This window comes from Xiphophorus couchianus, chromosome 9 (assembly GCF_001444195.1).
Source record: "Xiphophorus couchianus chromosome 9, X_couchianus-1.0, whole genome shotgun sequence".
In the NCBI taxonomy this organism is placed as follows: domain Eukaryota; kingdom Metazoa; phylum Chordata; class Actinopteri; order Cyprinodontiformes; family Poeciliidae; genus Xiphophorus; species Xiphophorus couchianus.
The window spans coordinates 1,438,631-1,582,809 of NC_040236.1; the positions used below are offsets into that span (position 1 = coordinate 1,438,631).

Below are 144,179 nucleotides of genomic sequence, written 5' to 3' on the forward strand. Positions count from 1 at the left end.
CCCTGTGGTTCTACGGCCATTTTAGCAAAGAAAAAACTGAGATAAGATTTCACAGATACCTGTGAAATCTGAAGTCTCTCTCATTATCTCTCCTTACACAGATTCTCAAAGAGACTTACATCCAGACATTTTAGTTCACGGAAAGGTTATCTTTATAAACCCCAGTTTTGCTTCTCTACAGTCAGCACCCCAAAAGATTGAGTCCTGCCAAAAATAACACATAAAATCAACAGAACAAAATAAGGTATAATTCCTGAGCAATTTTCTAATAGTAAACAAAACATTTTCATTCAAACAATTTCCATTTGCTTCTGATATAGTCACAGATAATACAGTTTTCAAATTTTTTAAATGAGATAATACAATCTTCAGTAAAAACATAGTATTAATACTTAGAAAAATGTCTTAGAAATTAAATGTTAGCGGTTTCAATCTTCTATGTTGTATTAAGTTTCACACCCTCCCAGATGTTGGTGTCTTGCAGGCTTTTGATCTGCTGTGAACAGACCAGATGTCTCTCCCCCAAGCTCCATTTATTGCCCTGCAGGCTATGCTAATTTTATGGCCTCCTGTGCTGTGGCCGCACAGCGGGAGGCCCCATTGAGAGGTCTGCATTTGGCCCCTGTTTGTCTGAATGCTTAACACAAACCTGTTCAAAATAAAGAAATTTGTTCAAAATAAGAGTGTTGAATATATCTTTTACACATGCCGTAAGATTAACTGTATTAAACACTTAAAATAATCATTTTTCCTCAACTCCATATAATTTTACCTCCAGGAAAAGAGGATAATAATAAATTGATCTCACTTTCTATTGTTGAAAGTAAGGTGGCATTTTCTTTTTGATTGTTGAATCCATAGATATTTATTAATATAAATTGTGTCTGATCAATATCAATTAGCTACTACTACTATATTAACAGACACCATCTACCGTAAATTGCTGTATAATGCTTCCTCTGAATTTCCCTTGTAGAACAGCAACCCCTACTGTCCTGTTGTTACCGAAGGACAACCACATCTGTTTGCTCCATTGACTCCTCCAGAATGTTGCATCCGTTTCTGTAGCATGAGTTTCTTGGATAAAATAAAAATCTGCCCCCTTATTTTGGCAAAAAAAGCAATAGAGGTTTACTCTTTAATTTGTTTCTAATACCCCATTAATAGAATAACATTAATAGAAAGGACAGAAATGGACATTAGTTCGCAGAGAGCTCACAGTAAAACATTGTAAACCTAACCTGTGATGAACTGAACTGTATGAAAGTGCTGCATAGAGCAAGTTTTCACCACCATAAGGAAACTTTAAGCATGTAACTGACTAGCTTATAAAAGAACTGAATTATTAACACTCTGTATAGCTTTATACTCTTATTTCTTTCTCATTAATGTAGCTCTATTACCAACAAAAAAGGCCTTTTGTCCTCTTCTCCGAGCCTCCTCTACAGCTGGCGGGTTTCTCTTTGCGCTGCCTCAGAAGAAGCTTCCTTGAAGCGAGTTGGTTGTTCTTCAGGTAGTCGCACTTCTTGGTTCCCTCCCATAAGGCGTCTCGCGCAGTTCTGGACATAAACCAGATTATCACTGGCCTCTGTGTGTTGGTGCCTCCATCCTAGCGCTTTCCCACTCTGTGGACCACATCGATCGCAGAGACGACTTCCACAGCCTCCGGTCCTGCCAGCGCCTCACGGCAGATTTCTTCAACATGGCTCTAATGTTGTCATCACCTTTTTCAGGAACAACGCGAAGTTTGAAATTGAGCCTCCAGCCGTGGAAGTCTGCTTCATCCATTTTAAATCCGAGAACCTCGACCTCTCTGTCCAGGAGTGAGCACTGAAATTTCAGGGAGGTATTCTGACACTTTAAATCCGCCACCTCATTATGACAGAACTTTAGAGCTTTCTGTAGCCCTTCAATCTGAAGCGTATTATATTTGACAGCTTCATCAGTTTGATCAGCTCTCGTTTATCTTTCTAGTTACTCCCCTGTGTCCTCATCTTCATTGTATTTGGTTTTGTTTTATTCATTTCTTGCCTTTTTAGCTTGGCGTTTCAGCGGCATGTTCAGGGAAGAGGCGCATTCTTCTCTGTCTTTAGATGGGCATGCACATGAGCGAATGTCTTCAACACTCATTTTGTCTTTAATTACAAAATTTCCATGTTTCCTTCAATCTGTGAAGTCTTCTTTGCTGTGTTTGTTGACGGTATTCTAAGCAAAGAATGTAGCTGGAGGCTAAGTCATGAACTAGTCTCGCCACGTTTATAACATGTCACTCTAAAAATTAATTAAAAGTGCAGGCTTATCTGAAACAGTCTTCTGCTTGTTTCAGTTGGTGAATCAGTTGTCCTCAAATCTTTGGTGGAGATAAAATGTCTTTTTTAAATGTAGATTTGCAGCAAAATTGGCTCAGGCATTTAAAGTTCAATGGCACCAGCCGCCATCTTGCATGGTCACGCTGGGTCTGACATTGTTCTGGTGACACAGGCCAGTTGCCTACATTTCCAATCAGCACACCGATTAGGAGCTCTGAAACAGAGATGTTAGACCCAGACGAAAGGCCATGACACAAATATTTTTTATATAAATGTTCTACGCCTTGTCTAAACTGTAAAATTTCTACCTATTTTCTAGTTTAAAACATTATCAGAATTGCTTTATTATCATTTCAAAATGGGCATTTGTGGAGCCTATTTGCTGTTTTGTTTTCTTCTGTAAAATCAGACAAATGTACCAGGAGGCTGACAAATGGATCAACATTTACCTTCTTGTTTTCCATCACAAAACAAAAGCAACAATGGAACGCACATAGATTTTCATTTTATCCTTGAGGAATGAGGAAAAGGATGTCCTGTGGTGTTTCCCAAGAGCTGCATAGCTGGAACCTCCCATTCCACAACAATAGGAAGGGCTAGCCAGTCACTGTTCTTCACCTCATAAATCACTTCAGTATTTCTGTTTGAAAAAGAATTCAGTCCTTACTTGCACATGCTGAGGGAAGTAAGTAAATACCATCCAGTCTCAAAATCTTATTCAATATGGCGCTGTTTAAGAAAACTTTCTGATGCAAATGGAACAATAGTCACAACAGAGAAAGATAAATGGCGACATCTGGTGATCCATGAAGGAAAAGCTCTGCGTTTCTCTGGAAAGACACATCTAGTGGCACAACTCAAGTGCAGTTAAACCAGAACAGTATTGTTATTCTAGATTTAGATATTTTTTCAATCATGTAGTTTGCTTCTGTCAAGAAATAAAATGGGTATCTCCCAAACAACATAAATGGAGCTGGAAATTCAAATTCAAAAATACCTTATTAATTCCAAAAGGAAATTAAGTGAATACATGCAATATCATTAAAAAATATGTATCTTGTCTCATTACTCTTATCTACTAATTATTTTTAAATTGTATCACACAAATTTTCTATCCTCTTCTCAATGTTATTTTTTTGTTTTCTTTATTGGAATTGTCCTTCTTAACATTGCTAAGCAGCTTTCTTGCTCATTTCCTCATTTTGATGATGTTCCTCTTAGTGATGAACTCCAAAACTGATTCAGGTTCTGACATAATCGCGCCTACAGATTGCCTAAAATTCTCTTCTGACAAATTCCTTTTTGTTTCCCACACTCCTAATAAATACTATCAAGTTTTATGAGCTAGTTGAGCACCCCACTCTGTTTCTTCTCCATCCAGGAAGTTTATGGGGGAAATTCCCCCATACAACACACCGACACTGCAGGACAGAGGATGGCAGTCTTATATCGGTTCATCCCGCACAATCGGAGAGTCGCTGCTGAGTCAGCAGAGCATCCTGCGCATCGGGGCGGAGAATAGCACGAGGCTGCGTTGAATTTAACTGTAATCAAACAGGATCCATTCATAATAAGCTTAGTAGTGCTCCAAAAGCACAATTGTGGTCAATGTAATAATTGTAGTCCTATATGTGCAGCTATCCAAAATGAGCATATACCCGATCATCAGTGTCTGCCTTTGTTCAGGAAAAAATAAAAATAAGTCAAACTCAACTTATTACCAGACCCAGCTCCGCTGCTGATAAAGAAGTTTGGAGTAATGTTGTCTTTTTAGTTCTTTTAATTATGCATAACAGACTTTGTCCATATTTACGTGAATACAGCATAGGTAATGAAGCCTGTAAGTTGCTGTGAAGCATTCTCACTTACGTTTCACTTACATTTTCGCTATGACCTCACTGTGACTAGTCGATGTCGACTTTTATCATGTTGATGTTGACTTTAAAAAAATATGAAGTCGTGTACAGGAGACTGGTGAGGGACTTCGTTATCTGGTGCCATAGAAATGGCCTGCAGCTAAATGCATCCAAGACAAAGGAAGTGGTTATTGACTTCAGGACCAGCTGGTCCACGACCAGTTCAGATAGGAGGGGAGGAGCTGGAGGTGGAGGTCATGGTCGTGCAGACCTATAAATATTTTGGCCTGTGGTTGGACAACAAGTTGAACTGGATGAGTCATACAAACAGCTCTATAAGAAGGTCCAGACCAGGATGTACTGAGATCCTTTAACATCTGTGGAAAGCTTGCTGGGGTTGTTTTATCAATCAATCAATCAAATTTTATTTGTATAGCACATTTCAGCAGCAAGGCATTTCAAAGTGCTTTACATCATATCAAACACAGAAACACAATGCAACATAGAATCAACAATCAAAACACAGTATTAAATCAAGTTTCATCAATAAATTTGTAATTGATTAAATTTCAAATACAATTCTAAACAGGTGGGTTTTTAGTTGAGACTTAAAAGAAGTCAGTGTTTCAGCTGTTTTACAGTTTTCTGGAAGTTTGTTCCAAATTTGTGGTGCATAGATGCTGAAAGCTGCTTCTCCTCGTTTGGTTCTGGTTCTGGGGATGCAGAGCAGACCAGAACCAGAAGACCTGAGAGGTCTGGAAGGTTGATACAACAACAGCAGATCTTTAACGTATTGTGGTGCTAAGCCGTTCAGTGATTTATGAACTAACAACAGTATTTTAAAGTCTATTCTTTGAGCTACAGGGAGCCAGTGGAGGGACTTTAAAACTGGTGTTATGTACTCTATCTTCCTGGTTTTAGTGAGAACGCGAGCAACAGCGTTCTGGATCAGCTGCATCTGTTTGATTGATTTGTTGGATAGACCTGTGAAGACGCTGTTGCAATAATCAATACGACTGAAGATGAACGCATGGATGAGTTTCTCTAGATCTGGCTGAGACATTAGTCCTTTAATCCTGGAAATGTTCTTCAGGTGATAGAAGGCCAACTTTGTAACTGACATTATGTGGCTCTGGAGGTTCAGGTCAGAGTCCATCACTACTCCCAGGTTTCGGGCCTGATCGCTGGTTTTCAGTTGTAACAACTGAAGCTGTGCATTGACGCTAGATCGTTCCTCTTTAGATCCAAAAATAATAACTTCAGTTTTGTTTCTGTTCAACTGGAGAAAGTTTTGGCACATCCACACATTTATCTGTTCTAAGCATCTGTTCAGTGATTGGATGGGCTCTGAGTCACCTGGTGACATCGTAATGTAGAGCTGTGTATCATCTGCATAGTTATGGTCGCTAATATTATTTCCTGTTATAACCTGAGCTAGTGGGAGCATATAAATATTGAATAAAAGGGGTCCTAGGATTGAACCTTGGGGTACCCCACATGTGACCTTTGACCTCTTTGATGAGAAGTTTCCAATTGAAACAAAGAAATCCCTGTTCTTTATGTAGGATTCAAACAAGTTAAGCACTGGACCGGAGAGTCCGACCCACCTCTCCAGTCGATTCAGTAATATGTCATGGTCAACAGTGTCAAAAGTGTTATGAAATGCTGTGGTGAGAGGTGGTGAGGCAGACGCAGCAGACCCAGGATGCAGTGAGAAATGATGGTTTTAATAAGGAATCAAGTCAAAACAGTCCAAAAAACACAGGCAGCACGACTGAGCGGAAGCCAGGGCTCAACGCCGGTAGCAACTGGTTTTACGTAAGGACAATACGAAGGACTGAGAGCACATTAGACGAACGCCACAACGAGACGAGGACCCGACAAAGACACAGACACACAGGTGACACTAAATACACAGTAGGTAATTACGGCGACGAGAAACCCCTGGGGACAATCAAGGGGAAGACAGGACAACATTAAAACTCAGAAACACAGAAACTCGAAATAAATACACGGGAAAAACACGGAACATGACAAAAAGTTAATTGTTTACACACAGCTTTTTCACACAACTTTGCTGATGAATGGGAGGTTGGAGATCGGCCTGTAATTCTGCAACAGTGATTTGTCCAGACTGTTCTTTTTTATAAGTGGTTTGACTACTGCTGTTTTCAAAGCCTGGGGGACTTTTACCAGTGTGTTGTTGCCAGCATGTTGTTATACGCTGTGGTGTGCTGAGATGGAAGCATCTCTGAACACTGCTGGGAAGAGTGGACTTTCTGGCAACAGTGGCAGAGAGAAGAACATTGCAGAAATTCAAGGCTGTTATGGACAATACTAAAACCCTCTGCACACTGCCACCAGCAGAAAAGAAATCAGGTTTAGTAGGGGACTACTTCTGCCAAAGTGCAGGACCAAAAGACTTCCTTTGTCCCTCGTGCAATTAAACTCTTCAACTCCTCACTGAAGGTTGGAAGGAGGGCTTACAGGAGTGTAACAGAAACAGAGGGACTATAGTATCGGGCTGTTAATATACTTAAAAAACAGACAAACATTAATTTAAGTACTAGATGTATTGGTGCAGAGGCCGCGCTAGACTTTTTTTGTTATCTGTAATCTTGACAGCATTAAAAAAATCGGTCATGTTCTATTTTTACCCGTCAGATTATAATTATATTAACAGGCTTTTTGGCGGCATTTTTGTGCGGTTTAGTTAATATTCACCTAGTTGAACCGTGAATCCAGATCCCATCACACATAAAGCAGATGAAAGCATCTAACCTTTTCTCTGTAGTGACAAAAACCCCTCACTGTGGCCCCAATAACTTATAATAAATGAACACTTAAATTACCAGCACTTCCGCCGCTGGGGTCTGAACACACAGTTTCACAAATTCCTACTGGTCGCATCTACAGAGAAATCTGCGCTGGTTCAGTTGGATCTGTCTGATCAAAACGATCAATTAAACTCTGCAAGTTTTTTATCCTGTGCGCGGTCTGGGCGTGCGCTTTACGAGGATTTTTTTGTGTGATTTGGCTTTTCCAAATGGACAGATGTTTCATCTGCCAGGCTCCTCCTGAGCGCAGAGGGTAATGTCTTCCAGCTCCATTTGTTAAAACTGCAGAATGAGTTAAGTTTATTTCTTCGAAGTGGTGGAGCCGCTCCGCATTGGTTGTGCAGCACACTGCGCATGTTACAGTCTAATTAACTTCTGCATCTTTATTTATTTCTTCAAGATAAACTGCCGGCTCCTCCGTTTAAACTCTAAATGGATTAGCTCAACGTTGCATTCTCTTTAGTTTTCTCTGCTCTGTATCCACTAGAGACTTGAATTAAACGCACCATTTTTCAACCAAAGCTTTTTAATGTTCTTCCTAACCAGACGCTTCAAAGCGTCCGGTCCAGAACTCTTCAACACGCTGCCAGATCTGGTCAGAAAGACGCATTTAGTTCAGCGTCCATGAGATGATGTTCAGAAAAGATTTTGTACTGATTGATTTTAGTTGCCTCTGCGATGAACTCTTTGCGTAAAGACTATGTCTGCCCATGGGCACCAGTCAAGGGTGTTAATTATAATCCGTCAAATGACAGACGGGCTTCAAATTTCCCAGTCGTTAAAAACCCCCAAAACGGTCAAATTCGGAAAATATTCCGTTAACGTGACCTCTGTATGGGTGCTATGTGGGAGACAGGACCTGTTCCTGAGAGAAAATCCTAACTTTAGGGATTAATAAAGTTTCTGTCTGTCTGTCTATCTACTTGCCTCAGTCCATCCAATTCACTTAAATAAAGAATAAATCTTGCATCTTGCAGGCATGTTGTGTTTGGGTTCTCCCTCAGTCAAGGACTGTTTAAAATAGTTATTTAAAATAAATGATAAATGTTGCATTTTAAATAAATGTTCAGTTTGTTTACACTTGTTTCGATTACTTGATCTGTAGGCCGTTTAGAAAAATTGGTTTCGGAATAGAAGATCGATTTTAAATTGAATCGTGACTAAAAAAAATTGCAATTGAAAGGCACTGAAAGATTTACATCTGGTGGTTTCATATCTAATTTAAATAAACAAGTTGTTTAATTTATCAGGAAGTGAGAAAACACTTGTTGTGATTTAAACTCGACGGACCCAAAACGTGTGAGCACACGAACAAGAAATCAGCCAACACAGAACAATCAGAGTTTACTTATTTTATTCTTTTTAGCGCTAAAAAGAAAGAGACGCTTACCCTTACAGGCTTATGTGGATGTCAAGTGTAAAGGCCCGAATCTATACAGCAACTGCTCAAACACGGAAGACACCTTGCTTATATCCTAAAGTCCGCCTCCTGGTCTGCTGGTGTGTTACGTCACTACCTAGTGGTCAGACGATGAGCTACAGTTAAGTTTCGTTTCTACAGAAAGTGTCCATATGAAACAAAAGGCTTTTGTGCAGAATCTTTGTGTCCGTAGAGGTGTGTGCGTGCATGTATGGTGCGTGTCTGGAGTAAACGTCTCAACACACTTTATATCTGTACTCTATTTCTCAGTCGAGTGCTATTATCTCAGAAGTTTGGGGAAGAACCTGACAACACATATAAATGATGTAATGTAGAACTGTTTTGACTGTTGAAGACTGATCTCCAGTATTACCCTGGTGAAAAATAAATATACTAAGTATGTTAAATTTTAGCATATTCAGCATACTTGAAGCCAGACTAATGATCAGTAAACCTCAAGTTTGTTGAGGATTATTAACTTGAAGTATGTTATTTTGGAGCAACTAATTTTGTACTGGGTGTATTTTAATAGTAATTAAATTGTAGAAAATCACAATTTAAAATGTACTAAGTGTACTATTGTAACAGGATCCTTTCTGCGTTGCATTGGTTTTATTAAGTGATCAGGCTGTGACATGGTTTGTCTTTAAAAAAGGATGGTTTCTCAATTTATTCTGACGAGAACAAACAGAAAACTACCATGTTATAGACTGCCTGCTCCAAGTCCTACACAAAACAAAAGTACATAGAAATTTACTTAATAAATCTATAAATAAACTGGATGTATTTAGATGAAAAATAAGCAGCACACATCTCTTCCGCAGGACAACATGACAAAAAGTGAGGATCTAAGAGGCACAAACAATTTAAAGACACTACCACAGAAGAAGAAATAAAAAGGAGGGGCTTCTAATTTTAAAGTAACACGGTTAAAACAATGACAGAGTTTTTTAGAGGTGTTTCAGTCAGGTAAGGAACAATACAAATAACAAAAAAAGGGCATTTTGTGTAATTATAAGATAAGATAAATACAACCAGGTTACAATATCACATACGTTTTTTGGAACAACTAAAAGTATACTTTGCATACTTTAAGTATACAGCTTTTTATTTAACATAAACATGCTTGATTAGTGTATCTTAAGTGTACTATTTTGTGATCAAATTACATTTAAAATATATTTGGAATGTATTGTAAGTATATCAGCATTACATATTTTATATATTAGTAGTGTGATCACAGTATGCTCCAATTACACTTTTGGTGTACTGTAATTGCTAATGAAGTACACTTTAGTTACTTATCAATGTCTTCTATTATTCTGCTTTGCCACTTTGTACATTACATGCTTTAAACACACTACAGTACTGCAAACATATCAGGCTACCAGAACACAGAAGGATCAATTACAACACACTGAAAAAAATTACATTGTGTACTGAATATATCCATATTTTTTCATATATTATCAGAAAATTTTACAAACCGTGAATATATTACAGTTTTACAGGCAACATGCTTATGAAAATTAGCACAATAAAACAATACGTACACTTGAGAGAAAATGTGAAAAATATTTTGCCAATGAACGAGAGAAGACATGGAGTATTGCAAAGACTATTGCTTTAATACAATGTCACAGTATTCCAGTATTACTGCAGACAAACTGACATTTCTCCTTCCTAAGAACAGTGAGGATCAACGACAAAACCATTCACTGAACTTTACAGAAACCTACAAAAAAGAATAAAACATTAGAGCAAGTAAACAGAGAAAGCACTTGTATTTGAAAGAGTACAGAAAAACAGCAAAGAAAAAAGTAAGACTTACAATTTTAAGACACTGTGGACTCACTATGTATGTGACATCATCAGAACTGATGATGATTGGTACCGGATGCCTGGAGTGAAAAAACATTTCTGGGTGTTTTCTTTGCCTGTTTATGTAGAAGTAGAAAAAATAGTCAGCAATATCATAGAATCAGTTGATGCTGGCATTAACTATGAAGTTGTTTTAAGTGTGGACTTAAGAGAGACAAACTACCTTAAACGCTTTCCATCCATGATCTAAACACACTGATCCTTGCAGGGTGATGAGGGGGGCTGGTGGTGGCCATCTCCAGTTGTCATTAGATAAGAGGCGGGGTTGCCCTGGACAGGTCACCAGTCCATCACAGGGCCCTGAAAGCCAACAACAGATAAAATGTATGAAAGAATTAACAAGGGTATTACGACTGGCGTCGTCAACTTAATTATGCAAATATGCATGTGCAGGTGCCTGTCTCTGATTGGTTCCCAGAAGACGACGGAGACATCCAATTGGTGGCCTCCGGGAGGTGACGGATATAAAAGCTGCTGACGGACTTCCTGCCATCTCAACGGCCACATTGTTTGTCTAACATCTTGTAAAAGTTCTGGAGTTTGTAGGAGTGAGCTGCTGTTTATGTTTGCTTAGTTTTCTCAGGTTTTCTTAATTAGGGAGGTAAGTTTTTGTCATTTAGTTTATTTACTTTCAATTAGGTAAGTTTCTGTTAATATTCAGATAGTTTCCTTTTGTTTGTTGTTTTCAGCATTATAGCTCACTCTGAAGCCATATGCTCCACTTGTAACATCTTAATCAAAAATACATCTTTTTAAAATAAATAACATAACATGTTCAATTTCGTGTGTGTTGGCTGCTTGGGATCTGAAGAGGATGGATCCTTCATGTTATGATCTGCCCCTCCCAGACGGGTCGTAACAAGTGGATAAATTCTGTCCAATTATTTTTAAATCAAATCATGCTTGTAACATAGTCCATGTTGGAAACACACCTGTTTTTGCTGTTGTTAAAAATGTAGCCACGTTAAGTTTGTGAAGAAAACTATATTAAGTTGCAACAAATGGCCTCCATGCAGTTATAACATGAAGTTGAATGTATAATGTTGAATAATAATAATAAAAATCACAATAAAATTTATAAAATTACTATTTCTGAAACCAACATAAGTTTGTTTATATATGTACTGCACTGTTTATAATTAAATGAAGATAATTAGCATTTTGAAGCAAACTTACTACCAGCTAGCAACACGCCCCTTTGGGCTTTTTTGCAATCCACATTTCATTTCCATCCAGTTCTTGTCCAGTTGTGCTACCGTCTAACTCAGACTAGGAGTTAGCTTGAATTTACCAAAACTACTAACTATTATCAAGGCACTCTCTACTTTTAAGGCAATATTATGCAAGTAAAAATAGCAAATTGGAAGAACATCTCTTATCCTCCCTGATTTCAGGGTGATGTTGTTCTTTATATGGCGCTTTTCAAAAAACTGAAAGCGTGCATTACCGCCACCATCTGGTCTGGAGTGTGAACTGGAGCTAATAGACATAGACCTAGTCATTCAATTGTACTTTTAAAAACATACAAATTGAAAGAAATGTCGTTGCAAGGATCCAATAATAATAAATAAGTAATAACAAAAGTATTGATGTAAATATATATAATAGAACAGTAAACTAATGGCAATTTAGTAGTCTTATGGCATGAGGGATGAAGATGTTATAGAATCTGGTTGTTCTGCATTTGAAGCTGCTAAACCTTTTCCCAGAAGGCAGCAGGGAGAACTAACCATGCTGAGGGTGGAAGGGGTCCACCCTCAGCATGAGGGTGAGGGTAAACACTGCCTGTAAACAGTCGCTGCCGTTTACAGGCACGGTCAAGAACAGTGGGCTCAGTACACAGCCCTGGGCGGAGCCAGTGCTGAGGGAGATGGCCCTTGAAGCTTTTTTACCAACCCTCACACACTAGGGTCTGTCTGTGAGGAAATCCAGCAGCTGCCTTTCACTAATAGAAAGATCTTACGTCATACATCTGAAAATGGACAAGGTAAAGACAGTGTAACCCAGTGTTAAAAACACAAGTAAAAATTAAGAGTTAAAAAGTAGCAAAGTTAAAAAAATAAGTTAATAAATATGTCCATAAATATAGGTTAAAAGTGCTAAAAATCTTTAAAAACTGTGAAATATGCCTTTAGTGATTACTGTTAGTGACGCACTAAACAACCAATAGCTGGCACTGTCTGATTTCACATCAGCCAATAAGGTTGATTGTCCCGCCCCTTTCAACTGCTGGCTGACATTTTGCTCAGAACGCGTCAGATATGCTTGAGAGCTCACAGCTGACGGTTGCTTCCGTGAAGAGCTTGTCGAAATTTGATGAGTCTGGAAATCGGTAAGAAAAACAATATTAAGATAAATTCGCAAAATATATAATTCAAAATAGCAAATTTGTTTTTATTGAATCTCGGAAAGTTTCACTTGTGAGCGGCTGAAGCCGGAAAAAATCCCTCAGAGCATCGGTGAGGGACCGCACGCGCTGGGCAGTTGGCTCAGTAAATTTGTTGAAAATTGGCTAAAATATGTAATATCTGATCAAATTTAATAAAAATAATTTTTTACTGTAAGATTTTGTATTATTATTATTGTGGGTGTTGTATTTTTTTTCCTTTCTCTGTGTAGTTGTACTGTATTTTCTGCACTATAAGGAGCACCACATTATAAGGCGCACCTTCAATGAATGGCCAATTTTAACACTTTTTTCATATATAAGGCGCATAGAATAGACGCTACAGTAGAGGCTTGGGTTACATTATGCATCCATTAGATGGAACTGCGCTAAAGGGAATGTCAACAAAATAGTCAGATAGGTCAGTCAAACTTTATTAATAGATTACAAACCAGGGTTCTGACAACTCCATTCATTCCCAAAATGAATAAACAGCTGTTTTATTATTTTCCCGAGGTAAAGTAAGTGACGTGGTATTTTCGTGACACAGTTTATGTTTTAACAACAGCAAGGTATAACATATAGTGGAGGGGAACTTTTCCTCGATTCAATAACACAAAAAAAAACAGTCTGATACTGTTGCGGTAAATCAATCATGCAATCACAATATATATCCACTTCCGCACCATTGATTTGTTCATGTTAAATTCTCTCGCTGCTGCTCTATTCCCGTGTTCTACTGCGTGACTGATCGCCTTGAGCTTAAACTCTGCGTCATAAGTGTCTCTCTTTATAGGAGCCATTTTAGGTTCTTTACACAAAACCCAGCGTGCACCGCGTGCTTCTTCTTCTACGGGGTCTTCTTCTTCTATGAAGTCGGCGGCTAGTTACCGTAGTTGCGAGACCTGTTGTGGCTCAATATTGGTCCATATATAAGGCGCACCGGATTATAAGACGCAGTCTCGGCTTTTGAGAAAATTGGAGATTTTTAGGTGCGCCTTATAGTGCGAAAAATACGGTACTTGTCTTTTTTTATTAGTACATGTTCTGGTATTTCAACTGTACTATTTCAGTTAAGTGCTTTTCCGTTGGTATTGCAGGGAACTTCTAATGTTGTAGATGTTCTTCTTTGGCACCTTTGATTTGTTATTATTATTATTTTCCTTTACCACATATAAACTAATTTCTTTAGTTTGCTAATGTGTTGGTAACATTGTATTCTGAAGACTTGGATATTGTTGTACAACATGATGGGGAAAAAAACCTTGAGAAAGTATGCACGATCTCTTTAACTATAGCTTAAGCTTTATTGATATTGGCATTTCATTTTATATTCTAAGATGTTTTACTTTCGCCTTGTTCCAGGTCAGGTTTTTATTTTTGCCATGTTATGGTGCAATCTTTGGCCTGTGGTGACCAGAGACCTGATGATCATCCTCATCTGAACTTGGATGGCGAGCTCCAGCCCAGAGAATCAAGAGAACCGGTAGACAGTGACCCGACTGGTCACTAGCTGTGAAACATTGAATTGACAGACACATTGGAAAAGACTGTTATTTATTTTATTTTTTTTTTCTCTTTAAAAAGCGCGCAATTTTGATTTGTTTATAAATTTGGATCCACAATTGTTATTATATAAAATTCTATTCTTTCTTATAAACACTGTGTACTCTCTGTTGTTACTCACACCCAGGCTCCCTAGAATTTAGATTCTTCTGATCCGGCCCAACTTTCTTTGTAATTGTATAGAATTACAATTACAATTAGTCCATCCATCCATCCATCCATTTTCTGTTCACCCTTGTCCCTAATGGGGTCGGGAGGGTTGCTGGTGCCCATCTCCAGCTACGTTCCGGGCGAGAGGTGGGGTACACCCTGGACAGGTCGCCAGTCTGTCGCAGGGCAACACAGAGACATACAGGACAAACAACCATGCACACACACACTCACACCTAGGGAGAATTTAGAGAAACCAATTGACCTGACAGTCATGTTTTTGGACTATGGGAGGAAGCCGGAGTACCCGGAGAGAACCCACGCATGCACAGGGAGAACATGCAAACTCCATGCAGAAAGACCCCGGCCGGGAATCGAACCCAGGACCTTCTTGCTGCAAGGCAACAGTGCTACCAACTGCGCCACTGTGCAGCCCAATTACAATTAGTCATTGAAGTAAATTAATTTATCTGCCATTTATTATTATCAGGTGAATTTAAATGAACCTTTCTTGTGGGTCACATATTACAACAACTTCTGTGTTTTAGTTAAAAAACTAAAAACAGATCATATTCGGAGAGAAGTAAGACTGAAGACACCAGCTACATTTAGTGATAATGTAAGAGTGAAAATTGGAGTAATGAAAATGTAAAAGGTTTTATTTTGAAAGGTGATATTTTACTGTGAAAGGTACCCTCGAACCCGTTGGTGGACACCTTCGGTGAGGGATGCCGTCAGGCTGAAGAAGGAGTCCTATCGGGCCTTTTTGGCCTGTGGGACTCCGGAAGCAGCTGATGGGTACCGGTGGGCGAAGCGGCATGCGGCTCGGGCGGTTGCTGAGGCAAAAACTCGGGCGTGGGAGGAGTTTGGAGAGGCCATGGAGAAAGACTTCCGTACGGCTTCGAGGCGATTCTGGTCCACCATCCGGCGTCTCAGGGGGGGGAAGCGGTGCAGCACCAACACTGTTTATAGTGGGGATGGTGTGCTGCTGACCTCTACTCGGGACGTTGTGGGCCGGTGGGCAGAGTACTTCGAAGACCTCCTCAATCCCACCAACATGCCTTCCATTGAGGAAGCGGAGCCTGGGGACTCTGGGTTGGGCTCTCCAATCTCTGGGGACGAGGTCGCCGAGGTGATTAAAAAGCTCCTCGGTGGCAAGGCCCCGGGGATGGATGAGATCCGCCCGGAGTTCCTTAAGGCTCTGGATGTTGTAGGGTTGTGTTGGTTGACGCGACTCTGCAATATCGCATGGACATCGGGGGCAGTTCCCCTGGATTGGCAGACTGGGGTGGTGGTCCCCCTGTTGTTGTTTGATAGGGGGACCGGAGGGTGTGCTCCAATTATAGAGGGGTCACACTCTTAAGCCTCCTTGGCAAGGTCTATTCCGGGGTACTGGAGAGGAGGGTCCGTCGGATAGTCGAACCTCGGATACAGGAAGAGCAGTGTGGTTTTCGTCCTGGTTGTGGAACACTGGACCAGCTCTACACCCTCGGCAGGGTCCTGGAGGGTGCATGGGAGTTCGCCCAACCAGTCTACATGTGTTTTGTGGACTTGGAGAAGGCGTTCGACCGTGTCCCTCGGGGAGCCCTGTGGGGGGTTCTCCGGGAGTATGGGGTACCGGGCCCTTTGATACGGGCTGTCAGGTCCCTGTATGACCGGTGTCAGAGTCTGGTCCGCATTGCCGGCAGTAAGTCGGGCTCGTTTCCGGTGAGAGTTGGACTCCGCCAGGGCTGCCCTTTGTCACCGATTCTGTTCATCATTTTCATGGACAGAATTTCTAGGCGCAGCCAAGGTGTTGAGGGGATCCGATTTGGTGGCCTTAGGATCTCGTCTCTGCTTTTTGCAGACGATGTGGTCCTTTTGGCTTCATCAGATCGTGATCTGCAGCTCTCGCTGGAGCGGTTCGCAGCCGAGTGTGAAGCGGCCGGGATGAGGATCAGTGCCTCCAAATCCGAGGCCATGGTCTTGAGCCGGAAAAGGGTAGAGTGCCTTCTCCAGGTCAGGGGGGGTGTCCTGCCCCAAGTGGAGGAGTTTAAGTATCTCGGGATCTTGTTCACGAATGGGGGAAGAAGGGAGCGGGAGGTCGACAGGCGGATTGGTGCAGCGTCTGCCCTTAAGCGGGCGTTGTACCGGTCCGTCGTGGTGAAGAAAGAGCTGAGCCAAAAAGCGAAGCTCTCGATTTACCGGTCGATCTACGTTCCCACCCTCATCTATGGTCATGAGCTTTGGGTCATGACCGAAAGAACGAGATCGCGGATACAAGCGGCCGAAATGGGTTTCCTCCGTAGGGTGGCTGGGCTCTCCCTTAGAGATAGGGTGAGAAGCTCAGTCATCCGGGAGGGACTCAGAGTAGAGCCGCTGCTCCTTCACATCGAGAGGAGCCAGTTGAGGTGGCTCGGGCATCTGGTCAGGATGCCTCCTGGACGCCTCCCTGGTGAGGTGTTCCGGGCACGTCCCACCGGGAGGAGGCCCCGGGGAAGACCCAGGACACGCTGGAGGGACTATGTCTCTCGGCTGGCCTGGGAACGCCTCGGGATTCCCCCGGAAGAGCTAGAAGAAGTGGCCGGGGAGAGGGAAGTCTGGGCCTCCCTTCTGAAGCTGCTACCCCCGCGACCCGACCTCGGATAAGCGGAAGAAGATGGATGGATGGATGATTGGATGTTTGAATAGAATAGAATAGAATAGAATTACTTTATTCATCCCAGCAGGGAAACTACTTCGCAGTTACAGCATAGAGACAAGACACACACCAACCACCACTGAGTAGCAATTGTAGACAAGATAAAATAAAAATAAAATATAACATGCTGTCAATATAAAAAGCAGCTTAGAGCAGTCCTTGCAAAGATTCAAAAATGCAGAAACAGAATGTATATGTAAATATATGTACAGCAAGTGTGCCACAGTGCAGTTGTGCGAAATTGGACTGATTTGTGCAGAACAATGATTTAGCTTTTATTGTACAGTGAGATGGCATGTGGCAGGAAGGATTTCCTGTATCTGTCCCTACGACAGTGGAGCTGGAGCAGCCTATGTGAGAAGGTGCTCCGCTGCCTGTCCACTATGTGGTGGAGAGGGTGCTGTTTATTGTCCATAATAGACAGAACCTTCTTCAGTGTCCTCCTCTCCACCACAGTTTCCAGGGACTCCAGCCTTAGTCCCAGTACAGAGCCAGCTTTCCTGATGATTTTGTCTAGTCTATTAGAGTCGCCGGCTCTGATGCTGCTTCCCCAACACACAGCAGCAAAGAAGATGGCGCCTGCAACAACACTGTGATAGAAGGTCTCCAACATCTTGCTGCACACATTGAAGGATCTCAGCTTCTTTAAAAAATAGAGTCTGCTCATCCCCTTCCTGCACACAGCGTCAGTGTTAGATGCCCAGGTGGTGTTGGTGTTTTGAGGCATGAACACATTATTTACTTTACATTATTTGTTACATTATTTAACATTATTTGTTAAACATTACATCACGTTCCACTATAAGGATTGTTTTTTTTTAAAATTCTTTGCCATTTTAACAAAATAGTAGAAGGCACCTAAAATGGCATACCTCATTAGCCTAAAGTATACACTGAGATGCAATTTAAAAATACTGAAATTTCAGTATATTTAATAGTTTACTTTTACTAAGCTTTAAGTGAATTTTAAATAATTTTATTTTGAGCACATGTTTTAAAATATACACAAAATATCTTTAAAAACATATTGTTTCATTTTTACACTTGAGCAACATATTTTGTTCACTTAAGGTATTCTTTTATTTAATATTTCTTAAAAGTGTATTTTAGTACAATTATATTTAAGTGTGTTTAAAGTTATGTCAAAATTAGTACAATCATGCTGTTAGTGTACTTTGTATATATTTATATGTAGTACACTTAATACTTAGTATAATTAAAATGTACTTACACAAATATACGTATGTTTGAAATATACCAAAGTATTTTTTTCACTCAGGTACACATGAAGCTTTGGAAATGATACTGTTTTATTATATTTTACTGTAAATCTGACCATATTTAGCCAGTTTTGTGCTTTAAAAACCCAAAGTCATACAAGGTATTTATTTATGTTATATGAAATTTTAAATTTATTTACTTAAAGTAGAAGTAGGTGGAAATACTTTCCTCCAGTGAGGTATGAGCATCTTGACAGCCGAATCTCTGAATGGTCCTCTGAAACAGAATGTGTTGACATGTCAATAGAAGGGGACAGACAGTAGATACAGACACCAGAAGCAGTCTCACCTCCATCCCTGTCAGACGCTCCTCTGTGGATTTCATGAAGAGAAGTTCATATAGTTTGTATTTCAGAATAAGACTGGAGAAAAATGTTTACAGAATCAGTTTGAGTAGTATAACACAATGCACTGGCTGTAAAACAGCAATTGTATCCCCTATTTATTCTACATATGGGGGGGAAACTAGATGGAGCACTTTTACCGACTATGTCAACATGAGTGGAGCTCCAGGGAGCGGCAAAGTGAAAAGGATGGAAAAAATAGAGCTAGGAAAAGTCAAAAACTGGATGCATATTTTGTTTGTCGTTTTGGAGATGAACCGAACTTTTTTGTTGGCAGCAATTCAGGCCCACCAAAACTGCCAGCCCAGCCAGGGATCCGGTGTTCTGTCAGATTGTCATAAGCTGAGCACAAACTGATGGCACTGATGGCTACATCTGTCAGACAAGTGTACTCTTGTCATTACCATATGATTTTATTTAATCAACAACATAGAATCATGACGTAGATTGTCATACACTTTGTTATTAACAGCTGTATGACATCCTGACTTGGCGTTTAACTAGTCAGATCATCATAAAGCAACACTGTGGCAGGTTTTTCACAGGCGTGTGTTGTAGTTGACTGCAGCTTTAGCTAGACCCTGCTTTAAATACACTTTGAAACCACCACAATGCATGTATGTCTTTCTAGTTATTGAAAACAATTTATTGACTTATTTTTGTCGTAACTTGTCGCATATGCTGAACTGACAGCTCCTCTGACAGTCGGAGTTCTTAATGCGCATAGGCAGGCATGGGTACTCACAGCATGTATGCTATTCTGACAGCATACGATGATCTGATAGAACACCTAGATAGTTACAGGTAGCAACTCTAACATTATTCATTCACAATGTGTGAGTTAACTGCAGACTGACTGTTATATGCTTCTCCATTAGCCAGTGTTCGCACAAATAATGACTACTCAGAATATTTTCACCTAGGTCGTGGAACCCGCCAGGGTTGCCCACTCTCCCCTCTTTTGTTTGCTATTGCTATAGAACCTTTAGCTGCAGCCCTTAGATCCAGTCCCATGCATGGCATCACAAGATGTGGTCTAGAGTCTAGACCAAAAAGTCTCCTTATATGCTGATGACCTGTTACTCTTTCTTTCAGACCCAGAGACCTCCATGCCCCCTGTATTAGATCTGCTTGAAAAGTTTGGACAAATATCTGGATATAAACTGAACTTTAACAATAGTTAATTATTTCCAATTAATGATGCAGCTACAGTCTACCCACTCCCTAGTTTACCATTCAAGATCTCTCTGCAAGGATTTAAGTGACTGGGAATCCATGTAACTAAGAATCACTCACAACTTTTTAAAATCAATTCTACTCCCTTACTCGACCAGCTGACTCAGGACTTACAGCGCTGGTCCATGCTGCCACTTTCTTTAGCAGGCAGGATCAGCTGTATCAAGATGAATGTTTTGCCAAAATTGTTGTACCTTTTTCAGTGTTTACCAGTATTTATCCCAAAAAAATTTTTTTAGGACATTCGATGCCTCAGTTTTTCAGTTCATATGGAACAAGAAACCTCCTAGAATATGAAAGAGTGTTATACAGAAAAGTAAGGAAATGGGAGGGCTTGCGACACCATATTTCTTATGCTATTATTGGTCTGGGGTTGTGCAGTGGCGCAGTTGGTAGAGCTGTTGCCATGCAGCAAGAAGGTCCTGGGTTTGATTCCTGACCTGGGGTCTTTCTGCATGGAGTTTGCATGTTCTCCCTGTGCATGTGTGGGTTCTCTCTGGGTTCTCCGGCTTCCTCCCACAGTCCAAAAACATGACAGTTAGGTTAATTGGTCTCTCTAAATTCTCCCTAGGTATGAGTGTGTGTGTGCATGGTTGTGTGTCTGTCTCTGTGTTGCCCTGCGACAGACTGGCGACCTGTCCAGGGTGACCCAGCCTCTCGCCCGGAATGTTAGCTGGAGATAGGCACCAGCACCCCTCCTGACCCCACTAGGGACAAAGGTGTTAGAAAATGGATGGATGGATTATTGGTCTGTTAAAATTCGCACAATGTTATTCTGGTGCAATGCAAACTGTGAGGCTCTCAAATGGTTACCATTAGTGGAGGCCTCAAGTAGCTCTGCTTCCTCGTACTCTCTTGCAACATCTCCTATAACTTGCACTGACAAAATAATAATTAAGAACTGTCTTAGAATATGGGCTCAGATTATGCAACATTTTGAGATCCAAAGAATATCGCCACTAAATTCTAATCCTCTATTTCCAGCTTCACTCATTAATAAGATTTTTTTCAGTGTGGAAAAGAAATTGGCTTTTTTTCTGTGAAAGATCTATACTTAGATGGTACTTTTGCCTCATTTGATCAATTATCTTAACATTTTAACTTACCGGCTGTGAACTTTTTTTTAGATTTCTACAAGTTAGAGACGTTATTTGACATCACTTTCCAGGTTTTCCAATAATTCCTGCCTCCAATATAACCATATTTCTTGCTAATTTCTAGAAGTTGATTGGTTGATCAACTGCTAGAAATTAGTCCCACTCCAAAGGGTACAATATAAAAGATATACAACTTCTTAATGTACAAATTTACTCATGGGCTTGGCCATCTTCAAGCTACTTGGTTTGATGATCTTAACATAGAGATTGATAATGAAATGTGGCAAACTAATCTGAACGCATTCACACCTCATCAATTTGTGCCCGACATAGAATTGTTCAGTGTAAAGTCGTCCATAGAGTACATTGGTCCAAAAGGCTGAAATCTTTCCAGACGTGGATTCAAGCTGTGTGAAGTGTGGTTTTATTCCCAGCCACTCTCAGACATATGTTTTGGAACTGTCCCCTCTCTACTGCAATTTTGGAAATCTGTTTTTGACTCTCTGTAATCACCTCGACCACCACTACAGCCTTCTCCACTCACTGCTTTATTTGGGGTCCTCCCCAAAAAGCAGTTGCTGTCACCACATCATGCTGACCTTCCTCACACTAGCTAGGCTAGACGTATTATACTGATGCATTGGAAGAATCCTCTCCCACCCACACATTCTTATTGGATAAAAGATGCCCGTTTGTTCATGAAACTGGAAAATATTAGGCATACGCTCAAAGGCTCTGAAATCACATTTTCAAGAATCTGGTCACCGTTTTTGGACCATGTTATGTCTTTGACACTTAATGCTCCCCAGTTGTAATGGCATACACTCTTTATCTAAGTCTTATAACAATTTTAGTAGCACAGAATACATTAAGCCCTCTAGGTGCCCCGTTTTAGTTGTTTTCTGTCTCATTTATACGTTATTTACTTTCTGTTACCTCTGTTTGTTTATTTATTATATATACAGTATATACAGGGGTTGGACAATGAAACTGAAACACCTCTCATTTTAGTGTGGGAGGTTTCATGACTAAAATGAGAGGTGTTTCAATTTCATTGTCCAACCACTGTATATATATATATATATATATATATATATATATATATATATATATATATATATATATATAAAATTATTGTGATTTATACTTACTTAATATATAAGTAGGTAGAAATAATGCATATCCGGGAAATATATCTTAAATTGAATGCTCAAAGCACCAGGGTTTTTATAGAAAAATATTCAGATTTTGTGTGTGTGGTTTTGGAGGCTCTATGTTGAAGATGATAAGAAATCAAGACACCTTTTTCTGTTTTTCTATCTCCTCTGTCTCTCTCTGCTCTCGGCTCCCACACACTGAGCTGTCAGCTAGTTGTAGCGCTTAGCCTCTCCTGTTTCAAATTCTTCTCATTAATGTAAGAGTTAAAGAGCAAAATATAATTGAGATATTTGCTACCTTCAACAAAAGTCTATCAAACCAATGCAGCCAGTTTAGATAATTTTGATTTCCAAGGCATAAGAAGGCACTTCATCCTGATTCAGCCAAAGTAATGAAATAACAAACTGTGGTCTGATTTTAATTGTTAATGTGTTTCTTCCTTTTGAGCAGTGAAAGTAAATAAAAGGTGTTACATGTATTTTGCTTTAAGTATTTTCTTACTGGGGGCATTTTAGAGTTAATGCTGCAGAGCCACAGCTAGTTCCTCTCTTCAGCAGCTCTGTGAGCCTCTGCTGTTCTGCTGTTGATTCTCCTACAATTTTGGATTGATTCTAACAATGGCAGGGGTGGACGTAAAAGTATTTTTTTCTTTGATGAATGGCAGATTTATATTGTTATTTGTTTCTTTCGCCTTTTTATATTGATATTGTTTAAATACAATTATTATTTGTAGGATTTTTTGGGGGGGGGACAATTCTACACTTCTCCAAGATTGGGGTGGGGCCGAACCCTCTCTAACCTCCCTGGGCATCACTGCTCTACAGAAATAGTTTATGTTAAAGTTCTGAAACTGTTGTGACTATTACTAGAAATCATAAATATGGTGGTGATGTGGTTAGAGTCCCAAGTTTTTTTTAAAGTTTGGTGATCAGTTGAATTATTTAATTTCTCCAATAAAGTATTCTTTTATTTGAATTTGGCTGGCTTGGTCAGGCTTACCTTTTTGTAACATAGCATATCAGTGCTTTGGCTTCATTATTGTTCAAAAGTGAAGAGTCATCTTCTTCAGAAGGAGCACAGTGGCAGGCAGCAGTCATGGCTTTCATGAACACCACCATATTATCCACTGAACTCATCTGTTTTTCTGGGGGAGGAAGGCAAAGCACAAACTGTTAGTCTACTAGACCTTTTTTTTCTTACCAAAAAAAGTCAATGTTAGAAGTGTGGATACAACACAATGTTGGTACTTGAAGAACCAACATTCTGCATTTCCCACCTCTTAGATTTTCCAGCAGTACATGGAGTACAGCCATTGTGAAAGAGATCTGTGTGGGGCTAAACTTGGTATCTTTAGCCCACCAGAATCCAGACAAATAGTACTGAAGGAGGACAGCCTCTCTGATACAGGTCCGGTGGTTTGTGAAACCTAGAATGTTCTCCATTTTACTACAAACAGAGAATGGATTTAGATTACACTGTAGTCATGGTAAACAGTCAGTGATAACACTGCTAAAGCAGAATGTTGGTGTGCTAACATAAAAGAATCTTACAAAAACAGAACCCATCTTACAGGGACATTTGTACCACACTCAGCACAGATGTTTCTGTTCACTGTTCCAGGTTATTGCTCATGGTAGACTGTGCATTTTTTGCCTGAGAGTTTCCTGCTTCCAGCTTGAATCTAGTTTGGTGTGGTAGACCCTGGTCTCTATCAAAAGGTAAAAATCAGTTTGAAGCGTTTCAGTCAGGCTTCAGGGCTCATCATAGCACTGAAACAGAACTGTTGAATGTTACAAATGATATTCTCTTGGCTTCAGATAATGGACTTATGTCTGTTCTGGTTTTGCTAGATTTCAGCGCTGCTTTTGAAACAGTCAACCACAATATTCTCTTAAAACCAGGGGCGGACCTTCAGGGGGGCTGGGAGGGCGGTGGGCCCCTGGCCCGGGCATAAAAGGGCCCTGAATGAATAGGATTTCAAGGATCCAAGTTGACTCATGGTTGCTAAAAACTTTACAAGACCGACTGATTGTACTGTAAAATATTGAATAAAATGTTGTGCTACATGACTGGCTTTATTTTCACTCTTACATTTAACTTTATGACACGCAAAATTACAAGTGGATCGTCCATATTGTCTCCAAGTGTATTTTTTGTAAAATTCGACACTGGCTGTCCACCAACGTCATCATCAGTCACTTGGCTACAGATGGCAAACTAGGTAAAGCATTTTTACAGACTAAGTTAACATGAGTGGAGCTTTATGGAAGCAGCAAAGTGGGGAAAAAATATTCATATATTTAACTTGCCCCTGTACCTTTTATCACACTTAAGAACAGATGAGTCAGGGAGCAGCACCACCATACCAGTAAAAGTATATTAAAGTTGCATTATGTAACTTTTATATAGAATATTTTGTGGCGGGGTCGGCTTCAACGCTCGCTGCTGTGTACCTGGTTCAACATGTCAATAATAAACCTAGCTTCAGCAGTTGCTAGCTGCTCCAGGCTTTAAATTGATAAAATGTCAAAATGATGCTTCTGAACTGCTTTGAATTGTGTTGTTTCATCATTAGTGACCACGTAGCCTGATGTTTCTGTTCTCTTGATTTGTTGTACTTCATGTCTGTTTGATGGATTTCAGAATGACATAGTCGCTCTCTGTGGTGCCGAAGTTTGTAAGCTCCTCTGTTGCAGGCATGTCTATGATGTAAAGTTATATTATCATGAGCTTTAACATGTCGATATCAAGGGAAACACAATAGGCTGGTTTAAAAATTAATATAGCTAAAATTAGAAATATTCTTCAGGAGTGATGCTGAAAACTAGTCCCTGCATCTGTTACTTCAAGGCTGGACTACTGTAATTCTTTACTATCGGGAAGTCCACAAAATACAGTTAAAAGCTTTCAGCTGATCCAAAATGCTGCAGCAACAGTTATGATGAAAATTAAGAACAGAGATCATATTTCTCCTATTTTAGCTTCGCTTCACTGGCTCCTTGTTAAACCTAGGATAGAATTTAAGATTCCCCTTTTCACATATAAAGCCCTTAATAATCACCTCTATCATACAGAGGTGATTATTAATCCATATGGACATATGTGCCTAACAGACTAGGTTTACTGCTGGTTCCTCAAGGTTTTAACAGTAGAATGGGAGGCAGATCCTTACTGATCAGGCATCTCTCCTGAGGAACCGGCCTCCAGTTTTATCGGTGTATAAGACAGACTTTTAAAATGAGGCTTAAAACTTTGCTTTTTGATAAAGTTTGTAGTTTAAATAGCAATGTTTGCCCAGTTGAATGGAGGTAGAGTGTACAGCCCAGTCAGACAACAGTCTGGTTATGCTTCTCTCATGCCTCATTCTAGGCTTCGGTTATCCTGAGCTATTTCTATAGTTATGCTGCCACATGCTTTTGGGCTGCTGGAGGACAAACTGACCATTTTCCTCATTTTCTTCTTTTGCTACTCTCCAACTTACATTATTTGCTATTATTTTATGTAACTTTTTTTCTCCACAGAAGCTACACCTGATGTTTCATTCTGTTTGGTTGTGGTTCCTTCCTGGAGGAGGACATCGGCTGAGACAATGCTCCCATCACCTAATCGTTTCCTGCTATTAACATGTCACTTTTCATAACATAGAAAGGACTCATATATTAGATTTTCTGTATCTTTTTTGTGCATACTGTTCAGTCTCAAATTCCCAGTCAGTCGTGGCAGATGGCCACTTGTAGTGAGATAGGTCCTGGTTTTGTTGAAGGTTTCTTCCTGTTAAAAGGGAGCTTTCTACTGTCGCTGCACACTGGTCCAAGACGAGTGAATGCTGCAAGTCAATGACTCCATCCAATCGGCTGAGTTTCCTTTGACATAAAACTTTTTTTGTCCCCTCCAGGGGGTCTTTTGTGGGTTCTAGTGTCCCTTATATGAAAGTAGGCTGACAGGAAAGGGAGAAGGAGAGGGGGGTGAGGGGGAATCGAACCCGCGACGGCCGTGTCGAGGACTCAAGGCCTCCAAATGTGGGTCGTGCTATCCCCTGGTTTAGCGCACCTGGATCAAATGATGGCTCGTTAGAAGGCCTAAGAAGAACGCTGACATGCTGAAAAGGTTGTTGGTGACACCAGGGAGAGAACTAAAACATGCAGGATGCCGGACTGCATTACATAAAGTCCCTCTAATTAATTAAGCCATTTACTGGCACATTTTCTTGTTTACTTTCTGTTTCCAGGTTAACCGGGTTACTTACTGCAGAAGCTCTTCGGCGCTGTGTTCTTGCAGCTCCTGTATTAATTGCACTGGCAAGGCGTCCCACTGCAGGGACTCTGCTGCTTGTTCCTGTCAAATAGACGCACTTTTTGTATCATAAATAAAATACATCAGCGATTCAGCACTGCTACAAACATTAATCTTCATGACTATTCATACCTCTTCTCCGGACATGTTAGCATTGCGGTGGTCATGGCAACGGGCCGTTAAACTGTTCTTCCTTATTTAAAGGGGAAGTCCGTTTAATTAACAATCTGTGATTGTTGGTTATTTAGCAATAAATTATTTAAAAAAATAAATACATTATATTTATTTAATATTATTATTAAAAAGCAGATGTGTTATCTTGTAAAAGTGCGTTATAACAAACAATTAGTCACAGAAGATAAAAAAAGGAAACAGTACCATATATGTAAATGAGAATAACAAAGCAAAAATGTTTAAATGAGTAAATAAATCTTAAGTAATTTCTTCTTTTTTTTAAATCATCAGAAACCAAACGGCACAAATACCGGATGATTTCAGACGTAGGAAGATGTTTGGAGATGTGGAGCCCTTACCTCTCTGTCTAAAAGGTTCCGTCTTCCTACATAAATGCAACATTTTGTATGTTTATGAAATGCAAAATAGTTTACAAGTGGTTTGACCGCGCAGGTCGCCAGGAAGGCTTGCTTTGAAATAAATCGCCACACACCTCCCAAGCCGCCCCTCTCTGTTCTGCGTCACATGCGGCGCATCCTCACAGAAACCGAGCGGAACCACTTCCATTCTGACCTGGATTACGGAACGCTCAGCTGAGCGGAGAAGACACGACCGCAGGTAAATTCCGCCTCTGCTTACCGTTATAAGGCAGCATCTTTAAAAGTAGCATCTGAGCCTGTGGCAACAGACCTGCTCCTTTTGCAGATAATTGGCATATTAAGTCAACTAGCAATATTTTAGGTATCTTAACCTAAATGGAAATAAGAAAAGCAAAACGCAGCAAACATCATTCATGCATGCGTGCTTATTTTCCTGCTTTCAGTAGTTTATCAGACAGATTTCACTTTGTTTTTAAAGCATCCCTGTATTCTTAGCGTGAACGTCTGCCCAACTATCCGCCCACGCTCATGTGTCACGCAGAGCTCGATAGAAGATAAAGCAGGCATGGATGTTCTGCCTTGACCACGTCCGGATGGAGTCAGGAGAACAAGGCTGAAGCGGAGCCGCTGCGCTGGACGATCAGCGGTAGACTTCTGTGATCCGAGAACCCTGGGTTTCATCTTCATCATCTTCCTCACTGCCGGAGACAGGGGACCAACTCCCTGCTGAGACTCTCCTATTCCATGGATCTGGTACACGCAGGTTAGGGAAGGGCGTGGCGCAGTGGTTCTCAGTTTACAGCTCAAGTGCAACTTTGATAAAGCTGATGGTAAGTATCTAGTCTTTCCTAACAAGTTCAAATTAATCTAATATTTTGATCCATTTCCTTCACACATCATAAGAAGTAGAAGATCCATTCCGAACATAGGCAGAGCATCAGACCAGTGTCTTAATGAGTCATTTAATGTATAATGGTATCGTTTATATAACCTAACTAGCTCTATATCCCGAAAAAAATGGAAAAATATGGTGTTTTAGAAGATAATTTATCTTTTACGTTGCCAGTAATGCCAGAATTAATAATAAATAATAAAGACTTTCTGGTATTCTGTTTTAGTAATGTAATTATATTAGTTGTGTTACCACCCCCACGCCACTAGAGGCAGTAGCAGACCCGAAAAGATGCGACTAAGAAGCAGATTTAGAAGTACACAGAAAGCTACGGAATTTGTTAAAAACTGTGAGCTGCGCTGAAGTAAATAAAATAAATCCTTCCTAAAGATGAAGGTTTAAAAGGTTTAAAAATAAACAATAAACACGGGAGACCGTGGATAATATAAGAAATATTTCCAAATAAGGTATGAGAATGACAGTGGTCCGTCCCTGCCCCTTTCTGTTTGCTGCAGCGAGGTCCTTCTCGGTCCTTTGGCAAAAAGGCACCTTCAAGGAACACAGGTAAAGAGATACATTCAATTACGTCTCGGAAATATCAGTACTATGAATTAAGACAGGCGATAGACATATAAAACTAGGTTCTGAAACAACTAACAAATTACAATGAAAAATTAACTTATTATAATAAACAAAACAAATTGTGACCAGTAATACACATAAACAGTCACAACATTTTCTCAAGTGATCTGACTGTAATAAATTCGGTGTCTCTCACAATAACTTTATGTGACAGTTTTTCATAATCAATCAAAAGAGTTACTGTGTTCATTCTGGGACTGAAAACAGAGTGCTGAACATTAACATTTAGCTATATTCCTGGATATCCCAAGTCACACAAACAAAATGTCTGAGTTGAAAGGGTAAAGAATGTAGAGCAGGAATCTAAAAAGAACAAGAAAAGGAAACACATGGCAACCTAATAAATATGGAGACATAAAACTGAATATCTTTATTGTTGAATATCACATACACTTGACATGGCAAATTGTTGCACTACAACTTCCTTATTTGTAGCATTTCTTGTACCTAAATATCAAATTCTCACATTAAATTGGTCACAATGCAGTTTACAAATGCATATTACAACGCTGTTAAAATTCAAATGGAAATATTTTCAATGCCCAATTTTGTCATGATCCTGGGTTGTTTAGGTTTTTGTCACTTTCATGTTTTTCTGTCACCTGCTTTCATTTCAGCCTTAACTTTTGATCAGTCTTTTCTTAGTAGCTTGGGTTAGCTCTGTTGTTGTTCATTCTTTGTGTTTAGCGATTCTTTGTAACAATTCTTTATAATGTAGCCGGGTGGTAAATTTTGGGTGAATAATTGTACTGTTTCAAATTGTTGGTTTTCTTTTATCTTATGGTAGCAATGCTATTGAGTTATTTTGGTTCCGTTATGTAATTTTATTTGTTTTTCACATTTAAATATGTACAGGTATAGTTGGTCTCGGGTGCTGCACATTTTGACCACCAGAGAGCAGTGTTTCAAGGTGATTACTGTTTCCCAAGGGGCAGAAAATGCATCTTGTTTTCTTCCTGTGTTGCTATGCTACGTGCTGAACTTGGATGTGAACTGTACATGTTTTATCTGCGGGAGATAGTTTTGGCAGAAAATTGGTAAATATATGCATCACTCGTTGAAATATGTCGGTACATTCTCATTTATGTGATAAGCAGTCAGTATTTTAATAACATGGTGTATTTCTGAAACGGATGGCTCAGGGAACCTGTATGTGCGGAGCAGGGCGGCCATTTCCTGCACGTGACAATAAGATGTCTTATCATCGGTGTGCTCCAGCATTAAGAGTGAACTGAGACGTTACTCAGTGATTCTTGAGAAGTGGGACAGAATGGGTTTAAATTTTCCCAATTTTTTTTAAAATTATTCCTCAAGCTTATGTATACAAATTTGACAAATAATGTTTTGGAAATGTAAAGATGCTAAGGTGCAGGCTTCCAGTTGCAACATTTTTTTTGAAAATTACATTTTTAATGGACCTCACCTAGAACTTTGTCATCACCATCTGACAAAAATAAATGTCAAATTATTTTTAATGACCCTATTAGTGATATTTTTACTCAGTTTTACAGACAAATGCTTCCCAAGAAACAAAAGAAATATTATTTAAAACAAAAAACAACATAAAGTCCATCTGACAGAGTTAACAGTGCATGAGGGAGTAGACACAGAACTGAAGATGGTGACAAACTAGTGAGTAAAAGAAAATACTTGATACATGTGAAGTAATGCCATTTATGTAAAATACATTAAAATGAATTAACTATGCACTTAAGTGAGATTTGTCAACACTATCACTGGAAGAGTCACACTGTCAGTTAAAAACTCCGATGGAGTTGACAAAATGCCAAACTACCTCAATTTATATGATGTTATTCTGAAGGTGGCCATATTGTAGCTTATCAGGTCCATGAAATCTTTACAATCTATACTAAAATTAAGCATTTAGTTCACAAAATTTCATCAGCTTCCAGCGCCTTTTTTAGGCGCAGTAGATCAGAGACTGCCTTTGTGGTTCCTCCCTCGGAGGAGTATATACGGGAACTACTTGCTTGCTGGTCAGACACCAAGACGCTTTCCCATCTGACAATGGATGGCAGGGTCTTGGCAGCCATGCAGGAGGCACCCAGGGTTGGCTTGGGGCAGATGCCAGCGGTGGAACTGGGCATTGCCTCTCTTATTATCCCACCTGATGAGGCTTTGCGGCCCAATGCCCATTGTCTGCGGCCTCAGTGCCGTATTACTTCTCTGCAAGGCATATGACTCTGGGGCCCGCATGGGCCGGATTGGGAACTCTCTCTCCTATCTTATGCTGGCCCTGTCTTCTTCTTTGGAATCTGTTCCACTGGACCACACCACACAAGGCCTGGTTGATGCATCTCTGCAGACTTTTGTTCTCATGACGAAGGAGCTTGGACGCACACTCTCCACACTGGTTCATGCTCGTCACCAGGACTGGTTGGTGCAGTCGCCACTTACTGAGCCTTGTAGAAGAACCCTAAGGGCCCTGCCTGTAGTTCCGGGGGGACTTTTTGGCTGGACACCTTGGATCGTACAGCTCAGGCCTCTCAAACAAGGAGGCAGCTGGCAGGGCTTCACAGACGTGATCGCCAACCAGTCGGCTCTTGGGCAGCTACGGGTCCTTCATGGAGGTCCTTGTGCCCATCTCCTTCTTTCATTGAGCCCCAGGGTCTGGTGCCAGGTCAGAAATCGGTCCAAAGACCTGCTCCAGATCAAGGAAACCGGGCTTGAGACCAAGCTGGGGTGAGGTCATCTCACCCCTTTCGAGCTGCACAGTCTGGCCAGCGTCCTCCCAGGCCATCAAAGGGCCGGGGGGCCAGCAGATGATGCCTTACGGCCGGCGGTCGGTTATTTTACCCCGGGACAGCTCGGTTTCTGGGCTGCCCACACCCTGGACTTGTGGGTGTTGTCCACCCTGTCCCGGGGATACTGTCTTCAATTCTGCCGCCGGCCACCCGTCCCTGGCCTGGTCAGGATGACTGTGATCCACGACCCGGTGAAGGCACAGGCACTGAACCAAGAAATCTGCACCTTGCTGGCCAAGGGAGATATAGTGCCTGTGGACCCCCTGCTGGATCCAGGGGGCTTTAATTCCATATATTTTCTGGTTCCGAAGAAGACCGGGGGTCTACGTCCAGTCTTGGACGTCAGGGGCCTGAATGTGTACTTGAAGGCCATGCCTTTTTGTATGCTGACCACCAAGGAAGTGTTGCAGGCGATTTCCCCGGGCGATTGGTTCACTTCCATAGATGTCAGGGATGCTTATTTTCATGTTTCAATCGCTCCACCCGATTGGTGGTTTCTTCGTTTTGCTTTTTTAGGGGAAGCACTTCCAGCTCAGGTTCCTCCCGTTTGGACTTTTGCTGTGGGGGTGCAGTGTTTTCAGTCTCTGTCTGAATGGAGGGTGAGGTTGTTTATGACAACAGGGGCCCCGCTCAGTTCCCTCCCATGTCGTTGGGAAGTTGTATTTACAGATGCATCCTCCATGGGATAGGGTGCAACCTGGCGGGGTCAAATGACACAGTGGACATGGTCCCAGCGACAGAGCAGGGAACACATCAATGTCCTGGAATTACAGGCTGTGCTTCTGGCTCTTTGGAGCTTTATTCCTGACTTGAATTGGAAGCATGTGCTGGTGAGGTCAGACAACACCACTGTGGTTTTTCACATCAACCACCAGGGGGGACCAGGTCAAGGAAACCTTTGTTCTTGACTCAATGGCTTCTGACCTGGGAAGCTCCATACTTGGACAGCCTCAGAGCAGCCTGCATCCCGGGGCCACAGAGCATGCCATCAGATTTTCTATCTCGTCAGAAGCTGCTTCCTGGAGAGTGGAAGCTTCACCAAGAGGTAGTGGAGTGCATCTGGAAGGTCTTTGGCAGGGCGGACGTGGACCTCTTTGCCTCAAGGGATGCATTTCACTGTCTCCTTTGGTTCTCCTTGGACAGCAGCAACCCTCTGGGCCACGATGCGTTGGCACACGACTGGCCCCGGACCCTCCTTTATGCCTTTCCACCATTCAGCCTACGTTATCAGCCTCTCCTGAGGGTTTGTCAGGAGGGGCACAGGGTTCTGCTGGTGACCCCCTTCCCCGCCAATGCATCTCCCCTCCAGGAGGGATCTTCTTTCCCAGATGGGGGGTTGGATTTTGCACCCCAAACCGGACTGGCTCCAGCTCTGGATTTGGCCCCTGAAAGGCCGGGGTCCACTTTTTCAAGATACACTGGGTCAGTAGGGCATACAATGGCTAATGCACGGGCGCCGTCCTCGCAAGCTGTCTATGATAACAAGTGGGCGGTCTTTGCGATCTGGTGCCATAATAAAGGGCAGGACCCGGTGCAGTGTTCAGTCTCTGACATACTGACCTTCTTGCAGGCATTACTGAATTGGGGATGGTCTCCATCTACCTTAAAAGTTTATGTGGCTGCCATTTCCTGTTGGCATGTTGGGCTGAATGGTTGTTCGGTGGCCGAGACAAAGACATTGTACTGTTTTTGAGAGGTGCTTGGCATTTGCACCCACCCAACCGCACTGTGGCACCGGTGTGGGAACTTTCTCTGGTGCTTGAGGCACTTCAGTCCCTCCCATTTGAACCCCTGGCATCGGCGGACCTCAAATGGCTCTCACTGAAGACGGCGTTCCTTTTGGCGATGGTTTCCACAAAGCGTGTGGGGGAATTGCAGGCTCTCTCGATAGCTGAGCCCTGCTGCTGGTGGAATCCTTATGTTTCAGGTGTTACACTGTGGCCTGATGTAGCATTTATTCCTAAGGTGTCACTGGCAGTACCCAGCCGCTCCGTCTTGCCCTGTTTGACACCGGATGCTCCTCTGAACCACTGTGCCCTGTTTGTGCCTTTGAGGCATATATCAATGTCACGGCATCCTTCCGTGTATACCCTTTTTGTTTGCTATGCTGGCTCACGGAAAGGTCAGGCACTTTCTAAGCAGCGACTTGCATACTGGGTTGTGGATTTGATCTCCAAGGCCTATGCCTTGCACGACTGGCTACTGCCGGCAGGAGTGAAGTGCCACTCACTTTTCCCTCATCACTAAATCAAATGCCAGCCAATCCCCTATTTCTGTTTGACTGTGTATGTGAGTGCATTAAACAATATAGCTCATTGATGAATGCAATGGACTCTGAATTGGAAAGCTCCATGTTCGATTCTGGGTTGAGCCATGTGTTTCACTTCATATTCTTGTGGGATCAATTAATTCATTTTGAATTTGGTTTCACTGCCAACATGAGTAAGCACAGTGACATAGCTTGCTGGGTAATGTGATGGACTCTGAATTGGAAGGCTGCAGGTTTGATTCCAGATTAAAACACATATTAAAACCCGTGGTGGGTGGGGCGGTGCATGGGGAGGACCTCCTGGGTTGGGCAAGAAACCCATTATAACTGCTTGCAGTTCTAGTTAAGATCTCAAAATCACTTACAAAATGTTGTCCACAAGGCTTGAAAAGATGAATCTTCATATATTCCCTGAGCAGACTGGATTTATTTAAAAAATCAGGACCAGCTGGACCAGACTATAGTAGATGACTGGCCAACTCATAGAATTCTGACCCAGAAAGAAAGACAGAAAGAAAGAAAGAGTTTTAAGGATGTAAATGTTAGAACACTGCCTTTCTCCAGCCTGGGAATTACCTTAGCTTCAACATGGACCACCTGCTCTGATGTTCCTGAACTTTAACACACTTCATTTAATTAGCATAACTGTTTTAAAAGCCTTGTGTTGTTCTATGAAGTGTTGTTAGGGAACAATAGGTGTACCACTGTGTTTTTGTATTTGACAGAAAATTTGAAAACATGTCTAGGCTATTATGTGTTGATGTTGTTGGATGACATCATTGACAATACTTAACACCAACTAAATAGTCTTACAAAAGACAAACATAATAAAATAATTTTAAGTAAAAGGTGGACTGTGTGAATTAAATTTTTTATTTTAAATATCCGTTTTTTTAATTGAAATTTCTCTGAAACCCACATTGTACACTTTTGTTTCATCTTCCATTGTTTTAATGTAGAATAGAAATCCAATTTACAAATGACAAGCTTGCAATTCTTCATCAACTAGACTTGAATTAAATGGTTCCTAAAACCTTAACAGCAGAACTCTGAATATTAGGTGTTTATATCCCAGCAATATAAAAAGAGGGAAATTTCTCTGAAATGTCTCCTACTGTCAGGAAAAATTTCATAGAGCTTGAGTTTCAGTTGGTGGAAGGCCTTAATTTTCTAAAAGCTGGGTTTATTCGTCACAGCACAGGTATCAGCCATACGTTTAATTGGATTGTCTTACAAAGTTACTCCATACAGGTCAGTCAGCTGAGGAAAATTAAGTTCCTCCCTCAGATCTCTGCTATTATGTGTGTCAACTCCTTGCTTTAGTATATGTATGTATGAGTGTGTATGCTGCATTTTATGGAATCTGAGAAGCATTTAAACAGTCATGCTTAGCCTAATTGATGGTTTATTCAGTGGAGCAAGATGAGAGGCCCCGTTTTCATGCAAAGATGTGGATGAAAGGGAGAGATAATAGGATCTGTAAAACACTCAGGCTTGGAACACAGAGGAAAAGTGAGTTGACACGATTAAGACAATGCCACCAGCATACAACTATCCTTTGAGCAAGCATTATTGTCTTTTTCCCACTGAGGGAAAGCTACACCTTTTCTGGACATGCACATCACTTTGTGTGTCATGTTGGTTTTGAGGATATGTTGGACTCACATGCAAAACACTATTAGAAGAAGCAGAATTTAAGGATCTTTAATAAATTGAGAATTACAAAGAGATGCGCTCAGTGGTGGAAATGGCTCAGCAGAGCTCTCAGGGAGGGGGGTGGTCCACTGGTTCAGCAGAGGACAAGTGGCAGTTCTGGAAAGCAGAGGGAGACAGGCAAGCGGTGATCGTGATAACAAGAAAGCCTTAGGATATGATGTTCTTACAGTTGAGATGAATGGAGTGAATGTTTATGATGGGGTGGAGGATTCAGTCCAGGAATCCTCCTGGCCTCTAGGCGGGAACCGGTATGATCAGCCGTGTGATGGTGTTGTGGGAGATAGAGATGGGCCATCTGAAGCCAGTCTTCGAGGCGTGTACCAAGTAAAAAAGGGGGTGTGTCAGATGAAGCCCCACTTCAATGCTTGTGTCTTGCTGAAAACCACGTGGCTGACAACAAACAATGCCTCGCATTCAGGGCCAGCTCAATGCATAAGCAAACTAAGCGGCCGCTTATGGCCCTGGCCCATAAGAGGAAAAAAAAAGTTCCACTACTTTTTTTTTTTTTAGTAATGATTTCCATGGCATTATATTAACACAAACACACAGCTTCATTACAAATTGTGATTTTTTTTTTACAATAATATACATCTGACAATGTATGTGTTATATAGACAAAAAGGAAAAAAAAAAAAAAATTAATTGATTTTAGTGGCCGCGGTAGGTACCTCACTGCACGGTAATATGAGCTGCCCTGCAATGCGCATTCAAACCGTGAAAGCACCAGTTTAAGATAAGTTATAAAAACAGTATTGCAAAAAAGGACTGAACCTTTCAGGGAGAGAGAAAAGAAAGAGGAAGAATAGGGGAAAAAAAAGCCAAGATCAAGGTATGTTTTAATGTGTCTTGGTAGCGTGATATTTATCAGAAAGATGTGTGGAGCTGCTAATAGAAACTTATCTTGATAGCGACCTTGTCCAGTATGGAGGACCATTTAAGGACAAGGAAAAACTATATATTTATGCTTTTATTTTTATTTTTATTAAGTCAGTTTTGGTCCTCCATAGTCCAGTTCAACAACTAAACATTTATGCTACAATGTTTGTATTTGTGTGAAACTGAGTCTTAACTTTAAATGAGTCGATTCTCCTGGTTGGCGTGTTTGATAACGTTTGATAACAATAATTAAAACTTCTCAATGTTTGATAATGTCTAGCAAAATGTTTTTACATCAGGCTACATGGCTACTGCATTAATATATCAATGAGCTGCTCTAAGCTATAGTTGGGGATAAGTATTAGTTTGCTTATCCCCAACTATGCATGATAATTTATGTATCTAAAACAAACATTATTTTTACAACAACTTATAAGCTATGTGATTCTTCTCAAATTAAAATTGTTTGAAGGCATAGACTTAGCCCACTACTGGTCCACATTCTGAGGTGAGAAAGACGCCTGGTATAAATATAATTTTTAACTATTGTAATTACACCTAAGAGAAATTTAATTTTGTATGTATGTATTGCATCTTAAGTTGGGGTGCATCGATTGCAGTTTTCTGGCTGATCGCCTATTACCAATGTTTTAAAAGCCTGACATGCCAATTTTGATTTTGGCTGACACCAATTTTTGTCTGAAATGTTGCTAAATATAGCAAAAAAGTCGCTGAGTTTGCAACAGTGGAGCCACTATTGTTAACTGCAAACATGAAGACCTGAGCTGGTGGTCCGGTCTATCAGTCAAACCTCTCTCATAGCAGAGCAGAAGAGGACAGTGGCTACTTTTTAAACCTTTTCTGAGGTAGATAAGATTGGTGGATACGATTGGTTTCACATGCAAGTGTTGGCCGATCACCAATCCCTCAAAGTTAAGGAAATTAGTGCCCAAAAATGGGCCAATAAATGTATCCTATATTGTACGGGCATAAAGGATATAATGTAAACATCACTGTCAGAGATGCAATAATTTTAGCAGGTGTGCAGCTATGATCAAATAATGTTGATTGCATCCAGTCCACATTATTAGCAGAACTAGAGGGCCCCAAAACCAAACTCTGTTTAGGGCCCCATGGAGTCTTGGGCCGGCCCTGATCACATTACATGGGACACGTGACTGTTTCAATTTGTGTGTCGGTTTTCAAAATAAAAGCACGATGAGCCGTGCTGCTTCATGGGTTGTTGTAGGTAATTAGGTTGAGCAGCAGTGGCTGAAAAAAAGGTACATTTACAGACATATTTTATATGTTTTGATAATTTTGATGATGGTATCAAAATGTAACGTTTGTTACCTTTTTCCTCAACTGTTGACTGCATGGTATTTTTAGACTATATTTCTGTGTTTTTATGATATAAAGCACTTTGAACTGCATTGTTGCTGAAATGTGTCATAAAAATAAACTTGATTGAAATGAAGTCAGCAGGAGTAAAAACTCTGATATTTGGGAATACTTTGAGATGACCGCTCACAAGAAGTTTCTTAAAAACAATTGACCCCTCTAACCTCCACAGGTTAGAGGGGTCTTCCCTTTGGAAATTTCCACTATTAATATATTATTAATATATTATATTATTAGTCTTGCACAGCAGAAACAGGCTTAAAGCTGTTGGAAGAGTAAAATTCTGCACGGAACTAAATATGAGTGATCAGAGCCAACCAGACATCTGAGAAAAAGAAAATCTTGAAGAATTTTAGTTTTTCAGGAAGCAAACCAAAACACAAATAATACTGTCTGTCCCAACAAGCACTGTACTCCTAAGACACTAAAACAGCAAATGTCTTTGTTATCAAATCAGTCAAATCAACGGAAACACTACTGACAGTCAACATATACCAGGATTAGTTTGGCTACAAATCATTTTAATAACTAAAAATAGATGACAGTTAAATAGGATTAATTTGACTCTCCTGTTACTAAACATGGGTTTGACAAAGCATTATGACAATATTACATATACAAATTTTTTGAAGTAGGTTCTGAGTGACAAGGTTGTTGCAGTTTCAGCAGCAGATGCCACTAGCGAGTAATGAATGAAGCATCAATTAATAAACCTTTGGGCAAAGCAAAGGGCTTGAAAACTTCATTGCTTCATGATGCTTCATTTGGCCATCACTAGTGGAAGGGCGGGTAGGATATGCAGCAGTAGGTGGACTGGAGAAGGCCAGCCATAGAGTCTTGACCAGAATAGGAGTGGAATGGATCTGAATGGATTAAGGGGACATCCGGATACAAGGATCAGTTCAAGTAACATGCACAAGGAAATAACACGGGTGAAAAAAAAGGCGAGAGACTTAGGAGACACTTAGAAATCAGAGGGGGTGGAGTTTTACCAACACTGGTTAACACTCAGGGGCCGACGTGCTAGCTTCCAGGTCCTAAGGTAGTCCTTAGGTAGATGAGGTGGCAACAAGCTACAGGTGTGTGGAAACACTTGCAGCGGAACAGAACTGCTGCTGCCTGAGCCAGATCACACAAACTGTGGAAAAAGTCTGAAGGAATAAGCGAGCACAGCTGCTGGAACCTGATAATGTGAAGGAGTCTGTTTCTTGAAACCTCCGTCTCCATCACTAAGTCAATAAGCTTGGTTAACTTTGTTAGCCAAAATTGACCACTTTGTGACAACACAAAAGGTACTTTGCTCTGGTTGCTTCATTTTTGTACTGGCATGATGATTGCAAAGCACTGCCTTTTCCTACAGCCAGGAGTTGTTTACACTAAATGTTCGTGGATAACCTTTATCAATATATAATATTATATTATTATAATATTTATGAATAGGGATAGGATGCAATTGGTAAGGACCAACATGTACATATGTAGATCACAATGTTGAAGAGGATATTTCTACATGCCACAAATTTGTTTCATACACTCACCGGCCATTTTACACCTTGCTAGTACACGGTTGGTCCCCTTTTGCCTTCAAAACTGCCTTAATTCTCCATGACATAGATTCAACAAGGTACTGGAAACATTTCTCAGTAAGTCTGGTCCATATTGACATGACAGAATTATGCACTTACTGGAGATTTGTCAGTTGCACTTCTATGTTCCACCACATTCCAAATGTGCTCTATTGGATTGAGATCTGGGGACTGTAGAGGCCATTCGAGTTCAGTGAACTCATTCTCGTGTTCAAGAAACAAGTCTGAGATAATTTACGCTTTATAACTGGAAGTAGCAATCAGAAGATGGGCACACTGTGGTCATAAAGGGATGATATGGTCAGCAACAATACACTTGCACTTGTGGCGTTGACACAATGCTCAATTGATACTTTGGGCCAGGAAAGTTTCCTGGCACACTTTCCTGGCCCAAAGTGTACCAGGAAAAAATCCCCCACACCATTGCACCACCACCACCAACCTGAACTGTTGATACAAGACAGGATGGATCCATGCTTTCATGTTGTTGACACCAAATTCTGACTCTACCATCGGAAAGTCGCAGCAGAAATCGAGAGGTATCAGACTAGGCAACGTTTTACCAATCATCTATTGTCTAATTTTGGTGAGCCTGTGTGAATTGTAGCCTCAGTTTCCTGTTCTTAGCTGACAGGAGTGGTACCCGGTGTGGTCTTCTGCTGCTGTAGCCCATCCGCCTCAAGGTTTCACGTGTTGTGCATTCAGAGATGCTCTTCTGCATACCTCAGTTGTAACAAGTGGTTATTTGAATTACTGTTGCTGTTTTAAAAGATCTAATCAGGTCATTCTCCTCTGACCTCTGGCGTCAAAAAGGCATTTGCAACCACAGAACTGCCGCTCACTTGATATTTTCTCTTTTTCCATCCATTCTCTGTTAAACCCTATAGATGGTTGTGTGTGAAAATCCCAGTAGATCAGCACTTTCTGAAATACTCAGACCAGCCCATCTGGTACCAACAACCAGGCCACATTTAAAGTCACTTAAATCACCTTTCTTCCTCATTCTGATGCTCAGTTTGAACTGCAGCAGATCGTCTTGGCCATGTCTACATGCCTAAATGCACTGAGTTGCTGCCGTGTGATTACCTGATTCGACATTTGCGTAATGAGTAATACTACTCATTGTCTTAGGTCAACTATGCTGCCACTGTTAGGTTGTTGTTATAATAAGGCCTGTTAAGTTCTAATGTAAATAAATTAGAAGAAACCCCTTGATATACACATCAGTTCAGTATCGTTGTTTAACTGGTTATAACTTTTCAAACTGTTTATTTCAGAGTTAGATGTTAGTAACTAGAACTTTAAATTTAACATAAACAGATCTCTTATGTGCGTCTGTCCTCCAAACATTTTGAAAATAATTAACTAATTTCAAGTGTGATTTTTTTTTTGTATATTTACCAGGATCTAAAGAGAGTGCTGTCCTTCCCTCCATACCCTAGGGAATATCTACATCCTGTGGTGTATGCCTGTACTGCCGTCATGCTGCTGTGTTTACTTGTCTCCATCGTGACTTACATTGTACACCACAGGTAAGAGTCTGTCTAGGACTTTTTTTTACCCAAATGAGCTGTTTGCGTTATCAGAAACATTAGCTTAATTTGAACCTTCAAACTGCATGTTAAATCCCATCTCAAAGTTAAGAATTATTTCCATTTAGTTGGGTGCATTACTGTAGGTCCTTCCTCCCAGGAGGAGACTTTATAACAATCAACAAGTTCAAACTTTCATGTTTGGTGTGTTCAGAATAAGACCAAAATGCAAACAGGAGAACGGAATAGTCTTATGAGCCACTATATATTGAACAAAAGGCAAAAAGTACAATACTTGAAACCAGGAACAAGAAAAGAGCAGAACAGAGTAAAACTGAGTCAATGGAAGCAACCAGTGAACAGTAATGAGTCAGGAAGGTAGATAAACAGAAGGAGTTAAGATGACAAATGGACTGATTAGTACAGTGGCCGACAGGTACAAATGTGCAGCAACCTCTTGGTGCAGTGTACAGTGTTTTTATCCACCCAATGAACAACTCTCCAAATCCAAATTTTTCCAATACCTTGAGCAAGAATTTCCAGTTGACTTTATCAAAAGCTTTCTCTGCATCCAAAGAAACTCACAGTTTTTGCTTTATTTTGGTGGGAGGTATTAAAGTTAGATAATCTGCGGGTACTATCAATTAGGTTTCTGTTTTTGATAAAGCCAGTTTGGATTTGGATGAATTAATGTTGGGATGATTTTTTCTGTTCTTGATGCAAGTGCTTTAGTGATAATTTTTAAATCTATTACTGAAAGAAACACGGATTTCTTTAAGTAAGAAGCTTGAAGGGTACATTGGTTCCTTATTGGGTTTCAAGAGTAATGTTATGCCAGCTGTGTTCATAACTGGTGGTATGGAAGAATTAGATTTCATTTCATTTATTACCTTATAGAAAAGTGGTGATAACATGGACCAGAATTGTTTGTAGAACTCAGCAGGAAATCCATCAGGTCCAGGTGATTTGTTGTTGGGCATTTTAAGAAGTGCGTTTTGAAGTTCAGCTGGTGAGAGTTTAAGCTCTAGTGTATTAATCATTAAATAAATGAGGAAGACCCATCTCTTTTAAGAAGGATTCTATTTGATTATCTTTTGGATTATTATCTGGTGTATATAACTGAATATAAAAAGATTAAAATACATTATTAATTTCTTGAGGGTCTTGCTCAATTTAAAATGGCTGGAATGGTGGATTTTTCTCTCTTATGCTTAAGCTGATTTGCTAAGTATTGACCAACCTTATTACTACACAGCTAATTATGAAGTGTATATGTTACACTTTAAGAGTAAAGTTTACACCAAACTTGGTGATCATTTGGATCCAAATTCCCAGTGTTGAAAGAACACTGGACATTGGAGTAAAAAAATAACACCAGAATAATGTGCAATTCTAACAATTTAGGAGTATAAATGAACTCTTTTACCAATACAATTAGACTCTTTCAAGACTGATAGAGCAAAAAATAAACTGTGTCAGAGTTTAAACTATACGGATCACAATGTGCCATGGAAAAGAGAATTTATCCATCACCAAAACAGAGTTAATTCTAGCATTAAAGAGTTGATTTTTGACACTTGTATCATTGTGTATTATAGCTCTAAATGCTCTCTTACAAAGATACATTAACTCTTACATTAAAAATAATTACATATGAATGAGCTAACAGAAAATCCAAGTATACTTTATTTTAGTTTGCAGCATTATAAGTAACAGTAACTGAAGCAAATTAAAGGACATCCTTAATATAAACATCCCATTTTAAATATCAGAATTGTCTAAACTTCTAGCACTGGGCTGCACCATGGTCATTAGCAATTATGAACAAAGACAACCCCAATTAACAAAATGTGAAAATGTAAAAAAGACGCTTCAAAATGGTACACTTCAGCAGTATTACACATTATTCCTCTCAATGTTGTCTTAAGGTCAAAAGGTTAGAAAAATGCAACTGGTCAACACTCAGCATAGAACCATCAAACTAATTTTCCTTCACCACATAGTAGGAGTGAAAATGTTAGCCAAATCCAAGAGTTTCAAACTGTTTGATACCAAGAAAATAATTTCCAGCAAAAACAATAATGTCACCTATTTGACAAAATATTAACATTCCATCTTCAAACTTGGAACCCACAATGAGACCAGGAAAATACGCCATGCCATCACATGCAACCCAAGATACCACATCAATGTCACAATTCATGTCAGCGTGCATGTTTTCTGCCACAATGTCCTCATTTATTTACTCACTTTCTCACGTCTTTACATTTCCATAATCAATGCAGTTAAAACTCAACTCCCAGTGGTATGTCATGGCAATCTGTTTTGGGGGCATTAGTGCACATACTGTTCTATGAAGAGTTTGTCATAAGCTGAAATTTAAGACTTAGCCTTGCAGGGAATGAGTTGACAATCCACAGCTATGTAGTAGTTATTGATGGCGTGATACTCCAACCGCTAAAACGTAGTAGGGCTGCCTCCCCTGGACTGAGCTCGTCATCTCTTGAAGGCTGCGGCATGACAAAGAAATTTTTCAGTGGAACAAAATTAAATCAGATAATAGCTTTTCAACTTCACAGTAATACCACTTTACTAAAGGTTGGGTCGACTTACTTGTGAAACAACATGGCTCAGAGTTTCTCAAACAGATCTTCACAATGCTTTTCTTCCCACTGGGTGGTGGAGCCAGGAGGTACACAAACAGCAACAGTAATCCACAAAAAAATCTTTATTAAACTACAAGTTGAATGGCCAAACTTCATTCAGAAACTATTCCCACATAATTGCATGTAAAAGTAATTTTACATAAATATAGTGAAAATATCACCTATTTGGACTGCAAGAAAATGTTATCACTTGAATCTCTTCTTGGGGACGTCATCAAGGTGTCATCACCATTTAGAGGACATGAATAACAGCTCACTGTTATTCATGTACGTGATGAGAAAGTGTCTGCGCATGAAGACTCTTGCAGATTCTAAGGTGAAACCCGCAATACAAAGAGGCAGTGGACCACCATTAAATAATTTGTGCCTACAATAACAGAATAATTTTGTCTATGATGTTATTGAAGCATAAAAAAGAAAAACAACTTTTGAACTTTCTGTGCCTCAAAAGTTGTAGCTATGTTAAATATTATGAACCTAATTGTATGTTCCTACTATCACCTTTGCAAGAAAAAGCATTTGTGAAGTTCCAGACAAAGTTGGTTTTCTCCTCCAGAATGTCACTGATGTCTTCAACCTCCAACCCAGTTTCATTCACAAGATATACATTTGTTCTTCAGAGATGTTAAGCTTCTCTTTGGCTGTAAACATACATACATTTTTGAAAATGATTAAAATGCCTAAATACATAGTAATACAAGTCAAATTGAATGAACCAAAAAACATTACCTTGTCTCAAAAATGTTGAATAGGAGGCTCCATTGAACTTGATGTAGCATATTGATCAATGCATATTGGACTTTAGAGAGCACCATCACAAATATCTGGGGAAAAAAAAGTTAAACATTACTTAAACAATGAGCTGGTTATGCTTAGAGCATTGTCACCTCCGAAAAAGCAAGAAAAAAAACGTTAAGGGTTTTAACAGTCTCTGGGTGAGGTGGTGGGGCTGCAGCTATGCCATGTTTGCCCATAAAACCTGAAAGGCAGCCTCCATTAAAATTTTCTGCATTTATGTCTACATTGGAATGGATAAAGGCTTTCATTGCATTATATTGACTATGACTGGCACTCTTAAGGTGTCGTTGCGTTACATTCTACGTGGTCACGTGCGTGGCCATCTCACAAACCAACACGTTCTCACTCCCGACTCGTCATATATTGACGCTTGGGCAGGTTCCCTCAGCGTCACATATTGACGCGTCGGGTACCCCGTTCGCGTCAATAATTGACGAGAAGGGTTCTCTCATTGAATGCTGTACGGCTCCCTAAGCGTCCAAAACCGACGATCTAGGAACAAATAAGATGACGAGTCTGTTCTATTTTTGTAAAAGGCACACAATTCGTGCATAGCAGATGTATTTGTAGGTTTCTAACAATTTAGTTAATTTTACTTCAGTTTTAAAAGATCCTGCGGTTCTCTGAAGCCGCGATTTTATCTACATTTCTGTTTATTTTTTAACAGCAGACACGAATTACACCAGTTTCACTGATTTCATCGTAACTTCATGATTGTAAAGGACATAATATTCTAATTTTTACACAATAATAAAAAAAGAAAGGAATACGTATGTTATTTGGAGTTTATGATAATACCGGCATGCACCTCCGAAGTCGTTTGCAGTCCATTAATAATTTAAAAAAAAAATTTAATAAAAATGTTTAAGAAGAGTGAGGGTGCATTTCCTTTTGTGATTACATGCCAGACGGTTCTGTAAACGTTTGATTAAAATAAAAATAAGGACAGATCCCACCCGTCCATAAATCTAAGAAGAAGAAGAAGAAGCTGACGTCATCGCATGCGACATTGGACCCCGGTGAGTACAAACCTGAATCTGTCAGAAATGGTTTTGTATTATAAAACAAAAGAAAATACTACAGAATGTGATTGCAGTTGTAGGACTTAATGGTAGTAGGACTGTGCCGCGAATGGTTGAAGACATTTGGACACGTTTGTAACATGTATTTTTTAAATTTTTGTTGCCGCTAGCTACATTAGCTAGCTACATTAGCCTCTTGGAGCCCAGAGAGTTCAGCTAAATCTGCACTTAATACATTTAATTAGCCATGATAGAGTCACAGAATTGTTTGTTGTATAATTTGAGGGTTGCTATAACAACCCTAGGCTGTGATGATCCTAAAGGTTTTCTGAATACACTGATTGCAGCTAGGTCATGCATTTGAATTAAAAACGAACTTGGGTCATTACAGCCTAAGTTCTCTCCACCTGTCTACGTTGAAATAAATAACTTCCGAAATCTGAACATTTATTTTGTTTTTATGTCAACAGGTTCTTCTTTGAGATATTCATCTGACATACATTTCTGCTCCTTCATAACACCCACAAAAGGCACTTTTAAGAGCCACGTTTGTCATATCTCTTCGTCATCTTTGTGTTCTTAATTTGTCTATTGTTCTTCACGTAATTTGTCAACAGTTCTGTTTGTTTGTTTGTCCATCATAAGTCTTTGCATTCTATTTTGGTCTTTGTCAGTGTTTTTTAAGTATGACACGCCCCAAATTCAGGCCATGCGCACAGTGTCAAACGCCCAATCAGGCAAACAAAAAAAGTTGTGTCGCCTGCCACCAGAGTCTTTACACCAAAAAAAAATAAAAGAAAAGTTTCAGACATTCAATGATCAGTGGAGGGAAACAGTTTTAAAAAACAGAAATGTTTCCCGCATAATGGATTCTGCGGAAATTGCAGTAAGTAGAAAATTTTAGACTGAAAAAGTTCTGTTAATGAGCAAAATGATGAAAAACAACTGCTCTAATAGGATGGTGCGTTTTAGTAACTTGTAACATGTTCTTATCAATTGCAGGTTCGCAAACTTCATGCTTTAGGCTATAAGCCTATTTTATTTTTTGCTAAGGAAGATAAGTCTTCAAGCAAGTGGGTAGCAGATGTAATTACTCTTTTGGAGCCCACTGCTACTACAAATAATTTTCTTGAGAAGATGCAAAGGGCTTATGAATTTCTCCTCCCTGAAGGTAATGCATGTGAGAGTGTGTGTACTTCTGTAGTGCATTATATCAAGTCCACAGAAAGCGAGCAAGATATGTGTCTATAGATATTTATTTCTGTTTTCTGTAAAATTACGTCTTTCCTAGCTACGTCTGTACCAGTGCAGCCCGACACCTCCACGGAACAGCAGGTTTTTTCACCCAAAGAGCAGTGGGCTGATGAAAAAGCTGAGAACCTCGTCTATGAACCAACAGAGACCATAGCTGAGGAAGAGCCTGTGATTGTGCTTGATCTGGTTCCTGTTTCTCCTCCTATTGTTCCTTCTTCTCCGGCTTTCCAGAAGAAGAAAAGAGCCAGAAGCACCTCTCCACCTGCCTCTCCTCCTACTCTGCCATCTGTCTCTCCCATAGACCAGCCAAATCAACATTCATATGAATCGCCTGCTGCCCATGCCATCTCGTTACGTCAGGGTGGCCTATTTGAAAATAAGAAGAGAAAGGGTAAGTTTTGTTTTCCTTAGTCCTGTGACTATTTCTTTTACATGCATTCATTTTCTTACACCAGGGGTCGGTAGGGCTGCTGGTGCCTATTTCCAGCAAGAGGCGGGGGTCACCCTGGACAGGTTGCCAGTCTGTCACAGGGCAACACAGAGACAGACAGGACACACAGCCATACACACAGACACTCACACCTAGAGAGAATTTAGAAAGACCAAAAAACCTGACAGTCATGTTTTTGGACTGTGGGAGGAAGCCGGAGAACCCAGAGAGAACCCACCTTGCACAGGGAGAACATGCAAACTCCGTGCAGAAAGACCCCGGGCCGGGAATTGAACCCAGAACCTTCTTGCTGCAAGGCAATAGCTCTACCAACTGTGCCACTGTGCATTTAACGTACATTTTTGTTATACTAACCTCAAATTCTGAAACAACAATAATGCTTGTCTTGGCCTTGTTTGTGAACCTTTGGACAAGTACACAGTATTTGTTTTAAGTTTAACTAACTGCCCTGAAAGCATAACCCAAGCCTTTTGAAATTTGACACAAGTGAGCAGAGGGAAAAGACACGACTGGAGATGGAGATTAACAAAGATAGAGGCAAAGCTTATTCACTTTGTTGCTATCTTTGTACATTTTTTTCATACTCCTCTACAGACATTTTGTCAAAACAGCTAGTGATATGTGTAGCCACTCTTTTCTGTGTGTTTGAGACTCTTAAGTCAACATTGCTCTGCGGCCTTGCTGTAGCCTGTCTGGCCTGAGCAAGCAGCATAGATTGCTTTGATTCCCCCTCGCTTCTAGAAAGACTTGCAGTATAACAGTTGTCTGTCCTGCAGAACACCTCTGGTAGTAATCAGAGCAGAGCAGACCCATTCCAATTTAGTCAATATTACAAATAAATCACACATTTGTAAAGCAGAATGATGCTATCATCAATACTCACCACAACGCTTAATACTCCATACTCACTCACAACTCAACCACAACCACCGTGTGGGGCAGTGGGGCTGAGTGAGACGGTCATATACCAGAATGAGTCCTGAGTGACATGGTTATAGTATTATTTCATATTTTTGTGTTAATGACTTTCACTGTAACTATTAGGAAAACCCAACTACCGACTTAAGGAGTCAAGCACTAAAACAAAATTCTCACAGACACAGAAAACCTTGATAGACAGTTTATAAGCAACAAAAACTTGTTTTGGGTTTAGTTACACTTTAAGTATTAGTTTTTCCATTTCTGTGGCCACTCTAAAGTAGTTAAATATTAAAAATATTTAACTACTATATATTAAAAAATATTTAACTACTAATAGTATAATATCAACCTCTGACCTAATTTGAGAAAATGTGTAAATCCATGTAAAGAAGAGTAAAGTTTAGAAGGTTTATAAAATATGAGTCACCATACTAGTTTTCATTTTTCAGTGTACACTCTGACTTTAATTCTTATTTTGTTTTTATAATTTTTTTTTTTCTTTTCTTCTCATTAAGGTTGCCGGAAATGTAGCAGACAAAAGGTGTTCCTGTTTGACTCAATCACTGGGCATAGGACTAATGCGGTAAGACTTGAAGTGTTACTAATGTACCCTCTCAAAGTTTATCTCCACCCCAGTCAAACATGCCAAGATACACTGAGAGACATTGCCTGTGTGGAGATGAATAGATGGGGGGAGGGGTGATAAGTGGGACTGTGGTATGCAAAAATGAGCACAGTTGTTTACTTATAAACCTTGTGGTTACATTTACTGACATTCCAGACTCCTTTTCTTTCTTTCTATTTGTCTATTGTTTTCTAAGGACAAAGAAGGGCATTACAATAGGAATCAGTAGTACTTATACCACATAAGTCACAACATCTCTGGTATTGCAGAGCGAAACAAATTCACACAAAAAAGTCAGTATTTGCACAGAAACATAGAAGCATAGAGATAGAACTCCAAATAACAAAATTAGGCCTTTTATCATAAAAGAAATGCTGATTTGGGAGTTATTTCGTCTTTCTAAAGGAAACCCATGACCACTTATCATCCTTCAATAACATGTAAAAACCGCTTCCACACTTAAGTATTTTAGAAACAATTTATGGATATGTTGTGTGATGATTGCTTTAATTAATGCATTTCTCTTGTTTTATGTGGTGTCTAGGGCAAAGAGGAAGTAAAAATCCATTGGTTGCCCTGCTCTGCTTGGTGAGAAGTGTTTCTTTGCACTTATTAGAAATATTATTTTGCTATTTCAGGGGGAAGTATAATGGAAAATCAACTTTTGGAGCTGTATATCATGTTATAATGTCATCAAGCTTTCTGTAGCCTTTTGCCACAAAAGCTTTTCCTTGGCTTTTCAGTCTCTAGCTGAGATAGTGCCCTACAAAGCATACATCCCACATGCAACCCCTCAAAGCTAGTGGCAACAACAATTAGCAAACACCTGGTGGAACAGCCCCTCTGCTGAGCTCATGTGAGGGACTCTACTAAGAATGGCTGTAAACTGCTTGGAGGAGTGATGTTGTGATGACATCCTGAAGGCAGAGTGTCAGAAGAGCAGGCGCTTCTTAAAGAAACAATGACCCATTTTCAAAGGGGTTTATTTGTATCTCCAATAGCCATTGCCTTAAACATGGCTATTCTTCCTGGGATCCATAATTTAAAGTGTGCAAATGGCAAAGTGACATTTCTTTTAAGTCATTTTTGATAGAATACCTATCAAACATGTTGCCTTCATTTTTTATAATAACTGAAGGTAACAGACTTACTTTATTATGTTATGAAAAGGCACTATGGTCCTATAAATTATTTAATACTGTGCCTTTTATAATTCATACAAGCTGGAAATTAAATCTGAAACGGTCACTTTCTTTGTGTTTTATTTTTTTTTAGACTTTTCTAAAAAACTAAAGCACTATGAGAGATTTTTCTTGTTTGTGTAATGGTAAAAAATGACTGTGCAGTCAGTTTGTCATTGGATACTTAATGATAATTCAAGATAATATTGTATCTTTGGGACACAACAAGATGTATGTACTAGCTGTTAATTGGGGGGGATTTAGGCAGGGAAAAGTCTTTGGCTACACAACCTCTCTTTCAGAAAGAGAAAATTGTCAACTTTACTGCACAAAAAATCCACCACTTGATTTTATTGTTGTTGATCTTTTCTAGCGGGAAAATCTGGGATGACACCTGGGAACCTGCAAGTGAATTCACACATGTTGCTGTCCCCCAAGAGCTTCTTCCTTCAGACAGCAAACAAGTCCTTCCATGATGTTGCTCTTTCTTTTTTTGTGTTACAAAGTTGTAATTTCCATTTTTCTATAACTGCAGTTTGACTATATTAAAAAGTTTTCTGTGTAATATTGTTTTCGGCTTATTTTGGGCTGTTTATTGACACGTCTTTGTCATGTTCTGTAAAAGACTGAGTGATGCTGGTTGAGTCACTGCATGAACAAGTTATTTTGCCTGTATTGAGGCTTCAAATTTTGAACAGGATTGTTTGTACATTTTGGCTTGTAATAGATGACCTAATGTCTTAAATCCTTTAAACATTTGTTTTTGAGTGTTTTGAAGGTTGATGTGGATGTACAAAGTATAGTCTATTAAAATAGAAAAAAAATGTATAAATATAACTTAATGTAAATATAACTAATTGGAAGTTGTTTCATGCCAAGAAGCATGAAAATTTCAACAATTCAACATCACCTTTTTTGTGTCATGTATTTTGTCAATCGAGATTGTATTTGTGAAATGCTATAATAAAATTGCTTTCAAATGAAGTACAATTACTTTTTAACACAGCAACTTTAAGTGAAGTTACTGATGAAGAACATGATAAAATACATTTTAATGTCCAGATCAACTGACTATATAACACCAACACATTTTAATAAAATTATGTCACAAATGCCATGCACATGTTGAAGAACACACACATATATATATATATATATATATATATATATATATATACTAAACCTGTTTCAGACCTGATCTTCCATAATGTTTTATTATAAACCATACAAAATATTTCTGAAGCATCACAGCTCCGCATAGTTAGTTCTAGAATTCTTGTACGGCTGATCGGCAGGAATTTGAAATGGAATCCAGCCATTATACGGCAGACCGAGTAAAAGAAGAAAGGAACACATCGAGCTCCATCAACACATTGTACCTTACAGGTTTATCTCGGGGGAGAGAGGGCACAAATGATGTTTGACAACCTTATTTGTCAGTTGTGAAATAAGGTCAAGTTAGTGGTCAACGAAACACTCTGAAATGTTCCCTCAAAATGTAGTTAAAATATGCGTATGTTACAGAAAGAGTCATAATGGGATTTATAAACATTTTTTTAAGTTTGCCCTTCTCAGTGACTGACAAGCCGGCCGCCGTTAGAGGTTGGTCAAGTTTCCCCTATGTATTGTCTTGAAGGCATGACGCCAAGTTAAACTGTACAACTGATTGGTTTCCTCCACACTTGCAGAAGTGTGTGAAGCTATGTTATGTTACTTATGTGTTTCATAGATAGAGGATTAGCCAGCTGACTTTGAGGAAGGAAAGAAATTAAAGCATAGATGTGGGTAAGACAGTAACAAGTGCAGTGCGCTGGACAATAAATGCGCACGCAGCTCCAGCGTTACGCTCAAACTAATCACACATCAAATGACAAACGCCAAATAAATAAATAGTTACACTACTTACGCTAATGGTAGTCTAAAAATCTAAACCAGTAAAAACTTCATTGAGATAATATGTCGGGTCCCCCGAACCCTGACCAAGGACAGAGTGCAGTTCACTGGTTTCTTATCCAGACTGTCGTAATGCGCACCTGAGCACTTGGTGAGTTGACATTTTCCACTTAATGAACAGAGAACAATTGCGGAGCTCACCATCAATCAGTATAAGAAAAATATTTGTCAGACTATAATTTGTGATCGGGACGCTGGAGCAGGCGCTTTGTAGCGTCTAGCGCAGTTGATGCGCTTCTGCGAGAATTTTCTCCTGCAGAGAGGAGTGTGTGCGGCATCAGGTCTTACCGACTTCTGATTACTTCATTTGGTGAAATGTTACCCGATTTCAAAAACGTTCTCACTGTACAGAAAAAGATAAATGTTCAGCTTGATGACTAGATTCTGTTACAGAAATTAATCCTGTTAGTTCTATGTATGCTAATTTTCAAATGTCCTTAAGGGGTACCTAAAAGCTGAAAAACGTATTTCTTAAAACCACTTTTTGTTATGTTTGTCCAAAATTTTAATGTGCTTCATTACTGGCTTTTTATCAACTAGTGGATTCAGAACATATCCTACTTAGTAAAGTGTCCACTAAGCTAGATGCTTTTTAGTTTATAAAGTCATGCTTGATGAATTTCTTGTATAAATGTATGTAATTAAAATCAGAACCATGAGTACTGCATTAAAATATCACATTGATATGTACTGAAACTTTGCAACTTATTTCTTTTTAATACAGAAATTGACAGAAAAATTGAACAGAATTCAAGTGACCACAGACAACGAAGTGTTCCACCACTATACACTGTGTGTTTATTGAATTAAAAAATAAATCAGAGCTGCACATGTTAATAAAAAAAAGAAAATAAAAGTATAATATCCAAAAAGATGTCTTGGTTAGTGCAGAACCACTGCGACTGCTTAATGTAGTGTTGTAGCCATTTTTAAACTGCTAAACATAAGCACAACTGCTATTACTCCATTTGAAGTAAAAGTAGTAACTAAAATGATGAACTACAGTAAAATTACTCTTACTATTATCTGGAAATACAGTAGATATGGAGAAACATAATGAAAAAGAAACAAAATGAATGACATGCCTGCGCAAGTAATCACAGCCCTAGTAAGACCTTTTAGAAAGTAAAAAGGCACAAACATATTAACTATTTTAAAAAAAAGAATCACCAAAATAAAACACTGCCAATTTGGAAACATGAAAGCACAAGAACAAATTTAAACAGAATTGTGTCTCTTTGTGACTTATGAGCAAACATACTTTACTTGTGACATATTGGTCAATCCAGAAGGAGCCGAATACTGTCACGCTAGTGTAGATCTTTGTCAGCAGTATATGCACAAATGATTACAGACTATTATCAGAAGCTTCCGAGTCACTACCAAAGTCGTCATCAGAAGTATCGTCAAAACTAACACTTTCTGCTCCTGAGCCAAGTGAAGGAGTTCAAGTATCTCAGGATCTTGTTCACGAATGAGGGAAGAAGGGAGCGGGAGATCGACAGGCGGATTGGCGCAGCGTCTGCTGTCAAGCGGGCGCTGTACCGGTCCGTCGTGGTGAAGAGAGAGCTGAGCCAAAAAGCGAAGCTCTCGATTTACCGGTCGACCTACGTTCCCACCCTCATCTCGTGAGCTTTGGGTCATGACCGAAAGAACGAGATCGCGGATACAAGCGGCCGAAATGGGTTTTCTCTGTAGGGTGGCTGGGCTCTCCCTTAGAGATAGGGTGAGAAGCTCAGTCATCCGGGAGGGACTCAGAGTAGAGCCGCTGCTCCTTCACATTGAGGCCAGTTGAGGTGGCTCGGGAATCTGGTCAGGATGCCTCCTGGACGCCTCCCTGGTGAGGTGTTCCGGGCACGTCCCACCGGGAGGAGGCCCCGGGGAAGACCCAGGACACGCTGGAGGGACTATGTCTCTCGGCTGGCCTGGGAACGCCTCGGGATTCCCCCGGAAGAGCTGGAAGAAGTAGCCGGGGAGAGGGAAGTCTGGGCCTCCCTTCTGAAGCTGCTACCCCCGTGACCCGACCCTGGATAAGTGGAAGAAGATGGATGGATGGATGGATGGATGGATGAAATATCATTACTTTTGTTTTTTCAACTGAAAACTTAAATCCCCATTGCAACGCCCATTTCTGTATTTCAATAATAAACTTTTGTAATTTCTTTACAATGAAATATACATTTTTCCCTCTTTTCCAAACAGCTCCATCGTCTGCAAAATGTGAACATCCCATTTCTTTTCCAATATCTTTAAATACATCATTTATCATAATTGAGAACAATAATGGACTTATAATACTCCCTTGTGGAGTTCCATTTCTACTTTATATTTTCCTGAGATCACCTCACCAATTCTAACTTGTATTTTCCTATTTGTTAAAAAGTCTTTAATCCATTTAAATATTTTCCCTTTAATGCCCAACGTGTATAATTTAATTAATAATCCCTCAACCCACATTATATCATTAATCATTTTTTCCATTATTTTACTTTGATTTGATGTTAAAGCAATAGTCTGTAGTTTTCTGGGTTTGAGTTGTCTTTTCCTGGTTTAGCTATTGGTACTATAATTGATTCCTTCCAGTTCAACGGTGATTTTCCTTCCTCCCAAATTTGATTATATAATTGCAATATTATGTCTATCTATTTTTCACTTTGGTATAGAATGGTAAGTTGTTTTATCATTCTATACCAAATTTGATCTTTACCTGGTGTTGTATTTTTTGTCTTCCTGAGTGCATAATTCAATTCAGCTTTTGTAAACTCAACATCTAGCAAATTATTTGTTTCTTCAACACTCTCTAATAACTCTTTATATTTAAGTTTTGTATTTTCTCTTCATTTTCTTCCCTCTTCACTAATATTATTTGAACTGTGAATTTTACTAAATGTTCTTGCCAATATTTCAACTTTATCTTCATCTCTTATTATATTTGTATTATCTACTTTTAATATAGGATATTCAAGCTCTCTCTTTATGCCATTCATTCTTTTAATTATTTTCCAAATTTTTTCTATTTTTGTTTCTTTCCCTATTGTGCTACAGAAATTTCTCCAATATTCTCTTTTTGCATTCTTAATAATTCTCCTTACCATTGCTTGCTTTTTTTTACAGTTCAATTAAATTCTTATAAATTGGATTACCTTTTATTACCTTAAATGCTTTATTCTTAACTTTATTGATTCTTTACATTCATTTGTCCACCATTGTACCATTTTCTTATAATTTTTACACCCTGCTTTCTTTATAGAATTATCTGCTGCTTCCATGATTACCTTACAAATCTTTAAATTTACATCACTTATATCCATTCTCATATCTACTTTTCCTAAGTTTATTTGACTCAAGTATCTAAATTTAATCCAGTCTGCCTTATTAAAATTCAGTTTTCTATTGACTTTTATATTATTATTATTTAAATTTAATCCTACTTTTACATTGATTATAAAAATTTATTATTTTAAATTTACCTTCTTGTTCCCATATCTCAATTACTATATATTCAAGTTCTTTCCCTTCCCCTAATATCTGATATTGTATCCCTTGTTTTATAAATATTCCACATCCTCCTCCACCTCCTTCCTGTCGATCTCTTCTTACACCATCATATCATTTGATCACAAAATCTAATGTTTTTAACCATGTTTCCTGAACACAAATAATTTCTGTTTGTTCTTCAAGACTATCAATATAACCTTGAAGTTCCTGTCCGTTAGCAGTTAAACTTTTTGCATTCCATTGTAATATTAACATGAACTACTTTCACCTGATGGTCCTGGTCTCCCACCTTTTTGTTTATGTTCTCCCATGATCTCTCTTTAAACCCCAAAACCTTTTCAGCTCCTCTCACTATTATTTTAATCTTCTCAGTTTTATGCTTGACTTGGTCAGTGTAATTGGGGCCTGCCATGCAAAGCAATGGCAGGAACCTATTGCTATTCTCCCAATTCTTTATTTTTCATCCGTTTCTTTATTTTTCATCCGTAACCGCTAATGCGGCTCATACCGCTGGGTGCACACCTACAAATGAGGTATCAAAACGTGCAGAAAATTCACGCCATTGGAGCTATTACTTTTGGTGGGATTCGGGGTTAACGTGGCGACATAATTCGCAAAGAACTACGAAAAAAACCCCATTATAAGTCAATGGGAAAAATCCTAGAAATACCCTATTTTTGAGGATTCTCTGTGTCGTCACGAATTCACGTAGAAATGCCATTCAAATTTCATTTTGTAGATGCGTCTGTGATCTCTTCGAAAGTGAAGACGGCTCGTCGATACCAGTTACGGTTTGTCCACAATTTGCCTCTAAGCGACCCAAAGTTTCTCATTTTTCCTAAAATTAGAGTGCATCTCTCACTGATTAGAGTGAGAAATCAAGACAATTTTTTCACCCCAAAATAATTTTGAAATCGCCATCACGCCCACAAATATCGCACGATTGGTATCAAAATCGGTCCTCACATTGATACGCATGTCTGCTCCGGTAAAATGTTTTCGAAATTTATCTAGACCGTACGGTTTTCTGTCACGGTGCTTCAGAGCAAAGTCATGCGACAGGATTTTCTAGGCTGTCTCAGGCTCTCTCACTAACAGTTCACACCTTGGTGAGAAACTTATTTAACATAGCAACGGAACTCAAGAGGCTATTGGCTGCTGATTAGGACTACAAATACGCATCACTGTAGTTCTATCTATAGTGGAACCCTCAGTTGAAACAGATCAGGACTGAACTGGCCTTTAGAACTACTTGCTGCTATGGGCTGTATATAACTGATTTAACTCAGTAACTGTTACACATGGGATTAGTTTGGAACTTTAAAATTAAGCATACTGAAAATTTCAAAATAAAAGCCTTGAATATTTTTAAATCAGGTAATTGCTCTGTTGAGCATTATAATTGATTTAACCCAATGACTGTTATACATGGGGATTAGTTTGGACCTTTGAAATGAAGCATAATAATAATTTCAAAATAAAAGCCTTGACAATTTTTACATGAGATTATTGCTCTTTTCAGCATTATATAACTGATTTTATCCAATGACTGTTATACATGGATTTAGTTTGGCCCTTTGAAATGAAGTTTTACAAAAATTTCAAAATAAAAGCCTTGACAATTTTTACATGACATTATTGCTCTTTTCAGCATTATATAACTGACTTTATCCAATGACTGTTATACATGGATTTAGTTTGGCACTTTGAAATGAAGTTTTACAAAAATTTCAAAATAAAAGCCTTGACAAAAAATTTTAATCATACTGAATGGTGCACGGCCACCTTACTTAACGTTCTTGTGATTCTCCACATGCTACTGATTACATTGCAGCGTTCTTTAGCATCGATGCTAATTTCTAGCATGACAACGCCGGGCCCAAACCGACGGGCATGCTTTGGCAGGCCCCGGCTAAATTTCTTCAGAAATTTTCTAGTTGATAACATATGCTACCAATAATCCTAGTTTTTCTACTGATATTATAACATTTTCTTCTGACTGTACTTTGCTTTGCTGTGGAATTTGACTCGCTGTTTGTTCAATCTGTCTTGTTTTCAGTTCCTTCACATTTTTAACTCCTTCTGCATAGCTTATGTTTTTAGGCATTTTAATCTGTATGATTTCTTTTGCCTTCTTCCTTACTTCACATCCTCCATACGTAACTCTATGTTGCCCTCCACAGTTACAATATTTTTCTTTTACTTCTTCTTTACATTCTTCTAATCTGTGATCCTCACCACATTTTATACATCTCTGCTTCCCTTTACAAACTGCTGCTATGTGTCCTTTGTGACCTTTGACATTTAAAACAACAAAGTGGTGGAGGGATATTAGGTCTGACCTTAAAATTGAGATAACCTATTTTGATGTTTTGTGGCAACTCTTTTCCTTCAAATTCAATGAGGATTGACAAACTTCCTACCTTTTCACCATTTATTGTTTTTGACAATCTTTTCAAGTTATTCACTTTTGCACCTATAATACTTCTAATTTTATCAAGATCCTTATCTAGAGGGATCCCATAAATTACTCCTCTAATTTTTTTTATTTTCTCCCATAATTTTTTTCTTCAACACAATTTTTTTTACAGATATTATCCACATTTAAAGCTGTATTCTTTTGTTCTTCATTTTTACAAACTACCAATAGGTTTCCCTCAAAATCGTTACCATTTCAACATCTCCAATTTTCTTTATTATTTCTCTTGACACCACAATGGGGCTGATGTTATCCTGTTCTTCGTCGTTCTTCAGTTTTAATATTATTTTAAATTCCTCCCTCACAACTTTCCTCCTAACTATCCTTTCTTCTTCTGAACTACTTTCTTCTAGTTCTAGTACCTTGAATATCACCAATTTCCTTTCCTTCATCTATCTTATTTCTTCCACGTCCTCTCCCTCTTCCTCTCCCCACTGGCGTAAACCCTTCAAAATCCATGTCTTCCTCATTTTCTATCTCCATTTCCAACCGAACCATTCACATACCAGTTTATGCCCAAATCCGCCTTTTCCAAATCCGACATATTTCTATGTGTTTTGTTTTTTCCCGCGCCACTCAAAGTCCTCCGAAGTTGACTCCTCGTCTTCCCTGCTGTCTGCTTGTTTTAAGCATGCGCATTCATAGTACATCGCAACAGACACACCCGACGTGCTTACGCACGCTACGTAAAATGCGAACCGAGGACTCAATCACAAATACATACTGTGAGAGTTGGTGAGTTTACTATAAAACTCTGCACCAACACTGCCAAAATAACTGACACCAATAGGTGATGCTGTCCCAACACGGGAAGTGTTTTTTCTTTCTTTCCTTTATTTAACCAGGTAAACCCCATTGAGATCTAGATCTCATTTTCAAGAGGGACCCGGGCATATTTCTAATTGCTAATGAACTCTACAGTGTAAAAAAAAACAACTCTGCATATTCAAACTTTGAAAAAGTAACACTCTTGAATTTGCTGTGTATACTTATATTTTAGTTGTTGAATAGCAAATGTTTTTTATGGATAATTTTTTCCCATTGATGTTTTAAATGAGTTAGTTCCTCCTTAATTTGATCATCTGGATTTGTATTGTAAGAGTTAGTTAAATAAGTTATTTGTTTTTCTAAATTTCTATTTGTTGTTGTTTTTTTTCTTGTGTGATTAATATGCTATTATTTTACCTCTCGATACTGCTTTTCCTGTTTCCCACAATAAAGATGGTGCTGTATTTGGAGAGTTGTTCATCTCCAGAAAGAATGCCCACTCTTTTTTCAGGTATAGTTAAATTAGCTGATTTAACTATACCTGAAATATATTGTCCGTTATCCTGCAATAGCTAGCCCCGCCCACTTCATCACAACCCTCCGGGGCTGACTACTGCAGGATAACGGACATGGCGCCCCACGTTGGGCGCCATGTCCGTTATCCTGCAATAGCTAGCCCCGCCCACTTCATCACAACCCTCCGGGGCTGACTACTGACCAGTTCTCTGTCTAACAGGTCCGGAAAATCTCTAAGACCTGGGTATTACCCTAAAAGAGATCTATAAGAGATAATCTATTTAAACTGGTGTCGAAAGCGATTCGTCTAGCTCTAACTACCTCCAATCCAGAAGTTACGACCCTTTTCAGTTAAGAAACAGTCAGCTGAGTAGCCCTCACAGCTGCGTAATTCCAATAACCACTCCTGTTAACGGTAGCTCGCTTTCTAAAATATAACTTGCTCTTGGAACCGACTAGACTAGATTTAGTGACTTGGATGTAAGTCCCTGGGTCATTATTTTACTCTCGCCAAAGGAAATTATGAAGCCTCCTTTTCACTAGAACCATGTACTTTAGTTTTACCTTTATTAAAAGAACTGAAAAATGATTAAATGACTCAATTAATTCCAATGTCCACCAACCTCATTAGAATTTTAGAGTAAGAATTTATTAAGCAAGCTTAAGCAGGGATATGTGACATACAAATCAACAATCAATTGTATATAAGTCAAGAGCAGTGTAATAAGATCAACATGTACAATCATACCCTCCTGTCTCTTTCCCTAACCTATGTCGCAGATTCTGAGATAGCTTTTTAGGAAGCGAGTTCAACTCATACCCAGTTGGTGGTGGATCTTTGGCAACAGGAACGTCCGAAAACCTTGGTCTGAGTTTTTATCCTTTGTGTGAAAAAAATCCTCTTTAGAATGGAAGCAAAGTAGAGAGGGTTCAATTGCTTTTGAAAACCCAACTCTTTTATCCCTCCGGGACCTTTGTCCTTTCTCCAAGTCTGTTGCAATGTTTGGGTTGAGGTAAGACCGACGATCGAATCAGGAACCCGGGTTGGACGATTGGAACTTGTCTCCCTTTGGTGGCACGAAGCTTCAGCTTTTCCCGTGGCTCCAGGGTGTGGTCTGCTGTTGTTTCCTCGATCTGCTTCTTCGTGTTAGCTCTACTTCGGTGCCGCAGACAAAGAACAAGAACTTCTCCTTTTCCGTCTGCTTATATACAGTTCTCTGCCATATATGTGTATGGGGAGTGTTAGTTTACGTGGTTTCGGCCCCTCCTGTCTGCTGGCTGGGATGGAAAGTACCGTCCTTTCCTCAGCGTGTTGTTCTTAGCCAACCATACCGCCCCACCCATCCTGTGCGTCTGGCCATCTGTTCAGAACTGCTTGCGACAGCAGGAACTCACAAGTTCCCCTTCTCCTTTTAACATTAAAAACTATATGCTTTTCTCTGATTAACTTTCAAACACAGTCAAATATTAAAAACTATGTGCTGATTTCCATTAAGCATTAATCATAAGCATTAATCACCTCTTTCACTTATTATAAATCATCAAACCTTAATCATTTCATTGTTATCATGTTATTACAGATCATGATTCGTACACTTCAGAATCATTCAGTGAATCATTCAGTGATTACTTACATACAGTCATTTTACCTATTGTATTCATCCATGTTCAACTTAATCATTATCAAAACACTCAATCATTATAAATCAAAACACAAGATTGCTTTATTTCCTTCAGGCCTTCATGCACCCTTTTCTGTGTGTACCTGGATAGATCTCAAACCTCATACCAGTTTTCTTGACAATATCCTTGCTGCAAATGTGAATTCTCTCCAAATACTGACCCATTTCAAATGGTTTCTTGATGTTCAATGCTTGTATGTTACTTCATTACACACAAACTTTTGTGGACTGCTTTACTACTTGGATTTCTTTGTATGTGTGCATTACATAAGTTGTTTCTTACATCTGGGGTAAATTAGTTGTCAATAGAATTTCTAGAAATAAATCTACTGAGAAAAATGTTGACATGCTCAATATCTGAAGTATCAGCTGCATACATGTTTTGTTCAGCCTCTTTAGTAATAGTAAAAATCAGATGATAAATTGCAGCTACAATTCAACCAAATTACTGTGCTCGGGTCTAAACGCCTCTGCTGTTAAATCAGATGTAGATTATAGGTATGTAGACTGCAGTCTAACTACATATTTACTTTCTCTATTCACTGTTTCCAGTGTCATCCGCATCAGCAGGAAGGGCTGGCACACCCTCCTCAATTTCCTCTTTCACACAGGCCTGACATTTGGGGTGTTTGCTGGAGGCATCAATCAGATCCACTTTCCTTTGGTTTGTCAGATTGTAAGTGTGCCATCTTCTGCTCTTTTGCGGAGCTAATATTTTTCAATTATATATTTTTGTGGCGCACAGTAATTATGACCCTTTCTGTACATTGCTTGGCAGCTTGGAGCCGGTCGTTAATTAAACAACAAGCAAGCATTATAGAGATCCCTCTGAAAAAAGAAAAAGTCAAATTTTTAACTGTCAACTAACTGTTAAGAAAAGCAATGTTTTCAAGTCTAATACTAATCGTAGATTGTTAGTATTAGATGTGCAGTACAGCACCCTCCTTGATTCCTTTAAGTTGATCAGGGTGTCAAGAGATTTTTAATTAGAAATCCATGATGATCCGGGCCCCTTTTCCCTTACCATTTTTCACTTTGAAAAAGTGAAGGGAATGTATGCGGTAAAAGTGACATGTCAGAAAATTACTACAAGAAAATATCTACTTACCTAAACTTGTTTGTATCTACAGTCTGGGCAGTCCTTAAAATGATTTAAACCAACTGAAAATGTGACAATCAAGGCTGGACTAGAGTTCCAAGTTTCATCTCCAGAAAAGCATTGTCACTTCTCAATGAGAGCAAATGTCTCCTGTGAATGAGATTATTACTATAATATGTAATTTTTCCTTCTTTGGTGTGATAGGTCGGCATTGTACTCCATTATGCTTCATTATCCACCATGATGTGGCTGGCATTTACTGCAAGAAACATTTGTAAAGATGTGTGCAAAGAGCCACTTCACGCCCAGGGCAGGAGTGGTCCAGTCCAGAAAGGTTCCAAACCAAACATCCTGAGGTAGAATTTTATTTTCAAATAATAAAAGACTGACAACTCTTGAGAGGGTTTCAAAGGATGGTGACTATTGTCTTAAAGCCTCTGAATCTTTCACCAGATCCATATGTTTCTATATACTTAATCAAAAACTAGCTAATCTCACTGTGGTATGAGAATGTGAGAGGAACTCAAGGTAGATCAGGAAAGCCTATTTGTGTGGTGAATCAACATGTTTCTTTATAGGATCAAAGTCATTCATTTTTGTCAAGTTAGTCCAACTCTCAATTTGGTGTAATTTAAAATTTTTTGAACATAATAAATTTCTCAGCACTTTATGTGGTTTAACTGTAATTTTTTTTCAGTTGACAAAGGACCTCTAATATTGGTCAAGTTCATATTATATTTGAACAGCCCTAGTTACAGTTGTATCTAAAACAGGACAAAATAAATTTCACAATATTGGTACCACAATGGTGATATCATTATTGTGAATCAGGAGGAACAATGATTACTGTTTCTTAAGCTTTTCCTAAGTAGCTTCCTAAGCGTTTTCATCCACTCAAAAAGACCAGGTCTATATGCTGACTGCCCTGCATCAACACACTTATTTAATAACTTTTTCACTTTTTTTCTCAGATTTTATCTTGTGAGCGATGGAGTACCTCTGATAGTTGTAGTCATTACGGCTGTGTTTGGCATGGATAACTATGGCAGCAGAGACGGAGCATTATAGTAAGTATAGATTCAATATATTCATTTCATTCATTTATACGTTTCTCTTTGCGAGGTTAACAAATAGTTTTAAGTCCCCGTTTATCATTTTCAGCTGCTGGATGGCATGGGAACCTAGTCTGGGAGGCTTTTATGCACCAGTAGGTCTTCTGGTCTTAGTCATGTCTTTGTACTTGTTGATTACCTACATCCAGCTGAAGCGCCACCCAGAGAGAAAGTATGAACTGCGCCTTCTAAGAGAGGATCAGCAGATGTTGTCGTCCAGTGAGTCAAACCATCATTCTCAAAGTGGCAGTGGTGGAGCTTCAGTGTCTGCTGGAGACTGTCTGCCATTTTCTACTGGTGCATCTGTACTGGCTAATGAACACTCTTTTAAATCCCAACTACGCGCCACCATCTTCACACTGTTTCTGTTCCTGGCAACCTGGGCTTTAGGAGCATTGGCCGTATCACAGGGGCATTTTCTGGATATGATTTTCAGCTGCCTCTATGGGGCTTTTTGTGTCACTCTGGGCCTCTTCCTTCTCATCCAGCATTGTGCCAAACGGGATGATGTGTGGAATAGTTGGTGGGTTTGTTGCCCATCTAAATCAAAGATAGAAAATGTAAATACTGATGGACAGAGTCAGATGCAACAACTCCATCAACCACACTGCCACTTGAGCTCTCCGTGTTCAGGCAAGCAGCCACTGCTTTCATCGCACCTCTTACAGGGTTCTTCAGACAAAATGACACCACCTCCTCCTCAAAGCCCAACTCCAAGTAACACAGGTCCATGTTGTGTGGCTGTAATGAGTCCAGCATCCCCTATCCCATCTCTCATTGAGCCAGAGTTCTCACCACATCCTCATTCACTTCCAGATGAGCTCCCTCGGCCAACTCTTCCCCTACAGAGATGCCTTACTGAGAGAGCAAAGTCACGCTCCTTTAACCGCCCACGACCATGCCTCCAAGACTACCGCTCAAATATGGCTTCACTGAGTATGGATGGAAGTGTGCACAGCTCCCACAGGGACAGCTCTCAGCCTGCACAGCATCTAGAAGGAACAACGTTAGTTTCCAACAGCCCACTTCCAGATCATCAGCTTCTTTGTCCTAGTCCCCACTTGGATAAGCAGATGGCTCCCTGCCACACCTTTCAACGCCAAATCTCCTGCCAGAGTATACAAGACCCAGTGACTTCCTGTCACAGCCATGTTCACAACATGCATGACAGCATAACTTCCTATCACAGCCTCCTCCTGCCTTCTCAAGGGGTCCATTCTTGCCAGTGGCACATGTATGGTTCAGCTACTCCCTCTGCTAATGCAACCTGCTGTGAAAAACTTGATTCATTTGCAGTGCAATGTGAGCAAGACCCCAAAACATACAGCTGCACATTAAAGACAGAAGATGAAGACACAGAGATCCATTCTTTGGACATAGAGCAGAGAGGCTTTCCAAGGAATACTCTGCCTCGACAGCATTCCAAAGTTAGCCGCCGAGGAGTCATTGGTCGAAACAGAAGTTTGCAAGAAGATGGCCTGTTTGGCTCAGATGCTACAGGAAATATTCGGACTGGCCCTTGGAAGAATGAAACCACAGTTTAGATGGGATGTCAGTTTAGCCTTCCAATAACTCTGTCTTTATAGATGACTTGTATGTGGTTTGGTCTTTATGCTATACCCTAAAATAACCTCAATGAGTCCTTACATAATTTAGGACTACATTAAGTTGTGAAATAAATATTTTTTAGTTATATTTGATTATCAACTTAGTTTAACTACAGGTGAATCCACATTATGCTTTAAATCTGCAAGGAATATTTCATGAATACTCACGGGCATAGTGGTTCTTTAATTAGAAATGTGAGTGAAAAGAAAGGGGCCAAGAGTTTAAACCACATCAATTCTACTTAGATGTTTCATGTTAATTTCTATAAATTGTTTTATATTAATCTAAAATGTTTGTATCTAGAAAAATTAAGATACCAGCACTCACTGAACTTGGCATAGGAACACAGACCAGGTACAAAATATGACTAGAGCCCCTGATTTTCTTGAAAAGAGGACTTGGCCTCTTGACTTCATATGCATGAAAAAGCTTCCAATAACTCTTTTTAGATAGAATTGTCTCAAAGAATCAAACCCCTCCCAACCAGAATAGCAGGGATCTCCCTCGAACTGCTCAGTGTCTAAGATACATACTCTGGGTATGGAGGCTATTTTGAAGAATTTTGAAAATTTTCTTTCCTGCCTTTGGCTCTGTAGAAATGACAATGTATTATGTAAAATTGTCTCTTTTTAGCTTTGTATCATGTTATTCCTGTGATGGACTGGTGACCTGTCCAGGGTGGCCCCACCTCTCGCCCGTTGATCGTGGGAGATGGACACCAACACCCCTGGCGACTGCACTGGGAATAAATGTGTTGGATAATGGATGGATATCATGTCATTATATTATGACAAACAAACCTGGAGTGCTGCTTTAATTCTTTCATGTATATTTGAAACATATTTGACAACTGTGGCAACCATTCTGTGGTGTCTAAATGCCTGCTCTAGCCAAACACCACCTTTTTCCATAAAGCTCTTCCTTGGAACTGCAGTCTCCAGCTGAACTTCCACCTCACTGAGCACCTCTCCTCCTAGCCTCCCCCATTCAGCTCCTCCAGACTAGCGGCAGTAGCAATTAGTGAATACCAGGTGGAACTGTGAATCTGCTGAGCTTATTATAAACTACATCTCAGTCCTATGCTCCTAAGAACGTTTGTTAACGGCATAATATAGAACCATTGTTGTGATGACGGCGGGGTATCAGAAAGAGCAGGAGTTTCTCAATGAGACAGAGGCCCAATTTCAAGAAGCTAAGTTATGAATTCAAATTTCAAGTCATGTTGCATACATACAGCACTTTTATAACAACTGAAGGTAACAGCTACTTGATTGTGGGGGTGGTCATTCATCGTATCATTTATCATTTATTGTAAATTTGTTTTTGTCATTTTAAGAATTTTGATTTATCGTCACCATAAATTTCAGTAAACATTAAAAAGAAATTATTAAATGTTATTTTTAACATTTTATCTCTTGTTTTTCCACAACAATATCAATAACTATCAATAACTTTGAAAATGATTATACTAAGTCTCTAAATGCAGTTTAGTGATACAAATCACACTTCTTTAAGAAATTTATTTCAAACAGGAATGTTTTTCTAGAGTAGCATTTATGTTTGTGGTGTTATGAATGTTGTGCCATGCAGTCACCTAAAACAGAAGTGATGAGTAGTTTTTAACCATTATTTTTATCGTTATCATCGTAGTACTACAAAATATTGTCATAAAATTCTTAGTACATGTTGCCCACCCCACTTGATTGTGGGCACTATAAAGGTGCTTAAGTGCAGCATTCATCTGTTCAAATAATTATACGGATGTATAGACATGTTGGGAATGTGCAACCATCACATTGTACAGGAAGATAACGGGTTCTGTGTCCCAGAGATAAATATATAAATGTGCAGAGAGACCCCAGAGTAAAAGCTAAAGATGCTGCTGTATCTTTTCAAACGGTCATTATTCCCAGTGAAACATGCCCTGTTCTGACCATTCAGCAAAGAAGCAGCTTTTACATCAAAACAAACATAAAAAGTCAGATTTGTTTGCAGATGCACACAGAGACAACAATCATCATTTCTGGACACATGTCCTAGAGCCTGGTGAAACTAAAGTTAACCTGTTTGTCCATAATGCCCGTTGTTACATTTGGAGGAAGAACAGGGGTACTTGTACCATTTTACCTTTGAAGTTTGGGGGTGGCATCATCATGGTATTGGGCTATTGTGCTGCGGGAGGAACTGGTGCACTTCATGAAATAGATGACATCATGAGGAGAGAACCTTATGTGGAAATACTGAATCAACATCTAAAGAAATCAACCAGGAAGTAAAAGCATGGGCACAGATTCGTCTTCTAAATGGGTAATAGAAACAAAATGATAAATGTATTAGTATTTTCAAACTTTTTAAAAAAAATAGATAAATAAATAGATTTCAAAACGCACAACATTAAACCCATTATATTGCTAATAATTAAAAATTTTGACAGCTTTTGAGTGTGCCCTTTCAGATTCCGAAAAGTTTTCAAAGAACATGATGATCTTGATTTTCAGGATCCAGCATCTCTAAAGTTTACACCTTTAAATTCTGACATTTAAACATTTCAAGACTGTATCTGTTCTTTTGGGATTTCATCTGACTATAACACAATTATTAAAAAAATTATTGATGACTCATATACAACATATATTGAAATATATGATAGACTATGTGTGAGGTTTATGTGTGCAACAGTGCATGAATTATTAGACACAGATGTGGTGTGTTTGTGTAACATGTGCTTATTACTCTGGAGACACCCTAACAGATGTTTTTAAGTTTATTGATAAAGTTGTATTTATGAAGTTTATACATATTTTTTCTTCAGTGATACTTTATTTATGCTACCAAGTTAAGTCAAACTGAATTTAGAGTTTGACAATTATTGCACTAGTGTGCACTATAGGACCCCTCACCTGGTGAGATATTTAAAAAGTGCAATGTGCTATAAGCACAATGTTTTTATAGTGCCAAAATGATGTGCCAGTTTTCACTGTGATGACAAACTACACAAAACACATTCTCATTGAGAAACTGCAGTTTGTAGCATAATGCAAACTTTTACTCAGGTTTTAGAATATCATCAGCAACACTTTAAAGAGCTCTTCAAGATGCATGTTTTCTAAAGCTATGCATAATTAAGTTAAGCGTGTTTCTGTGAATCTGTCTCATCCTTATTCTCATTTAACCAACTAGAAGTTGTGGCGTTCTGCCAAGCACTGTTCTCATGGACTTAAATTTGTGTGGTATTACAGGTCAACATACATGTGACCAGTGCTGGAAATATTTGATAACATTTTTTTATTCAGAATTACAAGAAAAGAAATCTAGTATGAAGTTGGCATTATTTAAAGCACAAAAATATTAACCTGTCTGTCAAAGTGAATTTGACCAAAACATTATTTATTAAATTTAAGTCCTTGGAGTTCACTGCCCTGCATGTTTTCTGGTCTTAGATCATCTGATTCAATGCAACAGATATGAAAAAGCTTCTGAAAGAAAATAATGTTGAGTGGCACCTTGTGCAAAATCACATACTTTTTGTTCTGAATCAATTTGTCATCCTTACAAGTTTCTATAGCTAATGCCTACACACACTATAATAACACTGTGAAATATTTTAGGTTAAACATTTTCACCCATCTAGTGTGATGTCATCATAGTTGTAGTCATTAAATCACAGTGAGCAGTGATGTTGATGACTGTGTACATGTAATGTTTAGTCCCAGTGTTCCAAAAGTATAACATGTCTTCCTAGACAATGCTCAGAAGTCATCTGACAGGTTGTGACTGAATATGAAACCTTATTGATATGGATTTGCTTTTGTTTGTTTTTTTTAAACTCTGTTATGAATTTTTAAAAGTACAAGATCTACATCCTTAAAAATAAAGGGAATAGCTATTTGAGCACTATGTTGTCTGCACTAAAATAAATATTTACTGTGACATACTGCACAAGGCTGTTCTCCCCTTCTTTTCAGAACATATGGCAACTTAGGCCTTGTTTTACTGAAGAAGAGTAGGGCCACTGAAAAAATAATTCTCACATTTTCTCAGAAAAACGTCAGAATTTTTTTTTCAGTGCCCCAGACAAAAAACATCTCTGAAATCAGAGGGGAAAAGTCAGAATTCTGGCTGATGGGTGCCAGCAAGCAAACAGCTTCAGAACCACAGATGCCAGTTGTGGCGGACAGCTAATGTACTGGAGAAAGATGTCTGATTTAAGTGACTTTTTACGTGCCAGAGGGTTCCCCGAGGCTTCCATTGCACTAATGGAAGAACAAAAGGTGAGTAAATCAAATGAGATAGTTTAGTGTCTAAAACCGAACGGTTACGGCTAGTTGTTAGCATGTTTAATAGCTTACGCGATTATAGGGATAAGCTGATTTACAATGTTAAATCACACAGATGAATGAAGGATATAACAGCTGTTGATTGCTGGAATTGTTCCGTAAGTGTTTGGTGCATTTATTTTATTGTTCTTCTGTTTGAATGTTTTAAAATGAAATTAAGGTTAGCTGTATGTCAGCCACCTTCTAAATAAGATGTCTGCTGTGTTAAACTGTGTAACTTTTAGTTCAGTGGAGGACAGAAACTATAGTATAAAGTGACATAAATGTTTATATATGAATATATTTAAAAGGAAAATATATTTTCCCTTTTAAATACTTGTACCAGATCGATGCAAGTCATAAAGCCACCGATCTGCGGCTGGCTGTAGATCTGATCGTATGTAACATAACCACTATGTTTGTTTTTTTCCCTGAATAAATACATTTAAGAGTAAATGTATCAAACTGTTTTTTGGAACAGTTGCTGTTATTTCATTGTTAAAATTATTCCAAATCTCCACTGTTTAAAATTGATCTTGGGCAGAATCATGCTGGTTTTAGGTGTGGTTGAAATTAGTGAATAAAAAGGGGTATGTGCGTCGGCGCGCGCGCGGCGCAACCGGAGAGGAAGACGCACACTGTCAGATACAGATCTGATCGCTGCACAGGCAGCGGGAGATTTGACTTGATTGAATGGTTAAAACAAGTTAAAGATCAAAGAAAAGCGACCAAACAATCAAAGTTTGGAGTTTGCACCCTGTAGGTGCAAGAGGACGCCACTGAGGGGGAAGAAAGATGCTCCCGGTGAGATCAGGACTTTACTTTTTATTTTTGAGGGGCGGGGGTTGACAATTTGGATTTTTCATTTTGGATCGTGACTTTGGATTAAAACGGAGAGAAATACTTCCAGGACTTTGTTTTGTTTTTTGAGGATATGGAACTCCTTTGCGGACATTATTCTCTTTAAGAAAGACCGGGAAATGTTGGACATTTAATTATTTAGGTTTTTTGCTGATATAAACTGAGTGATTTAAATTTAACCTATAATTATTTTTTGAGGTATTTTTGGTTATTGATCTATTTTGATTATTGAGAATAACTATTATTATTTCTTAGTATTGTGATTTTTAAAAAATAAATCATTGTTGCTAAAAATCAACAAATTTTTTATTGAGTGGTTGGATATTTATTTTCTTATCAAATTAATGGTGTAATATATTTTACTGGATTCCTATGACAGATCCCCCTTGAGTATATTGTGAGTTCCACTTTAAGTCAAGCTGAATTTTACAAAATGGTGGCCAGTATGGGAACTAGGATAATATAATTTCGGGTATTGTGCTACATTAGATGATACAGTTAAAGAGAATCCTGTTGTAGATTGGAATTTATTTGTTTTGAGTGTTTTTTTCTTTTCAAGATGGATAACATAACTTCTCAATCACAACATGCTTGTGATACTGATCACTGATGAAAGAGATACTGATCAGAATGAGGAAGAAAGTGGAGCAGGTCTTCTTGTAGATCAGGGAGAGGCAATTAGCAACAGAGGGGGAGAAGTCTGGGTTACAAGGAGAAATCCTGTAGGTGAAATATCTTCTCTGATTAGCTCCCTTTATGTATTGGATAATGAAGTTGAAGAAATAGAGGATGACGAGGAAGACATTATGGTATTAAGAATGATTTAACTAACATGGGGGTTAGGATTACCTCATTGGAAGAAGATTTCCGGGCGTCTGTAGACAGTGCTTTGAATAGGGAGCAAAACATCATATATAGATAGAAATGTTGAGGCCCTGGAGCAATGCATGAACACAGCCTTTAAGGAATTTGAAGCTAAGGTAGTGGACTGTTTGCTGCGACGAGATGAGAAGTGGAAGGCTGAAATAGAGAGGTTGAAGCGCGCTAGACTCTCTACAGCTATTCATTCCTTCGATAGTGTCAGACCAAGTCTCCCCGTGCCATCTGATCATCTCTCTTCTACTATGAGGCATACTTTCCCTGAAACATCATCTCCACTTTTAGCCCTGCCTGTACAAGGAGTACCACAAGGAAGCCTTGGACCTTCACAACCTCAAAGGATGGATCAAACTACTGCCTACATCCCTCCAGGAATGGTTCTAGACATGCCATCAACAAACAGTGGGACAGTAGGCCTCCCGGCATCAACCCCCCACCTGACAGTTCCTTCGTCAAGCAGAACACCTGTAGTTTATTCCAAGCTCCCTGTGCACATGGAGTCCCTGACATTTGAGGGTGCAGGAGAAGTTTCTGATGTCTTAAATTTCATTGATCAGTGTGAGACATTTCTAACAGTAAGGCCCCTGTCTGATGCTGAATTATTGGGAGCTTTAACAGCTGTCTTAAAAGGCTCTGCTCAGTGTTGGTGGGGTGTGGCTAAAAACAAGATACACAACTGGCTTGAATTTAAAAATGCCTTTTGTGCTGCCTTTCTACCTCCAGACAATCTTTCAGAGATGGAAGAGAAGTTAAGAGACATGGTCCAGTTGCCAGAGCAATGTCTGAGAGACTTCGCCTTTGAGTATCAAGCACTGTGTCTAAGATGGAAGCCAGACATCAGTGAGACAGAGCTTGTGAGGAGGATTTTAAACAACTGCAATCCAAAGATAGCAGGTTGTCTTCATGGCACAGTCAACTCTATGGATCAATTAATAAAGATGGGATCCCAGGTTGAAAATGACTGTGCTGGTGTTAAAATCTACTGGGGGAAAGTGGATCAGCACAAAGTCAAATGAAAAGGCCCAGCAATTCCTAAGGGATATCCCAGAAAGCCAGCCGACTCTGTATCTATTGTTCAGCGAGGCCCTGCTTCCTCCCTCCTTCATGTTCCCTTAGAGGTGTGCGACAGGATGTATAATGGTGTACTGGACGGTGTAATGGATACACCATATATGGTAGCCGGCACCTATTCCTTGATGAGAAATAGTTAGTGGAAAATAATTGCTCGAGAAGGGGAGGTTTTGAAGCCAGCTGACAACCAGAAGTTTGCACTTGTAAATGGCAAAACCTATAGCGCTTTGGGGAATGCAAAAATCATTTATGGTTGGCATGGGATGATGTGGTCTTTAGAGACCTTTGTGGTGGAGGATAACAACCTCACCTTTCCCATCATCTCGACTTTTTGTCCAAAACCTCTGCCATTATCAACCTAGGTGACCACACCTGTGGGGTAAAAGGGCCAAAAGGTTATACCTTTTATCCTTTCTCATCTTCAGCTGCTGCCGCATCACCAGCAGCTGAAGATGAGCTGCTCATCAGCTGCATGCACAACGCCATTATGGTTGTGCATGCTAGTCCTTCTCCACTTAAACTGATCCTGGAACTGTCCATGGAAGAGGACAAAGTACGAAACACAGAGTCGTATCCCATGAGGACACAACATCCACCAGAAGTCCAGAAGCTTTTGAAGGCCTGGTCATCTGTATGCTCAGATACATTGGGTAGAACATCTGTGGAAGAACACAGCATAATGACCACAGATGAAATACCCATTTGCTGAAGAGCTTACCGGGTGTCTCCTTTCAAGTGGCAAATAATAAAAGAACAGATTAATGCAATGCTCAAAGATTATATTATAGAGCCAGCACAGCACAGTCTTCATGGGGGTCTCCTGTTGTCCTTGTTCCTAAGCCAGACAAATCTTTTCGATTTTGTGTGGACTACAAAACTTTGAACACCAAAATTCTTCAGGATGCTTATCCCATGCCCATCATCCATGAGTTGTTGAAGTCATTGACTCAAACATTTTCAGCACCTTGGATTTGAAGTCTGGATATTGGCAGATGGCAAGTTTCTGGGACACATTGTATCCCAGAAGGTGTTCAAGTGGATCCAGAAAAAACCCATGCCATTACAGTTTACCCACCTCCAACTAACCAGAAAACTCTTCAGAGATTCCTTGGGATAGTTGGCTGGTACCACAAGTTCATCTCACATTTAGCAGAAATAGCTACACTTCTTTATCAACTGCTCAAAAAAGATGCAAGGTGAGAGTGGACAGTGGACTGCCAACGTGCTTTCATGACACTGAAGAAAGCTTTGGTGGAATCACCCATACAGGGGCAGCCAGATTTCGAGTTACCTTTCGAAATTCATACAAATGCCAGTAACGTTGGTCTGGGGGCCGTCCTGGTCCAACCAACCCCTGATGGAGAAAAAGTTATTGCTTTTGCTTCAAAATCATTGAAGGCAGCAGAGCAGAACTGCTCCACCTCTGAGAAGGAATGCTTGGCAGTTGTTTGGGCAGTAGAAAAGTGGAGACACTTTGTAGAGGGCACAAAGTTTGCCATTTACACCAACCATGCTGCCCTAACGTGGGCATTCAATTGCCCCAGAACCAGTTCTAGGTTAACACGCTCGGTGCTGAGGTTGCAAGATTTCAATTTTGAAGTACAATATAGAATAAGAATGCACAATGTAGTGCCTGATGCGCTGTCCCAAGCGATGCCTACTGACCCGGCTGGACCAGCACATGTAGCCCTGAATTCTGCTAAAGCCTTGTTAGGCTTACCACTATCATTAGCAGAAATCAAGGAAGCTCAGGAAAAAGACTCAGACCTAATGGAGATGGTTCAGAATCTGAGATACCAGAGACCTGACAGGATCAACGTTCACAATCTCTGGTATAGGAAAACCCCACTAAAAGATGGCATGAAATATCAGCTGGTGGTTCCCAAGTCTTTAGTTCCTCAATTTCTCCAGTACTTCCATTGTGTGGACATCTGGGCAGGCTAAAGACACTCCTCAAGCTGTTGGAGGTAGCATGGTGGCTGTCAGTCCGTAAGGATGTGTGGACTCATGTAAAGAACTGTGCAGTTTGTCAGAAGTACAAACCAGACAATCAAGCTCCAGCTGGTTTTCTGCAACCAGCACCTCTGACTGAACCCTGGGCAAAACTTGGGGTGGACTTGACCTTTTCCGCGCAGTAAAAAAAGGAAATGTCTTCCTTTTTGTGGTGATCAACTACTTCACAAAGTGGGTGGAAATGTTACCTGTAACAGACAGCAAGACACAGAAGCTCATCACTATGCTCCAGGAAGAGATATTTACTCGTTTTGGAGTTCCACAAAGCCTTGTGTCTGAAATATGTTGGACTCCTGCAATGGATTAATTTCACGGCTACTGCTTTCCAAGACAAATACAACTTCAGATGTATGGAGTGAAAATAGTCTCAAAATATCTGTGCGTGTGTAAAAGTATTTGTGCATGTGTAAAAATATCTGTGGGTGTGCAATACTGGATTTGTGACTCGTGTAAGCATCTTTGTATGTAACTTTGGATAGTTGTGTCTGAAACATGATTTGTAAACCGTAAAAAAAAAAAACCTTCTCATATGCCTACAAATATTGAAAAAGTATGCACGAGTCGCCAGATACACACACACAAAACTACATTTACGCACAGATCCTGTTACGAGTGCACAAGTATTTTTCAGACTCATTTCATGCTTTGGGAGCTCCCAGATTTATGTGTAGATGGTGCGTTTACATGCTAGTAGAAAGCTGGGTCATCTGTTTTTGCTCTGAGTCTAGTGTTTTTATCCTCTAAACGTGTACCACTGTGCTTGTGCTGAAGTGGCAAATATATTAGTTCGGTGGAAAATGGTATATCTCAGCACTTCCTTATAATATCCCAAAATTATTTATAGACATATTGTGCTATTTTGAGTGGTGCAGGAGACTACGTCATCTGATACCATGACCAGTGGGTGGCGGAATGGTTTGCTGGCCGGAAAAATAGGCAGGGAAACCAAAAAGCAAGACGGAGCGTCCCGGTGGTCTGCCCTCTGAAGTAAGTAGAAGCTAATGCAGGCTTTGCTCTCCGATTATAAATAATTTCAGATTACGTTTTTTATGTCTGGTATTTTGATACTCTGCCCTCCTCATATTTTTCTGTTAGCGGGAGCTAATGTTTATGTGAGCTATGCTACTTTAGCTGTTCGTAGCTAAGTCCGTGTATTTTTAGTGTCACACTCAGCACAGTGTGAGTCTAATGTTCACACATAGGCCTATCACAATAATCAATAAATCAATTAATGGGATGATAAATGAAAACAAATTCAATCATTTCCATTGGCCTGATTTATCGTTTATCTCTTTTTTTCTCTCTTTCTGAATGATAAAAGTCTTCAGTTTGGTACTTTGATTTTAACTAGCCCTTATTTTGAAAGGCAATTTTGTTTACAGACTTCAAAATTCATTTTATTAGTTTTCTTTACTTTTTTATAGATTAAAAATGTCTTCGAGTTCTAGTCTTAAATGTTAATTAGAATTTAAAGTTTAATGACCTTTGAGAATGTGTTCTTGCATTATTATTTTGTCATTACCATTATATTACTTAAAAAATGGTCTCAAAAGAACAATACTATCGTTTGTTGAGAACTTCTGCAACAATTTATCATACAGTAAAATTTTTCATCGTGACAGACCTATTCACACATCCTCCAAAATCTTCAGATTAAACTGTGTTTGCGTCTGGATCTCTGAAATCCACAGAGCTATCTATCCGTGTACGGTAGGAAAATCTGACGAGGTAGCACTGATAGTCAGATCAACGGCTGAAGAGAGGTGTTCTGCGCTGACTACGAGTCTTAAATTATTTCATCATAAATAGAATAACGTATTCTTGTCTCTGTTTTGAAGGCGACAAGCGCATAGAGTGGCTGAGATGGAACTTGAAGTCGACTGATAATCCCTCTGTCGCACATCTTGGTAACAAGTCAGTTCAAGTGCTTTCATCAATTGTTAAGCAAGTGATAAATTCTCATTTTGTCAAGAGGCCATCATCCAATCATTGATACAAATTAAATTTGTTGATCAGTGTTCTGTTCACCACTAATCAAAGGCAGAAGGTGGTTAAGCTTAAATTTAAAAGAGTACGTGTTTTGGCGTTTCACTTATAGGAATTTTTCCAGATTCATGATGCATAGTATGTCGAGACTGATTAATGCTTTATGTTTTATTCTGGAGATGCAGTACAGAGCAAGCCAGACGACCTCAATGGTCTGGCAGGTGCTGTGAACAAAGTGTTCACTTTTTCTTAGGTAAAGATCTAAGTCAAGCTTTTGAGTATTTTCTTGGTCTCAGAAGCTTTACTTGATTCTCTGCCAACAAGCAAACTGAAATTTGCATTCTTATTATGCAAATTTCAAAAGTTTATGCAAAACTCAACCATTTCTAGGTTGATTCTCTTGCTAAACCAGGTCCCATGATTAAAGGTGTTTGTTCCAGTCCTTCTGGGCCAATTGTCATAAGGCACCTACTAGTCATTCCTGTGGGTTTGTCCTCAACAAACAATTAGCACTTGCAATCTGTCCTGAAGCACACAGCCCTCATTTGGAGGGCTAAACCTCCACATCATTACCTGGGTCCATGTCAAGTTTGTTTGTGTGACACATTTCAGCAACAAGTTTAAAAAGCTTTACATAATTAAAAACTCAAAATCCCTAAGTTAAAATAAATCTAACGCATCAAGTTTTACTACTGCCAACCTCCTAATACTGGTTGCTCAACTCCCATATGGGGTTGGAGCCTGCACCATCTAACTGCTGGGTGTGGTGTTAATGTTACGCATGGTTAAAAACTACAAATGGCCACCTGTGATGACGTCATAAAAGAGCGTCAGGCTCAGGTGACGCTGATTGTGACGCTTCTTCTAACAGGTGACGCTGATTGTTATAATGAAGCCCATGCTGGATGTTTGGTGATCCTGAATAAACCAATAACGATGATACAGTTTGACTCAGCGCACTCTTTTTAATAACACAACACTGGGAGTCTAGGATGGCATCATCTCCTGTTTTGATTTTCCCTGCTAATTCAACCTATTGGCATGGCCCTTTTTTGGTGGATTTGGTGAACCAGCTCCAAGCTCCACATAACTTTAAATCATTCATGTCAATAAAACTATTTCAATCACTGTTTTTTCTCCATCTGAGTCTCTTCAGATTGAAATGAAGCCTTGGCGTAAATTCAAACCGGAAGACTCTTCAGCCTCACCTGCAATCATCGCGTCATCTGCAGTCAGCCTATCAAAATTGGACTATGCCATCACCGATAAAGCTCCGGCTTATAAGGACAGGATTAATGGCATCATCCGCTCTCCAGCAGTACTCAAACCCATCTCCGCCCCTTCTCCACCTCCATGCTCTTGGCTCTCCAGGGGGAAGACATCCCTAATCAGCATCAGAAAAGCTCATCCAAGCTTATTGCATTTCACAACACAATGTCTTCCGCCTGGGTCCGAGTGCCGAAGAATTTCAAATCATTCATGTCAATAAACCCTTTTATTTGTTGTTTTATCTCCGTCTTAGTTTCTCCATATTGAATTTACAATGTATGATAAAGCTGCTGTCTATACTTACAGTTAAACTGATGCATTAAGTTCAGCAAGGGCTTTTCTTTTTTTCTGAAGTTAACTTGAACTGCACTTGATGGGTTTTCCCTAATCCTCTGTCTTCCCATTGATGCAACACAATTAGATCTTGATACAAACGCAGCCGAAAGATAGGATTTCAAATGTCTCTCCAGGCATCTTTTGAGTAACTTTACTCAAAAGAAATTCAAGTAAAAGTAAAAGTACATATTTTGTGAGCAAGGTACACAATAGACAAATTGTAATGGTACAGCAATACGAGTAAATGCAACTAATTACTTTCTACCCTTTTTACCAGAACCAAAATATTTTTTTTTTCCGCATTGTGAAGTCCTTATACTTTATGCGTTATCCGTAGCTTATATTACAGTAAAATGTTTATATTTTTATTTGCTTTGGTTTGCGAAATTAGCCACTGATGTCATAGTACCGTCAAGAATTGTAAGCTACTTTCTTCTTTCTTCCTGTATGTCACCTACCACATAAGCGGTATGAATCTTACTAACTTTAGATTTTCTTTAAGGAAAAAAACATTGACTGTGTTTCTCTTTCATTGTAAAGTTAAATATTCAAGTTATTGCTGCCTTGGTGTAAGTTAACTTTAGCTAAAGTTATTAAACTCCATAACTGTAAGATACCCATACCCTTAATCTTAAATATGCAAATAGATTCTTCCATTAGCGCTGACTAAAGCGGATGACTGACTCAGAACTGTGGCCAGAACTGCAGGGCCTGCTGCTGCTTCATGAAAAAAAAAAAAAGTGATTTTAGTTTTAAAAAATAGTTTTTGTAAACAAAAATTTTTTTTGTGTAAAAATATCATTACAATTCAAAAGGTTTTGACCACAGTTTTTTTTTAATTGAGGTATGTGTTTTTATTTGAAACAAAAAAAATTGTTCCAATTCGAAAGGTTTTACAATTTATTTTTTTTAGATTTCTTTTTCTTAAATAATTGTGAAACAAATTTAACTTCATAACTTTAAATCATTCATGTCAATAAACTATTTCAATCACTGTTTCTCTCCATCTGACTCTCTTCAGAAGCTGTCATGAAGTGCGGTGTGGAAGGCGGTGAGGCAAACGCTGTAGACTCAGGTTCAAATGAAAATGAAGGTTTATTGTAGAGATTAGTCCACAAAAAGTCCAACAACCAGGCAGAACAGCAGAGCAGAAAGCCAGGGCTCAGCACCTGTAGCAACTGGAGGCAACGAATGGACAAACGACACTGACACTTTATAGGAAGGCTAGAATGAAGGAGATGGCTGACATGATCAGAGCAAAAAAAAAAAGGTTAGGACTGATGAAACAATCTTTTTTAAAATTAAGGAATAAGTAGTTCTGTTTCAGTCTTTTAATATTTCAGAGTTACAATATGCAGAACCGGAAGTTGAACTCTCTTTTTGAGGACGAACAAGTAATCCTTTGATTTATTCCTAAGTACACAGGGTTTGTTTTGGCCGATTGCTGATTACCGATCTTTAAAAAGCCTGACCTGCCGATTCCAATTTTGGCAGATACCAATTTTTTTTTTTTGTCTCAAGTGACGCAAAAAATAGCAAGAAGGTTGCTGAGTTGGCAACAGTGGGGTCACTATTGTTAACTGCAAACATGCAGACCTGACCTGATGGGTGAATCCTCCCTCCCAGAGAGAGGACAGTGGTTGACCGATAATTACATGTGAAGTTGATCTTGTCAACCTCAGCAAAGGTCTAAAAATCAATCACAATCTCCTAAAATTAAGAAAATTGGCACCAACAAATTGCTAGCCGATAAATTGGTGCACCCCTAGTAAAAAATACTAGAGTCAACATTTTTTATGCAATTGCAGTACAAATATAGGCTGGCAGGCCAGCCTATGTTTTAATTGTAAATAAAAGTTTACTTCCCTCTCTAGCAATAACTCAGCTCTGCAGAACCTTGCTAATGAGCCATTCATTTGATCCAAGTGTGTAAAGTTACAGGATGATAACTCTGAGAACTGGACTGGGCCACCCTGCTGTAGACGTTTGACCCTGACTGCTGTGCAGATGAAAGCCTGTAAATAGGGGGCTTGTCAGGTTTTTTCATGGAAATGACAAAATGTGTTTATAATGAAAATGAGCTGTGCTTGACTGAGATTTAAAAAAAAACAAGACAAAAATAATAAACTAGTGAACCAACAATGCATGATTGGATACAGCAATTCACTCCAAGGTGTCTGTGGTTTATGTATCAACTGCCAGATGATGGTTTAACTGGCCCTTTAAGGTGAGTCATGAGCAAACACTTTAAAATTTATCCTGAATTGTTTGTAAGATTCAGAAAGAAAAATGTAAAAAGAAAAAAAACACAGCAGTGTACCTTTTTAGCTAAAGCCTCCAGTTGACTCCTATGTTTGTGTCTCAGCATCTCTGATTTTGTTAAGTCTTAATGCAGAGGCTCTCCTTTCCCATCCCCCACATACAGCCATGGGCCACTGGCCTGAACCATTTCAGCTGCAGAGAAGTCAGAAAAATTATGCAGACGTCCCTGATGTGAACATGACCTATTTCAAAGCGCCACAGAAGCCTGCAGATCCCGTATTCTTGCTTGAATGGCCTCCCGCTTGCACCTGCCTGCATATCAGAAAAACATCACTACTCTTGGTCTGTTTTTGTTATCATTTCTTTATCCATCAAATAATCTTGTGTTAATTTATTGTTTTTCTTGTTTTGCAGTTATTCATATTTACATATGCTAAATTTTTATTCTATATCCAATCCTTTGCTAATTATTTTGTGCATATCTATCTGCACTATCTCCATATATTAATTGCTCATTACTAATCATCTGAGGGGAGGGGAACATGCAGAGTCTTAATACCCTCCTGAAAAGCCCTGCCCCCATAGCCCTCTCTGCTCCCCCTTAAGCAGTGGTGATGATTATAGATTCCAATTTTTATCGCTTTGGTTTGTTCCCAAATGGGATCAATGGGTAGGGAGGGTGTGCTTGTTTTAGGAGGGTGAGGAGACCAGATTCACGTGTGACCTGCTTGTCACACGAACATGTAAACATTTTGAATGTCACTGCCTCATGTCATTGATTATATCTCAGGAAATTAAATGCTTTATTTAAGTGAAACAGTTCTGGTATCACAATAAAATGAAGCTGTAGAAAATACTTCAAAGGTGTAAAAGCTCTGGAATACTCCAGTGTATACTGTATACACAGTATCTGTATACTGTTGTCAAGAAAACTGGTATGAGGTTTGAGATCTATCCAGGTACACACAGAAAAAGGTGCGTGAAAGCCTGAAGGAAATAAAGCAATCTTGTGTTTTGATTTATAATGATTGAGTGTTTTGATAAGGATTAAGTTGAACATGGATGAATACAATAGGTAAAATGACTGTATGTAAGTAATCACTGAATGATTCACTGAATGATTCTGAAGTGTACGAATCATGATCTGTAATAACATGACAACAATGAAATGATTAAGGTTTGATGATTTATAATAAGTGAAAGAGGTGATTAATGCTTATGATTAATACTTAATGGAAATCAGCACATAGTTTTTAATATTTGACTGTGTTTAAAAGTTAATCAGAGGAAAGCACATAGGCTTTAATGTTAAAAAGAAAAAGGGAAAAAGCAGAAGGGGAACTTGTGAGTTCCTGCTGTCGCAAGCAGTTCTGAACAGATGGCCAGACGCACAGGATGGGTGGGGCGGTATGGTTGGCTAAGAACAACACGCTGAGGAAAGGACGGTACTTTCCATCCCAGCCAGCAGACAGGAGGAGCCGAAACCACGTAAACTAACACTCCCCATACACATATATGGCAGAGAACTGTATATAAGCAGACGGAAAAGGAGAAGTTCTTGTTCTTTGTCTGCGGCACCGAAGTAGAGCTAACACGAAGAAGCAGATCGAGGAAACAACAGCAGACCACACCCAGAAGCCACGGGAAAAGCTGAAGCTTCGTGCCGCCAAAGGGAGACAAGTTCCAATCGTCCAACCCGGGTTTCTGATTCGATCGTCGGTCTTGCCTCAACCCAAACATTACAACAGACTTGGAGAAAAGACAAAGGTTCCGGAGGGATAAGGAGTTGGGTTTTCAAGACAATTGAACCCTCTCTACTTTGCTTCTATTCTAAAGAGGATTTTCCACACAAAGGACAAAGATTCAGACCAAGGTTTTCGGACGTTCCTGTTGCTAAAGATCCACCACCAACTGGGTATGAGTCGAACTTGCTTCCTAAAAAGCTATCTCAGAATCTGCGACATAGGTTAGGGAAAAGAGACAGTAGGGTATGATTGTACATGTTGATCTTATTACACTGCTCTTGAATTATATACAATTGATTATTGATCTGTATGTCACATATCCCTGCTTAAGCTTGCTTAATAAATTCATACTCTAAAATTCTAATGAGGTTGGTGGACATTGGAATTAATTGAGTCATTTACTCCTTTTTCAGTTCTTTTAATAAAGGTAAAACTAATGTACATGGTTCTAGTAAAGAGGAGGCTTCATAATTTCCTTTGGTGAGAGTAAAATAATGACCCAGGGACTTACATCCAAGTCACTAAATCTAGTCTAGTCGGTTCCAAGAGCAAGTTATATTTTAGAAAGCGAGCTACCGTTAACAGGAGTGGTTATTGGAATTATGCAGCTGTGAGGGCTACTCAGCTGACTGTTTCTTAACTGAAAAGGGTCGTAACTTCTGGATTGGAGGTAGTTAGAGCTAGACGAATCGCTTTCGACACCAGTTTAAATAGATTATCTCTTATAGATCTCTTTTAGGGTAATACCCAGGTCTTAGAGATTTTCCGGACCTGTTAGACAGAGAACTGGTCAGTAGTCAGCCCCGGAGGATTGTGACGAAGTGGGCGGGGCTAGCTATTGCAGGATAACGGACATGGCGCCCAACGTGGGGCGGAGCCAAGTAGGCGGGCCCTAATAAACCAGGTCAGTAAAAACAGAAGTGTGATTCTGAATAGCTCACTTGGATGGTTAACTCTGAGGGAATAGAGTTAACGGTGACTGATAAGGCCGTCAGTCACAACCCTTGCAGTAACTGTATAGCATGCAGGTGAGGGAAAGCTTCTACTGAGGATAAGTGATAGTATCCAGACAGTGAAGCCAGTAGCCAACACAGCCTGGACCCATCCCTACTCAAGAGCGCAAAGAGAGGCTTTGGGGGATAGGCAACTCGAAGACAAAGACAACTATGGATGACGAAGAAAGGGGGGAACTGGATCCCCTGCAAAAGCCAGCAAAGGGACAAGAGGCAAGCAACATCAGCCGGGATGGAGAGAGTCATCAATCCCATCTTTCCCAATCCACATTAACACAATTGCCTGTATCATTGATATTACTCGGTGATGGATTGGATTCCTGGATTGAGGTAATTAGGAGGGTTTTCTTTGAATCTCGCTACACCATCAAAGAGGACATGGCACGGAACTTAATGAAATACCTGGTACGGACTCGGATATACTTTTGCACACAGCTTAAACATGGTCACCGACTAGGAGTCGTTAAATGCCCGGTAAAGGTAACCAAGAAATCGGAGATCAGAGAATGGCTGGAATGGTTCGCTGAACTCCTTGAAGGATGGACGATTGGTGAGCTGCGGATGGTCTACAGCCCCTCCGAGAAATATGACAGCCTAGTGAAGACAGCTACATTGGAAGCGGGCATCGATGGGATCCTGGTGAACCCTCTCGCCAGTGGGGTGCGCAAATACAAAGAATATGCCGAGGTTCTGCAGAGACTTTCGGCCTTCAAAGAGACCCGAGGAAAAGAGCAGGCCCCAGACAAAGCGGAATCGGAGGTGGCTGAGGCCCCCTCTCGACTGCCCAGCAGAGCCACAACACCGACAAACCAGCCGAAGCAAGCTCCGCAGGACCTGATAGACCTGACGGACAACGACGACAACATCCCAGCTCTACCGGGATCATCGCGAAACGACGAAATCCCCTCTGAACAGTCAGGAGAGGAAAATCATGAGGGAGCGCTCATCGACGGCTTCACCAAGGAGCAGTTGGGGCAAGCGGCCAGGGACTGGTCCCCTCAACGGGATCTGGGGGTCGGGTTTCATCCCCGAGTCCACAGCACGGAGAGAAGGCAGCCACCGCCACCTACGGAGACTCCAGCGGGCAGCAGTTCCGACGAGGACGAGGAGGAATCGGATGAGGAGCTGTGGGACCCCGGCCGCCCTAAAAAGAAGACCCAAAAGTCGGATGTTTGGAGGAGCACCCGAGAGTTGACCAAAATACCATCAGAGACCATCAGCTTAAGGCTGCAATCCGGGCTCATGATTTACCAGTTTATTGGAGGAATATGGGACCTTGAAGGTGACGGGCTGATTGTGTTCACCAATGATAAATACAAAATCCACAATCGAAAGTTTCGACGCAGCCTTAAAAACCAAGCTGGGAAATACTATCAAAAAGACTCAAAGGTGTTGGGGGCTTCCTGTAGTGAAGAGACTAGAGGAGACGTAGTGATGATGAAGGGCTACAGTCTCCCTTATGGTGCCGTAATCCTGGTCCCAATTGATGTTTACAAGAAAGGAGAGAGTCTGGAGGAGTATCGGAAGAAGATGTGGCATGGACTCGAAAGGGGCCTGGTGACCGCCAGCAACGAAAACATGAGAAGGGTGATGGTGAGCGTGCAGGGACTAAGATCGGCAGATTTGCCAGGGGATACCGCCAGGGCGGTCACAGAGAACGGAGTGGTGAACATAGCCAAGACCAACAGTCATTTCTTTGTGTTCAAAGAGGTGGTGGTGGTGGTTGACCCCCGTATGCATCGACTCCGTACGGAGCAAGGTGTACGAATGGCAACTGAAATGGAGGAACAATGCCGCATCAGCCACCCAGCAAAGGAGATCAAGAAATATCCCTTAAAAATACCCCAGAGTGGAGTTTCAAACACCACCCAGACCGGCACGGCCAAGGTTATGGAGCCACTCAGGATAAAGTTAAGGGAAGCACCAGTCGGGCCAGAGTCCCAGGCCGCAAGATATGTCAAAGAATTCTCATTCGAGGGAAGCAGCAGTGAACTGAGGCAACCCAACACGGACAGAGTCAAGAATGAGCAGCTGACGGTCCAGAGAGAAGTAGGACCGATGAAACCAGCCAAGATTCAACCGCTAAACTCCCCCAGGAGGGAACCTCTTAGACAACAACAGTATGAGGACATCAGCGACTCGGAGGAAGGAGAAGAGCAACAGGAGATCGAACATTCTGAAGAAGAAGAAGAAGAGAGTGAACACGACAGCATCTTCTCCGACCCAAAGCAACCACCGACAGGGCATAAGACACTCCGAACAGGACAGCACCGAGGAAAGAAGAAAGAAATAGAAACCTTTGACATCGCGGGTTCTTCTGAGAGACTGGCGAGAGACGTGACCTGGGGCCCTGTACAGGCTAAAGACGGACGGCGTACGTATGTACCAGAGGTCGGTCAGACAGAGTACCAGATTCCAGCAGGATGGGCCAGCAGGCTGGGAGACAAGGTGCTGCTCGAGGTAGAAGCGACAGTCGGGGAGTGGGCTAACATCCTGATGACACCATCCTGCTCTACCCTGACAGCACACTATTCCCTGACCACCAACTTCAGGAACGCATACATGGGAATTATGTATGATGTGATGCTGCGACGACTGAAGAAAGCGGCCTACAAGTACTCCAGGGAGACTCGACAGAAGCTGGACGAGGTGTCGGCTGATGAGGAGGAACCTCAGGCGACGTCTTCAGAGCCAGGACCACAGATCCCGCAGAGACCACAAGGGGTGTCAGCCCAGCCACCGGCCACTACTACTGGACAAGATGCATACGCAGAACTAAAGAATCTAAGGCTGGTGATTCGTAGTAAAAACGCAGACGAAAATAATGAGGAGTATTTGAAAGATGTCTGGCCAACTGTGCTATCTACCACCAACCACGAAGGGGCCAAAAAGTTGTGGCTGACCAGCGTAACTGCAGACCCGATGGTTGGAACAGAGTCAGCACAGAGCAACTATGAGAGATTGGTGTTGGAGGACATGGACGACGAAGAGTCCCAGGTGAAGAGAGCTAGAGGACGGCTGGACAAAGGAAGCCGGTTGGAGCCGCTCTGGCATACACTAAAGCAAACCGTTTCTCCCGCGAGGTACGTGAAGGTACTGCGTGAGGTGACAAAGGGACGAAGAGGAGAGATTGTGTTTGTGAAACTACCAGTGAGAAGCACAACCGTGGCCCAGATGGATGTGGCAGTGCAGGGATTCGACCTGGAGCAGCAGTACTACGAGGACAAAAGGAAGAAGGAGGCTAGCCAACCAGCCAAGCCACCTGGAAGGGTCAACATCAGACAGCCATCCAACTTCCAGAACAGGCCGTTCCCGCAGGGCACACAGCCATCCAACTTCCAGGGCCGGCCGTTTCAACAGGGAGCACCACCATCCAATTTCCAAAACCGGCCGTTCCAGCAGAAACCACCAGGACCAAAAGGAAGACCGACCAACCCGCCGGCTTCGCAAAATCAGCCAGGGAAAGGTCAGTTCCTGACGGATGAGGAGTATAGGAAATTAAGCCCAGAACAAAGGACGGCCCTCCGTGAGTCCCGTAAAGCCGGGGCCGGAGGGTCACCAAAGTAATGGCGTCCAGGTCGCGGGTCATTTTAGAAAATGCCTACTGGGAAGGGGACGAAATCTACGCCAAAGTGGAGGGAGTACCCTACCTGGTGGACACCGGAGCGGAGGTGTCTATGACCCGCAAAGACCTAGAAACAGCAGGACACCTGAAGGTTCAGTTTGCTAATGGGAAAATAGAAGAAATGCCATACGGGACGTGGAAAGGAGTAGTGTGGGTGAAAGGTCCTTACAATCTACTCACAGTAAAAGACTTAGATGAACTCAGTAAAAAGAAAGGCACACATCGCCGACTAGAGCGAAGGCTGACGAGCTTGAAAGCAAGGTTGGTGAAAGTCGGCCCGACCCAAACCGGATCCGGGCAGCAGGACTGGTACAAACCGATTGACATACCAACGGTGACAGAACAGAAGCTCGCAGAGAGTGACTTCTCCCCGGCTGGGAAAGAGAAGCTGCGTAAGATCATCGTTACAGCGCAAGTGGCACGGTTCAAGAACGATTGTGGGGATTTGGGTCCAAAGTTTGTTCATCACATCGAAGGTGGGGTTCATCCACCTGTTCGGCAGTACCCGCTGAATCCGGGAGCAGTCGAGGAGATGGACAAGATAGTGAAGGAGCTGAGCGCCATGGAAATCATCAGAGAGGAGCTCAACCCGATCACCAACAGCCCCATCCAGGCGGTGAAGAAACCTGAATCGGCTGGAGGGGGTTGGAGACCAGTTATCAACTTCAAGGCCCTGAATCGGAGAACAATAGCAAACCGAGCCAGTCTAATCAATCCCCAAGGAGCGCTGAAAACTCTTCGAGTCAAGAAGTTCAAGTCATGCATCGACCTGGCAAATGGATTTTTCTCTCTACGCCTCGCCAGACAATCGCAAGGTAAAACTGCGTTCACCCACAAAGGTAAGAGCTATGTGTGGCAAAGGTTACCCCAGGGATACAAGAACTCCCCAAACGTGTTCCAGTCAGCAGTGATGGAAGTACTGGGGGACGTAGGTGCAACTGTGTACATTGATGATGTCTTTATTGCTGATGACACAGAAGAAGAACACCTACAAAGACTACAAAAAGTGGTAGAAAACCTCACCAAGGCAGGCTTGAAGCTAAACCTCAAGAAATGTCAATTTGGACAGTTCCAAGTGAATTATCTGGGTTTCCAAGTCACGTCGGACTTGGGACTCTCAGACGGGTACAGAGAAAAGCTGATGAACATTCAACCACCTCAGTCAGAGAATGACTTACAGAAAATATTAGGACTATGCAACTACGTCCGGGACCACGTACCCAACTATCAGAAGTATGCCAAGCCTTTGTACAAATGCCTGAGAAAGAGTGAGGAGGACGAAAAGGACGAAAAAAGACCCTGGGTTTGGACAGCAGCGAATCAACAGAACCTGGAAGACTTGAGAAAAGCCATTCAAGCAGCTGTGAGACTGGAGCCAAGAAGTTTGTCAGAACGACTGGTAGCAGAGATCAGCTGTGAGAATGACGATGCCATGATCAAAGTAAGTAATGAAAATGGAGGCTTGGTTACCCTGTGGAGTTACACCCTGACTTCTGTTGAGAGGAAATATCCGCAGGAGGAGAAAGAGCTAGCGGTGTTAGCTCGTTACTGGGGTGTGCTGAAGGATCTAGCACAAGGACAACCAGTTAAAGTCATCACACAGAGCCAAGTTCATAAGTATCTAAGAAAAGGTACTGTGGAAAGTACTAAAGCAACTAACACACGGTGGGGAAGATGGGAAGACATCCTGCTGGACCCGGAGCTTGAGATTGGGCCAGCACAACCCACCAGTAAGAAGAAACCGCCAGAGACATCTGAGAAGCCAAAACAACCGGAATGGACAATCTACACCGATGGATCCAGAAAGGGGTCCGACCAGTCGGCATACTGGGGATTTATTCTGAAGCAAGACGGCAAGGAAAAATGCCGTCAGAAAGGAAAAGCTCCCGGTAGTGCTCAAGCCGGAGAAGTAACGGCCGTACTGGAAGGATTGCTGGAGCTGGTGAAAAGGAAAATCAAGAATGCCAGGTTAGTAACCGACAGTTACTACTGCGCTCAAGCCCTTAGAGAAGACTTGGCCATTTGGGAAGAAAATGGTTTCGAGACAGCGAAGGGCAAGCCAGTGGCACACAGAGACTTGTGGAAAAAGATTGCTGAGCTAAAACTACAACTGGAAATAGATGTTGAGCATCAAAAAGCACACACGCATGAGGGAGCTCATTGGCGTGGGAATGATGAAGTGGACTGTTATGTCCAGCAAAGAAAGATCGTCTTTGTCGGTACCGAGAAGTGGGACAGCACTCCCAGAGGACGGGAGGTCCCAGAAGAGTACGTGGTTGAGGTCGTGCGGAGCGTGCATGAGGCCCTTGGACATGCAGGCGTACGACCTACCCGTAAGGAGCTGGAGGAGCAGGATCTTTGGATCCCAGTGAAACAAGTCCAACGCGTGCTAAGGGACTGTGAAGTATGTGGACAATACAACGCAGGTCGCCGAGGGCAGCGGATGGAGGGGTTATCCATCAAAAGCACGGTCCCCTGGGGTTCAGTCTGCATGGATGTTGCAGGCCCCATGGGGATAACAGGAAGAAGAGGTGAGAAGTACCTCTTAGTGCTGGTGGATTCTATGTCGGGGTTTGTAACTACAAAAGCAGCCAGGAAAGCAAACGGCAACAGTGTTGTCGGCATGCTGGAACAAGTATGCAGTGCCCTGGGAATCCCGAAAGAGCTGCGCACGGATAATGGGACTCATTTCCGTAATTCACAGGTTGACCAATGGTGCCAAAAGTTTGGAGTAATGCGAGTTTACTCTCCACCCTATACCCCACAAGCTAACGGAGTGGTAGAACGAGCCATAGGGTTAGTGAAAAGCTGGATAGCTAAAAATGCTAACACCAACAGTTGGAGCACACAGGCGGTGGAAATAGGGCAGGCCCTGAACGACAGAAGCAGAGCCGAGAGGCCCGCCTCTGCAATGGAGCTCAACCAACGGCCGTTCACCACGAAGGAAGTGGGGCGGAGCTCCAGCGACAAAAAGGAGAAGCCGACGCCCAGAGTGCCATTCCGAGAGGGACAGCGCGTGTGGGTCAAAGCAAGAGAGCAACCTGTAAATGCAGCAGTAAAACCCAAGTTTGAGACCACTGACATCGTCAAGCAAGTACTGGATAGGAACACAGTATTGCTGAAAAGAAAAGGGATTCAAGGAGTTGAGCAGCTCAAGCCAGTTCCTGACTAAAGTGAAACAGAAGCCGGTGAAATGGCCAGTGAATCATGTACCATTCCACCCTATATCGGACTGGCCACCGTGAAAGGGGTGGTTATAATTAGAAGAACACCTTCAGGGATTTGGGCAGGACGAGCCCTGAAGAAATTGGATTGGGCTAAAAAGGGAGTCCTGTCGGAGGAGCGAGAGATGCTGATATGGGCAAGAGCTAAAAGTCGCTGTCCGGTTTGTTTAGTAAACAACCCACTCCCCATCACCTGGGAGGGACCGGGCCGTGAGAAACCCAGGCAACAAGGAGCCACCGCAGAGATACTACAACATCTCCGCGTCTCTCCGGTTACGGTTTTGAACAACACCATCTGTGGGAACTGCCGGGTAGGTTACCTGCCCCGACTTCAGTTGGAGACCCAATGGAGCTGGCAGAATGAAGAACCAAAAAGCTGTTATTGCGTCTGGGATGGGGACGATCTCCACCACTGTTCTACTTGCGAAGACCAGCTGGGGAGAGGAGAACTGACTTTGACAGGTCAGGCTGAGGGATGGCAGGTGACGAGGTTCTACAGCTCGCTGCGATATTACAGAACATATGGACAAGTACAACCAAATCACGGGAGCCCCATACCAATAATATTACCAGGACCTTCAGCTCCCCCAAACACCCCAGAAGAAGCGGATCCATGGGTGTGGAGGAGGGAAGAAGGGCCCCATGATGTCCTGTGGGATTCTGTTCATGCTGCCTGGCCGTATGAAGCTGCCGGAACATCCCTGTCATTTCCACCATTGAACACCAGCCACTCCCCTGTGATCTTCCGGGTACATCGTCCTCACGCGTACCAACCATCAGCTGAGGGGCTAAGTGCACTCCCAGATGATGCCAGAGACCAAGCCATTAATGGGGGTTGGACAGGCCCCTGGGAGCTGACCACATGGGCACATCTGATTTTGGAAGTCATCAATGACTGCACAATTCCTGTGGTGGATTTACCGGACGTGCCAAGGGAAGATGGAGTACGCTGCTCAGATATGTATTACTACACCACTGAGGTGGACGGGTGGGGCAGCAATGCGGTAAGACCTAAGGAAAAGTCTTGCCTGTACTGGATAACAGCGGAGTCCCAGTTTCGGGATGGAGTATTACAACACCCGGGAGGAGTGGCCCACAGAGCGGGTACGCCCTCCGATCCTAGCACCTCCTGCCAGATTCAGCTGTCAGTGCGCATGATCACCGTCCCCTTTAAAGGAATCTACTCCGTCGGAGCAGCCATCAAAGTGGTGCCAGATGAGCAGAATTACGCCACCGTGTCCTACACCGAACCGGAGCCTCCTAAGAAGAAACCCAAGACCCACGCCTGGCAGAAGCTCGCTTCAGCATTTCCATGGAGGAAGAAGAACCAAGACTAACGGATAAACCGGAAGGGGGAAAACGAGTCGTCAAGTCCCAACGTCAGTCAAAACCCACAAGACGGACAGGTACAAAGGTTTTTGTAACTAAAATGTTCAAAGTAGGAGCTGGAGTCTCGTCGGGACTATCAGATAAAGGTCCGTTCCTGAGACTCCCTACTACCTCTATTCTCCTGGATATGCCACGAGAAGATTTCACTCCTTCCAATCCGCTCACCGAAGCATATTTTCTCAAGTACCTCATATATCTTCGACCCACTGATTTTCAGAACACCAAACAGGTGGGGGAAAGTGAAGAGTACACGTCACCCCCTCCAACGAAGCCACATTTATTCATCCCCACCGCACCGCCTGCTTGGCAAGGACGAGGGTCCAATAACACGGTCCATTATGCATCAATTTCACCTATGAGCCCAAGATCTCTGCCATGGACTTTTAATACAGTGTATCACAGGGTACAGGGGATCGAACTACGGATAAGGTGGGGTCCCCATTACCTTGAACCACTGCAAGGACTGTATTGTGAAATTTCACTTAATGACATGATTATTTGGACCACATCACCAAGTATGGAAAAAACCATAGTAAAGAGGGAAATGAATCCAGAATGTTATACATTTAATAACACCAGGCTTCCATTGAAATTGGAAATAGACAGGGTCTACCCCAACCCACCACACCAGAGGATTTTTACTCCGTCAACCTGGGGGTACCGCACCAGACTAACTTTGCATGGGCAACCTTTGTACACCTACATCTCAGTACCCGCCCCAATAGGGTACAATCACGAATCTTGGTATGACCAGGCGTTGAAAAACGGCACCGCCCAAGGCCCGTTTCCTCGGCCGCACTATTGGAGGGTGTTCCACTGGAAGTGGGTGTGGAGGGGGTTGGAGCCCGACTTACCCTACCCCTCTCCTATATTTACAGCCTTGCAACAAAGAAGAGCCACCAGACGGGTTGCAAAGAACCCGGCTCACCAAGGCTGTATCAAGGCTTTGAGAAAAATTTGTGCAAAGCCTGATGCACCGGATCCCAGAGAATCACTAATCTGGCCAGAATGGATGCTATCGGCATGAGGCGCAAGCCTACAGACCAGGGTTGGCTGGACTCAACATCGGATTCGGACAGCTCTTCTGACACTGACGACGACTCGGACACCTCTAACGAACCTTTGCTACGGAAAACGACTACGATAACAGGAAAATCCCTTTGCCTGAAAGGGCTGCTGACGCTTCTTGCTTTGCTATTTGCTGCTGCTGTTCTCGCTACGACCTTCTACTTCATCGGAGTTGGACCGTGGTACCTTACGCATACAAAGGTCACTTATGGACATTCCAAGTATGCCACCTTCAACTGCTGGAATACAAGCACCACGGCTATTTTTGTGCCATGGGACAACGAAACTTCTGCCCAGAATCGAACCGGATTATTCGCCAAAGACAACGGCAAAAAGTATGTGGAACGCCGAGCCTACAAATTGAACGACTCCTCCCTAGACGACCTCTTGAATCGGACCTGGGAGATCTACGCCTATGACTTCCTCGACACAGGAGCACTCTGCTGGATACGGGTTCTACAACGCAAGGAACGACGGACCGTCAGGTGTAACTGGATTCATCCGGATCGAGGATTTCCAGAATGGCATTGCAACATGGCTTGTCGATCACTACTAATGTTGCCGAACCAGGGGTACTGGGATACCGAAGTAGTATACCCGGCCCCGCACAGGTCCTCAGGCTGTCAAACCTGGCTCCCACGAGGGGAGTTTTGGGGTGACTATCACCTAAATTGCAGAGAGGATGCCAACATTACAGAACGACCGCAGGTAAACAGCACCTCCCGAAACGACTTTCTCGATTGGGCAACGAGGCCGTCCCCCAACGACAGTTTGACTAACATCACGGCCTTCCTGATTCGACAAGGTCCAACACGGTTTATGTACCAATCTGACCAGCAATATTGTTATAGGAACCACTTTAGGTGGTTAAGTACCTGCCTCTGGAACAAGTTCGTCAAATGCAAGGGCCAAAACTACATTGTTACAGCTGTAGAAGAATACCGGTCGGATTTCTGGCACTCTGTACGATCAATACGGACAGAAATTGAAACCTGGCTAAATAACACATTCCCATGGACGTACATAGCCAAAGACCAAACGTTCTTCGAGGGAGACTTCCCCGAAGGAGCGGTTCGCTCTCTTGCTGGGTTAGAGGACTTTCACATTGCCAATTTACGTACACAACCCCTTCCAACTCCTGATGACCTTCTGAGCGCTCCTAAAGGCGACTTTGCAAAGATTGACAAATGTGTTGCGCGCAGTATCTTTGACAGCCTTAATAACACTTGCTGGGTGAAAACCCACTCGTCACCACGATGTGACCTCGTACAAACTAGCAAGACCTTCTATTCCACCTGGAGGTATCACTGCCCTGATCCTGACGTCCTTCCGACCGCTAAATGGGCTTTACGGGCCTGGTATGAGGATTATTCTCGGAATTGGGACTGGGAATGGTGGGGACTTCAGCAAAAAGAACTTCAAGCCTGGGTTATACCCTGTCTCCGTCAGTCTACCAATTATTGGATCCAGTACCAGTACCTCGCCACAGTTTATTCTAAGGACCGCATGATTTGGCCTGGGGTTTTTTGGAGACCTGAAAACTACGTCAACCCCAGACCCTGGCGCATGACTTGTAAAAATAACACGCGACAAGTCCTTGAGTGTGTCATAAGTTTAGCCAGAAGACCCTGCCATGAGGTTCGAGGTTGGGAGAGCTACTGCAACCAACATTATGCCGATGAGTATGACACTCACTCTTCAGAAGTTACTTGGCGCAAAATAAATGGTACATGGCGGAGGGCTATTGTAAGCGGAAAGACCTGTACCGACGCAATCCTAGGTTACCACCTCCAGAAGCGCAAGAGTATTCTGGGTCTGCCAGTTCCCTTCATCCCAAACCCCCTTATAGCCATCGCCGAAGGACATGCTTTCCGAAAGAGTATATGTGATGGGAAAGTAGACCCCGGGTTTGACTGGATTGGACCTAATCTTTTGTATTCCAACCTCACCTGCACAATCTCTAAGGAGATTTGGCAGAAATGTGGCGACGGAGTGGACCAACACGACTGTTTCTGGTATGAAACTATGGGAGCAACCATCGTGACCGCAATCACCGAGGTTGTCGAAGAGGCTGCTAGTGTGGTGGAAGGGGGCCTCCACATTGTTGAGCAATGGCTGCTGAGTGCGCTGAGTATGCTGTGGCCATACATCCTGGGCCTACTGGGAGTGGCCGTGGCTTTAATCGTCGGCAAAGTTGTCCTGGAGGTGTGGCTGAAAGCACTTTGTCGTTGCAAAAAGAGGGAGTACCAGCCCCTCCCCCCGAAGGAGGAGCCTGCTTCTGCATAAAAGAGAGCTGCCGTGTGCCTGCGAGCCATTCAATCCTCGCTGCAGCTGCCGACAGCACCGGAACCAAAAGAACCACCATCGGACATCATGGAATCTAACTCTTCGACCAACACATCGAACCCCAACTCACTTTTTGCTCCAATTCAAGTGAGTACCCTTGAGCACTTAGGGGTTACCCTGGCCTGGGTACTCTACTGCCACACTGGTTCCTGGCCCAGGGGACATCCTATGAGGATCTTCGTTGCGCTACAAGGATATGTGAAGCTTATCCTACGACCCATCATCCTCCAGAAATGGGGGTTAGCTTCATCCCTCTTCGCTTGTTACCTGATGGGCCATACCCGCATCAACTGGCGCAGGGGCGTTGTGGTCTGCCTATGGCTCGTCACCGACACCACAGCCCTGATACTGGAGTTGGTCTTTGGGGGTCGTCAAGCCACTCGAACCGCCCCACTTAAGATCCTCACAGCTATTCTAGAAGGGCTCTTCGCAGTATCTATCCTCGTCTACTTAGCGCGCCAAGCCTTGTCCATCAAAGGTCGGAGCAGGCGCATATGGCTACAAAAGTGGATAGTTCTGGCTCTTTGGGCAACGGTTTGGGGGATCCTGGTGGTCCTCTACTGGCTTCAGGAAACCTCAGACCTAGCCATCGTTGTATGGATGATGACCTACGCTGCAATATTCCACGATTCCGCTCATGTCTATGATTGGGGCGAACCAGCTCCAGATCACGACATTCCGGTTCCTGTGATTAATTCTCCCTGGCTGGCAGCCCAAGCAGGCACACGAGCTTAAACCAGCTACACTCTCCGCTTTCGCTTTTGCATATTTGTTGTGTTATTGTTAATCCGAAACCCCTAATCGTGAAGTTACCTAGGTTGCTGTTTCTTCTCAGGCACCAACCTGCTGTGTGGGATGTGGGATCGCCGCAGAGTCCTATGGATTCATATGGGTTGCATCGTCCTCCCGCTGGTGTCACCGTTGCGTGAGCAGCCGTATCACCGATGTAACGGCAATTCTCTGCGCCACAGGGCAAGGAGATTTGCCTTACATAGCGGCCTCCACATCTCGATCCCTGGAACGGGTGCACAAAATAGTGTGGACCTCTGCCTTTGGCCAAGAAGACGACGACCTTATAACATCTCCACTGCACACGGGACTCCTGCTGCCCGTGATCCAGAAATTATGGGAGCACCAGCTTACTCGACAATGCCTGCCAACTCTACACCTTCTCGATGGACGAGTTGTGGCAGTGGGCGAGTACCTTCCACCAGCGTGTCCCGTGTCGCCGGATATGTTTATCGGTGTCGGATGCCAAACCAGCAGTGCGACTCACAGAAAAGGTACCCAAACTGAGATTCTCAGTTCATCTCACCAAGCGTGCCAGACAGAAGACCCCCTCTTCGTGTCATCTCCTTCACCGGATCCGCCTTCAACCGATATGGATTTTCAGGATCTGCTGACTGAGTTGGAGGGATTCTGTGACGACCCACCGACACTGCCAGACTCTGAGATGGATCTGTCTTCGCTTCTGCAATTTTCCCTGGAGGACATTAGCCCTCCCGGATCAGCAGGATCTCCACTTCCTCCACAGTTGGACGCCGAGTGCTGGATTTCTCCGCCGTCCAATCTGACGGAGTATGAGGTTGTGGATACCTGGACACCATCATCATCTCCGGTTGCCTGCTACGAACAGGACATCTTGACTGCTGATTGCGGTGATGGACTTGACCTCTTTTGACCTCGGACTTTGTGTTTTCTGCGATGCACCGTCCGATCTCAAGGAGGGGGTGTCAAGAAAACTGGTATGAGGTTTGAGATCTATCCAGGTACACACAGAAAAAGGTGCATGAAAGCCTGAAGGAAATAAAGCAATCTTGTGTTTTGATTTATAATGATTGAGTGTTTTGATAAGGATTAAGTTGAACATGGATGAATACAATAGGTAAAATGACTGTATGTAAGTAATCACTGAATGATTCACTGAATGATTCTGAAGTGTACGAATCATGATCTGTAATAACATGACAACAATGAAATGATTAAGGTTTGATGATTTATAATAAGTGAAAGAGGTGATTAATGCTTATGATTAATGCTTAATGGAAATCAGCACATAGTTTTTAATATTTGACTGTGTTTAAAAGTTAATCAGAGGAAAGCACATAGGCTTTAATGTTAAAAAGAAAAAGGGAAAAAGCAGAAGGGGAACTTGTGAGTTCCTGCTGTCGCAAGCAGTTCTGAACAGATGGCCAGACGCACAGGATGGGTGGGGCAGTATGGTTGGCTAAGAACAACACGCTGAGGAAAGGACGGTACTTTCCATCCCAGCCAGCAGACAGGAGGAGCCGAAACCACGTAAACTAACACTCCCCATACACATATATGGCAGAGAACTGTATATAAGCAGACGGAAAAGGAGAAGTTCTTGTTCTTTGTCTGCGGCACCGAAGTAGAGCTAACACGAAGAAGCAGATCGAGGAAACAACAGCAGACCACACCCAGAAGCCACGGGAAAAGCTGAAGCTTCGTGCCGCCAAAGGGAGACAAGTTCCAATCGTCCAACCCGGGTTTCTGATTCGATCGTCGGTCTTGCCTCAACCCAAACATTACAACAGACTTGGAGAAAAGACAAAGGTTCCGGAGGGATAAGGAGTTGGGTTTTCAAGACAATTGAACCCTCTCTACTTTGCTTCTATTCTAAAGAGGATTTTCCACACAAAGGACAAAGATTCAGACCAAGGTTTTCGGACGTTCCTGTTGCTAAAGATCCACCACCAACTGGGTATGAGTCGAACTTGCTTCCTAAAAAGCTATCTCAGAATCTGCGACATAGGTTAGGGAAAAGAGACAGTAGGGTATGATTGTACATGTTGATCTTATTACACTGCTCTTGAATTATATACAATTGATTATTGATCTGTATGTCACATATCCCTGCTTAAGCTTGCTTAATAAATTCATACTCTAAAATTCTAATGAGGTTGGTGGACATTGGAATTAATTGAGTCATTTACTCCTTTTTCAGTTCTTTTAATAAAGGTAAAACTAATGTACATGGTTCTAGTAAAGAGGAGGCTTCATAATTTCCTTTGGTGAGAGTAAAATAATGACCCAGGGACTTACATCCAAGTCACTAAATCTAGTCTAGTCGGTTCCAAGAGCAAGTTATATTTTAGAAAGCGAGCTACCGTTAACAGGAGTGGTTATTGGAATTATGCAGCTGTGAGGGCTACTCAGCTGACTGTTTCTTAACTGAAAAGGGTCGTAACTTCTGGATTGGAGGTAGTTAGAGCTAGACGAATCGCTTTCGACACCAGTTTAAATAGATTATCTCTTATAGATCTCTTTTAGGGTAATACCCAGGTCTTAGAGATTTTCCGGACCTGTTAGACAGAGAACTGGTCAGTAGTCAGCCCCGGAGGATTGTGACGAAGTGGGCGGGGCTAGCTATTGCAGGATAACGGACACTGTGTATAGGATTATACAAGGATTTTTGTATACTTTTACTGTAAAAGTATACAAAAATCCTTACTGCTTAGAAAATGTATGTTAAAATTTGAATATTTTATTATTTTATTTTTATTTTATTAAATATGCAGTTGCAATCAAACTACACACTTTGTAGTTTTCCCATTATTTTTTTTACCAACATAAGTTAAATAAAATAAGTTAAAAGAACTGTAAGTGTCATGTGGCATTTAAAAAATTGTGTTGAATTATTTAAATTTTAAATAGGTAACCATATTATTTCATGTAAGGTTTTTGGAAGAATCTGGAGAATCTGAAGAATGTAATTATAGTAACACCAGGATTGATGGTATTATATAAAAAGGATTTGAGATTCTAAATTTAAGTTACGCATTTTATTAAGTTTACTAAAGTATTAAGGCAATGATTTGTTTTCTTGTGCTGCCCTCTTGTGGAATGTTTCAGCAGGCATCATCTTTGGTTGCAAAGACATGGGTTCCACCTGATTTACTACAGGTTCCCAATTCATGAATGACTGATTTGTTGTACTTGTGAGCCCACAAAGGTTTAATTTGTCTTTCTCATTCCTAGATGCTGCTTCCTGGGTATTTTCAGCTGCTTTTTCAGACACTGTCAAGAAATTAGTTTTTTAATCTCATCTTTACCCACCTATTTAAACTGAATTTAACCTTTGACCAAATTCAGTATTTGGTTTAACAAAATAAATATAGTACTTTGTTGTGCAGTAAAAAATAATCAAACCTGAAGTTTTCCAATAATTTAAATGTCATTGTTCTCAGTTGTGAGCTGTTCATAATAAAAGAGTGGATTTATCTGTTGGTGTTTCTCCCTGTCGACTTGTGCTATGTCACCTGTCCATCTTTGGATGTGGTAGAACTGAGCACAGCTCTCTAGAACATGTTAATGCAATGCATGATACACTGCAATGGTCTGTTAAAGGCCATTCTGTCAAACTAGAACAGCAGTCCTCAGAAACACAATCAAGCAGGAGTCCGTAAAAACAGTACTTAGCAATGGTATTTTGTATATTATTATTATATTAATTTGTACAAGCGGCCGAAATGGGTTTTCTCCGCAGGGTGTCTGGGCTCTCCCTGCCAGCCTTTATTATGCTGTATTGAGCGACACACAGCCTCTCTAATCTTATTGACTCATGTCTGTCTATATGATGGCAGCTGGAGTAATTTATTGTGTGCTCCTTTTGAGCACACAATATTGTATTTATAGTCTGATTTTAGTATTTGTTTTTATCACGAGGGCATTTCAATATAAATCCTGTCAGAGTGAAGTCCCTGTGTCTTCCAGAAGTATTTATTCTCCTTATAAATACTCAGGTACTACTCTGAAGGACTCAGAGTAGAGCCGCTGCTCCTTCACATCGAGAGGAGCCAGTTGAGGTGGCTCGGGCATCTGGTGCCTCCTGGACGCCTCTCTGGTGAGGTGTTCCGGGCACGTCCCACCGGGAGGAGGCCCCAGGGAAGACCCAGGACACGCTGGAGGGACTATGTCTCTTGGCTGGCCTGGGAACGCCTTGGGATTCCTCCGGAAGAGCTGGAAGAAGTAGCCGGGGAGAGGGAAGTCTGGGCCTCCCTTCTGAAGCTGCGACCCGAACCCGGATAAGCGGAAAAGAATGGATGGATGGATTTTGTATATTATAATGTTAAAATAATAATAGTACTTGTTTGAATGCCAAAATGAATTAGTGGTATTTTAATGGAGGGTGATAAAAAAGACCAAAATAGAGAGATAAGAAAACGGAATTACAGACAAAACTCATTGGTTCCTGATCAGTGTGACTACTGCCTGAACAGATAAGGCTCCGTGATTAACTAAGTCTGGCTGTTGGCCTGATCTGGAGCAGACCAGCTGCATAGAATAAATCTCCATGGTAACTTATGTGTTACCAGTTTTGTGAAACCAAATTAGGACTTAATTTAAGCCAGGATGTCTAAAAAATCCTAGTTTAACTCGTTATTTTGTGAAACATCCCTCCGAGTATACTCGAGACAAACAAGAAACCTTAGAAACCAAGTTATGGCCTTTCTGAACACTTTATATTTTCAAAAGATACATTTATTTAATGGGTTATCGTTTTTCCCCCACCCCAAGTTAAAATGGTTGCTTATGAGTCCACTCCAAATATCTTAAGCCTTGGATGTTTTCGATAAATTGAAAACATAGCTTTTGTCATAAATTGAATGAAAAAAATCTTTTTTGGATGTCAATGTCTTGATTAAAGAGAATAAATGCAACAAACATCCATCCATCCATCCATCCATTTTCTGTTCACCCTTGTCCCTAATGGGGTCGGGAGGGTTGCTGGTGCCCATCTCCAGCTACGTTCCGGGCGAGAGGCGGGGTACACCCTGGACAGGTCGCCAGTCTGCCGCAGGGCAACACAGAGACATACAGGACAAACAACCATGCACACACACACTCACACCTAGGGAGAATTTAGAGAAACCAATTGACCTGACAGTCATGTTTTTGGACTGTGGGAGGAAGCCGGAGTACCCGGAGAGAACCCACGCATGCACAGGGAGAACATGCAAACTCCATGCAGAAAGACCCCGGCCTGGAATCGAACCCAGGACCTTCTTGCTGCAAGGCAACAGTGCTACCAACTGCGCCACTGTGCAGCCCGCAACAAACGTGAATATAAATATAAATATTAATTAAATTAGCAAATTTTTTGCAAATATTAAGTTTAGATGGAGTCAAAGTAGTAAGGTTTAATCATCTGACAACTGAATTGTTTGTAAGATTAACAATTATAGATTTCAATAAAGCAGTTTTTGTTGCCAACTTTTTTCTCCAACTTATGATTATTCACATAATGCCAAATTTCTTATAAGACTGTTCATATTTCATACATTAGATGCAGATTAATTAGTCAGTACATTTTGAAACAAAAAATCTTTACACAGGTAGTAAACATACTTTTCATTCAGCACATATTTCTGTATTACCAATGTTTTTATTATTCTAATATTGAATCTTGAACTAAATTATACTTTTAATATAGAGGAAAAACCATCTGTTACAGCATGTGTAGCAGCTTTCTGTGATCAGTCAAAAAATAAAGCAAAACAAAAAATCAGACACCATTAACAATATATACTTATGCTTTTTATTTGTTGAAAAATAAATTCTTTGGCCCAGGAGCCATCAGGAAGAAGAAATAGGAAATTTGCAAATCAGACAAGAACAAAGCAAAGTCATATGAGAGGTAATTTGGGGATTTCCTCCATCTGACTGTTACAAGTGTCTTCAAGTCTATACAAAAGATTGCAGATGTAGATGGACAACAATTTAGTTGAAGCAACGTGTTATTCAGTTACTGATTTAAATATGGGCCAAACACTTAATCAAATCTATAATGAAGACTTCTCAAAAAATTCCACCTATCTTTTGTTTAAATTTTGTTATATTCTCATATGCAATATTTTATCGTGTAGCCCTGGTGTTAAAAAATACAAATTTCACAAAACCCTTAAACATGACCAATTCAAAATACCAAAATGTAAATATTAATCACCAATGATATATCGCAGTTTAGCAGAATCGTAAAGCAATAATGACAATGACAACAAAAAAACAACATAAAACTTTAAAAAAGTATCTGTTCAGCACATGTGTTTCTTTCTTTTTTCTATGGAACAATTATGTAAATATAAAAGAGTGGCATGGCTTGTTGCTCTAAATGGTTTGCATACTAAGAGGGAAGAAAACGTGTTTTATGGATTACCCATCATGTACTACAATCATTTCAACTCAAAGAATCCAGAGACTCTAAAGTCCTGGAGGTATGGAAATTGTGAAATGTAACATAAAATGTAACATTAACGCAGAAGAGACATAATGACAATACAGTACATTTAAAGTAAAGTCCAAGTCCTCATCGCGCGCGCGCGCACACACACACCCACACATGCCATCTACCAATATTAGCTGTTACCAGGATTAAATTATGAACTGTTAAAACATACAAAAATGTCTTTCCAGGCATTGTTGACGGGACTCCATTTTGATATTAAAAAAATATTAACATGAGTGGGTGCTTTTCATTTTGTATACACTCTTGCTCATTTTAGAAACAATGTGCAATAATTAGACCATAGCATGCTGTACTTCTATAAAAAATGGGTTGATCCAGCCAACACCCCTCTACATAAAATTAACTTTTCCATATAAATTGGAACCAACAGCAGAACCACAGAAATGGGCTAGAAATTTGATTACTGGCATTGTTTTTAGATTTGGGGAAACAAGCAGTAGCTGAACAGCCTTTTGCCATGTCCATTGAACCTGCTTCAGTCTGTAGACTGAGGCTTTTTCTGAAGGCCCTTTAGCTACAGAAATCACTTAATTAGTTCCAGTCAAATCTGTTAATACATCTTTGAATAGAGCAGCTCTTTCTGCACAAACTGGCTACCCACTAGGTAAATATGTATCTTTCATTTTTTTATTCATTTACATAAAACATTGCTATCATTTCGCTGTACAAATGGAAGACATATTTACAATATGACCTGGAAGTCAATCACCACAGAAGTCTAACAAGAAAAGAGACGGGTTCTTTGAAGTGAGCATTTGACAAGAAACAATTTTGTTCAAAATATGCTCCTTTGCATTTTCTCATTTTGCACAAGTAGTAGAAAACAACTGCAGGTCCATTGGCTCTCAAAAATAATGACAAGCATTCAAACTGATTCTTAAGTGTAAAGTAGAACTCCAGTCCCATCATCTGAATCAGACATTTTCAGTTTGTAACATTGTTACTCATGTAAAGTCACTTTTACTGTTGTATATTTTTTTACAGTTAGCTGTACATCATGTCCAAGAAGTATGGTTTAATAAGAACAAACAACAATGCAGAAAATGACAAAGAATAATATGAAATTACCTGAGTTATTTGGTCTAATTGATCGGCTTCAGTCAATACTCCACATCCACACCTCTGATTACAAAATAGTTTTCACATTTAAACTAACATGGGTGGCAAAAATCATGTTTACATTTCCCATGATATGCATAAAAAACTGTAATTCACTCAATATGTATTTAAGTGATGAAAAAAGAATCTAGGATCTTTACATTATATCAAACGTTCTTTGAGAAAAAAAACAAACATTTAGCCATTTCAGAATGGTGTAAAACTTTCAGAAGAGCTTATTCCAGTCTCTTGTTGCCTCCATGAGATGTCTTTGGCCGTGGCCAATCCAATCTTCTTGGTTGTTGAAAAGACGACCACAAAACCAGCAGTCAAACACCATTGAGGCTTGTCCACACGCAGATAAAGTTTTCACTACTTCATATTTCTTTTTGTTTTTCTTTCTTAGTTTTAATTTCAGGAGAAATCGTTCTCGGACAGAACTCAGAACAGGTCTAGGTCTTGAAACACATTCACTTGAAGATGCAGAGCAATTGTTCACAAGACCACTAAACTCAGCAAGGGCTTGAACTGTCTTTTGACTTAGAGCAACTTTTGTGACAGCACCTTTGTACCTGTTGACTGCCTTCATTATGTTCATCACTTCCGGAATGTCAGCATCAGGATGATTAAGCACCACAACAGGTTGGCCTCTACAGGGATATTTGATCTGCTGTCCTGTGCTGTGTGGCGCAAGTCTCAGCATCCTCTCCACTTCTTTGCCAGCTGGCGACCATAAAATATTGTCTTTTTCAGTCAGCACCTTATTTGAGAGCCTATTAACCTTATGCAGGTTTGCTGGGAGCTCATCAAATAAAGTTTTCTTGTGTCTTTTCCTTTGGCTTACAAGCCTTGGAGCAAAGAGCAGTCTATTTGCTTCACATGGCTGTAGGTTTCCATTTATGACTGAAGGTGACCCTCTAGGCTCCTTTGGATGTTCATGTATATTATTTTGTACACTGATCAATTGAGATGTTGGACAGGTTTTGTTTGCAGACACTAGAAAGCACTGCCCTTGAGGTCTGCTGGCCAAAAGCAAAGGTTGCTTGCTTGATGTGGGAGTAGTATTGAGGTGAGCAGTGGGCGAAACTATTTTAAATATGACTTTATTCCCAGGACATTCACTGCTCTGGCTCAAAATAGCCCTGTTCTTTGCCTCTTGCTTATTTCCAAAAAGGCTTGATCTAGAAGGAGAAACATATCGAAGCAAGTACGCCTGACGACCAGTTTGTGGAGTGCTGGATTTTTCTGGAAAAGTTCCTGCCAGAACTGGTTGTGAGTTGACTGAGAGTTGAGGACCAGGTAATTTGAAGCTAGCTTTACTGGGGTTATGAGTAGATGGGATAGACCTCTGCACAAAGTAGCATGTTGGCTGTGCCTTTGCTGCTGTATTTGTTGATGGACTATGAAGTGTTCTTGAAAGAAGCACAGGTCTCTTGAAACCTGAGCTGTTGATAAAGTAGTGATTTGATGAGGTGCTACCCCCTGAACAAACAGCAGAGAGAACAGTCCCCTTTTCTGTGGCTTGTGGATCTCCTGATGATATACCTACAATGTTGGCTTTTGGAGTAAGCATTACACCAGTAGTGTTACTCAAGTTATTAAACTGTTGTTTCATGCAAGATAAACTGACCTGAGGATTTGGAGAACTAGTTAGGAGTTTAAAACCTGGAGTGGCCGTGACTTGCACTGGCATGGCAAATTTATTGTTGGTTGGTTGGATGTTTGTTGCTCTCACGAGTACTGGTTGCTTTCCACCAGGCAACTGAAGAATTTGAAGAGGTTTTTTAGCTTGCTTTAAAAAGACATTTCTTGCATGTGAAAGTTCTGTTCTTTCTCTGTTAAGCTGTCGAGTAATGATAGCATTTGAATGTTCTTTGACAAAACTTTCTATAGAATGTAAACTAGTTTTTGTTTCTGGCTGTTTTGTGGATATGGGGATCCCATCTTCCTCAATTTTGATGATATTAAAGTCTTGAAGAACTGAATCTCCATTTTCCTCACTCAAAAGATTATCATTTGCTATGCACTCATCTACCTCCCCATCCCCATCTGTATTTCCTGCAGTGTGTTCTGGAGGCTCTGTTAATCTCAAACTAAACTGTGATGGATCCCAAGCATTTTTTGTCTGTTCAGAATATTCGCCAGTACAGAGCAAGTTTTGGGAATTGCTCTGTACTGGTGAGGAGCTAAACATTTCCTTTGAATAGTTGTGAAAAGTAAATACCTCCTTGTTTGATGTTTGTGGTTCACCTTTACCTGTGCCCAAGCCTTCTACTCTGCTCCTAACAGAAAAGGGTTGTGGCAATTGAGACGAAGATTCTATGTGTTTTACAATTTGCTGACAAATTTTACTTCCATTTTCCATGAATGCGCCATCTCTGTTTTCCAGAGAAATCTGATGAGGGGAGTCATTGTACAAGGTGTTGGTAGCAAAGTTGTCTTTGTTTTTTTTGCATAATCCGTCAAAATCATTGGTTAGAATTGATTCTTCTGTGGTTCTGCTGTTCTTTACAGTTTCTCTGCAGACAGTTTTGGAAAGCAATGTTTTCTGGGCAGCATTTAAAGGAGATTGACAAGTACTAATATCCTCACATTCCATTTTAGTATTACTCATTTCAGATCCATAGGTAGCTCCATCACATTTGAAATTTGCAGCATCTGAATTCCCAGACACTGCTACCTTGCCTTTGTCAGTATATACAGACTCACAGCTGTGGCGACCTTCATCCGCCACTGAGTAAAACCGGTTTTGTGAGGGATTTATTTGTTCACTATCAGAGTACGGAGTAGAATTAAAATGACAAACAGAGGTTTCCTCCTCCTCAATCTTCACTTTTACTGCCATAACATCATCACGATCCATTTGAAGCAAAGATCCGTTTCTTGGTGAAACAGCTAAACATTTTGATGTGGAGCCCTTGCATTCAGAGTACTGCTCAGTCTCAATGGAGTCCATTGTTTTTGATATCACAGGATTTGATACCAAAGGACCTACACCATCCATTAATAAATGGCTCTGAGAAGACACATTTTGCTTTGCTGTTGGTATTACTTTGAGAACCAAATGCTTTTTGCCATCAACTATCTTGAATCCCATCACTTTAGTTGTACAATTAGGGGGAAGAGAGATTTTGTTTTTCACCATCAGTACAGTAAGCCCATTGGCATTGGGATGACTTCCAGTGTCAGAATTATTTGCATTTTCACATTCCTGTAACATGACTGAAGTCGAGTGTTCTGCATTATGAAAGTTCCGACTTCTGTTGTCCTTTCGTCCTAGAGTCCCATCCGTAAAGTGGTGGATCTCCTCCAAGGAAAATTCTTGTTTGGTTAGTCTGCCATTTTCACTTGGTACAGTTCTAGGGGGAGAATTCAATTTTGACATCCCTTGTGTTTCCTGTGAAACTGCAATCTTTTTATACAGTTTTGTATTTGTAGAAGAATTTGTTGGTGAACCACAGTCTTCAGCAACTTTTAGAGCACTCTTTCGCTGTGCCTCCTCTTTGTGAACAGCCGCTGTGTGCTTTTTAAGCTGCTCACTTTCTGCTGTGCCAAATCCACAAATTGGACAAGTGAAAGTAAATGTACCAGAGTGAGCTTTCATATGATTATGGTGATCTTCTTCATTTAAGCTAATATGTTTACATTTTGAACACTTCCAATGACTCTCATTATGGTGATGGATGTGCTGAACAAATGTTCCTGCATCAACAGTAGTAAACTCGCACCAGTCACATTTAAACTCTCCGTTTATACTATGACACATCATGTAGTGTCTGGTCAGCAAAAGCAGGGAATACTGAACATTGTCATTGCAGAGCTCACATGCAACCAGAGTATTCCTGTGCTCAATTCGGTGACGTTGAAGTGCAGGAAACTCATTTGTGACAAAGTCACACAAGTCACAAGGGTATGTGGGAAGGGATCCTTGATGAACTGCTCGGAAATGTTTAAGGAGATCATTGGGGCTAAATGTTAAATTGTCTTTACACAATGAGCATCCAAAACTAAGAATTTTTCCAGAGAAAACAGCCCGCTGCTGAATTTTACAACGGCCTTGGACAGTTTGGTCATCCTTTCTAATCACACTTCCATTGTCCTTTGTGATAGATTCATCAGTATTACAGAAGAGGGGCCCATCATTTGCTTCTCTGAAATGCTTGCAGACTAAATCTTTCCCCTCATCTTTTTCTTCCTCCCCACCTGATGAATTTTTGTTTGGATCCTGGGATAGTGTGAAGTCTTCCATAGTTCAAATTGGAGAATTCCTGCAAGAAAAAAACATCATTACACACTATTAAACAGTAGAGGGATTATTATTATTTTTTGTGCTGTGTAACTACATACAAACATTCACATTCAAACTTTCATTCAAATACTTATATAACCATTTGTTTGAAAAAGAATGTAAGTTATAGAATGAGAACACACCTGATAATTCAAAAATTGTTGGAAATAAAAAAAATTTCAGAATGCTGTGATAAATGTCTATGACCATGTCCCTCATATAAACAAAATAGACAATGAAATGTAAAATATGAAAATCTCTCATTTGCCCATTTAAAATATTGCTTTAAGAATAAGAAATGAAAAAGAAATATAAAAAGAAAAAAATATTCCAAAACAATCGTTTAGATCCTAAGTGCAAATTTAAGCAGATTTCAAGGAAAAAACAAATCAAAACATTGAAATAGTCTGCTTTGAGAGAAGAAAAATTTTAATCCTTTACATTCTCAGTGAAAACTTCAGCAGCTTTCAAAGATAAGAATTAAATATATAGCGTATAATAGTATTACATATAGTACATTACAATGTATAAGCGTTATTTTGGTGCAGGGTGGGTTCTTAGCACTTGCGCTCATCTATGATTGTAAAGTTTCACATTCTGCATGCTCTACTGGGTGACACTAGTGATCGGCAGTATTTCCCAACATACACTCAACATAATTTGCAGTGCATGTTACTTTGTTTTTGTCTGACTTTAAATAGTCAAAATAACTCCTTTTTGTAAACAGTGTAATTCACTGTCTTCTATCTTTTCTTCCATTAGGACACTCTTTATTCCCAGTCATGTCCTGCTTATTACCTGAAATGAAAATCTGGGTGCTTCTGTGCTTTCTGCATGAACCTATTCAACTCATATGACTGGTTCAGCAAGGAGCTCTTATTAGCTATTCATCTTTTCTGTATATCGAAGGTCTATATTGATTCTCTCTCATTTGTTTAGCAAGGAAAAATTATTTTGTAATAAATATTGCTATTATTTTATTGCCCATACCTAAGTATATTTAATCACATACTAAGTTAAAGACTTAACATTTCAGTATGTGGTAAAGTAAAACACATTCTGGACCACCAGTCCCTTCACATTCATACGGTTCTCTGGTTACACTGTGTTTGGATTACTGTGCTGTCAAAGCAATACAACAGATGTGTATCATCCTTAGTCAGGCTCTAAGGATAAGTCAAAATAACTCTTTCAGAAAACACAGATCCACTAAAAATCACAAATATTAAAATTGACTGATCTAGTCAACTGTTATACAGTGCAATTGACGTATAAGCAATAAATAACCAGATTCCAGACATGTTGGAGTCGGATGTTGAGAAATGGACACGAGTCTTTCAGATCCTTAAGGTTCAGTCTTCACTATTCTGACCAAGGCTGTTGAAAATCCTTTCAGGTAGCTTTACATTGAATAAACTGTCCTAACCCCAAAAATGATGTTCTTGAGAATGTCTAGAAGCAATAGTTTTACAATAAATGTTTATAACATTTTGCAAAATTTAAATGCCATTCAAAGTTAAAGATCTTATTTTCTGCTAAGATTAAAATTCTGAGGTTCTGAACATAAATTCATTCTGGTTTTCCCTTTAAGACAGTGTTTCTCAAACCTTTTCAGGTCGAGGATCACTTAATCCATTAACAAACACTCACAGACCACAAATAGCACAACATCTTAACATATACAATCTGAAATAAAAATACTAGTCTCTTAGCACACTTGCTGTCATGAACAATCATACTCCAATCATACTTATTATTTGCATATTGTGAAAGCGTGGTTTGTATGCTTTCCAATTATGTCAAACACATGGAAATAAAAAAAACAAGATGTTATTTACTACAACCATTGTGTGCATTAATATTTAGGTCTATTCGCAAATCAGAAGCACAATTAAAGGAAAATAGACTTGAGTTGCTTTGACAGAAACAAAAATCTTCTTCAGAAAAATTAAACATAAAAAATATACAACCATTTATTTATCTATAGTATTTACTTAATTTAATCATTTTTAATTAAATAAAAAGTCAATGTTTGAGCAGAGCATTATAAGCAAGCAAAGTCATAAAAATCAAAGAACAGTTTTCACTAACAGACTTGAGTCCTGCCGTTCAAGGCAAAGAGCCATTCAAAAGAAGTGAATCTTTAGAAAACTACATCAAAACTCTCAGCAGGTTTGACTCAGCTTCATTTGATAATATAAGTAGTCATGGAGTTGTTTTCTTTCCACTGGTATCTTCAGCTTTTCTTTTTAGTGACCCAGTTTTAAGCCACTTATCCATTATTATTAAACACAATCATTTGGTAAGCTAGCTGTATGCGTTGCACTTTGAGCTCAAGTCACAGAAAATAACACTTGTTTACATGCAATACCTTGCGGACCACAATGTGAGAAAGATCGTTTTAGGAGTAGTGTCTGTTGTGGACTCCTTGTTTTAATTCTTTCCCCTCTAAGAAGTGTAAACAAATAATTCTGAAAAAATGGAATCCATTTTCAAAATGGCCATTTTAAGTGTAGTTGAAGCAAAAACACTAACTCGACAAAAAGATGTGGCATGAAATGGAACTTTTCTGATTGACCAGGAATACACAGAAGCAAGAAGTCAAAGAGCAAGTTTGAGCCATTTGTTTAAAATTACGACCTGCTGCTTTACTCGCTGCAATCCTTTATCTTTTTGCAGGAAGTTCCTCAAAAGAGAGGTAATGTCATTTGAGTATCAAACACCTTGCACCAAGAACAAATATCTGGTGCCTCCTTGAATTGAGATGTTCAGACTAACTCTTTCAGTATGAAAGATTGAATGGGTTGCATATGGCCAACAGCTGATTTGGGTCACATTTGCCACTGTGTTAACATAGCCTCTAACCTCCTCTCCTCTGTAACCAGCTCCCAGTTTTAGTGTATACTAAACAGACACCTCGAATACTTTTCAGACCAGGCTTAAAATCTTAGGCTAAGCCTTTTCTGTAGTTATGCAATTCATGTTCAGTCTGTTTTTCTCTTCATAGAAGCTATGTCTGGCCGAGTGTTCTGTTAGCTCTGACACTTTCCAGGAGGGAAGGATCAGTTCAGCTAAAACTTAGCTTATTCAGTTAGCAACATTGTTGCATCAAGTAAGAAGATTTTAAATAGAATAATAGAATAGAATAGAAGTACTTTATTCATCCCAGCAGGGAAATTACTTCGCAGTTACAACATAGAGACAAGACACAATAACAACTACCACTGAGTAGTAGTTGTAGATAAAATAAAAATAAAAAATAAAATATAAAATGCTATAAATTGTAAAAAATATGAAATGCTGTTAATATAAAAAGCAACTTAAGAGCAGTCCTTCCAAAGATTCAAAAAAAAAAATGCAGATATGTATATGTAAATATATGTACAGCAAGTGTGCCACAGTGCAGTTGTGCAAAATTGGACTGATTAGTGCAGAACAATGATTTAGCTTTTATTGTACAGTGAGATGGCATGTGGCAGGAAGAATTTCCTGTATCTGTCCCTACGACAGCGGAGCTGGAGCAGTCTATGTGAGAAGGTGCTCCGCTGTCTGTCCACTATGTTGTGGAGAGGGTGCTGTTTATTGTCCATAATAGACAGAACCTTCTTCAGTGTCCTCCTCTCCACCACAGTTTCCAGGGACTCCAGCCTTAGTCCCAGTACAGAGCCAGCTTTCCTGATGATTTTGTCCAGTCTATTAGAGTCACTGGCTCTGATGCTGCTTCCCCAACACACAGCAGCAAAGAAGATGGCACCGGCAACAACACTGTGATAAAAGGTCTCCAACATCTTGCTGCACACTTTGAAGGATCTCAGCTTCCTTAAAAAATAGAGTCTGCTCATCCCCTTCCTGCACACAGCGTCAGTGTTAGATGCCCAGTCCAGTCTGTTGCTGATTACAACTCCCAGGTATTTGTAATCCCCACCTCCTCCACCACTTCCCCTTTGATCTTCAGTGGCCGTGAAGATGTCTTCTTCCTTCTGAAGTCAATCACCATCTCTCTGGTCTTACTAATGTTGAGCCTCAGGTGATTCTGGTCAGACCACTACACAAAGCTGTCCACCAGTGTCCTGTACTCCCCCTCCCCTCCATCCCCTATACACCCAACAACTGCTGAGTCATCAGAAAACTTCTGTAGGTGACATGACTCACCTACTGGAAATCAGTGGTTTACAGGGTGAAGAGAAAGGGAGAAAGCACAGTTCCCTGTGGAGCTCCTACGTCACTGACCACCACATCAGACAGGACACTGCCCAGACGGACAAACTGTGGCCTGCCTGTCAAGTAGTCAGTAACCCAGGAGATCACTGAGTCGTTGACACCCATCCTCCGCAGCTCTCACCCAGTAGCAGAGGCTGGATGGTGTTGAAGGCACTGGAGAAATCAAAGAATGTGATTCTCACAGTGTCTCCTCCACCATCCAGGTGCGAAAGTGCTCATTGCAGCAGGAAGATGACGGCATCGTCCACTCCTAAGTGGGGCTGGTAGGCAAATTGCAGGGGGTCTAGAAACGTCCTCACCCTAGGCCTCAGCTGGGCCAGGACCAGTCTCTCCATGACCTTCATCACATGAGATGTGAGAGCAACTGGTCCGTAGTCCTCTGGGTCGGATGGCCTTGGCTTCTTGGGAACAGGAACCACATTAGAGACTTAGACTGACTTTATTATCATTTTGCATGCACAGGGTGTATACAGAACGAAATTTCGTTGCATACGGCTCAGAACAATGTTTTGAGGTTCCAGTGTTATGAGGTTACTCCAGAATATAAATATAAATATAAAATATAAAGTGCAGGAATGACAGTAAAATAGAAGTTATGTAGCTATGTACATGTGCAAGGTATGAAGTGGACACCAGTTTTTGAGTGCAGTCCAGTTAAGAGTTCAACAGTCTGATGGCAAGCGGGAAAAGCTGTTTTGGAACCTGGTGGACCTGCACCGGATGCTGCGGAACCTCTTTCCAGAGGGCAGCAGGGAGAACAGTCCATGGTGGGGGTGTGAGGGGTCACTGACGATGTTTCGGCCTCGGGACACGCAGCGCTGGGATGAAATGTCCTGAATGGAGGGAAGGGGGGCCCCGATGATCCTCTCTGCTGTCCGCACCACTCTCCTCACGTTCTTCCAGTCGGAGGCGCTGCAGCCTCCACACCACACAGAGAGGCAGCTGGTCAGAATGCTCTCTATGGTGCTTCTGTAGAACGTCTTGAGGATGGGCGGGGGCAGGTGTGCTCTTCTCATCCTCTGCAGGAAATACAAGCGTTTCTGTGCCCTCTTGACCAGAGATGTGGTGTTCACAGTCCAGGTGAGGTCGTTTATGATGTGCACCCCCAGGAATTTGGTGCTGCTGACCACCTCCACAGCCGAGCTGTTGATGAGCAGTGGAGTGTGGCTGGGCCGGTTCTTCCTGAAGTCGACGATCATCTCCTTCGTCTTGTCAACGTTCAGGATCAGGCTGTTGTCTCTGCACCAGTCCACCAGCTGCTCCACCTCCTCTCTGTAGTCCCACTGAGGCCCACCACCGTTGTGTCGTCCGCGAACTTCACGATGTGATTGGTGGCGAACTTGGGGGCGCAGTCGTGTGTCATCAGAGTGAACAGCAGAGGGCTCAGGACACAACCCTGAGGGGAGCCTGTGCTGAGGGTGATGACATCGGAGGTGTGTTGTCCGATCCGGACTGACTGAGGTCTGTCGGTGAGGAAGTCTAGCAGCCAGTTGCGCAGGGGGGTGCTGAAGCCCAGGTGTCCCAGTTTTTCTGCCAGATGTTGTGGGATGATTGTGTTGAACGCTGAGCTGAAGTCCAGGAACAACATCCGCACATGAGTGTTCTTCTCCTCCAGGTGAGCCAGGCTCAGGTGTAGGGCGGAGGAGATGACCTGCGCATTCTCTGAACACCCGCCCAGGTATGTTGTCGGGGCCTGAGGCCTTCCGTGGGTTGACTCTTTTCAGAGTCTTCAACACATCGGCTGTGTCCAGGCAGAGTGCCTCCTCTTCCTGGTGGGGAACAGTTTTCTTTGCCGGAGTACTGTTCAGTGCCTCGAACCTCCCAAAGAAGTTATTGAGTCCATTGAGAAAGTCAGCATCAACTTCGCCCACTGGGGTGGGAGGATGGATTGTAATCTGTGATCGCCCGTATGCCTTGCCACATACTCCTGGTGTTGTTGGTGTCGTGGAAGAACTCCTGTCTGTCGACCCAAAGCAGTCCTGCAGTGCCTCAGCTGCCTCCTGTGTCCACCTCCTCACCGTCCTGATGTGCACAGGCTGCCTACTCACTCGAGGGACATACTTGGGAGTCATCCTAATCAAGATGTGGTCCGACCTGCCAAGGGGGGCAGGGCTGTGGCGCTGTATGCATCTTTGGCATTAGCATACAGGAGATCCAGCATTTTGTTTTCCCTGGTGGGACAGTCAACATACTGCTGGAAGTTGTGTAGAGTTTTGTCGAATGAGGCATGGTTAAAGACCATGAAGGCGTCCGGGTGTTGAGTCTGGAGTTTGGCTGAGGTAGAGCTGATGACGTCACAGGCCACCGCTGCATCAGCTGATGGGGGAATGTAAACAGCGATCAAAATGGCGGACGTAAACTCCCTCAGTAAATAATACGGCCGCATTCCCACAGCCAGAAGTTCAATATCCGGGCTACAAATCTGTTCCTTCATGTTAACATGACCGGGATTACACCACCTCTCACTCACATAAAGTGCAATCCGGCCGCCCTTCTTCTTCCGACTCTTGGAAAAGTCCCTGTCCCCCCGCACCAAGGAAAATCCAGGGAGCTCCACGCTGTAGTCCGGAATAAGCGAGTGTGGCCAGGTTTCCGTGAAGCAGAAGATACTGCACTCCCTGTACTCCTTCTGGGTCCTAACCAGGGCCGTGAGTTCGTCCGTGCCTCGAACCCAAAAACCTCACTTTCCCCACAATAATCGCCGGTACCGCTGGTTTGTGCCGTCTCCTCTTCTCCCTCTGTTTAACTCCAGGCCTGTAGCCCCGGTGTCTCCTCCATAACTCCTCTGGGACCACAGGCCTGTCTCCGGGCAGCAGCAGAGGCTTACACAGCGCAATCAGCTGTTCACGCGCGTAAACAATGCTGCTACTCCGTTTGGCGATGTTCTCCATAACAAAGAGTAGAAAAAGTAGCAGAAGAACACGGAGAACAGCGACAAAACCACATCCAGCCATTGTGGAAAGCTTAACTGATGATCTATGGGTTCTTTAAGCACGGATCCTTAATCGGTTACAGCAAATATACACAGATTAACACACATGACGGGAGCTGCGTCTGCAAGCAGCCAGCTGTGCCGGCACCAAATATAGTTATTATTAGCCGGCTATTTTTAAGGTGACAGTTTTTATAGTTATATTCACATTTTCAACATCATAACTGGATTACTACAAACCTAAGGACTGGGTGATTTTCTTACTTTTATTTTTACTTTTTACTTTTCTTCATCTCCAAGTTGAACCAGGACAAAATGCCTCCGGCCAACCCCAAGGACATTAGCAGTATTATACAACGACTTCAGTCTATAGAAATGAAGATCAAACAGCTGGAGGTGAACTTTGAAATCAACGCTAACTGTAGAAATCAGACAACTCTTCCTCAAATCAACGGAGAGGTTGTACACCTCGCATCAAAGCAGCCCACCCTGGAACGCTATGGGTGCCAAGCCGAAACAAGAGTCTCACACCGCAGATCCGATGAGGCGACTGACAGGGAGAACCCCTCACCTGGACGAATCAGCGTGGCCGGCTCTAAGCTGAAACCCACCTTCAACCTCAATTACGTCGGGGAATCCCAAACAGCTGACACGGCGCAACCAGAAGTCCAGCGGACATTGGAGATGATATGTGGAAACAACATTAATGTTTATTCAGCATGCAAAGAATATAGTAATGACAAGGGGAGGAGTTGGAGCGAAATTGCTACCGCAGTTGATAAACCTGGTAACTTTTCAGCTGTTCTTCGTTAACGTGACGTAAATAGGTTCTAATGATTTTCTTTCAGTCAGGACTTTACGCTGACACTAGCCTGCATTGCAGGTAGATTGTAGTAAAGCATTGATTAATGCCTGGTTTTAAAATTAGTTAACTGAGCTTGTAGCCATTATTTTGTGCCAATTGTTGGACATCACACGGTTCGATCGAACCCGATCGAACCTTTATACCTAGGATTTCTGTCGGCTAATGTGTGGTCTGTCAGGTTTTGAAAATGGGCCGACAATCGGCCGGCAGCTCGTGCGCGCTGGGCATTACATTAAGTAAAATGAGGAAGGGGGCGTCAGTGGAGAGCACTGGAGGTGAGCCTTTTTTCATTCGGTGTCATCAACAGAAAGAGAAAAAGGCCGGAAGAGATAATGCCGATAATTAAAATGACATCGATAGTTTTAATTTATCATACGATTAATTGATTTACCGTTTATCGCGACAGGCCTAAGAATACCATAAATTGTAGTAAAATCTTTTTGGATCACTTCACCTCTTTTGAGTATCTTGGAATTGAAGTTAAAGACCACAAACGAACTTTGACAGTAACTCTATACAAAACTCCAACTTTTGTGGAAAATTTCTTTACTGACTTGAATGAACTTCTATCTCTCATATGTATTGATTATGATTGTTTAATAATTGTCGGTGATTTCAACATTCATGTTGACAACCCCCAAGACAGAGGGGCAAAAAAGCTCACTAATATTTTAGAGACTTTTGGTCTAACACAACATGTCAAACAAGCAACACACACTCAAGGACACACACTGGACCTGGTTATCAGTAAGGGTGTTAATATTTCCAATGTCTCTGTAACTGTTGTCGCCTGTCGCATCACTTCGCTGTTATCTTTGAAAGTTCTTTATTCTTTAACCCACTTATACAAACAGCAACCATCACAAATGTTCTCTCACTGAAAACACATCAGAAACTTTTAATCAAATCTACTCTTCTTCCTCACCCTTAAGCTGTAATGATGTAGATAAGTTGATTTTCATTTTATCAAAAATGATTTTCAGTCTAAAGTCTCAGATATTATTGATTCCATTGCCCCAATTAAAATGAAGGTTGTGTCTGGTAAAAAGAAATCTCCATGGAGGAATCTGCAAGACAATAGGGCAGAACGAAAATGGAGTAAAACTCTACTTCACGTTAATTATGACATCTATAAAGAAAGACTATGTAACTATCATTTAACACTAAAACATGCAAGAGAGGCTTTCTTTGCAGATGTCATAAACAAAAACATTAACAATGCTCGAGCTTTATTTGCAACAGTTGACAGAATCACAAACCCTCCTGTGACGTTACTGCCTGACTTCCAATGTATTGCCGCCTGCAACCAGTTTTCCAGCTTCTTTTCAGAGAAAATTCAAAAAATCAGAGCCTTAATCTGTACATCCACTATAAAGTCAGTACCAATGCTGTGCCCAAACAAAACAAATACAGGAAAAATGACCCAATTTCAACTATTTCATTATAAAACCCTACAGGAAGTTATAAGTCAACTAAGCTCCAGTTCCTGCTGTCTGGATGTTTTACCCTCACATTTCTTTAAGAAAGTCCTGCCTGTTATTGCTGCTGATCTGATCTAAATAGTAAACTCATCGCTGTCATCAGGCGTTTTCCCCAAGGCTTTGAAAACAGCAGTAATCAAACCACTTATAAAAAAGAACAATCTGGACAAATCACTAATGCAGAATTACAGGCTGATCTCCAACCTCCCATTCATCAGCAAAGTTATTGAAAAAGCTGTGTGTAAACAATTAACTAGCTTCCTAACTATAACCAACCTCTTTGACTACTTCCAGTCTGGTTTTCGTGCTCACCACAGCACAGAGACTGCCCTCGTAAAAGTGTTCAATGACATCCATATAAATACGGACTGTGGGAGAACCACAGTGCTGGTTCTGTTGGACCTCAGTGCAGCTTTTGACACTGTTGACCATGACATATTACTGAATCGACTGGAGAGGTGGGTCGGACTCTCAGGTCCAGTGCTTAACTGGTTTGAATCTTAATAAAGAACAGGGATTTCTTTGTTTCAATTGAAAACTTTTCATCAAAGAGGTCAAAGGTCACATGTGGGGTACCCTAAGGTTCAATCCTAGGGCCCCTTTTATTCAATATTTATATGCTCCCACTAGCTCAGGTTATAACAGGAAATAATATTAGCGACCATAACTATGCAGATGACACAAAGCTCTACATTACGATGTCACCAGGTGATTCAGAGCCCATCCAATCACTGAACAGATGCTTAGAACAGATAAATGTGTGGATGTGCCAAAACTTTCTCCAGCTGAACAGAAACAAAACTGAAGTTATTATTTTTGGACCTAAAGAGGAACGATCTAGAGTCAATGCACAGCTTCAGTTGTTACAACTGAAAACCAGCGATCAGGCCCGAAACCACTACTCCCAGTGATCTGGGAGTAGTGATGGACTCTGACCTGAACCTCCAGAGCCACATATGACAGTTACTGAGTCGGCCTTCTATCACCTGAAGAACATTTCCAGGATAAAAGACTAATGTCTCAGCAAGATCTAGAGAAACTCATCCATGCGTTCATCTTCAGTCGTATTGATTATTGCAACAGCCTCTTCACAGGTCTGTCCAACAAAACAATCAAACAGCTGCAGCTGATCCAGAATGCTGCTGCTCGCGTTCTCACTAAAACCAGGAAGATAGAGTACATAACACCAGTTTTAAAGTCCCTACACTGGCTCCCTGTAGCTCAAAGAATAGACTTTAAAATACTGTTGTTAGTTTACAAATCACTGAACAGCTTAGCACCACAATACGTTAAAGATCTGCTGTTGTTGTATCAACCTTCCAGACCTCTCAGGTCTTCCGGTTCTGGTCTGCTCTGCATCCCCAGAACCAGAACCAAACGAGGAGAAGCAGCTTTCAGCATCTATGCACCACAAATTTGGAACAAACTTCCAGAAAACTGTAAAACAGCTGAAACACTGACTTCTTTTAAATCTCAACTAAAAACCCACCTGTTTAGAATTGTATTTGAAATTTAATCAATTACAAATTTATTGATGGAACTTGACTTAATGATTGATTCTATATTGCATTGTGTTTCTGTGTTTGTAATGATGTAAAGCACTTTGAAATGCCTTGCTGCTGAAATGTGCTATACAAATAAAATTTGATTGATTGATTGATTGATTTCCTGCATAGAACGTGCATTTACCAGGGAAGAAGGAAGTAGCTAGATGGAGTGGTGAAGAAGAGGGAGCTGGTTCTACTGAAGAACTGCAACCATATTTTTTGAGCCATATAGTTCAGGAAGCAACGATGACTCCAATGTTTCTTGGGAAGGAAGGATCCGAAAGTGAGGGGTTGGAGCAGGACATCTGTCGCCTCCAAATCACTGAATGGTGATAAGCCGTTTCAACACCTTTAAAAAAAACATGAGCAGAAACAAAAAGCAACAAATGAAAATAAATATCGGTTCTTCGTATCAACCTAGTTATATTTATTTGACTGATATTGACATGTTTAAAAAATTACATATCAGTCGATGCTGGCATTGTGCAACCCTATTTACAACAACATAGTAAACACTAGTGATGGGTTAACGAGGCGTTTGTATCTGTATTGATACTATTGATATCGTCACTGAATACTGACATCTGCTGGACCTTAAAAATTCCTACAGGGACCTTTGTTGACACTGTCAACTGACACTGATTTGATGACCTAGTACATACAGTAATATATTTTAAGTCACTGTATTTTATATTGTATTACTTCATCTCTTCATTTAAATTTAAAATATGTTTGATATAGGAGAACCATAGGCGAAAGCAGAGGAGCTCAATTTTTTCATAAGATCCGTTTCATACTGTCATGACATAGTGACAGTTTTAACAAATATGTAAAAAACATTTTCTTTTTTAATAAAAATTACATACTGTAGCTTTAAGGCGAGGCTTTGCACAAGTCTTTGTTTCCACAATTGTGTAATAAGAACTACCCTTGAAGGGGTTAGCAATGTTTTGCAAAATTATTGTTATTGCAAAATTACTGTAAGCAATAGGTATTTCACGAAAAATTCTCGGAACTGCAAAAAGTGTAATGCCGGATTCACAAAGCATGTGAATTGAAGACCTAGTCAGACAGTCAAGAAGATTGAGGCAGATGTCACTGTCCGACAACAGGGAAGTGATGGCTGTGTTCCGTCAGCCCATCAGCTCCCGAAATCATGAAAAATAAAACCTCGTAAAAACGGCGGAACTGTGCACAGGATAAAAACATTATGCAGAGCCTACTTAACCCCTCCTAGGACTTAAAAGCAGGTAAAGCAGGATAAGGTAGTCAAGTAAAACAGCAGAGGGAACCCAGAAGCAACTTTCACATAAAATTGATAGAATCCAGAGAATATGCAGTGTTTGTTGAACTGTCTTGAGATCTTGTCACCAGTATGTCCCTCATTCTTCAGTAAGGTCTTCATAGTGAGCCATCACCTTAATAGTGCAGGTGTCACTTGACTTTCTAACACACCCTGAGATTTTTAAAACATCTTGTAATTTTTTAATCCTTTCTACTATGACCTTTGGTGCAAGAAGAGAATTAGATATAGCCTTGCAGCGTTTTCTTGTGTTCTGAGGAGCCACTATGTGCAGACATGTTTCCTCACTAATCTCTGTTTTAGCCACAACTTACTTCAAACCAACTGCAGGAAACTGCTGTTTCTCAACTGTTGACTTGGTAAAAATAGTTGTCCCCAATTAATCAATGCAATTACCGTAAATTTTGTATCATCATATTTTGACATGCTTGGACACAGCACTGTATTGAACATTGATGGCGTTTCCTTAGCTATGAACATTTGCAGCTTACACATCCTATGGAGGACATCAATGACGGTCTTCTGGCCAGCAGTAAGATCTGCAGTCTTCCCTATATCGAACTGAACTGAGACAATAGAACCAAATTAAAATAATGTAATGACACTTGGTGGAAACCTGTGCTCCCCCAGTTTACAACATTCATGCCCTGTAAAATGTGAGCTGATTTCTTCACAGTATTCTAATTTTTTGAATTCCTGTTTTTATGGGTTTTATGTAAAAACAAACAAACAAACAAATACTTGGGGGTCGGGATAAACCACAAAAGGCAAAACACAGGTAGCAGTTTGCTGCTGAATGGTTTAGGACTGAAACGATTCCTCGAATGATTAGAGTACCTCGATTATTAAAATTCCTCGAGGAAAATTTACCTGCCTCGAAGCTTTGTTAATTTATGTTTTATTATTTAGCGCACCGTGTTCCGATGAAAACCCAGACATTATGGGGTTAGGATTATGGGGATTATGCCTGGGTTTTCATTGTTTTTTGGGGACCAATAAGCATCCTTAAAATGACTGGAGCGCTGCCTGGAGTAAGGCAGCCTTTTCCTCCAGTAGCTGCTGGTTCAAAGTGAATGGCGGGAAGAGCGCTGCTGGAGTATTTATACAGGTAAGCAGACTGAACACGGTGGGCGGCTGAGTAACTACTCAGATGCTTATAGTGTAAGTGTAGCTTTACGGACGAACCGTACAATAAATTTCATATCATCCTACTCTGAACAAAAGGGTGGCGGAAATCATTGTGGCGGTACATGGCTGGTAGATGAGTTTCTGAGTGTGACAAACAAAGGTGCCGTAAATATCCCATATTGCTCCCCCCGTTCTTACTTTCGTCCCCTGGTCTACCAGTCATACATTTGTTTGTTCGTCTTTCCTCCCTAGGAGCCCTAGGAGGGGACTTATTTCCTCCCCTCCACCTGCATTTGTTCGCCTGCCCCCCACCACCACCCCAAACCCCCAACTCCAGGCGGCATTTCCTGTATTCTCAAACCCAAAGCTTGACAGGTATGGGGCAGGATTCAATTCATCTATTAAACTGACTGAAGATAAATACATAAACTAAAAGCTGGAGCATTGACATTTTTATAAGCGTATTTGTGAGCCTGCCTCTTTGTTGTTAAATTTAATATAACTTCAGATTTTTGCATTACTTCAGGTTAACTTAGAAAGTGAGCTATTATTGTTACAGGTTAGTTTTCTAAACTACTAAAAAGTAACTGTTAGGGATGCTCAAAAATGAAAAATTGGACTGATATTGATATCCAACACCCGTATTATGCCAGATTTACCTTTTTTTTTTTTATCCCATTACTCGATTAATTGTAAGAATAACTGATAGATTACTCGATTACTAAAATATTTGTTTACAATAGCCCTAGGATGATTTGAATTCTTTGATGAATCCAGCCAATCATGCGACACAATAACCAGGTGCTGAAGCTCTAACAAGCTCTGAAAAAGCTTTTTACTAGCAAAAATAGGAAACGCAGTCAAATAAGAAAAGGGCAGCCCCAGATGGATACAAAACACCTTGACTGTAAATGTTTCTTAAAGGAAAAGGCATAAAAAATGTTTCCAATTGATGTCACATATATAATCGTCTGTATGAAACAAATCTTTAAGAAGAGTTAACATTGGCTGGCTTTCCAAGTATCGGCTCACTTTACTGCAACGTCATGCGAGCACTTTGTGAACTCATCTTCAACACCACTGGTAAAATTGTTAACTACCTGCACAGGCTGGGAAAACTGCTAAATAAAGTAAAAATGCTTGTTTTCCTTATCAAAGGAATTTTAGCTTTGTCTAGAAAAAAATGCCTATTTTCCCCTTTTCTGCTTATTCTAAGCCCGTACAGTTTTTGGACGTTTCCTTCATATATGTATTGATTAGAAATATTTGTTATTGACCCATAGAAGAAAAATTCAGAAATTTTTTAGGCAATATGTTCAATTTCGCCAAAATTATTCTGATTCAAATGTAACTCAGGAATTCAGTAATATTCCATAGTATGCTGATCAACTCGAATACATTTGATTATATCTCAGTCTCAAGCATTTAATGGATATTAGCTTGTACCTCCATAATAAATGATCCCATTTCTATAAAATATGGCTTAAATTAAAGCTGAGGAAATTGCCGACGTTTTCATATGTAAAATATGTATACTACCAAGATATAAATACATCTATAAACAGTTTGGTTTCTGTCAGTTCTGTAAAGATACAAGAGAGGTCTAAAAACAAATTATTCTTTTTTGGTCAGTAATTTAATTTTACCTAATTGACACTTTAGCACTCTTAGTTTGTTAAAGATTAACAAACAAGGCTCCTGTACGTTATGAAATATCGTCCTGTTTGATGATTGTTATGGATATCGAAATGTTCTACAGACAAAAGAGGCAATTAGTCCAGACTGACATTTATTGAACAAAAGTTCAATAAATGTCTTTTTGCAGCAGTTGCAGTGCGCGACAATAAACGGAAAAATAATACTGAAAAACAAGTGAAAACAATGCTAAATCACTTTTTGTTCTGCTTTCGCTCTCTGTGTCGGTTTTACGCCACAGAAAATAACTTTTTGGCTTGTTATCATAGCAAGACTCGTTGCTATGACAACAGACAACAATTCTACAAGTACACAGAGCAGAGTTTATGTTCAAGTGTATCCGGAGTAAACTCCAAAAAACACAAACATATTTCTTATGCAAAAAACATGCTTGAAAACAAAAAAAAAAAGCAAAACAGCCCATTGCAATTTTGTTTTCATGCTTGATGTTAATTCTGCAATCATCAATAAGTGATTACCTGAATACCTGCAGTGATTGATTAACCAATCACTGCAGGTATTCACTTTCTGCACTACTTTCTGACAGATCACCTACTTTCTGACAGATCATCAGTAGATGATCTGAAAGTAGTTGTGTGGGTCGCTTTATTTTAGTGTTAACTGATCCAAAACACACCGATCTACGCAGCACAGGTAAATGATAAAATTGTCAAAGTCAAGTTAGCAGAACTGACCTACTTCCCATTTTTTGAATATTTTTTTAGTTCAAACATTTTACTGATCTGTGAAATGTGATACACTTGGACCTTGTTATTTAGTTGTAGTGTTTGCATTGCATCCCTTATTCAAATCCTTTGCCTGATCTTGTCATTTTCCGACCACCGATTTTCCCAACTCAATGTGCATAATTGTGCATGTGCGGCACATGATGGGTGATGTACAGTTCAGTATATCAATACTGCTGTCTTCTGTCCTTAAAGCTCCTCTCTCATTTCTCGCTATTTTTAATGCAAGACAAGGTAGGGGGACTTGCACTTGATTGTTAGTGTGCAAAGCAACTGTATCGACAATGTACACTGCTGTACTCTTCCCATTATGTATTGATTTATATTTTATGTATTTTTTTGGTATGTTTTATTGTTTTATTATTTTAACTTATACTTTGTCTTTTAGTTTTTATACTTCCTGTAACATCAATTGCCCATCTGGGACACAAATAAATCTGAATCAGCATCTATTCAGTCACAAGTCTGAAATTGGTGTCAGGTTACTTTGTGTTGTATTAAATGTTGGGGAAAAAAGATTCATATTCTTATGTAAAATTTGCAATGACTGTTTCTTGAATTCATAGTTGCCGGCTAGGGTAGCAACAGGGGTGGCATGGCAAAGGGTGGCAACCCAGTAGATCCTCCCTTGAGCAGATGTACTGTTTTGGCTGGGAAGCTACAGATTGTTTACCCCACTTTCCCGTAGTGCTCCTGTATTATTTATTTTCCCGTAAATATCCTGTATTGTGCCCATCCCCATGTCCCCTCGCGCTCTCATGTTAGCTTCGCTCCCTCCCCACTCTGACTGTACCCCACACACCCACCCACCCCTCGCTTTTACGTTAGCCCCGCTATTGCGTTAGTCTACAACCTCCAAACCCCCGCCTACACTGGACTAATAATACTGATGTGCTTTACAGGAAGGGTCAGAGCAGGCTCTAACTGCTGAGAAGGCTGAGGTCGCATCACACTGCGACCTCAGCACGTAATGGCTGATGTAATGGATGGCAGCACGTAAACACGCAGCGGCTCGGAGCGCTCAAGTTTTCTTTTATTTAAAATTTTTAGTCTATTTTTTGTAATCTGGTAGGACAGCTGAAGTTCTGAAGCAGTACAGCAGGGAAGAATTACTGAAAATTAAGAATCAGACATCCCAATTTGTATATTCAAAGCAGGATTTTATCTCACCGTAGCTACAATAGTCAGGTCTAGCTCCAAGGTCTCTTGGACCACCCCTGTGTGGCCCAAGAGACGGCTGGCAAAACTTAGGTACAGGCGGTGCATTGAGGAACAGTTCAACAACAATGACTCATGGAATATGTGGAAAGGACTCAGGACTATGGCAAACTACAAGAGCACTAGCCAGTGGATCAGTGAGGAGCCCTTTCTTCCTGATACATTGAATAGTTTCTTCGCTAGATTTTATGCCACTAGTGGCAGAGAAAGCAATCCTCCCCTCCAACTAGAGGAGCAATATCAGCCCCTAATCCTGCAGCTCAACCAGGTGACTTCCGCTGTGAAGAGGATTAACCCTAACAGAGCCGCAGGACTGGACAAGGTATCGGGAAGGACTCTGAGGTCTTGTGCTGACCAGTGGGCAGGTTTCTTTTTAGACATTTTCAATCTGTCCCTGGAGTTTTCCACTGTCCATCTGCCTTTAAGTCCTATATCATTGTGCTGGTACCAAAGAAATCTGCTATGACTGGCAGAAATGACTACCGCCCAGTTGCACTAACCCCACTCATTATAAAGTGCTTTGAGAGGCTCATCCTAAAAACACATCAAGGATAACCTTCCTGCTGGTCTACCATACCATACTTTATTTATAAAGCACTTTAAAACAACCACAGCTGATACAAAGTGCTGTACATCAAAACACAACATAACAATAAAAAGCATAAAATAAAAACTTACAGTTTAAAACCAAAAACATACAATTTAAAACTAGATCCCGCTAGAGTTGAAAGCCAAATAAAATAGATGGGTTTTAAGACGAGCTTTAAAAGTGGACAGTGAAGGGGCCTCCCTGACCTGCAAAGGCAAGTTGTTCCATAATTTGGGGCCCATGACAGAGAAAGCCCTGTCCCCTCTGAGCTTCCTTCTTGATCTCGGTACCTCCAAAAGCAGCTGATCTGCGGACCTAAGAGACCGATAAGGTATGTATGGGTGAAGAAGCTCAGAGAGGTAAGCCGGGGCAAGATTATGTAGTGATTTAAAAACAAACATAAGAATTTTAAAATGAATCCTAAAATATACAGGCAGCCAGTGAAGTGAGGCCAGGACAGGGGTCACGTGTTCCCTCTTTCGAGTTCCTGTCAGCAGTCGTGCAGCAGCATTCTGTACTAGCTGCAGACGTGAGAGCAGCGACTGACTAACTCCCAGATAAAGTGCGTTACAGTAATCCAATCGAGTTGAAATAAAAGCATGGATCACTGTTTCAAAATGCTGCCTGGAAAGAAAAGATTTCACTGACGCCAGTCGCCTTAAATGATAAAAGCTGGACTTAACCACGGCTCTGATTTGGCTGTCCAATTTAAAATCACTGTCCACCTTAAAACCAAGATCTGTAATAACAGGTTTAAAATAAACCTCCAAGGGTCCCAGGTCAACAGAGGAGTACTCACAGGAGCCACTGGGTCCAAACACCATCACCTCTGTTTTGTTTTCATTAAAATTTAAAAGGTCAAGGCCAACCAAGCTTTAATATCACCTAGACATGCCAGGAGATGTTTGATAGAATGTACATCCTTTTGCTTCAGGGGCAAATAAATCTGACAATCATCAGCGTAACAATGAAACGAAATCCCATGTTTCCTGAGGACAGAACCCAGAGGCAGTAAATAAAGAGAGAAAAGCAGTGGGCCCAGAATTGAGCCCTGTGGGACGCCATAAGGCATTGAAGCAGCAGATGATTCAGAGTCACCAATCTTGACCGAGATTGTTCTCTCCTCCAGGTAAGACCTGAACCATTTAAGAACAGTGCCACCAATACCTACAACGTGGTGTAATCGCGTTATTAAAATGTCGTGGTCTACTGTATCAAAGGCAGCAGTTAGGTCAAGTAAAATCAGAACAACATGGTTACCAGAATCACATGCAAGAAGGATGTCATTAAAAACTCTTATTAAGGCAGATTCTGTGCCATGAAGAGTTTTAAAACCTGACTGGAAAACCTCCAGAATGCCATTGTAATCTAAAAACTGTTTCAGCTGACAGTACACAAGTTTTTCTAAAACCTTAGAAAGAAAAGGCAGTTTCGAAATAGGCCGATAATTAGCCAGAACAGTTTGATCAAGGCCAGGTTTTTTAAGCAGTGGTTGCACTACTGCATGTTTAAAACTAGCAGGGACCACACCTGATGACAGACTGCTATTTATAATTGCAAGAACAGGCTGCCCTATGCTAGATAAGATATCTTTAAAAAATCGTGGAGGGACAGGATCACGAGGGGAACCTGATGGCTTAATATGGCCAACCGCGTCCTCTAAAAGTGAGACAGTCACAGGCACAAACTGATCGAAAGCAGCCGAGCGAGGGACCAAAACAGAGGGGTCAGAGTCAGGAGCTGTGATAAGAGCCCTGGTACTACCAACCTTTTCAATAAAAAAATGCAGAAAATCATCACACACATCAGAAGAAGCTTCCAAACAGGCATTCTGTGGAATATTAAGCAGAGAGTCAATGGTGTTAAATAAAACACGTTGGTTATGGCAGTTTGAGAGAATGATATTTGCCAAATATTCCCTTTTTGCCTCTTTAACCGTGCTCTGGTAGAGACGCCAACAGTCTTTTAAAATCTGAAAAGTAACCTGCATTCTAGACACCAGTTTGCCTATAGGAGGAGCCGGTCCACAGAGGATGCTGTCTCCATTGCACTACACGCAGCCCTGACACATCTGTAGCATCCTGATCCTTATGCTAGATGCTATTTGTTGACTTCAGTTCAGCATTTAACACCATCATCCTGGAGAAGCTGATAGTGAAAATCCACGACATGGGATTTTCAAGATCAATGTGCCTTTGGATCAGGGACATTCTCACCAACCGGCCTCAGATGGTGAGAATAGGGGACCGAATATCATTCACCCTGATCCTCAATACAGGCACACTGCAGGGCTGTGTGCTTAGTCCGGTTCTTTTTACACTGTTCACCCACGACTGTATAGCCATCCACTCCAGGAACAGGGTTCTAAAGTTTGCAGATGATACCACCATAGTGGCTCTGATAAACAATGATGAGACCCTGTAGAGAGAGGAGATCCAGAACCTGTCCAAGTGGTGTTCAGTGAATAACCTGGTGCTCAACACCAGCAAGACCAGGGAGGTCATAGTGGACAAGAGGTCCAGGAGGACAGTGCATCCACCTATTAGAATACAAGGGGAGGTAGTGGAGTGAATAGACGACATCAAATTCCTGGACCTCCACATCACCTTGGACCTGACTTGGTTGCTGAACACCTCTTTTCTGACAGGGAAGGCCCAATAAAGACTGTTCTTCCTCAGGAAATTGAAAAGGGCTGGACTTTCTGCTCAGCTGCTAAAGAACTTCTACAGAGCTGGGAGCATCCTCTGCCACAGCTTGACTGTGTGGTATGGCAACTGCACAATCAAGGACAAAAAGAACTTGGCCTGGGTGGTGAAAACTGCCTATTGGATCGTGGGAAGTCAGCTACCGAACCTGGATGTAATATATACTGGCAGACTGCAAGGGAAAGCCAGTTGTATTGCTGCTGATCCCACTTATGCAGGTGGGATCAGCAGGACACAAACTGTTTGTACCACTACCGCCATTGAAACGGTACAGTGCACAACCACACGGTTAAAAAACAGCTTTTTCCCAAAAGCTGTGAAATCTATCTGTCCACCATACATCCTTTCTGCCCCCTGCAGTCACACCCACACCCTTCTGCTGCACTCCAAGGACTGATTAAGACATTATTCATTTATCACTGAGGGTACCACACCAATTTCATTATGTTCTGGAAACATAATGACAAAAATCTTATGAAGACATTCTTTGATTCTGTGGTGGTATCAGCCATCGTCTATGGTGTGCTTTGTGGGAGCAGGCGGCTTATCTGTAGCAAAGAGGAAGCGGTTAGATCAGATCATCAAGAAGGCCACATCTTTTCAAGGATGGCATTTGACCCAGTGCAGATGGTGGGAGACAGACGGACTCTGGCTAAAATAATATCACTGATAGACAGTGTCTTCCATCCCATGTATGAACCTGTTGGTGAACTGGGCAAACTACTGCATCCTACGTGCACTAAAGAGTGTTATAGGATTGTCTTCCTCCCAACTGCTGTTACACTTTATATCCATCACTACTTCCAACAAAATCAATAAGGTATATAAATGGTGAACCAATAACTGAACTGATAAATTGGCTCAGATTTCCTTAATTGTTGGAGACTGATGAGTGGTCAATTTTATCCACTGGTCTACCTCTGCAAAAGTCTAAAAATCAGCTAAACTTTTGCTCTGCTGTGAGAGAGGGTTGTGTGATAAACCCACCCATCGGGTCATGTCTGCATGTTCACAGTTAACAATAGTCACCCCACTGTTGCCAACTAAGCAACTTTCTTGCTATATTTAGCAACATTTCAGACAAATATAAAATCAGTATCAGCCAAAATTGAAATCAGCAGGTCAGGACTCGACCAGAAAACTTAAATTGGTGCACACAGATGTGCTAGAACGCAAGTCTTTCCTGTCCAAGGCTATCAGACTTTATATTAGGGCTGAAACGATTCCTCAAATGATTTGAGTACCTTAATAATTAAAATTCCTCAAGGAAAATTTATCTGCCTCGAAGGTTCGTTAAATTATGTTTTATTAGCGCCCCCTGTTCCGGCCGGATCATTATTTGTGGAGGGCAGCGCTGTCACTTCCGCCTATGAGTTGTTGTGAAATGCTAGCAGCATGGTCTTGTATTGTGCGCCGTTTTGCCAGGATTGGGGGACAAATAAGGATTGTTGAACTTTGCAGAGAGAGAGACAGAGAGAGAGAGAAAGAGAGATAGAGATCCGATTCCTTGGCTAATCATAAAAATATTCTAGAGTACTCGATTACTAAAATATTGTTTTACAACAGCCCTACTTGCACAGTCTCTAGAGCTGTGCGTTTTAAATGTTGAATATATATTTAGTAATATACTGAGCGATATGCTTGTGTCCTTCAGACTGTCACTGCTCATTGTTATTTATTATTGCTGTATGTTTACTCTTATTACTTTATTTATTTACACTTTTATTGTTTGCTATGCAAAGGAGGGGGGACAAACAAAATCCCTTCGATGACTATAAATGCACAGTAACACTAACCCCTCACCTCCAATGTGAATGTATTCACATTCTTTACTTTTGGCCAGTACTCACGGCCAGTTATATTCATGGTATGATTCCCCTAGACTGTTTTTTCTCAATTCTTATCACTATCACTGTAATGGACTTTAAAACTATAGCGCACGCAAGCAAATGAAGAAAATTTATACTTTAAGTTAAGAGTTGTTGAACAAATAAGCACAACTGAACAAGTTCAGACAGAGGTGTACAATTACTTAACTTCCAACCACAGGTTGCACTAGACTTTTTTGTTGTGCATCATTATGCATCCGGTTGAAATAAATCTCACCACTTTTAAAATCATAATGACAGTACGTTATGAGTAGTACTCATCACTAGTGATGAGTACTACTGTTTTGTTTTTGAGTTATATTTTTCACTCTGTTCATTTTTCTCTATTGCCTATAATGTTTTCTTGTCTATGAAATCACAGCACTTGCTGTGGAACTGCTAAACAAGGTTAGGACTTCTGGCTAACCAGTTTTGTAAATCCACCATTAAAATCACAGCAATTTTGGAGTCCCAGTTCAGTTAAGTCGAAGTTACAAGTAGACAAGTCAAGACAAGATTCCTTACATTATCCCCCGGCATCAAAGCCTATTCTAAGTGTCTGGTTCAATTTTATTTTTTGCGGGAATGTTCCCACATCAGTGGGGAAAGTCTGTTTGCTGGAGCACTTGAGGAGGAGTGCTTCAGCAACCTCTGCCAGTAAAGAGGGATTTTCAAAAAGACTTTGTTTGACTGAGGGGCAAGTTTCTTCTCTATATGAAAATGAGGCTCACAGCAAAGTGGTAAGATGCTAATAATGCTAAAATGACTTTAAAGCTTATTTTAGACATGAATTTTGTATGTTCTGGTCATTGATTTGACAGTAGCGTTGTGCCATCTCCCTTTGTTAGCGCTGTGCTAGCTTTTAGCTTGCCTCTTTATAATATAACTGCACTGCATTACTGAATATAATTATAACACACGACCCAAATGCATTCAGAGACGTTCTTGACGCTCTCATTTGCCAACTCCTTAATCATGTTGAGGCTTTGTTTACTTTTTTATATTGTAGTAACATGTGACTACAAACTGTGCAAGTGTGCAGCATTGTAAAGGGACATGGGCACAGCCTGCCCTACCTGTACACAGCCAAAAAAAGACAAAAACGACTTCTTCACCTTTTTAAAAACACATAAAATACCGCCATTAGCAATATAACGCCAGGCATTGTCAGAAATTGCCTATAGACTTGTCAGAGGCAAAGACAGTTTCAAGTCAGACACTTACTGCTTAGAGTGTCTCAACACAACCCCATAAAAATAAAATTCTCCCTTTAAACACATATTGTAAATTAGTTTTAACTATTTAAAGGAGCTTTATTACATATTTTCCAGGCGCATTGTGCCATTTTATAGCACAATCTACTAAGTATGCTACCCTCAGTTATATATACATACATAGTCTTGTGCATCTGTAAATAAATATTTATATCTCGTAGAGCACTTCTGGATAGATGCAAACTACATCTCGTTGCTTGTACTTGTGACAGTGCAATGACAATAAAGTTGAATTCTATTCTATTCTATTCTAAATGCTGTGTATTAAATGTGACTTACAAGAAATTAACTTTGTAATTTATTGCCTTGAAATTGGGTCTCTGTCTCTTTAAATACTTCTGCTCTTTCTGAAACTCCACCAACATAACATTGCAGGTATGTTTTTGATGACTAAATGATGTCATCATAACACCTGTCACATGTGTAAAGTAAAAAAAAAGTTAATTTTACATAAAACTGTCCATTTAAGTAATCTACAAGCGTGAGTATTTTTTTATCAAGTTAAAGTAACGTACTTTAACATTGTGGGGCTCAAGTCAAACTAATGCCTGATGCAAACTTCCCAAGTTTATGTTTTTCTATTAATGTTAAATCAGGTTAAAAGATGCTGACCAGCAGCATTTGATGTATGCTGCAGAGCAGTGGTCTCAAGCTGCATTCCTCGAGCCAGTCTTAAAACTTTCAGATATCCTACACATTTGAATTAAACAGTAAAACTCTCTCATTAGCATACAGTCAAACTCTGCAGAGCCGTCCTTATAAACTGATATAGTAGCCAGGTGTGCACAGATGTATCTAAAAGTTGCAGGAACCCGGTCCTTAAGGACTGTGGTTTCACACCACTGCTGTAAAATCTGCAGGAAAAAAAATGTACAGTCAACTCAAGTTCACATTATTGTGAACTGTTAGCATGCAACTTCTATATCTTGAGAGGCAAATAAAACATTTTAGTATTTTCTATGAAAAATTCTAATCAAGTAGAAGCAACATAGTAAACAACTTGTCCAAATATCAGTCAACTTTATAAACAGCAACTTTATAAACATGAAAAAATATGCTTGCTTGTACAGAAAAACACCCTAACTGAATAAGCAAAATGCAATAGTCAGTAACAGTAATGAACACCTGAAGTGATCCTTGAGTTGACTTTTGGCTCGAAATGAACAGACTGGACCAGATTCATGTCATGTAATGTGCAACTTATTCTATGTTCCTGCTCAGGTTAAGCAGTATGTAATTCAGCAGAATGGTGACAACACCTGAGGTTGCCACAGGTAGGCTACGATCGGCCACACCTCTCACACTAACATTAATTAAGCTCAGCAGGAAAAGTTGTGTCGTCTCAAACCCAGAAGCTCAGTTTGTTCACTTGTGGCTAAATAGAAAATGGACAACAAATACAAAGCTCCATCACTGCGTTATAGCTGGGTATTTCCGTAATGGAGTTCACTTTTCCAAAGGACTTGTTCCTTAGGAACCTAACTTCAGATGAAAGCTGCATCACGGGGAGAACTCCAGGCTGAACCCAGCCAGCCAACAATGCGACCACATTTTATCGCACTGCTCCTGTTTCTACAATGTTCCTGAAACAAGATGCCACTCTGCGATTAATCTGAGTCTAACGACTTTTAAAAGCACTTATGTTACACCTAAATAAAGAACTCACCAAAGCAAGTACATTTAAAGTTCTATTAAATAAGTTTGTGCTTACTATGAAGTCGAAGGAAGCTCGGGCTGTTTCTCAACAACGTCCAGCATTGTTAAAGAAGGTCAAGCATGAAAGGAACATACAACAAAACATCAGCCTTCCTTCTCTCTTCTCTGAAGAACCACATCGACGGCGGCCATGACAGTCCATCCGGGTACTCCTTTGCTCCTGACACTCATGTAGTCGCGGATGAATATGCATTGACTGTCAAACATTAAATTAGTGCCACGAAGGATATTTTTGTTCCATCCTAAACACAAAGAGCAACTTTCAGTGGAACGCAACAGCAATTACTTAAACTAAAATACACCCAAACCTTTGCAACGTTGTTACTGCACAATACCTTTCATCCTGTTTCTCTCTGTGTGTCCGTGTGTGTGTATTTGTGTCTCTGCGTATAGCTGGAGGTAGGAGTAAACAATGGTTAGTAATGGCGGAAACATTATCTTTTCTGTGTTACTGTATGATCTGCTAGTGTATTTATTGACCTGAAGTCATTTTATTAATGTTTTTTTCCCCTGCCTAACTCGGTTTCACGCACGAGCACACGCGCATCAAAGACAGAGACCCGTAAAGAGACGGACAGTAATGGCGGACGCACTCTGCCAGTCTGTATTGTTTAACTAAGCATGGAAACTGTTTCCGTAGCCATCGGTCGTACTAAGAAATATGACGCCTGGTATAGTTTTATGCGTATCTACTCTAACATAACGGTTCTACTCGCTTATTGTTTTAATCTGTTCAAATTAATTATGATTTTGTAAGTACTGCAATTTGCATTACATGATGTGATTTGTAAGAGCAGTTTGCTACCTCGCAAATAACATATTAAACAACAACAATATGGCTCAGGGTTCAAAACAGTTCTTATTGAAATTATATTTCATAAAATGAATTGGTAGTAATTTACAGAATGAATTCCTGGATCTTAAAAGGACATAAAACTGCAGCAGTTTTATTGCGGTAGTTAGGAAAAAACTGTAATCATAAGTGGTGGTATTATTATTATTATTATTATTATTATTATTATTGAGTTAATATGAGGTACAATCATTTAATTTCCCTTTGGGATCAATAAAGCATTTTTAATGGATTGAATTAAAAACAAACCTTTGCTCTCTGAATTATGTACACTTATCAGATGAGGGAAAATCAATAAATGTGTCACCAGAATCATAACAATTCCACCCTTAACATGTATTTCTGAAATATGTCTGTTTTGGGGCTTTTTTGAATAATTTTTTCATTGATGAAATTTTCTTCATTGCTGAGGTAGTAATTTAATTTAAATAATACAGTACCTAAAGTTGATCCATAACAGATCATTTTGTGGGGTACATTCTTTCTGGACCAATGAGACAATCATGAATATAATCACACCAAGCTCAGTTTAGATATTTCTATTATCAATAAACAAACTTTTATGTTTTTTGGCTAAATGTAAATCAGAACAAAATCTTTCCTTTCACCATTAAATAAATTTTATAAATCAAAGTTTTAAACTTGTGAAACAAAAAAACAGCACAATTTGATCAAGGTATCAAGCACTAGAATCAAAAACAAATCTAAAGAAGTTTGGTACCAAGTACATGTTCTTAAAGTTAAACTTTAAGCATTTATCCAAATGTGGACTCAACATGTGACAGGTGTAAGTGCACCTGCTTCATTAATTCACATGTTTTGGTATTGGCCCTCTCTTTCTAATTTCTGGAAGGCAGTCTTCTGTAACCTCAACATTTATGAAATCAGACAAATGGTCTCCAGAGTTGACCTAGAGAAAATCATTCATGCTTTTGTATTATTTTGTCTAGACTACTATAATGCCCTTTTTACCTGCCTGGATAAAGCCTCAATTTCACGTTCGCCATCTATACAGCACGCAGCAGCCAGACTTCTCACCAAATCCAATAAATTCTGTCATGTCTCTCCTGTTCTATATTCATTACACTTTCTCCCAGTTGATCTTAGAATTTGTTTTAAAGTTCTTGTGCTGACGTACAGAGCATTACATGGCCAGGCTCCTTATTATCTTTGTCAGCTTTTAACTAAATATTCTTCTGGTCGTGGTCTTTGTTCTCAAAGTCTGAATCTTTTGATTGTTCCACAAACACAGTTAAAAACTAAAGGGGACTGGGCCTTTCAGTCGGTGGCCCCAAGGTTGTGGAACAGTCTGCCCTTGCAGCTCCATTTTGCTGACTCTGTGGAGGTTTTTAAGAAGCATCTAAAAACATTTTTTATTTTCCTGGGCTTTTATCTCTTGATTTTGTTGTGTTTCTTCTGTTGGTTTTGTGTTTTGCAGGGTTCTTAAGGTTGATTTTTATTATACATCGCTTTGCGATTTCATGTCTGTGAAAAGCGCTTTATAAATAAACTTTACTTACTTACCCTGACCCAGTCTGATGCTTTGCACTATGAGATTGAGCCAAACTCCTTCTCCGCTGTCTTTGGAGTTGCCCCAGAACTGGACTTACCACATTTCAAACAAAGAATGCTCTAATTTTCATCAATTGCCAGGAGAACTATCTTATTGAGGAAGATCCACCTCCCACTTCACATTCACACTGGTTAAGGGACATTTACACTATGACTTAGAAAGTCCATACACAACCTTTTTAGTTGTATGTGGACAATTTTTACATTAATTCATTTTATTTTATATTTTCTTTTCATAGATATTTGTGGCTAGTGTATTTTATTGTCATAGGATCAAATGGCATTATTGTATCTTTATTCTACTTTGTGCAGATGTTATTTATTTTACCTCAGTTTAGTTTTGCGTGGGTGTGTCTACACTGTAAAACATTTGAACCGCATTTAGTTGTGTTTACTATCTTTTGCTCTTTAAGTCAAATAAATTTTGAGAGTTTAAATCTTGAACCTAAATGTGTGTGAAAGATAAACTTACATTAGTAAGTTGTGTTAACTTTATAGAAATTTTGTCAGACCTTCAAGAGTTGTATAAACTAGACCTTTTAGGTTAGCACTAAAAAAAAACTTATTTTTGTGAGTAAAAATGATAGAAAAATGTGTGCTCTTTAAATAGGTGAGGGCAGTTTTTTCCTGCATATTGTGAAAGAATTTGGTTTAAACTGCAGTATTAAGTTAAAACTTACAATTCAAGATTAATGGACCTAAAAAACAATATTTAAACAACTTGTCTCTTGTTGTTAAATCAACTTCATTAACTTTAATTTCTGAATTAAACCAATACAATTTTCTTGTTGACTTAAATTGCATTTTCAAGACAGCAGGTGGACTTTCATTTTCAATTTGAACCACTTTCAAATGTTTTACAGTGTGTTGTCTGGCGATTTGTTTGTGGGTTAAAATCGGTTCAAATTTGATTACTATCCATCCGTTTGTACTGTATATATTAATATATATTATTAATATATGGGCTGCGCAGTTAGCACTGTTGCCTTGCAGCAAAAAGGTTCTGAGTTCGATTCCCGGCTCAGGATCTATGCATGGAGTTTGTATTTTCTCCCTGTGCATATGTGTGGGTTCTCTCTGGGTACTCTAGCTTCCTCCCATAGTCCAAAAACATGACTGTTAGGTTGATTGGTCTTTCTAAGTTCTCCTTAGGTGTGTGTGTGTGTGTGTGTGTGTGTGTGTGTGTGTGTGCATGCTTGTTTGTCCCATCTGTCTCTGTGTTGCCCTGCGATGGACTGGCAACCTGTCCAGGGTGTCCTGTCCCCACCTCTCACCTGTTGACAGCTGGAGATGGGCACCAGCACCCCTCCTGGCCCTGATTTGGTAAGGGTGTAAGAAAATGGATAAATATTAATATATTGCTAATAATCAATAAAAAGACATTTGAAACAAAAGGAGTGCTTTGAAATGATCCAAAATAGGAACAGTTCTTCCCAACCCTATCTACCTTTTCTACTTCTGTAGGAAGTAGTGTGCGAGCTACTTCTAATTATAAAAACCGGTGTGAAGCAGCTAGTTTAATAATATGTTTATGATTACATAAAATAAAAAAATTCTGCTACTACAATAACACACCTCAGATTTGTCCATACATGTCTACTTTTTGCACTGTGATCAGATAAGGATCAGCTTCTCTTTCTTTAACTGGTTCTTATTTAATATGCACCTAAGGAAAAACTATCATTTCTGTGATAAATGGATTATTTTTCATTGGTTACCAATAGAGAAAGAATTACAACAAACATGGCTGAAGAATTTATGTTTAGACCAACTACTAAAACTACAATGGGTGTATTTTTTGTTACAGTAGCTAAGGTATCCAAATGTTTTCATTGTGCTGGACTACACAGATGTTAGCCTCTTTTTTTTTTACCATCTTTGATACTGAGATGTCCTGCACTTTAATTGGTTTTCAAAATGTAAAACTGAGTGGCAGACAGTTATTGACAGTCACCACCACAGAGTGTCAATAGATATTTCTATTGTGTTAGCTGTGTTGCAAGTGCTACCTAACCTGTTAAGTTGTTTGGTGTCCTGAGCTCCAACCAACTTGGAAAAATTGAGAAATTGAGTATATCCAAACCAGGTGCTTTTGTTAGACAAAAGGTTAGACAAACGGAAATACCAAAAATCTTTGATCTAAATCTATTGTCTTTTTTCATTTTGATTTATCTACCTCCTATTAATCTTATTTGATGCATTTTTGAAAATACAATTTTTTCGTCACAGACAAGAGAGTCATGACTTCACTTACTGTCTCTGCACTATTGTCCATTCTGTAAACCAGTGGTACCCCTAGTGGGTGGAAGGACCTCCTCAGCTCTCTGGAACCACAAGATGGTCTCTCCTCAGTAATCTCTGTAAATCCCAACCCTTTACTGGAAAATGGTCTACTCTTCTTATTCCTCAGCTCCCCCATTGATTCTTACAGATTCTTCACTTGCCTCCTTCTCTCATTCATTAACTCTTAACTGTTCATTTGTATTCTTAATTGTTGTACGATTGAGAGGCTTAACATCAGCATGACAGGGAGTCTGATGAGGACACTCAGAGAACACTGAACACTGTAACCTCCATATATTTGTGTGATATTGTTAGTAATTCATACATATTTCATGTAACACAAATTGGTTACAACACCAAGAAAACAAAGGAGGTCATCATGGACTTGAGGAAACTCAGCACCGACACAGCTCCTCTCTATATTAACAACAAGTGTGGAGAGGTTCCACACCTTCAGATTTCTTGGTGTCCTCATCTCTGCCAACCTCTCCTGGACACAGCAGCACACAGCAGTCATCAAGAAGGCTCAGGAGCACTTACACTTCCTGAGAGTCCTCAGGACTCTCAGCAACTCCAAGCTGCTGTTGACCTTCTACTGCTCCTCCATGGCGAGCCTGCATCACAGCCTGCTGTTTCAGACAGGATGAGGCTGCAGAGGGCCATAGAGGCAGCTCAGAGGATCATTGGCTGTCCTCTCCCCTCTATGATGGACATTTACACCTCCCGCTGCTTCAGCACAGCTGAGGCCATCACCAAAGAACAGAACAAACCCTGACTTCATCCTGTTTGACCTGCTGCCCTCAGGGAGGCAGTACAGATTCACCAAATCAAACAGACTCAGCTTTGAGGAAAAAAAGGTCAAAAACAGCTTCTTCCCAAAAGCAATTAACAACCTAACAACCACATGCACTAATTATTTGATGGTTATATGTGTATGAATGTATATATAAATTTAACTGATTCAGTCATTAAAGTTCCCCTGTTCCCATGGTGATTTACGAGCATTGATGATAGCTTTACAAATGTGTGATTTATTTGCAATGTTGACAGAGTGTAATGGGTCTCCTCTGCTCTGACTCTTGAAGATACGGTGTTGAAATGATGACTGTCAAACTTGCTGCAGTGCTGAGGACGAGGGAGAAGCTAATGGTAGCTAATGGCCACTTTCGCTGCTTGATCAGGACAGACAGGTCCTGATCAAGCTGCAGAGCATTGTCACTATAAAAGTCTCCAATAACACAGAAAAGGAGTCTGTAGATTTATCATTAGTTGTTTTGAAATGTGCCAGGACCAGTGAGATGGAAAAGGGGCAACTAGAATTTAAAACCACTATTTTAACGTAGGTAGACTGGATCACAATAACCCACTTTAAAGGTTACCTGGAAGCGCACAGACCCGCTACCCATGAGGTTTGAGACAATTTCATCCAATTCAATAATTTTATTATTTTAGAAATGTTGCAAATATGAAAATATTTGTATTTTCATATTAGTTAATATGAAAATACAAATTTAAGACCACTCACATGTTAAAAATAGATGGGTCATAGGCTCAGCTCTGAGATCGCAATGCAGATCAGGGTAGTGACCTAAATGAAAGAAAACACAACAAACAAGATAGCAAAAATAATAAAAAGAAAAGAAAATCATGCACCAAACCAGAAAAAAGGACCATCACCCATAAAGTCCACCACCAACAAGAAGGATTGATCGGCGTTTAGAGCGTCATTTAGAGCACAATTCAAGCATGCATTTGTACTCTGCTGTTATACAAAAACGGAAATAAATTACCACAAATAATGGGCTTAATGAGGAGATATGAAGCCCGCCTTACCTAGCATACAGCGGGAAGTCTGAACTGGAAGGAAAATAACATGATATCAACCAGATGAGGGAGGGCCCTTTATATACCGACAGCCAGCTCCTCAGCCAATGGCATTCAGGGACTGGTCTAATGCGTTCAGACTACCTACAAGGCACACTGCCATATTCCACCCCCCAAATCAATGCCCCGATGATGGTGAGCTAACTCAACTCAAAATTAAAGTGAAATAACACTACACGCTGATCCAACTTTAATGTAATGTCCTTAAAACAAGTCAAAATGAGGCTCAGTATTGTGTGTGGCCTCCACGAGCCTGTATGACCTCCCTACAACGCCTGGGCATGCTCCTGATGAGGTGCCGGATGGTCTCCTGAGGGATCTCCTCCCAGACCTGGACTAAAGCATCCGCCAACTCCTGGACAGTCTGTGGGTGGATGGAGCGAGGCATGATGTCCCAGATGTGCTCAATCGGATTCAGGTCTGAGGAACGGGCTGGCCAGTCCATAGCTTCAATGCCTTCATCTTGCAGGAACTGCTGACACACTCCAGCCACATGAGGTCTAGCATTGTCCTGCATTAGGAGGAACCAAGGGCCAACCGCACCAGCATATGGTCTCACAAGGGGTCTGAGGATCTCATCTCGGTACCTAATGGCAGTCAGGCTACCTCTGGTGAGCACATGGAGGGCTGTGCGGCCCTCCAAAGAAATGCCACCCCACACCATTACTGACCCACTGCCAAACCGGTCATGCTGAAGGATGTTGCAGGCAGCAGACCGCTCTCCACGGCGTCTCCAGACTCTGTCACGTCTGTCACATGTGCTCAGTGTGAACCTGCTTTCATCTGTGAAGAGCACAAGGCGCCAGTGGCGAATTTGCCAATCCTGGTGTTCTCTGGCAAATGCCAAGCGTCCTGCACGGTGTTGGGCTGTGAGCACAACCCCCATCTGTGGACGTCGGGCCCTCATACCATCCTCATGGAGTCGGTTTCTAACCGTTTGTGCAGACACATGCACATTTGTGGCCTGCTAGAGGTCATTTTGCAGGGCTCTGGCAGTGCTCCTCCTGTTCCTTCTTGCACAAAGGCGAAGGTAGCGGTCCTGCTGCTGGGTTGTTGCCTTCCTACGGCCTCCTCCACGTCTCCTGGTGTACTGGCCTGTCTCCTGGTAGCGCCTCCAGCCTCTGGACACTACGCTGACAGACACAGCAAACCTTCTTGCCACAGCTCGCATTGATGTGCCATCCTGGATGAGCTGCACGACCTGAGCCACTTGTGTGGTGCAGTGCTGAGGAGTCCGTCTCATGCTACCACGAGTGTGAAAGCACCACCAACATTCAAAACTGACCAAAACATCAGCCACACAGCATAGGTACTGAGAAGTGGTCTGTGGTCCCAACTGCAGAACCACTCCTTTACTGAGTGTGTCTTGCTAATAGCCAATAATTTCCACCTGTTGTCTATTCCATTTGCACAACAGCAGGTGAAATTGATTGTCAATCAGTGTTGCTTCCTAAGTGGACAGTTTGATTTCACAGAAGTTTGATTTACTTGGAGTTATATTGTGTTGTTTAAGTGTTCCCTTTATTTTTTTGAGCAGTGTACAAAGCTGCTTGATCAAAGTGCTCACAAAATTGCGGCCCCGGTCTGAATGGATGCATGCCGGTACTCTGAATTTTGTAAAGTAAGTAGTAGTAGGCTACCTCATTAAAATGTAACTTTAGGGACTTTATGATGAACAAAACAAAGTTCTGCTTGTCATGTCCTCAACCTCCATCACCTTATTGGAGTCGACATTCAGTTAAACTCCTCTTCACAATGACCAAACAGACAAGAGGGCTTACGTTGGCTCTTTACTGAAGCCAGTTGGAGTAGGGTAAAGCTGAGAAATGAACATACAAACTTCAGAAATAATACACAGTAGCAAACAATACAACACTTAAATGTACAATAAATTTGCTCCAGAGAAAATATTTAGCTCAAGGCTGTAAAAGTTTGTATAAAAGAAATGCTGCTTTCTTACAACCCAGCCAGCATGCATGAGTGGGCCCCACTTGGGTTTGTTGTGGGCTACATGGGTAACGAGTGGGCATGGGTTTTATCTGGGCAAACTGCATGAGACACATATCCCTAACCCAGCCCACATGGGACCCATATGGGCTGGCCCATTTGGGCTAAATGTATGGGCCCTATTCAGCAATAATGTGGGCTAACTGGGAATGGGACAGAAATGGGCAACACTATGTGGGGCCCATGATACTGAAACCATATGGGCCCCACATAGTGTTGCCCATGTGGGCTGACCACATTGAACACACATGACATAAGCATGGGCTGACCGTACATGGGTTGGACCTGGGCGTGGATATGTAGGTCCTAGTCCTCTTTTATGTGGGCTAACTGGGAATGGGACAGAAATGGGCTACACTGTGTGGGGCCCATGTGGTTTCAGTATCATGGGCCCCACATAGGAAGCCCATGTGGGCTGACCACATTGAACCCACATGACATAAGTATGGGCTGACCGTACATGGGTTGGACCTCGACTATTAAATGTAGGCCCTAGTAGATTTTTATGTCGGATAAGGGGTTTAACTGTTTAACATCTTAATGGACAATGTGGTTAACCTGTCACTTTCAAACTTTTCACTATATGTCAAAAGCAAACGCTGCAAGAGCAAGAATATAAAAATTTGGGAAAAAATTACCCGAAATATCAGATTGATGGTCTTTGCCAAGGCAATTTTTACTCAACTGGCCTCTAATGGAGTTGATATAAGGTAAATTGTAGAAGCAATTGCATAAGCTTTTCTTTCTACAAAAGGATAAGCTTTCCTTGGATGGTTACCTCGTCTTGGAAGTCACCAAGGTGTATTGTATTTGGACCTAAAACATGCTCACTATATGATCTCGGTGTCTGACTCATTTACTAACACTGACATAACACTAGGCTTCCAAAAAGACCAGGATATTGCCATTAAAAAATAATGCTTCAGTGCTTTACTTTTAAAACAGTTCAGTATTGTTCTAGCTACACTTTGCACTCCTAATGTTTTTTCTTTTTATTATTTACACTAGAACAGTCCAGTCCAGTCTGGATGTCATTTTTGTGACATCATCTGTTTTAAATATGCACGATGTATATGCAATCTTCTGCTCACTCAAAATTAGGTTCAGATCTGGACTTTTCACCTTGCTTTTTCTTTTATCCAAAGGGTTTATTGCAGCTTTTTCACAACAGGATTTAATTCTTATTTGGAGAAATTGTTCAGATCGATCAGACCATTGTGAAAAATATTACAAAATGTTTAGAAAATAAATTCAAACAAAATTCATTATCAAGTGAGAAAGACTAAAATTTTGAGCATTTGTTTTTCATATATCTGCAAACATTTTCCAAGTTGTCAGCATAAATAAAATAAAATAAAAACTTAACATTTCTATTAATGATTAATTTTATATATTTTAATCTGGTTGCAATGATCTTTTTAACCTTTTTGTTGCTCTATAGCATCGGTGTCAAACTCCAGTCCTCAAGGGTAGGTGTCCTGCAACTTTTAGATGTGCCTCTGCTGCACCACAGCTAAATAGAATAACTAGTTCATTAAGGCTCTGGAGAACCGATCCACACAGGTAATTAAGCCATTTCATTCCAGGTTTTTGTACCTGTGGCACATCTATAAGCTGCAGGAGACCTGGAGGACCTGAGTTAGGTGTTGGTCGGTGGAGTAGTGTGAGGTGGAGCGGCGAGAGAGAAGCGTTTGTTGGTTAAAGTGACGGAGGTGTATTTTGGAGTTACTTGCAGGTTATTTTAAACAAGGAAGTGCGATGGATGAATGCGAAGAATTAGATGACTCAGATAATTGTAGTATGAATAGTGATTATTGTAAAAGAAGTGCAAAAACAGGAGACTGGCAAACAGTGAACCGAGGAAATAAGAAAAAGAAAGGATTTGAATCTGATGAAGGAAAAAGAGAGGAAAATAAAAGGATTGAAATTAAAGTGATTCTTAGATTCCAGTACCCATGTGTTTTGAATCCTTTAAAAATAAGTGAGGCAATATATAAAATAATAGGTGAGGTAAAAGCAGTCAAAACGTTAAGAGATGGTAATCTATTGCTGTTATGCAGAGATAGAGATCAAGTGCAGGGACTAATGAGATGCAAGACATTATTGAGAAAAACAATCAAGCCACAAATATGGCGGGACACAGGAAAAGTAATGGGAGTAATATATGGAGTATCAACTGATCTGACAGAGGAAGAGATTAAAGATAATGTAAAAGGAGCTCGGGTGATTAAAGTGAAACTCTTGGTTTTTTTTTTTCACAAGAGAAGGAGTTAAAAGTCCTGGTAAGTCAGTTATGTTAATCCTAGAAGAGGATAGATTACCTGAAAAGTGATGATTGGGTATGTCAGTTATACAGTAAGGCAATACATTCCTCCACCAACCAGATGTTACAAATGTCAAAGGTTTGGACATATTGCTGCTGCTTGTAGAGCTAAGACTAGGTGTGCTAAGTGTGGAGGGGAGCATGAGTATGGGAAATGTTCTGAAGGAACTAAGTTAAAAAGTTGCAATTGTGGTGGGGAACATAGTGCTGCATTTAAAGGATGTGAAGCTCATAAAAGAGCAGTGCAGGTACAAAATATATGGGCAAAAGAAAAAGTTACCTATGCAGATGCAGTTAAAAAGGTAAGTAATTTAAATGTTAATGCTAAAAGGATTTCTGTGCCCCAAATTCCATCTCAAACAACAGCAAATGCAGAGCCAGAGAACGTCAGGAAGTACAATGATGGTGGAGAAAAATAAATTTGTTGCATTTATTGTGGAAGTAATAAATTGTTCAGCACAGATAGTAGAACAGAGCGAATTAAAATAATAATTAAAGCGGCAGAAAAATACCTTGAGATGGAAGACTTGTGTTTTGAGTCAATCAGTGCAGTTTTAACAACTGAGATAAATGAAAGTCAACCGTCCAGCAATGGGGAAATTTGATGGTTTTATCCATATTACAGTGGAATGCAAGAATGTTAATTGCTAATGGCCAAAAGTTACATTATTTTATTGAAAGACAGAATGATAAACCAAATATAGTATGTATTCAAGAAACCTGGTTAAAACCATCACTTGATTTTATTCTTAATGGATACACTACGTAAAGATAGAAATCCAAATGTAGGAGGAGGGGTTGCTATATTTGTTCAGAAAAGAATTAGTTATAAAGTTCTGAATATAAATGAAGAAATAGAAGTTATAGTGGTTGAGGTATGGATTAGTAAATCAAAATTTAATATTATACATTTTTATAACCCTTGTAAAAAAATAAATAGAGAAAGACTTGATGCTATTTATGTGAAGAAAAATAGAAGAAATATTTTATGTGGAGATTTTAATGCTCATAATACCTTATGGGGGAGTAAAAAGACTGATGAAAATGGGAACATAATTGAGGAATTTATGGATGATTATAATTTAACTTGTCTAAATGATGGAAGAGGTACTAGATTTGATGTAGGACACGGAGCAGAATCTGCAATTGATTTTACGATAGTGTCAAATCAGATAGCAGGAATTAGTCAATGGGAAGTAATTAATGATAACCCCCTTGGAAGTGATCATTATCCTATCCTGCTTAAGTTGCATAATTTTAAGGTAGTAGTTGAAGAAAATTGGTATCCTAAATGGTTAGAATGAGGGAGGCTAATTGGGCAATTTATAATAAAATAGCAGGTGACAAACTTATGGAGATTATGCCAAATTTAAGCAATGATATTGAAGAATTAAATTCAGTGATTACAAATATAATATGTGAATCTGCAGAAAAGGCCATCGGCAAATCTACTGGATTAAGAAAAGAAAATGGTTCCTTGGTGGAACAATGAATGTAAAGAAGCTATTAAAGTTAGGAATAGAGCATTTAGAAGGTTAAAAGTAAATCATT

General features: G+C 40.6%; 3 protein-coding genes and 3 long non-coding RNA genes across 12 annotated transcripts; 4 read left to right on the forward strand and 2 right to left on the reverse strand.

Annotated features, from left to right (window-relative positions):
- Positions 1–18,469: 18,469 nt before the first annotated feature.
- cabcoco1 (ciliary associated calcium binding coiled-coil 1) lies at positions 18,470–26,727 on the reverse strand. 4 transcript variants are annotated; one of them, XM_028026770.1, is made up of 7 exons: positions 26,626–26,686; positions 26,447–26,551; positions 23,771–23,908; positions 23,477–23,646; positions 23,200–23,344; positions 18,655–18,727; positions 18,470–18,582 (listed from the first exon to the last, which is right to left on the reverse strand). In XM_028026770.1, the coding sequence occupies exons 3-7, from the start codon at positions 23,776–23,778 to the stop codon at positions 18,502–18,504; spliced, it is 477 nt and encodes a 158-aa protein (XP_027882571.1). In that variant the 5' UTR covers positions 23,779–23,908; positions 26,447–26,551; positions 26,626–26,686; the 3' UTR covers positions 18,470–18,501. The 4 variants fall into 4 exon arrangements, with proteins under 4 accessions (XP_027882571.1, XP_027882572.1, XP_027882569.1 ...); XM_028026771.1 differs by having other exon boundaries at positions 26,447–26,535; positions 26,626–26,644; XM_028026768.1 differs by lacking the exon at positions 23,771–23,908 and having other exon boundaries at positions 26,447–26,535; positions 26,626–26,727.
- A 283-nt stretch (positions 26,728–27,010) lies between these two features.
- adgra1a (adhesion G protein-coupled receptor A1a) lies at positions 27,011–65,125 on the forward strand. Of its 3 annotated transcripts, none has more exons than XM_028026759.1 (7): positions 27,011–27,285; positions 27,543–27,877; positions 40,599–40,726; positions 61,093–61,216; positions 61,844–61,995; positions 62,611–62,706; positions 62,801–65,125. In XM_028026759.1, the coding sequence occupies exons 2-7, from the start codon at positions 27,875–27,877 to the stop codon at positions 64,293–64,295; spliced, it is 1,998 nt and encodes a 665-aa protein (XP_027882560.1). In that variant the 5' UTR covers positions 27,011–27,285; positions 27,543–27,874; the 3' UTR covers positions 64,296–65,125. The 3 variants fall into 3 exon arrangements, with proteins under 3 accessions (XP_027882560.1, XP_027882559.1, XP_027882561.1); XM_028026758.1 differs by having other exon boundaries at positions 27,589–27,877; XM_028026760.1 differs by lacking the exon at positions 40,599–40,726 and having other exon boundaries at positions 27,589–27,877.
- LOC114150394 (uncharacterized) lies at positions 46,500–50,624 on the forward strand. The gene is made up of 4 exons (XR_003596737.1): positions 46,500–46,857; positions 48,354–48,421; positions 49,008–49,051; positions 50,018–50,624. It is a non-coding gene; the product is annotated as an uncharacterized LOC114150394 (long non-coding RNA).
- An 858-nt stretch (positions 65,126–65,983) lies between the features above and the next one.
- LOC114150392 (uncharacterized) lies at positions 65,984–77,825 on the forward strand. The gene is made up of 3 exons (XR_003596735.1): positions 65,984–65,996; positions 74,990–74,992; positions 76,642–77,825. It is a non-coding gene; the product is annotated as an uncharacterized LOC114150392 (long non-coding RNA).
- Positions 77,826–100,301: 22,476 nt separating this feature from the next.
- Positions 100,302–132,650, reverse strand: LOC114150373 (zinc finger protein 518A). 2 transcript variants are annotated; one of them, XM_028026741.1, is made up of 4 exons: positions 132,042–132,649; positions 131,702–131,948; positions 117,607–117,813; positions 100,302–106,398 (listed from the first exon to the last, which is right to left on the reverse strand). In XM_028026741.1, the coding sequence occupies exon 4, from the start codon at positions 106,377–106,379 to the stop codon at positions 102,357–102,359; it is 4,023 nt and encodes a 1,340-aa protein (XP_027882542.1). In that variant the 5' UTR covers positions 106,380–106,398; positions 117,607–117,813; positions 131,702–131,948; positions 132,042–132,649; the 3' UTR covers positions 100,302–102,356. The 2 variants fall into 2 exon arrangements, with proteins under 2 accessions (XP_027882542.1, XP_027882543.1); XM_028026742.1 differs by lacking the exon at positions 117,607–117,813 and having other exon boundaries at positions 131,702–132,650.
- Positions 113,243–113,723, forward strand: LOC114150398 (uncharacterized). The gene is made up of 2 exons (XR_003596740.1): positions 113,243–113,287; positions 113,392–113,723. It is a non-coding gene; the product is annotated as an uncharacterized LOC114150398 (long non-coding RNA).
- Positions 132,651–144,179: the final 11,529 nt, after the last annotated feature.

Coding starts and splice junctions, on each gene's coding strand:
- cabcoco1 (XM_028026768.1), bottom strand. Junction 23,647..26,446: donor AGCGCCGAAGAGCTTCTGCA/GTAAGTAACCCG, acceptor CTCTGTTTGTAG/TAAAATGGAGAACATTCTAG. Junction 23,345..23,476: donor ACTGCTGGAAAATCTAAGAG/GTGGGAAATGCA, acceptor TTCCTCCCCCAG/AAAAACAGATGAGTTCAGTG.
- adgra1a (XM_028026759.1), top strand. Junction 61,996..62,610: donor TCCAAACCAAACATCCTGAG/GTAGAATTTTAT, acceptor TTTTTTTCTCAG/ATTTTATCTTGTGAGCGATG. Junction 62,707..62,800: donor AGCAGAGACGGAGCATTATA/GTAAGTATAGAT, acceptor TATCATTTTCAG/CTGCTGGATGGCATGGGAAC.
- LOC114150373 (XM_028026742.1), bottom strand. CDS start 106,379: ATGGAAGACTTCACACTATCCCAGGATCCAAACAAAAATTCATCAGGT.